The sequence below is a fragment of the Theropithecus gelada genome, unplaced genomic scaffold, assembly GCF_003255815.1.
Source record: "Theropithecus gelada isolate Dixy unplaced genomic scaffold, Tgel_1.0 HiC_scaffold_15884, whole genome shotgun sequence".
Classification (NCBI taxonomy): Eukaryota; Metazoa; Chordata; class Mammalia; order Primates; family Cercopithecidae; genus Theropithecus; species Theropithecus gelada.
This window is the reverse complement of record NW_020257641.1, coordinates 3,041,886-3,185,569: the sequence shown is the minus strand read 5'-3', so window position 1 is coordinate 3,185,569 and position 143,684 is coordinate 3,041,886. Positions and strand designations below refer to the sequence as shown.

General features: G+C 48.5%; 2 protein-coding genes across 6 annotated transcripts; one reads left to right on the top strand and one right to left on the bottom strand.

Annotated features, from left to right (window-relative positions):
- Positions 1–45,941: 45,941 nt before the first annotated feature.
- Positions 45,942–99,080, bottom strand: LOC112617149 (ras-related protein Ral-B). Of its 4 annotated transcripts, XM_025373885.1 has the most exons (6): positions 87,308–87,435; positions 62,416–62,570; positions 60,318–60,390; positions 55,260–55,468; positions 51,247–51,424; positions 45,942–47,517 (listed from the first exon to the last, which is right to left on the bottom strand). In XM_025373885.1, exons 2-6 carry the CDS (start codon positions 62,517–62,519, stop codon positions 47,398–47,400), a joined length of 684 nt encoding a protein of 227 aa, XP_025229670.1. In that variant the 5' UTR covers positions 62,520–62,570; positions 87,308–87,435; the 3' UTR covers positions 45,942–47,397. The 4 variants fall into 4 exon arrangements, with proteins under 4 accessions (XP_025229670.1, XP_025229673.1, XP_025229671.1 ...); XM_025373888.1 differs by lacking the exons at positions 60,318–60,390; positions 87,308–87,435 and adding an exon at positions 99,025–99,080 and having other exon boundaries at positions 62,406–62,570; XM_025373886.1 differs by lacking the exon at positions 60,318–60,390 and having other exon boundaries at positions 62,406–62,570; positions 87,308–87,534.
- A 17,285-nt stretch (positions 99,081–116,365) lies between these two features.
- Positions 116,366–119,446, top strand: LOC112617177 (transmembrane protein 185B). 2 transcript variants are annotated; one of them, XM_025373936.1, is made up of 2 exons: positions 116,366–116,838; positions 117,016–119,446. In XM_025373936.1, the coding sequence occupies exons 1-2, from the start codon at positions 116,804–116,806 to the stop codon at positions 117,854–117,856; spliced, it is 876 nt and encodes a 291-aa protein (XP_025229721.1). In that variant the 5' UTR covers positions 116,366–116,803; the 3' UTR covers positions 117,857–119,446. The 2 variants fall into 2 exon arrangements, with proteins under 2 accessions (XP_025229721.1, XP_025229720.1); XM_025373935.1 differs by having other exon boundaries at positions 116,366–118,733; positions 118,769–119,446.
- The last annotated feature ends 24,238 nt before the right edge of the window (positions 119,447–143,684 follow it).

Here is a 143,684-nt window from a genome sequence, read left to right as displayed (position 1 = left end):
GGGCCTCATTCTCAGGAAGACTGGGGAGCCTTGATGCAGCTAGCTAGCGAGGACCCACTTCTGGTTCATCCAGCAAGGGCCTTCAGACCAATTCATGGGGGTACTGGAGACTCTGTGATAGTAGAATTCAACATGTTTTGAACGTCCAGGAAATTTGTGAACATTCAGGAAATATTTCAACAGCAGGCCCCATGAGGATGGCTGTCCAAGTTGGTGTATTTTCTAGAAAAAAAATAGAGGTGCTAAATACAGCAGTTGGTAGTGGCCCACTTCAAATTGCTAACCACAAACTATTCCTAGCACAGAATTCCTTCCCCTTCATTCAGCAAATGCACTGAACTAGCTGCTAGAGATCCAGCAATGCATAAGTCAGGGCCTGACACCCCCCACCCAAGTCTACTGGAAAGACCAATACATGAGCAGGAAGACCCTCCCTCTCCCAGAGAGACCGCAGGGATAAAGCTGAGGGGGAGAGACACCTCAGTCTACCAGAGGTGTCTCAGGGGAGGCAGGATTCGAACTGAGCCATGAAGCACGAAGAGGCATTTTCCAGGTGGCCTCCAGGTGGACATGAGAGAGATGAGGTGGGCAAAAACGGAGTTCCGTGGGATGAACTGTGTGAGTGTAGGTCTAGGGGAGGAACCAGGTCAAGTCCAGTGTAGCTCGGCCTGGGTTTGTCAGCCCAGAAAGAGGTGGTAAGGCCAGGAGGACATGTGACCCCTTGCAGGGGTGTTTTAGGACAGTGGCAGCGCTCTCGTGCCTGAGAGACCCGGCCCATCGGGGAGGCAGTGAGGGCTAGTGTGAGAACCAAAAGGAAGGAAGGGGAGGGATTGAAGTCTTTCTGTCGGGACACAGGCCCAGGCAGCTCATGGGAGGAGGGGCTGAGCGAGAAGAGCTGAGGAGCCCCCTCCTCCCATTCCTGCCATAGGAGCTCCTATAGATGGCTTCCAGGTGCCCGTGTGTGGCCGAGAACCCAGCAAGCTGGCTATTTTGCTACTTACAAAGGAAAAGTAGAGCAGTTCTAAGGTTTCTTTGTGTAGGGTCTCCAAGCCCAACTCTGGGAGCACTTGGGAACCACTCTGGGAACACTTGGGTTCAAGTACCAAACTCCCCTTAAATGGCATGCCTCAGTCCTCAACTGTTCTTGAACTTCGAACTGACCTTTTTTCCATCTACTCCTCAGAGGACAAGAAGTGACCTGCCCAGAGGTCGGGCGCGATGGCTCACGCCTGTAATCCCAGCACTTTGGGAGGCCGAGGTGGGTGGATCACAAGGTCAGGAGATCGAGACCATCCTGGCTAACACAGTGAAACCCCGTCTCTACTAAAAATACAAAAAATTAGCCAGGCGTGGTGGTGGGCGCCTGTAGTCCCAGCTACTCAGGAGGCTGAGGCAGGAGAATGGCGTGAACCCGGGAGGCGGAGTTTGCAGTGAGCCGAGATCGCGCCACTACACTCCAGCCTGAGCGACAGAGTGAGACTCCGTCTCAAAGAAAAAAAAAAAAAAAAAAAAGAAGTGACCTGCCTATCCAATGGGCCACCAGCAAAGAAAAATGCACAGCTGACCCAAGACAGCATTTCTGAGGTTCTGATGGGTAACAGGGACAACACAGAAACCAAAGAAATTATGCTTGTCCACAGATGAGACATCTTTTTTGCTTTTTTGTTGTTGTTGGTAAGACGGAGTCTTGCTGTGTCACCAGGCTGGAGTGCAGTGGCATGATCTCAGCACACTGCAACCTCTGCCTCCCGGGTTCAAGCAATTCTCCTACGTCAGCCTCCCAAGTAGCTGGGACTATAGGCACGTGCCACCATGCCTGGCTAATTTTTGTATTTTTAGTATTGACAGGGTTTCACCATGTTGGACAGGATGGTCCTGATCCTCTGACTTTGTGATCCGCCCGCCTCGGCCTCCCCTTTTTTGCTTTTTAAACAGAACCAAGAAACTCATCAATTATGTCATGTATATGAAAACTGAGGACCTCTGTCTCCAACAGCCCACACCCCTTCAGCTGCAACCCTATGTTCCATATTCATGGAGCTCACTTCCTAGAAAGCTACTACGGTAAAGCAGCTCAAAAAGAGAGCCACCAAAATGTTGGGCTTCACATAAGTTTTCCCCGCCCTGACATAAGACTCTAATTGAATTTTCGCAGTCAGTAAAATGGTCTCTGTCTCACATTGAAGGGAACTCCGCTGGGGGAACCACTGTGGTTGTAGAAGGAGAAAAAAACAGCCATTAGCAGGTTCATCTTCCTGCAGCCGGCACGTATTGACTGGCTGGTAAAGCTCCGTTAATTTCAAGTCCTCTCAATGTTCAGACCTTTCCCTTTTGGTCTGGGCGCTGGGCAGGCTCCTGGTTCATACCATGCTCCCTGTCTTTCCTCCTACTTCCCCACCCAGGCCCCCAAACCGCGACTCAGGTGCTGGTCTGAGAAAGGAAGCGTTTCTCACTTACCTCCCTAGCCCAGGTCATTCAACCTCTACAGTGTCTTCTCTTTCCCATATATTAGATTGTGGGTTGAAATGCCAGAGGAAAACAAAATGAATGAAAAGGGAAGGGTTTGATCTTTGCTTGATGGATTTATTTATATCTATTTAGGAGGCCCCACTGCGAAGGGGACAAAGTTTTAATTCTGGCCTATTGAAGGGCAAACAGCTATCGTGAACTTGCTGTCTGCATTGCTCCAAGATTCCCAGAGTCGAGCCACATGCATTCATGATGCCAATAGAACCGTGAACAGAGCCCAAGCCACCAGGCACTGTCCTCAACCCTCCACCTGTCAGCAGGGCCTGTCACGCAAATTGATCTCAAGCCAGGGACTGGAGGATGTGCCCTTCGACACCTTTCCAAAGAAAAGAAGAAGAAAAAAAAGATGTAAAGATAGACCAGATAAATAGATAGCATCTTTAGGATGAAGAAATACAAAACATTAAAATTTCATTTGACCTTCATCTCCCTTAGGGTGTCTAATGTTTCTCATACCCCTACAACTTCCTACTGATTTAGAAATAACAGCACAGAGCAAGAAACTTAATTAGAAATAAAAAGAAGAACCTGCCAGGCATAGAAATACTGAAGCACTCATCAACTGACATTAAGTAACACTGGTCAAAAGAGGTGTCACACGCATTATTACACAATCCCTTTAGGACATCATTTGTATCTGTACATAATGTAGTCAAACTGTTATTTACCTGAGCTCAGCTAACCATGAATCTTCTTGTAATTAAATCTATGAACACTGTCAGACACACTCACTGATCTTGTACACATTGGTGATAACTAGCCCTCCTCTCCAGCCACAGAATATATATATATATACACACACACACACACATATATACATATATATATATAGAGAGAGAGAGAGAGACAAGAGTCTTGCTCTGTTGCCCAGACTAGACTGCAGTGGCATGATCTCGGCTCAATGCAACCTCCACCTCCCAGGTTAAGTGATTCTCATGCCTCAGCCTTCCAAATAGCTGAGAGTACAGGCACCCGCCACCACGCCTGGCTAATTATTGTATTTTTAGAAGAGATAGGGTTTCACCATATTGGTCAAGCTGGTCTCAAACTCCTGACCTCAGGTGATCCACCTGCCTTGGCCTCCCAAAGTACTGGGATTACAGGCATGACCCACTGCACCCAGCCTCCAACCACAGAACATATTCTGAGTTCGGGGCCCCTCAGGATGGTCTTTAGCCCTTCCTGATGCCTCCAACTATTGTTCAAAAAGGTTCTTGTATTCATTCCACATGTCCGAAGAGGACCTAGTAGGAACAGAACACTGTGCCAGGCAATGACTGGGCTATGGCACTGTCCTGACTTCAGATCACTTAGCAGGGAGGGCAGACACCTTGGCAGCAAGCACCAAGCCCCGCAAAAGGCAGTACGGAGAGAGGAAATGAACAGGACAGGCCCTGGCACAGTGGAGTTTGCAGGAGATGGAGGGCCAATGGGAGCTTGCGGGAGAGCTGCCTGGGCCTGCGCTGGGGCTGAAGCCACCCCGGAGGAAGCAGGGCCCAGCCGGTCAGGGTCAGGGAACAGGATCTGGCCAGGGCCTTCCAGACAGCAGATTCCTAAAGGCCAGACTGGGGTCACGGTGACTTTGCTGTGCCGCCACACCAGCCCTGAGCTGCTCCCTCTGCTCTGCTTTCATGGGACAGAAAAGAACTTTGGGTACTTAAGCCGCCACTCTTTGGGGTTTTCCAGTATGTGAAGCCAGACCTAACGTAACTGAGTCAAGAGGCATAGGGTTGAGAGGGGAGCTGGGGAGCAGGAGAAAAACGAAGATGAGAAACAGAAAGGGGCAGTCAGGGAGGTGGAAGGAAACCAGGACAGGGGGTGTCCTGCAGCCAGGGGGTGGCCAGGGAGGCCAGGCACAGCAGGGTGGGCTCTGAAGGAGGCAGGAGAGGGCGCTGCAGGTGACAGTATGCAAGAGAGGGCAGGAGGTGGGTGGACTCTGAATGTAAAAAGTGACTGGAACAGGGAAGACGCTGGGAATGCGTAAGGGCGTGGTCTGCCCTCCTGATTCAGGTCCACAGGGAGCCCGGAGCTGCGAGGCTCTTCAGCTGGGAAGCCCCCAAAAGTGGGTGCTGAGGGATGGCCGATGCAACTGGCTTCTGACTGACGATGCCGGAGCCGGGCAAACACTGGGGCTACTTCCTCAAGCAGGTGCTGCCTGCGCCCAGTCTGCCCTGGGTACGGGCTGTGCTGCTTTAGGAGAAAAGTGGGGGCAGCCAAGCCTGGTCCATAAAACACGCAGACTGATGAGTTGCAGCTCCATGTACGTTACAGTAGAAAGAACTTCATTTCTTTACTGCCTCACTCCTATCTTTCAGTATTTTTCAGTGGTTCTCCCCTATCCAGGAAAAACATCCGATTCCTTCTGCTGCCTAGGAGGCTTTTAATCCAGCCCCTGCCACCTCCAGCTTCCCATGAAGTAGCCCCTTCCTCCTCCCCCACAACTCACTCACTGACTCTCTCTTCTCCAGCCACTGAAAGCTACTCTAGTGGCCCTAACAGACCCTGAATCTCTAAAATGACCAATCTTCCCAGCTTGCCTGGGATGAAGGGTTTTCCCTGGGCCACAGGACTTTCTGTGGTAAAACCAGGACAGTCCCAGACAAACCAGGTTGTGCTACATACCTCGCCCCTTCACATCTTTACATCTACTATTTGCTCAGCCTGCAGCTCCTTCCCCTGGACCCTGTCTGTGCGGAGAACACTCGACTCCATCCAAGCTTGCCTCCAGCATCACTGCCTCCCCGAAGCTTCTCCTCATCAGCCCCTGACTCTGTTAAAACCACAGAACCTACCACATGGTCCTCTGTGCCTTTTAGGTAGCCTGCATAGAACTCCAGCACAGTACTTCAATACTTTATTGTCTAGGCCGGGCGCGGTGGCTCACCCCTGTAATCCCAACACTTTGGGAGGCTGAGGCGGGCGAATCACTTGAGGTCAGGAGTTCGAGACCAGCCTGACCAACATGGGGAAACACCGCCGCTACTAAAAATACAAAAATTAGCCAGGTGTGGTGGCACACGCCTATAATCCCAGCTACTCAGGAGGCTGAGGCAGGAGAATAGCTTGAACCTGGGAGGTGGAGGTTGCAGTGAGCCAAGATCGTACCACTGCACCCCAGCCTGGGCGACAGAGCAATACTCCGTCTCAAAAAAAAAAAAAAAAAGCTTTACTGTCTAGATGCGCTGCATTCTCTGTCATGCCCTCTAATGTCACACATGCCTGGTGAAATGTGGCCCTGATGCCAGACACCTGCCACTCTCCATTCTCCCTTCTCCCTCTCTCCCTCATCCAAACAATCACAAGCCCCTAGGATTCTGCCTTCTAAGTCTGTCCCAAAGCCTCCTGAGGCTGGCCGCGGTGTTCCTGTATTTTGGTACCTCAGTCTTCTATCTACACACGCTCTTGTCCACTCTGAGCTTCCAGAGGACAAGGAGCTACGCTGTCTTTACATCCCAATGCTGCAGCAGGCCCAGCAAGTTGTGAGTGAGCCACAAGTGTTTGCTGGGCTATTTTCAAATACAGCAGAAGGGATTCTGTGATGTATGGCGACACCCAAGATGAGTTTTTTTCAGGAACTTCTGAAAAGTCATCTCATGCCACACATTCATTTAACACATAACTTACTAAACACCTATCATATGCAAAGCCTAAGAGCTAAAGCAGTGAACAAAACAGTCAAAACCTCTGTCCTCATGAAACTTACAATCTAAGGGGGGAAACAGGCAATAAGCATGTTTTACAAAGTAATCTCAAAGAGCGAAAAGTGCTATGACAATGTTTAAAGGAGCTTAAGGAGAAGCAGACTGGTTAGGGGCTACATAAGTCAGGAAAGGCCTCTCTGAAGAAGTCAAAAGATACAAAAGAAGAAGTCACAGAGATCTGGGGGAAGGGCTTCAAGATGGGACTAAGCTTAGAATGTTCAAGGAGCATTGAGGGAAAACCAGCATGCACAATACATGGCAAAGTTAGAATAGAGAGGTTGAAGGAAATTAGAGAGGTCGAGGCCAGATTACATCAAGCTTTGCAAGTTTTACTTCTTATGATTAGATTCAATCAGCCTCAATCAGTGGCTAACACAAGATATTTCTTACATCAGAGAAGCTCAGAATTAATTACAAGCCTGGTATGATGACTCTGTGGTCATCTGGCAGCCCTGCTCCTTCTATCTCTCTTATGACGTTTTTATTGTCAGGGTTGCTTTATACCACAAGATGGCTGCTGGAGCACCATCCATCACATCTCTATTCTAAGCAGTAGAAAGGAGGAAAGCATGGAATAGGAAAAATTCTGCATTCTCCCAGCCGAGCCAGCTCCCTTGAAAGGACAATACCAGAAGCCCCACTCAACAGCTCTGCTTTCATCTCACTCGCCACCCCTAGGTTATAAAGGAGGCTGGGAAATACAGGCATTTAACTGGGTACTGTGCTGCTCCAAATAAAAGAAGGGTTCAATCAGAAAGTAAGATACACAGAATAAATACTGGGTGTAAACCCAATCTCTACTAAAAATACAAAAATTAGCCGGGCGTGGTGATGTGCACCTGTAGTCCTAGCTACTCGGGAGGCTGAGGCAGGAGAACTGCTTGAACCCGGGAGGCGGAGGTTGCAGTGAGCTGAGGTCGTGCCATTGCACTCCAGGCTGGGTGACAGAGTGAGAGTCCGTCTTAAATAAATAAATAAATATAAATTAAAAGGAATAAGTCCTGGGTGTGCCCAAGGATGTGGAAAGGAGCTTGGGCTGCATGCTAACTACAATGAGAAGGATTTAAAAAGTGCTGCTGTGATTTGATTTACCAGGTGAGAAGATTGCTCTGGTTACGGGTGGAGGGGGAACTCTAGCCGGGAGGAGTGGAAGCAGGGAGATGAGTTAGGTGCTGTTGCAATAATCAGGTGAGAGATGAGGGTGGCTGGGCTAGCGCTTCGGCGTGGAGGTGGTGAGAAGTGGCTGGATTTGCCTCTGCTTGGGGGCTAGTGCTGACAGACCTGGCTGAAAGATTGGGTGTGGGTATGAAGGAAAGACAGACACAAGAAGATGGATCCAAGGTTACGGGGCTGAGCCAGGAGGAAGATGCCATTCACGGGGCAGGAAGGGATGGGGAGAGACCCAGGACAGTGCAAGTTCTGCTTGGGAATATTGCTTTTGAGAGGCCCATTAGGTACCGAGTGCAACTGCTGAAGAGGTAGTTGGATGGGGAAGTTTGGGATTCGGGGCAGAGGTCATACCATTTTGGGAGCCACCAGTAAATGGCTGGTGTTGAAACCCAGGGGCCAGATGAGTTCGCTCAGTGAGAGGGTGTTAGTGAAGAAAAGAGGGCCAAGGAGGAACCCTGGGGCACTTTGGCCTTTGAAGGCCAGAGAGCCAGCAGAGGAGGAGGAACACAGGCCAGCATGGTGGAGAGGGAACGAGGGCCAAGTGCAAATGCTGCGAGCGTGGAGTACGATGAGAACAGGAATGCACCCGGGACTTGGCCACATGGAGATTGGTAGGGACCCTGATAAGAGCCAAGAACTGTCGAAGTCGAGTTGGGGAGGAAGGCCTCAGAAAGAATGGCTGATGAGCAAATGGACCTGCCAGGAAATTCCTCTCAATGGTGGTGTCGCTGTGTCGGGCGGGAGAGAAATGCATGGAGCTAGAGGGAACGTGCAGTCGGGAGGGCTCCCCCACCAACAAGCCCTGGGGCTCCCATGCCTCCACCACTCGGCCACAGTAGTCATTTCACAGTTCCTGTCACTTGCACTCCAGCACAGAGGACATCCGGGTACCAGAGTTTTTTCCACCCACTCCAAGGACTGGGCTCAGAGGAAACAATTAGAAGCCTCCAGTTACTCTCTGGGGCTCTAAGAGCTCCTATCTGGAGACCTGGCCCTCTGGGCTCAGCCGTTAACAAGAGCCCTCCCCTGTGTCCCCACGGTGACCGATCAAAGCGCTACCTGTAGTGAGTTATTTAAGGAGAAGAGCTGGGCTTATGGAGGAACCGTGGAAAGATCATAGGCTGTCTTCAGAGAAGCTGCTGGTGGAATTCCCAAGTCTTTACTGGGTCTGGGGCTCGATTACCCACTCAGTGCCCAGCTGGTCATCATCATGTTAGCCAACCACCAGAGGGAAAAAAAAATCGCCTCCAAAATGTATCAGCACCCTGGTCACCACCTTTGCTGTGAGATGAAACTACATCTGAAGAATATTTATTCTGGGGAGGGGAGAAGGGGAACGGCAGAATGGTTCATTTCAAACTTTAGTGGCTTTGTCTGCGTTTTGCTCAATCCCCAGCTAAAGGCTAAACTATCTGAACTCCAAACCAAAATAAATATACCTCTGAAGTTAAACAATGTTATTACATCAAGGCTGATGTAATGGTTCCAAACCATGAGAAAATAATATTCCAGCATAATGGGTCCCTCTGTTTTAGCCAGAGGAAAGGCTGGGCTTCTGGCTCCTTGTCAATTTGAATTTGGCGTTTTCTATCATTGTTGAGCTGGGTGTGTGTATCTGTGTGTGGGACCTAATTAACGATGCTTTAGGACTTGTGGTGTGAAAGTGTACAGATAGATATTAAAATATAATTGAGGGGTACAGAGTAGGTTTCTAGACCAACCCAAAGAAGGGCCCCTGCCAGCCCTACCCCTTGGGTCCCTCCCAGAATCAGCTTTCTCCAGTGTAACATTTAGGATTTTGATGGCTCCTCCAGGTTCAGGGGTGGAAAAAGGTTCTGTGGCTTAAAGGCTGTTTCATTGTGAGAGACAACTTCCAAATAAAAGAGAAAGTGGTACCCAGCCCCAGGAACATATCTGCACTTGCTGCTCTGCACCCTCGGGTGTATCCAGGCAGAAGGAAGCTTGCTCCCACAGCCAAACTGAGTTGAGCAGGGCACAGGCTTAACAAGGAACATCCACTTGGTTGACACTGCACCAATGGTGCCTACAGGCGTGCAGCCCCCACATTCCTGCTAGCTCTGCCCCTGGGCTTGAGGGCTTGGTCCCTTGGGCTCTGTTCTCACGTACACTTCACCAGGGTCAAGCCAGGCAGATGGTGCCTGGAAGACGCGCCCTCTCACCCTCCCCCAACTCGCTGGAGGCTGCCATAGGAAGACTTTGACATAGGGAGTCCCAGGGTGCCCAGTGAAGTTCACAAGTCAGAGACATCTGCCAACTAATGAAACTGAGCGCTTCCGATTTCAGGTTCTCTATAGAGTGCAAAAGGCTTTTTGGTTTGGGGTGTTTTTTTTTTAACATATCATTCATCAACACCAACTGTCAACCACATGCAGAACTCACAGCTAGCCTCCGCCCCAGGCCCATGGGCTTCTTAATCAAATCGGGCCGAGGCATGCGTGGGGACAAACATTCATTGTGTCCTTTCTCATTGAATCCTTACCACAAAATTATCATTAATCCCTCTTTGCCGATGAGGAAACAGAGGCTCAGGGAGGTTTAGGAACTGGCCCGGGATTCCGTGTGTGGCGTCTGGCAGCGCTACAGACCTCATCTGTAAGACAGGAATGGCACCCCGCTCCGTGGACACTGTGTCAGTTTGCTAGGGCTGCCCTAACAAAGTAGCACGGACGGGATGGCTCAAACAACAAAATGTATTTTCTCACAGTTCTGGAGGCTGGAGGTCCAAGATCAAGGTGTTGGCACGGTTGATTTCTCCTGCAGCCTCTCTCTTGGGCTTGCAGGTGGCCGTCCTCTCTCTGTGTCTTCACACGGTCTTCCCTTTGTCTGTGTCTGTGTCTTAATCTTCTCTTCTTATAAGGACACCAGTCATACTGGATTAGGGTCCAACCGTATGACCTCTTTTCACCTTGATTATCTCTTTAGAAGCCCTATCTCCAAATACAGTCACCTTCTGAAGCGCTGGGAGTTAAGGCTTGGACATAGGAGTTTTGAGGGGACATGGCTCACAGCAGAGGTGCCAGCAGGGTCAAGGGAGATGATGTAGGCTGAGTGCCTGGAGCTGGGTGTGCCCCGGCAGCCTCACTTGGGATGGTGCACAGCAGGTTCTAAGAACCATCACCTGTCTTTACTGGGTGCCTGCTCCACATCAGGCCGTGGCGGCTGTGGGATGGCCTGGATAGGAAAGTGCAGCGAAGACCAGCTCTTCCCAACACAGCGGAGCCATTCCAGAGAGCCAGAGCAGGCAGGTGGGGCTCTGCAAATATGTTCAATCCCCCACACCCCCGCCGACAGCACAAGACTGTGCAGGCCCTCCCGGTGCCCTACAACCTTGGGCTGGGACCTCTCTCCGATGGCCAAAGCAACCTGGACGCCCTCCAGTTCTCATTTCTCCCCTATCCCCATGCAGCACGTAGCGGGGGTCAGTAAGAATTTGTTGATTGAGTGAAGAGATGTAAGTTCTGACGGATTCACTCCTCTTGCTCTGCCCTCATTTCTTTCCTGCTGAAACTTCATTTCTTCCAGAACAAGAGGCTGGGCTCAGTAGGATTCTGGACTGGACTCACTGTCCACCAGCAGGGATGGGGCACTTCCCAGCTGGGGCTGCCCCTGGAGTGTCAGGCCCCTTGCAGACAGGCAGCGAGACCTCCCGAAAGCCCCACGCACGCACACACACTCTCCATTCTTGGCTCACTCCACCCTTGCAGCGAGGATGGCAGTCTTGTATTTCCCCCAACACACCAGCAGATGTTCAAGAGGGGCATCCAAAACCCCTCCGGGGACGAGCAGCAGCCAGATCTGAAGCGAGAAAGTGTCAGCGCCTCCCGATGGAGGGGCTTGGAACAAGTTACCCGGGGGAGGCTTCTCTGCAGGTTTTACCACCAGGCCCGACCCTCAGCTGTCTGGATCAGTTTAGGTGTGGTCTCACTTCAAGGCAGGAGGGAGAACTAGATGGCCTTTTGGGTCCCTTCCTGCCCTGGGATTTCAGGCAGACATTAACATCTGCGGAGTGACAGTAGCTGAGAGATCCCAGTGGCCCAAAGCCAGCAGTAACAGGGCGGCCCGGTCTGGGCAATCCACCTGGACCTAACCAACAGGTAGAGTTGCAAATAGCAAAGAGTCCGCCAGGATTACCCATTTGACAAAGCAAGAAGCGGTGGATGGAACTGCTCACCCTCCGAGGAGACAGGAGCAGGATCCCTGACTGCCTGGCGTGGTGTGTGTCCCTGCTGGCATCATGAGAGGCGGGCACACAGACGGTATCTGTGCGAAAGGGGTGGGAGGCCTCTTTGGGAAACCTCTCCTCTCAGATGCTAACAAGCCCGATAAAAATCACAGCTTCCAAGCAAGACCTGTACATGGTTATAGCACCTCATTTTCCCTCACCATATGCTCTAAGGGGCAGAGAGCATGGGGGCCCCCTCAGTTTCATGGATGGGAGACAAGAAAGAGTAAGAGATGGTTAAGGCCATATCACAGTTGCCCAAAACCCAGCGCATTTGCACCTACGGCTGTGGTCGCCAGGTCTTTCTAGTCACCTTTTGGTTCTAGCCACCTCTGGAATTAGATTGACTTTTTTTTTAAAGCCTGGTACAGAATAGCACTGTGTCAATCACCCATTAACCTTATCAGTCAATCAGCCAACCTACGTACATTTTTGAAGGTCTACACTTGAGCTAGAACCCAGAAGATGTGGTGAAAACAATGATACCTTCTTTCATAGAGTTTTATGTTGGGAACTCAAGACAGATACAAGAGAAATAATGGTAGCCAAGGCGAGACTCACATGATGAAGGACCCAGGCAACTTGGGCGTCCAGAGGAGTCAGAGGCCTGTGGGGCAGGCAGGGAGGCCCAGCGAACAGCCAGGGCACATGCAATGCCTGGAGGGCAGTTTGGAAGGAGAAGTTGCTGGAGGTGAACGACATTCTAGGCCACCAGCAAGGGTATGGTGGAGACACAAGCACGGAGCAGGCATGGGCCAGAGGAGGTGGGTGGGGCAGGCCTCCTAGGTTAAAGAGGGGAGCTGCCACCAGATGCCATGACAGCTTGGGAGCTAGGGAAGGTTTCTGCACAAAGCGGGACTTCCTGAAAGCATTTCTAAAGCGACTGCTGCACACAGATGTGCATCATTTTCCGGCATGGAGGAGCCTTCAGTGGATGTGCACACCATTGAACCGCCTAGCACAGCACCAACTGTGAAAGAGATGGAGACTGTTTCACTGTCCAGGGCACTGAGGGCTCCAAACAGAGCCTCCGGGAGCCCCAGCACCTCTCTGGCTATTTAGCACCTATGGCTTTCTCAACAGGTTAACACACGCTTGCGCACACACAAGTTGAGTGTGACCCAAGAATATACTAATTGACGCCACTTCCATTAAAAACATGTATTTGACATCTAAGCCTCCAAGTTAGAAAGGTCTCTGCATCTGCTATTAATTGCTGAATTCAGGGATTCTGTGTACCATCTTCCCACAGAGCATGGAGGGGTTGAGTAACAGAAGCTGGGGCTGAGCTGGTTTTTTCCGGTGTCCGATTCTGGGCCCCCTCTGAGCACCCCTGTATGCTTTCCCTCAGGCCCCTCTTATGCTTGGAACCTTCCCTGGCTCGCTGCTGGCTGCAGTGACTTGTCCAACCCCCTCCACCAACGTTTGCCTCCGGAGTCCCTCATTCCTCCCATGCCTGTGTCTACTGAGTTCTCGGTACGGGCCTGCGTGATGCTTACATTCTGTTGAGGCAAACTGCAAATAAACATGAAAATAATCAAATAGGCAAAACAATTGCATGTTGTGATTAGTTAATAAGGAAACCGACAAAGCAAGAGTCGGTGGCTCTCCCGATGGAAGTACTGCTGGAGCCGAGACCCAAGGTGACAGGGCTTACGGAAGTGAGGTGTGAGGGCTGCAGTGGTCCAGGCAGCGGGGACCACATGTGCAGCGTCCCTGCAGCACAGTGCCAGGTACAGTGAAGGCATCAGGAGATGGTCAAGGGGGCTGGAGCATGGTGGGCAAGGTCCCAAAATGAGGTCACATGGGGTTTTGAGGGCCGTGGTTGGACTTCTGCCCTGTCCTAAACCCTTTCCTTCCCCTGTAATTCCCCGTGATCAATGGAATCACCCGAAGCCCTTCCCCTCCCTCCCCTCCCACATTCAGCTGGCCACCAAATCCCACTGATTCTATTTCAGACTCTCTCCCGACTCTCCACCCTGTTCTTTTCCCCTGCCTTGGTCTGGGTCCTCACCCTCACCCACCTCAACAAGGCTACAGACCCAACCCTCTCTCCCAGCCTCTAACCCAGCCTCTGGCACGGGGGCTGCAGGCGCCGCCAGGCAGCTTCCTAAAGCACACGTCTGGCCCCAGCACTCACGCCTGAAGACTCCTGTCTACACTGGCGGCTGTTGGAGCCGGGCAGTGGGCACATGACCTTCTACATGTTTGAGTTTTCTATAATCACCACCACAAACAAGACAAAATAGCACAAACCCTCCTCCTACCCAGAAGGCCTGCCTATTTGTCTTCTCCCTAAATGAACAAGATCTGCCGGCACCCGAGTACCCAGCTACAGACCCGAAGCCCAGGGGCTCCCAGTGACACAGGGACAGAGGGTGTGGCAGCCTCGGGAGACCGTCACAAGGAAGCCTCGAGTACCCCAACGCCCCCACACGTAAGCCTGTGGTTGTGCCGCAGGGAACCCAAAGCGGGAGGGTGGCTGACAGGCGTTCCCGGGATGACACCAACCCGGCCAAGCTCCTTTCCAGGCAGTTTCACAAGAGTCCCTGATTGTGTAATGTCCTCACAGAAAAATGAGGAGCAGGACCCACAGCCACGGCCAAGGTCTGTGTTCAGACTCATCCCTGATGTGACACTAACCACACCCACTCCCACAATGCACCTGTTTGTAAAATATTTCTCGGTCAGGTGCGGTGGCTCACACCTGTAATCCCAGCACTTTGGGAGGCTGAGGTGGGTAGATCACCTGAGGTCAGGAGTTCGAAACCAGCCTGGCCAACATGGTGAAATCCCGTCTCTATTAAAAATACAAAAAATTAGCCGGGCATGGTGGTGTGCACCTGTAATCCCAGCTCCTAGGGAGGCTGAGGCAGGAGAATTGCTTGAACCTGGGAGGCAGAGGTTGCCGTGAGCCGAGATCGCTCCATTGCACTCCAGCCTGGGCAACAAGAGTGAAACTCTGTCTCAAAAAAAAAAAAAAAAAAAAAAAATTTCTCAAAAGAGCTCACGTAAATAAAGCGTTAAGGGGTAATGTCTCTTCTGTGCTGCTGCTGAACGTTTCAGAAGCAATGAAGGACCATGAACAACTGCTTCCCACGATGCTGGCGAGTTCCCGCATCAGCTTCCTCAGCCTGAACAGAAACAGTGGCTGGGCATGGAGTGGCCTGAACCCGGCTACTGGTGGCACCACACTTAAAGATTTGTTGAAGCCTGTGACTGCTCCAGGTGTAGACAACCTTGGGATCCACCCCGAGTGAATTCATCTTCACTGCTGCCTGTACTTGTCCCACCCACACACTCCCATTTTCAGCAAGCCCTCCTCGCTCCACTTTTCCTCGGCCATCAACGTTCTTGGGCGTCTGTCACTGGGACAGGCTCTGAGCCTGGCATGAATCTGAGAGAGAGCAGATCTTCGTAAGCCAGAGTCTTAAAGAAGTTGGGTTTAGATGTGGAGGAAATTTGTGCTGCGTGAAGAAGGGATAACAACCCAATGAGGAGTCAGCATTGCCTGATCCATGGCCACTCAACTTTCCATCCATGGGTTTTTCAGTTTTTATCTTTCTAAGCTCTTCATAGAAATCCAAAGTAGGGGCCAGGTGCGGTGGTTCACACCTATAATCCCAGCACTTTGGGAGGCCGAGGCAGGTGGATCACCTGAGGTCAGGAGTTCAAGGCCAGCCTGGGCAACATGGTGAAGCCCCGTCTCTACTAAAAATACAAAAATTAGCCGAGCGCAGTGGCACGTACCTATAATCCCAGCTGCTCGAGAGACTGAGGCAGGAGAATTGCTTGAGCCTGGGAGGCAGAGGTTGCAGTGAGCAGAGATTGTGCCATAGCACTCCAGCCTGGGCAACAGAGCAAGATTCAGTCTCAAAAAAAAAAAAAGAAAGAAAGAAAAAGAGAGAGAGAGAGAGACAGAGAGAGAGAAGAAAGAAAGAAAGAGAGAGAGAAAGAAAGAAAGAAAGAAAGAAAGAAAGAAAGAAAGAAAGAAAGAAAGAAAGAAAGAAAGAAAGAAAGAAAGAAAGAAAGAGAAAGAAAAAGGAAGGAAGGAAGGAGAGAGAGGAAGGAACGGGGGGAGGGAGGGAGGGAGGGAGGAAGGGAAGGAAGGAAAGGAAGGAAAAAAAGGGAGACCCAAAGTAAGGAGGAAAAAGGGGTGTCTCAGGGCTCTCCTCCAAGCCTCGTAACTCGGAGAATGACATCAATCATATCTTCATGTCTCACTCACCCTTGAAAAGATGGCTGGGACTAGGAGCCAAGGCATTCAGTAGGAGGGGCCTGGCCCCATCAGAGCAGCCGACACTGGGCCCTTCCCAGGCCTCAGCTTGCTCATCTGCGCAAGGCAGGCTGCACCTGCCCTTCTCCCTGCACAATAGCTGTTGTGAGGCTGAGACAGCAGGGCACACCAAGCGTTCCCCAGCACCAGCCACAATGGTCCATGCTTAAAGTGGAGATTCTATGGGATCCAGTGGTCAAGTTGCCCTGGGTCACCCCAGCAAGTGAGTGGCAATGCTCAAAATAATACTCTGGTATCTGTGACCCCAGGGCCAGACCGTCCTTGACAGCCAGTTGGAGGAAGTTAGTCAGCTGGAGACAGGGCAGGTGATGGCCCTTGGGCAGATGCAGGACTTTCTGCAAACCTATGAGTGCTCTTCTTCTGAGAGTGCCTCAACAATTTCTTATTTTTGTTATTTTTTTAAATCTTCTCAATGGTCTGGGTCCAGGAGTTTCAGGCTTTTATTAAGCAGTGGAAGTGCATTGGAGACACAGGGACCTGACCTCCTCACCCTGCCCACACCGGTAGCAGAGTGACAACTGGGCCTCCAGAGACACCTGAGGGCCACCTTCCAGCCCTCAGGCAGAAGCCCTAAAAACGATGTGGAATATTCTCCCATCACAACCTCCATCTGGACACAGCTCCAGGGTCACCCTTCCTAAGGCAACGTCACTGTGACCTGGCCCAGTGGGCGACTTAGGGGTACCTCCTGGGGAGGGGGTCTCGCTTACTGAGGCTTTTGCAGCCTGTGCCTCTGCAGTGGATGAAGAGTTTCCAACAGCCTAATTTTATCCCAGGGAGTAAAACTTAACGTCTGGAAGAAGAGCTCACTGTCTATAAACGTCCTAGGAATAAAAGAGCTTAAAAATGAGGGATAAAAACATGGTTCAATATCTTGGGGTTCTTCATCAGATTAGCGAGGCCCTAGAGCAGAAAACCATGGCTGACCTGAAGAATTGATGAAGCTGCAGTGGCTTCCTGCACTCCTCGTGGCCACAGGCCCTGGATTTATCACACCAGGCTTCCCTCCAGCGGGTCGCAAGAGCTCTGCGGGAGAAAGGAGGGAGAGAGCTCCGGGCACTGGACACCTGCTGTGTGCCTTCAGGGCTGACGGACTTCGCGTGTTTGACTTTCACCACCCCATTAAAGTTGGCGCTATGACATTTTATAAGTGAACCCTGAGCCTCCAGAAGGTTTAGTAATTGCCAAAGTCAACAGCTCCTGGGTGGCAGGGCCAGGACAGGAATCCAGGTCTGCCCAAGCCCACAGCCCACGCCCTTCCCTTTCTGGGCACTACATCCAGGAATACGGTGCCCCTGCAAGCACTCAGCACCCAGGTCAGTCAGGAGAGAGAGGTGGGGTGGAGGAAGGTGAGGAGCAGGGAGGCAGCCGGTCAGCCGCTCAGAAGCCTTAATTGAGCAGAGACAAGGAGGGCTCGCCCCACAGCAGAGACTCCGTACACATGGGGAGGTGGGCTTGGGAGACCTCGAGGAGACATAACTAACAGGGACAGGGCAGCTGGCTGACTTCTACCTGTCCTCCCTGGCACCCCAAAATATAGTGGGCTGTGGGGACAGAGCCACAAGGAACAGACCCAGCAGACAAGGCGATGTTGCTGTTGCCTGGCATGAAGGTGGCAGCTACTACACATTCCAGAAGGAGAGGCTGTGGAGGAGGAGGGGAGGCCCAGGCAGGAGCCCGGGAATACCTTTCCCCTCTATCCTGCCATGGAGGCCGGCCCATGCTGGAACGGGCAGAGCTCCTGAGAGACCCGGGAAAGGGCAGCATGACACAGTCTAGCTCAGCTCAAGCCTGGCCAAAAGGCCGAGGCGTGGGAACTGCAGATGCTGGGGCTGCCGTGACCGAAGTAGCTCTGGGCTGGTCACCAAGCCGAGCCCAAGGCAGTGAAGCCAAGGCCAATTGCAACAGAGGGAGGAGGAGGAGGAGGAGGGAGGAAGCAGCAAGGGAGAGGCTTTTCAAAAAGTCTGACATTGAGGAGAAGTGGATACATGAGTAACGAGGGTGAGGGTTTTTGTTTTGTTTTGTTTTTTTTAAGATAGGGACTGTTGGGACATATTTTCAGACAAGAAGGAATGGAGCCAGGGAGATAAAGATTTAAACTGTCCAAGACAGAAAGGGTGCATAGGGCAGAGCTGGCGAGGAGCTGGGGGTGGGCTGGGCAGGGACGGGGGAGGCGGCCAGAACCAAGGGCACAAGCAGATACGGGTTTTTGTTTGCTTTTTATTTTTTTAGAGACAGGGTCTCTCTCTCTCTGTCACCCAGGCTGGAATGCAGTGGAATGATCATAGCTCACTGCAGCCTCGACCTCCTGGTCTCAAGAGATCCTCCCATCTCAGCCTCCTGAGTAGCTGGGACCTCAAGTGCGTACCACCATGCCTGGCTAATTTTTTATTTTTTGCAGAGGTGGGGTCTCACTGTGTTGCCCAGGCTGGTCTCGAATTCTGGCTTCAAGCAACCCTCCCACCTTGACCTCTCTAAGCACTGGGATGACAGGCATGAACCCCCACACCCAGCCACAAGCAGATAAGTTTAGATTTGAAGGGAAGAGACGCTCTATCCTCTTAGGAGAGAAGAGAAGGACAAGAGAAAGGGAGCTGGAAATCAGAAGTGCTCAGGCAGAGCGGCTCAGTGTCATAGATGACCCAGAAAAGCAGGAGGCACAACAGCAGAACACACCAGAGGGCTGCCGGGTCTGCATTAGTCAGGGCGTGCAATGCTAGCTGCTGCAACAAACAAACGCCCAAGCCTCAGGGACTTGACCCAATGACAGTTTGTTTCTCATTCAAAGTCCAATGCCAAGGTCGCAGGGCAGTGGCAGCCTTCCACGTCGTCATTCAGGGACACTTCCCCCGGTGTCCATGCCATCCCCTGGAGAGAAGCGAGCACGTGGAGAATTGTGTGAGAAGCTTTCTGGGCAGACACGGAAACAGCACACACTTTTCTGCCCACATTTCCCTGAGCAGGCCTGGGTGCCACAGCCACACTGGGCAAGAGGCTAGGAAAAGTAGTTCCACTGGGTGCCCAGGAGGAAAAGGAAACAGATTTTGATGGAAACACAGCCATTTCTGCCACCCAGAAAGGGCTCGGATGACGAAGAGAAGATTCCAGTAGTGTGAGTTCACAAGAAGTTGCTGCAGCCACCCCCAGAGGTGATAGGAAATGAACCACCCCCTCACGCCTGGGTCCTTGAGGCAAACCTTTCGCAAAAGCTCTGCAGACACTGAATATATCATTCTCCCTGGGCCACCCTGTGCATCCAGTGTGTGACGCAGAGAGCTTGCCGTGCATCCCTGCCGCAGGAAAGACCCAGCTCAGATTTGTCGTTGCTCGGCACCTTAGATGTACAGTATTTGCAGCAAAATGCCTTCCATGATTCAAAGGCATGAAGCCCCAACACTGGCATTCCAGACGTTCCACTTAGAGTTCACGGTCATTGCTGGGCATCAGCCTACCTTCAGCCCCCCTAGGTAGATGGAGGGTGTCCTGCCAGTCCACCACAGCCAAAACGGCTCAGAAAGAACAGTATATAAAGAAGGCCTTCTGTGGCCGAGTACGGTGGCTCATGCCTATAATCCCAACACCTTGGGAGCCCAAGGTAGGAGGATCGCTTGAAGCCAGGAATTCGAGACCAGGCTGGGCAACACAGTGAGATCCCCACCATCTCTACAAAAAATAAAAATTAGCTGGGCATGGTGGCACAAGCCTATATAGTCCCGGTTACTTGGAAGGCTGAGGAGGGAGGATTCCTTGGGCCCAGGAATTCAAGGCTGCAGTGAGCTACAATCACAACAGTGCACTCCAGCCCGAGTGACAGAGCGAGACCCTGTCTCTATTTTTAAACTCTTTTAAACATGAAGAAGAAGAAGAAGGAGGAGGAGGAGGAGGAGGAGGAGGAAAGGAGAAAGAAGAAGAAGAAAGAAGGAAGATGGAAGAAGGAAGAAGAAAGAGGAGGAGGAGGAAGAGGAAGAGGGAAGAGGGAAGAGGGAGAAGAGGAAGAAGAAGAGGGAAAAGGCCTTATAAAGATCTATATATCTCAAGGATATTTTTCCCTTGACTCTGGTTCTAGGAATCGGCTTTCCCAATAGGTACCTTAAGTTTCCCAACCTTCCATTTATCACAAACAAGGATATTAACCTCTGTCGGAAAAAAACCCGAAACTTTCCCAGGCCTGTTTGTGAAAGCTGTGCTGGCCATCCTGCCCACACAAAGAAAGCATAGGTGCTTGTCGTCGCACAGGGGAAGCCGTGTGCGTGCTGTTGATAGCCTGTAGCTCTAATCCAGCAGCTTTCTTATACACAGCTGTTGAAAACCATCAGCGCTGGAGAGAGCAAAAGCAACACTGGGCTGATAGATCGGAATGACTTAGGAGAGGCAAATCCACACACACGTGTTGTGCGGATCTTGCAAAATCTGTAACTATGGGGAGAGAGGGGTGGGGAGAGGGGGAGAAAACAATTGAACCCCAGAGGCATCTGGAAATGAATGCTAGACTCTGTCTGGGTGTTGCTCAATGGTGACCTGCCTTCCCAGGGGCCTTGCCAAGGTGTGGTAAAGGCGCAGGCTCTGCTGATGGCTTGTTTCATCCCTGCTGGAAGCAACTGGAGAGCTGCTTCAAAGTTGCAGTGTCCTTCGAGCAGCAAAGATCCAGAGATGCCAGGGCATGAGAAGGGCATATCTCCCATGCGAGCGTGGTGAGCAGACAGGCGTCTACCTGCACAAGGTGTGTTTACGGGCGCAAAGCTCCAGCTCATGTGGTCAGGTTAGAGAACAGAAGCTCATTCATTCCCTATTTGCCCCAAAGCCTAACCCTTCTCCTTTAGTTACTTGGAGTGAACTACTACCCCACAAGGGCCCAGGCTTGGTGGGTTCCAGCACAGAGCCCTGGCGGTGTAGGCACCATTGTCCCGTAACAGAAAAGATGAGATTCTGGAGACATCTCCCCGACACGCCCCTCCCTTTCTGACACATTTTGGCCGTGTCTGATGTTGGCCCACAAAGTTCCACCAAAAACATCCACCGCCCACTATTCCTGCAGCCCAAGCAAAAGCTCGCAAAGGGAACATCGAGGCGTTCGGTGGGAGCTGCACCATCACACAGAGGTGTTTCGGCAGGCCAGGGGCGGTAATGAGGCTGGAAATAACAGGGCAGGGAAGTGCAGGCAATGGCTAAACATCCTGTCGGCTTTGAACTCCACAGACCTGCTCAGAAGCGGCCACACTGGTCTGAAACACGAACGCCTCTTTCTTATGGGATCAATAAAGGCTGAAGGAATCGCTTCTGGTCCTGCTGGTGTTACCAAATTTGATGATCATTTGCTGAGCACTGAGGAGATCACAGGCCAGAGGAGGCGGGGGTCCTCCTGGGCTGTGTGGTCGCCCACCCAATGCCCGACACTCAGACAGACACCAGCCAGCCTCACCTTGTGCTGCCTCTGTGACTCTGGGCGACTCTGTTTCTTTATCTATAAATTGAAAATAATAAATAGGGCCCACCTGGAGGAGTTGTGTGGGCCCCAGTGGAGTGATAATGTAGGTAAAGGGCTGACAGGCCAGGGCCAGACACCATGGTGACTCCCCTGAAAACCAGGAGGTCATCGCCGTGGTTCAGAACCTGTTCCATCCTCCTCTGCTGCCCTAGGCACTCCAACACAGCACCCTCTCCCCACCACGCCCAGTCTCCAGGGCCGGAATACAGATGTGAGCAGGGCCATTGCTGGCCTCCCGGCTCTGAGGAGGCGAAGCGCAGGCCCACAGCCATGCAGCAGGAGCACCCTCACAGCAGAGCCAGTGTAGACGCTTGAACGGCTCCTGCAGACACTCCCCTCTCCCCCCTCTTTAAAAAAAAAAAACAAATGCCCTGGCCTCCAAAGCCCCCACATACCTGCTTGTGCCCTCCTCTCCACTGGTATCACAAACAGAAACATCAATCTGCCTTTGTTTTGCCGTGTCTGTTTCCACACACTCCTCCCATTATATTTGAAAACAAAGCTTCTCATCTTTGCTCGGACTTCTCAGCCTACTTTTAAACACAGCACTAACAAGCGCCTCCAGGGTGGGGTGGAGGGTTTGCGCCAAGAGCAGGGCTTGGCCCAGAGCCCATCCCTTCCAGGCCTGGTCACCGGGCGAGAGGGTGGAGATACAGCAGACACAGGGGCCGAGAAGGGGCCTGCGCCTCCCCACCTTGCCTCTCCCACTGGTAATGAACCTCCTCCCCATCCCCAAGGGCCTCGAGTCACCCTGGGCTGCTCCAGGGGTCCCCTTCAGAAGAACCTGCAGGCCTGTCAAGCCTGTCTTTTGCACAGAACGCTTTACCTGCCCCCACCCCTGCATCTTGTTCTCTGCTCCAGAGGGGCAGAGCTGTGGAGCCCCAGAAGGCAGGCCTCTGAGAGGACCCGAGTCACCCGGACCTGGACTCAAATCCCATCCCTTTGCCTCTCCTTGGACGAATCATTGAACACTGAGCTTCCATTTTGCATCTTCCAACTGCACAGAGGATAAGTGTGTGCTGCTCCTTCCGTGGCTGGTGCTGAGTGGGGATTTTCGGAATGGTCCCTCCACCCTGCATTTCCCACAGGATCAGCGGTAAATAAGCTTTACCTCCACCACACAGGAGGGAAAACTTCAACTCCCACGTTAGGGTAAACTGGGGAGAGACTTGGGGTAAATGGGGAAGATGATTTTGGGGATGGGTTGGGAGGGGCCCTTTACCCCCAGAGGAAGTGGTCACCTCCGAGGGTCTAGCCTGGTGGCAGGTGGCACAGTTGTAGCCTGGAGAAAAACGAACAGGGGCTACGCACATTTGATGTAAAACCGAGGAAAGGTGAAGAAATGCAAGCAGCTCGTGGGGTCACCAGGTTTGGGGCTCAAAGGCCCAGGAAAGGAGGGACCCCAGGCCTTGACCTCCACTGCACACCTGGGAACAGGGGCTGGAGACAGTTCCCTTGGAGCCACCAGTGCCCACACACAGGGACACTCCCCACCTGACAACTAAACTGTGGAGTTCCATCAAGTCTGTCCAGCCCGCTGTGGTAACGGAAGACTAATTTTCCAGTGCAGGAAGAGGATGAGGGACCTCCTGTCTCATGCTTTGTTGAACTAATACGAAGGGAAGGGAAGCCAGGCCCAGTGGCTCATGCCTGTAATCCCAGCACTTTGGGAGGCTGAGGTGGGCGGATCACCTGAGGTCAGGAGTTCAAGACCAGCCTGGCCAACATGGTGAAACCCCGTCTCTACAAAACATACAAAAATTAGCCGGGCGTGGTGGTGGGAACCTGTAATCCCAGCTACTAGGGAAGCTGAGGCAGGAGAATTGCTTGAACCCAGGAGGCGGAGGTTGCAGTGAGCCAAAATCGTGCCATTGCACTCCAGCCTGGGCAACAAGAATGAAACTCTTTCTCATAAAATATATATATATGTGTGTGTGTGTGTGTGTGTGTGTATAAATAAATAAATACATATATATATATGGAAGAGGGCAGGAATCATGGAGCCAGAGAAACTGATATTCAGTTCACAGGTAAGTGGGGGGCCCGATGTGGAACTAATGGGGTTCTGTGTCATGGGCAACTAAACCTGGAGGGGGCACCATGCCCGGTTCTCCCAGAGAAGAGAAGAAGGACTGGGCAGACGGCTCGCCATCTCTCTGTGGAGGCCTCCCCTCCCACTTCCTTCCCCAACATCCCACCTCCACCTGCTGCTTCCAACCCCCAGCCCTGTGGGTTCTGGAAAGTTTGGTTGTTATCCAACAGGAGGAGGAGGAATGGTTTGGAGTAGAGCCATTAAACTACAACCTGTGGGCCAAAGCCGGCCCACCCCTCGTTTTTCTAAATAAAGTTTTATTGAAACAGTCACACTTGTTCCTTTACATATCATCTGGGGCTGCTTTCTCACTTGGAGCAGTTGCAGCAGAGACAGTGCGGCCTGTGACACCGAAATGATTTGCCATCTGGTCCTTCACAGAAAAGGTTTGCCAACCCAGGTTTACAGAAGGAGAAAGGAGGGTGCTTCCCACCTGCTTCCCTTGGTGAGTAGGGAGGAGCTGGTGGCAAAGAGCAGGTTCTTGGCAGTAAGAACCAGGGCAGCCCTGCATCAGGCTGGGAGCGCTGAGGAAAGCCTCTGTTGGGATGCAGAAAGGGGGGCTTAGGAGTAGGGAGGGAGCTGAGGCCTGTGCCTGGAAAGGATGGGCCAAGAACAGGGAGAAGACAGCTGGCACAGAGGGGACGCTGGGCTGTCCCTCACAGACTCAGCAGAGGCAGGAAAGGCTTCGCTAAAGAGGAAGGTCAATGCATTTAGGCTTTTTCAGAGAAAAGGACAGAGTTCCCATGGGTGAGGGTGAATGGGGAGAGCAGGCAGGCACAGACCTGGAGCTTGGGCTCCTTGGGACCTGTGTGACCCACAAACCCCACCCCTGCCCAGCAAACCCCACCCCCCTGTGGCTTCCCTACTGCCCTTACTGTACTGCTATACCGGGGACCAGCAGCTCCAGCTGCTGTCGGATCCCTCCCAGGAAACCAGTGGTCCCCTTGCAGCTGGCTCCTCCCTTCCCCACGCCACCCCAGCAGGACTTACCTCTCCTGTTTCCCAGTGTCTGTTAGGGGGACTCCACCACCTGATCCCCCAAGTCAGAAGCACCAGACGTCCCGAGGCCTCTCCTTCCCCACCTTATATTAAGTCACCTCCACGTCCCTCCAAACGTCCAGGTGTGCTTCTGAAACCCGTCTGGATACCCTCCCTGGCTCTGGCCACCCTGCCCTGTCTCCCAGCCAGAGCAGCCCTCCTCTGCGCTCACTCGCAGCCCTGTGCATCTGCTCAGCCAGCGGCAGCTCTCAGAGGCTTCCTCGCCAGCCGGTTTCCTGGGCCCTGGCATTCAGGCCACCCCTCTGGCCTTTGCCAGGCCCCCACCCCAGCACAGTCAGGCCCTGTCTCCACTTCCTGCAGAATGTTCCAAGCAGAGGTTTTTGGGGCCACACAGCAGCTGTGGGAACTCGGACAAGTTAGCCCACCTCACAGGGCCTCAGTTTCCTTACCTCTAAAATGACGACAGAACCAGCTGAGTCCAAGGCCGCTGTGAAGATGCAAAAGGCTGTTATTCACATTGCTGCGATTTCCCTCCCTGCTCGTGCCTCTGTACTCGCTTCTGCGCCATTCCATTACCATTCACTGAGCAAAAAGGCATGGGCTGCCCAGGAACTCAGGGAGGGGAGTGAGCTGGAGCTGACCATCATGTTACAAGGGCCACAGTGCTGCTGCGGGCATTTCAGCGCTGCACCAGGGCGGGAACCAGCGTCTGGCTTTGCCTGGAGACGCAGAAGGGCACGATTGGGTGAAGTGTGCTGTGCGCTGTGGCAGGCAGGGTGGGGAAGGGTGCAGCCAGGGCCGAAGGCACAGTGTTGGGCACGCAGAAAAGGGCGACAGGCACATGATGGGACCACAGCATGTGCAGATGACAGCCGGGAGCACAGACAAAATGACGCTCTGAGGATGGCAGCCAGGGACACAGAGGAGGTGTCCTCTGCAGAAGGGGCTGGCAGCACCCCAGCCTCACACCCGCTCGTCAATGGCCGTGTGGTCACGGTGGTGTCCCACACCCTCCAGGGATCGTCAGCTGAGGAGTGACATGGCCAGGCCTGTGCAGCAGCAAGCTCACACTGGCATTCGAGTGAAAGATTGTCCTAGAGACCGGAGACCAGAGCATCAGCGTGAGAGGTCAGGGAAAAGTCGGTCGCGGTGGCCGAGACGTCATGCTGTACAAGCCAGACCGTGGCGCCGAGGGGCAGTGGGGGCCACCCAGACAGAGCACACTTAGACCATGAGAAAGGACAGCACGATTCGGTGACCGTCACCAGGGACCAAGCAACGGGAAGAGTGAGGACACCTGTGGTGTCACCTTGAGGGCAGCCCAGCTCCTGTGGTGCTTTCGGGTGGGAGGCCGCCCTCTGCCAGTGGGTGAGAGAGAATCCATCCCAGAAGCCACTGGAGGGCAGGAAGGAAAGGATTATGGCTCAAAGGAAGTGACACAGTGATGGAGAAACGAGCTGCTGTTCTGTGTGTGGACGAGTGTGCCGGGGGCAGGAGGTGGATCTGACGATGTCACCAGGGAGAAAAAATTACCTTGAAGCCCATGAAGAGTGTTCAAGACAGAGATGGGAAAGCCTGGGGGTGAGGAAGGCACAGATTGTGGTCAGTTGTTTAAGGATGGAAGAAGTTAAGAAAACACTGCCCTGGGCGATTTGCCTCCTACACAACAAAGGTTTCCTCCAAGGCTAGTGCAAGCTGGCAGGAAGCCCGCATCTTCCGTGAGCCCAGCCGCATCAGCGGCACAGGCTTCCACCTTTGTGCCGCTTCAGAAGAGCTTGCTGAGTCTGGCTGTGGCTTTAAAAGTGTGCTTGGCTTTCTAATTAAAAATAAAACCCCAGTCCAGGGATGAAAGAAAGTGCTTTGGAGCTCGTCCAGGGACCCATCGCATACAGGTGGGGAAGGAGGAGGCTGGGGAGGGAAGGAGGGCCGGGGGAGGCTGACACAGCACCCCCATCCGTGAAGAGCATAAGTCCAAAGATGTATTTCCATGCACAGCCCAAGGATCTGTGATTTCGGGAGCGCAGAAGGAAAGGCGCAGGACAGGAGGGGAGAGGTGTGAACATCTATGGCAAGGCGAGTCCAGCTACTGTGAGCTGGGTGACAAGGAGCTGCTATGACAAGCCTGCGTGGAGATTTAAGCAGCATATGGTCACCGTTTCATTATGTGCAAGTGGCTTTCCGCTGCCAGCGCCGCCCGGAGCTCCCGGAGGCAAGGCTGAACTGCAGGGTCTGGCAGGTGAGCCCATTTTCCAGACCCCCCAGCCCCCGCAGTCAGGGACAGTCTCCCCACACCACAGCTCTAGGTCAGATACACATGGCTGGAACAATGTAGAAGGACAAAATGACGTAAGACAAGATGGTCTTCCACGACCAGCCACGCACCCAAGCAGAATATGCCAAAAGTGCCCCGCGGTCCAGCTCACAGGTCACGGTCAGAACCCACCCAGAGGACTGCCTGCGGGTGGGAGTGACGGTCCCCCGCCCGGCTGCCCCAGACCTCTGAGGTCAGCTTGTTTGGGTTCGAGAGAGCAGTCCTTGAAGTAAAGGCCATTGCGTCGGATCACAGCGGGTAGGGCCCGTGGCGGCCACTGCATAGGGCTGCTGTTGACACGGCGGGAATGGTTTTGAAATCAAGGTCTGCTGCTCTCTGGGGGAAGGCAATGGAGACCGGGGCTCCTCTGGGCGGGCATGACTGCCTGGCTGTGGGGTCGTCCTGCTTCTGTTTCACCTGGAGGAAGAGTTTGCTGGGATTCCGGCTAAGGGCTGGGGCCTCCCTTTACTCTCCAAACCTTTTCTCAGTAAACAAAACTCAATGTGGGAACAGAATTCCTATCAATTACAATACAAACTGATTCATGTCATAAAAACGCGACTGAAACCACCGGCCCTCACAAACAGTGCGGCTTATGTTGTCTGCCCCGCACTCGGAAGGAAACCTTCCCTTCAAGAGTTTGTGTATTGTTCACCCTTCTTCTTGGCACGCACACACAAAATCCAAAGCCTGTAATAGCGCAGGTCATTAAACGAAACAACTGCACTTGGGCCTTTTTCAAGGCAGTGATTCAGGCAGGCGCTCTCCTCGCGGAATCAGTTTACAAAGCGTTATCGGAGCTACCTCGGCTGAGTGGGGAGCAGGCCAGCCAGGCAGCGTTTTCTGGGAAAACGGACTTTCTCGTGGCCACTAGGTGGAGCCAGGTGCTTACCAAAAAGGGCAGCTTGGGCTTTGGTGCCGCTGGGGACTTATATTAAAATGTCACTTTTATATGCAACTACCCTTTACACATACAAATGAAATGGGAGGGAGCTATACGAAGCACCTGCAAGTTTCATACTGGGGGAAGCCCCCCATATGTGGTCAGGAAGGAATCCGTGTCTCACTTTAAGTGAGGAGAAGGGGAGGAAAGGAGGAGGTAGAGGAACCCTTCAGAACCTGAGGCGCCACGTGGTCCTGGTTCGCCTTAATCCATCTCCCAACCTGATCAGTCCTGGGAATGCGGAGGCCCGCACCATTCACTGCACAACTTACTTCACCGCCTGCTGTGCTAGGTCACTGCGCCCGTGGACCCACGTACCAAGAAGCAATGCTGATACCCGCCCTGCCCAGCAGCTAGGGTTGCCAGGGGATGTGAAAGGATTCTGAAAAGATAATGCAATCTTCAGACGTTGTTAGGATTGTTTTGTTATTTATTATCAGAAAACAGACATAAACTGAAGAGGGAGACATAAAGCATTGGCTGTGTGATAGGTCTTTTTCAAACTCATGTTTTCTGACACTTTTTAACACACATCCTCGTTGACAGAATTTCTTTTTCGGCCAAGCGTGGTGGCTCATGCCTGTAATGCCAGCACTTTGGGAGGCCGAGGTGGGTGGATCACCTGAGGTCAGGAGTTTGAGACCAGCCTGACTAACATAGTGAAATCCTGTCTCTATTAAAATGCAAAAAACTTAGCCAGGTGTGGTGACACATCCCTGTAATCCCAGCTACTCGAGAGGCTGAGGAGGGAGAATTGCTTGAACTCGTGAGGCAGAGGTTGCAATGAGCCGACGTCGCACCACTGCACTCCAGCCTGGGCAACAAGAATGAAACTCCTTCTAAAAAAAAAAAGAATTGCTTTCTCAGATAACTTTAGAAAGAAATCATGGCAGGGGGCATAAGTTTGCACATGGTAATCAAGTATACTAGATAACCAGAGCTCAGAGCAGCCCCGTCCCAGCATCAGGGATAGTGAATTAGGGCCAGGGTCTGCCAGGCCACAGCGGAGTCACCTGTGAGGCCTCTTCCTGTAGGTGGGCAGAGGAAGAGCTAAAGGCCCCCAAACAGCTTCCAATTATAGGAATCTCTGGCTCCGTTTACGGATAATCGATGATGAACTAAAAGAGGAAAGCCAGTTGCTAACTTCCAAACAAACCACGAAAAAACATAAGGAATGAGAAGTTTATTAAAGCAGCATGCTTTTTAAAAAGAAGTTTAATTTTTCTAGTTATTCTTTTTTAATAGAGAGGGGGTCTCATCATGTTGCCCACGCTGGTCTCAAACTCCTGAGCTCAAGTGATCCTCCCACCTCTGCCTCCCAAAGTGCTGAGATGACAGGCATGAGCCACCGCGCCCAGCCAAAAAGTGTAATTTTAAAGGAATCAGGTCACAGGGTTCAGGCAGCAGCATGGAGCTCTGGGGTCTTGCAGAGCTAATGTGAACTTTCAAAACAAACCATTTCTGTGCATACGTGTAGCATTTGCCAAAGATTGTTTTGACCTATAGGATATAAATAAGTGTTTTGTTCTCAACTTTTTTAATTTAAAAAAAAAGTGTTTCCTATTCAAATAAGCGCAGAAAATACTGGATTAAAAATAAAGTGTCCTAATGAGGGCTCTGAACCTCCAGAAAGGAGGACTCTAACATGAACATGCAATGTTCCAAGGGCACATTCGGTCATAAAACCTTATTTCCTGAAAAACCAATTTGCATTTCTGAGAACGAGTATTTTGTGCCATATTTTTTGAGGAACATTATCCCAATTCAATGGGACGTGCAGGCCAGTGCTGATGGGTAGTCAGATTGTGGCACCAATGACCTCCTGGCATTTGGGTAAAAACAGGAGAGGCTGGGTGCAGTGGCTCACACCTGTAATCCCAGCACTTTGGGAGGCTGAGACAAGTGGATTACTTGAGGTCAGGAGTTCGAAACCAGCCTGGCCAACATGGTGAAACTCTGTCTATACTAAAAATACAAAAATTAGCTGGGCATGGTGGTGCGCACCCGTAATCCCAGCTAGTCGGGAGGCTGAGGCAGGAGAATCGCTTGAACCTGGGAGGTGGAGGTTGCAGTGAGCCAGGATTATGCCACTGCACTCCTGCCTAGGTGACAGAGCGAGACTTCGTCTAAAACGACAAACAAACCAACCAACCAGCCAGCAGAGTTTGGTTGAAACAGTAGCAACAAGTCAACAAGTCAAAGACATGATGGAGAGGAGATTCCATCAAAAATCTACAATCAGGAATGCAAAGACCCCAAATTTGTCATTAAACCTTTTCGGTGACCTAGCTAGGCCTCTGTGCTAGGGCTTAGCAATCAGTGTGGGAATCTCAGTCTATAGAACAGGTTTCGGAAAAGTCATATACAAATGAAGCATTATAAGCAAATAAGTCTGAGACACAAGAGAAGCAACTCTATTTAAAATAGCTGCAGCATCACAATGGAACTCTTTGTGGTGTGATTACACCCCTGGTGTGTGTTTGAGCAGCCAACATCTGTGCTTTGTTCTCCTTTGATCCTAACCACAAGCCTGGGAGAGGGAAGCCCCAGAAGTTCTGCACCTCAGAAACAGAGAATGGCTTACTGCCCCNGGTGAAGCACAGAGAAGTCAAGTGAGGCCCAGCACGGTGGCTGGCGCCTGTAATCCCAATGCTTTCTGGGTTGTTTTGGGTTTTTTTTCTTTTTTCTTTTCTTTTTTTTTTTTTTTTTTGAAACGGAGTCTCACTCTGTCGCCCAGGATGGAGTGCAGTGGCGCGATCTCGGCTAACTACAGCCTCTGCCTTCTGGGTTCAAGCGATTCTCCTGCCTCAGCCTCCAGAGTAGCTGGGATTACAGGCGCCCCCACCCCCCACCACCACACCTGGCTAATTTTTGTATTTTTAGTAGAGATGGGGTTTCACCATGTTGGCCAGGCTAGTCTCGAACTCCTGACCTCAGGTGATCCGCCCACCCTGGCCTCCCAAAGTGATGGAATCATAGGCATGAACCACTATGCCCAGCCCATAATCCCAATGCTTTGGGAAGCTGAGGCAGAAGGATCACTTGAGCCCAGAAGTTTGAGACCAGCCTAAGCAACATAGCAAGACCCCATCTCTACAAAAAAAATCAAGCAATTAGCCGGCCACACCTGTAGTCCCAGCTACTCGGGAGACAGAGCCAGGAGGATTGCTTGAGCCAAGGAGATTGAGGCTGCACTGAGCTATGATGGCACCACAACATTCCAGCCTGGATGACAAGTGACATCCTGTCTCAAAGAAGACAGAGACAAGAGACAGCCTGTCTCAAAAAAAAAAAAAAAGAAAAGAAAAGAAAAAAAAAAAAGAGCCAAGGGACTTTTTTCTTTAAATTAGAAAGACAAAGTTCTCATATGCAGTGTTAAAGATTTTTGTTAAACTACTGTTAATTATTTATGTGAAAACTATTTGTAGCTTCAGAAAATGGGGAATGCTGAGTATTTTAAACAGAGATGAGAAAACAGCTACTGAAAAGTTGATTTATTATAAATGTTGAAAATCAGTATAGAAAAATTGGCCAGGCGCGGTGGCTCACACCTGTAATCCCAGCACTTTAGGAGGCCGAGGCGGGTGGATCACCTGAGGTCAGGAGTTTGAGACCATCCTGACCAGCATGGAGAAACCCCATCTCTACTAAAAATACAAAATTACCTGCGCGTGGTAGCGCATGTCTGTAATGCCATATACCTGGGAGACTGAGGCAGGAGAATTGCTTGAACCCAGGAGGTAGAGGTTGCGGTGGGCAGAGATTGTGCCATAGCATTCCAGCCTGGTCAATAAGAGTGAAACTCCATCTCAAAAACAAACAAACAAACAAAAATCAATGCATGTGTTACTACCCATTCTGAAGAGACGGAACATGAGAAAAGCTGAGACAGCATCGAAAGAATGCCAATGTCAATCCTTAAACAGACTACCCAAACCACCCACTTACCTAGAAAAAGCAAATCTCATGAGTAGCTCACAGGTTTTTACCAGTACAATGTTTACTGCTGTGTGAACTCAAGCAAATTCCTGTCGCCTCTGGGTCCCAGAGAACAGGACATGAGGCCCTGGGCCTGCAATGCCAGGGACCCCTTGGCACAGGTGCCCAGAGGCAGGTAGCATGAAGAGGCTGCCATGCTCCAGGCTGGGCAAACTAACCCACTTCTAGCCACAGCAGCCTAGCCCCAGAACTGAGTCCCGACCCAAAAGGAGTCACCCTGGCCTTCAGGGTCTGTTTTGCATGGGAGGGTGACTAGCCCACTGTGGCAACAGAGCCTGGGGCAGCCCCCTGAGCCCCACCTCCTGGTACTTACCCCTGCCTTTGTGCAATTCTCTCCCCGCTAGTGTGGTCGGGACCTGTGACTCACTTCTAACCAATGGAATACGGCCAGTGTGATGGATGGCACTCTATCTTGACTATATTATGTTACAATTTGCTGGCCATGAAGAAGCCAATTGCCATGTCATGAATGACCTGTGGGGAGGGCCACAGCACAGGGAACATGGGAGGCCCTAGGAACTGAGGGCAGCCTCCTCTAACAGCCAACAAAAAACTGAAACTCACTTTTTGTTTGTTCGTTTTTAAGACAGTCTTGCTCTGTCGCTCAGGCTGGAGTACAGTGGCGTGGTCTCAGCTCACTGCAACCTCCGTCTCCCCGGTTGAAGCGATTCTCCTGCGTCAGCCTCCTGAGTAGCTAGCGTCTGCCACTACGCCTGGCTAATTTTTTTTGTATCTTTAGTAGAGACGGGGTTTCACCATGTTGGCCAGTCTGGTCTCAAACTCCTGACCTCATGATCCTCCCTTCTCGGCTGCCCAAAGTGCTGGGATTACAGGCATGAGCCACCGCACCCAACCTAAAACTCACTTTTATAGTAACTGCAAGGAATTGAATTCTGGGAGCTTGGAAGTGTGTCCTTCCCCTGCCGAGCCTCCAGAGGAGAAGAGCCCAGCTGATACCTTGGCTGCAGCCTCGTGAGACCTTAAGCAGAGGACCCAGCCAAGCAGTACCCACATTCCTGACCCACAGAAACTGTAAGCTATAATAATAAATGTGTGTTTTCTGAGCCACTAAATTTGTTCAGCAAGAGGTAACTAATACATCGACCAAACAAGGGTGTCCAATGTCAGAGATTACACTTGACATGTACAGGGAATCAGTCAGCGGCCACAGCAGCAAAGCAGACGTGGCAAATGCAGGAGGAGGTGCTGAGTCGCAGAGGAGCTGCTGGCAGGGCGGGGAGCCCCAGGTGCCTGGCTCTGGGGGGGAGGCAGGGGACAGCCTGTTCACCAGAGACCTGAAGCATCTCCTCGACATTCCAGTTCTACACAGGGCTGGCTCTCACATGCACCCTCCCATGATTCACTCCTTCCTTCTCCAGAAACCTGCTCATCTCCCTGCAGCCTCTGGGTCAGACGGCATACCATGAGCCTTCCAATCACCTGCCAGGGAAACATGGAAGTCACTGGGAGGCCGGGCGCGGCGGCTCACGCTTGTAATCCCAGCACTTTGGGAGGCTGAGGTGGGTGGATCACCTGAGGTCAGGAGTTTGAGACCAGCCTGGCCAACATGGTGAAACCCCATCTCTACTAAAAATAGAAAAACTAGCCAGGCATGGTGGCGGGAGCCTGTAATCCCAGCTACTTGGAAGGCTGAGGCAGGAGAATCACTTGAACATGGGAGGCGGATGTTGTGGTGAGCCGAGATGGGGCCATTGCACTCCAGCCTGGGCAACAAGAGCGAAACTCCATCTCAAAAAAAAGAGAGGTTGAGGCTGTAGCAAGCCAATATCGCACCACTGTGCTCCAGCCTGGTGACAGAGTGAGACCCTGCCTCAATATACGTGTGTGTGTATGTGTGTAGCTAGTGGAGATGAGTATCATCATGTACTGTTTTACTCAGCATCTACCATAGTTAAATCTTCTATATAAATGTATATACACACTCATTACATCTTTCCAAAGACAAAAAAGTAAAATGCCATCATCCCCACTTAAGAAAAACTATGAGAAAATGATGCTCAGAGAGACTGAGGAACTCATAAATGGGAATAGAGCTTCATTGCTAAGACTCAGGCCGCTCTATTTAAAGCCTAAGTTCTTTCCACAGGCTGCCCCCGACCCTGATACAAACAATCCTTACAACCCGGCCTGCCAGCTCTGAGTCTTCCCTTAAAGATGAAGTCTGCAGGTGGCAGCAGGTGGAGGATGGGTGTGACCAGAGGTTGCTTGGATGTGTTTGTGCTCCAGTGTGGTCCACTACAAGCCACTCCCCAAAGGCACTTCAAAACAGAGTTGGGTCCCCCTCCACATGCGACTTCCCAGAGCCTGCCGCCATCTGGCCTCCCTATCTTCCCATCAGGACGGTGGGACCGCTGGCAGCTCCCCAGACACAGCTGGCTGCTTCGTCGCTTCTATTTTGCTCACAGTCTCCTTCTGTCTTGAACAAACTTCTTTTCTTTGCCTTCCTCTCTACTTTCCCACCCTTCAAGACTCATCTCGTCAGTTCCTCTAAGCAGCCCTCCTTCCTTCCCTTTCTAGCCTGGGTTACTTATTCCTAACACAAATGCATACTGCTAGCATAGAGTATCATTGCGCACGATGAAGGTTGTGCTAGCTAGTGCATTACTTCGTGGTATTACTTTTATCAGCATACATGTTCATCTTCTCCAACAATGTGGAGACTCCTGAAGTCAGGGTTGTGTGTATTTCATTTCGTATCCCAGTGCTTAGCCCAAAGCATGAGACAGAGTAGGATGTTGGTAGAAGGGATGCTCCTGCCCATGAAAAGACCAGCAGCACTAGAAGTTTGGAAAGTAATAAAGGCAAGGTTCATGTTTACTTATTCTTGAAGCCCTACTATCACCCACATTTAGCAGTCACCCGGCACAGGAGTTTCCACAAATAACCACTGGACAAATATTTTTTGCATAACTGACTCTACAGATCTACCCAGGAGCTTGCTGGGCTCACCCTCCTTCCGGAAAAGGAGAATCCACAAGCGTCTCTGACAGCCTCGTTCACCCTCTACGCATGCCTTCCTGTTGGCTGGACTGCCTGGTGGACACTGAGCAGCCTCTGGATACACACTCCAGTGCCCTGGGGAGCTTCTGCACACCTGATGAGGCAGAAGAATGACCCCTAGTGGCCCTCGCTGGCTTTGTTCGTCCATGAAGCACTGGAACTGGAAGGGGGGTTTTCAGAAAAGGTACAGTGATTCAAAGACAACTGTCTAGAAAGAGTGCTTATCAATACACAAGAATTCTGGCCATCGCAACAGAATAAATAGCTGTAGAACCACAGAGTAAATATTAAATATACCTCTTTATTACTGGTTATAAACCCATGTAATATAGCAGTAAATAAAATATATTTTATAAATCTTTTAAAGCCTATGCAATTTTCAACCTTAAAATGCTTTAAGAAGCTCTCATGAACGTTGCAAATAATACAGACAACAGGTACATCACACTGTACAGTTCTTCAAAGGCATATTTTTAAATAACTCATCTTAAAAAAAAAAAAAAACTCTGCCCCCCACCACCTGCCCCAGCGAGAATTACTATGATTTTGCAGTAAGAGATTTTGGAAAAACAAGTCTATTAAAACCAGGGCTTCAGTTCTTCCAAAACCACACAAAGGTTCTGTATCTACCAGCACACATTCTCTTTAAATGGAAAAGTTTACCTTATCCCATCAAACCAGTCCCCACAAAGGCAGTTTGTTACCATGTAAATTTAAAGTTGATCAAATCAGTTGTCATAGACTCATTTTCTGATTTGATTATTCTTGTTTTCTTTGGAGGAAGGAGGATAGCACTTTGTTTTTCTAATGAACAGGTAGAGTACAAAAAGTTTAATTTCTTTTGTTAAACAGAAGTTTAGGATTACTTTCTCCCTGATTTAGCTCTGAACTAAAGTTCATAACTACCTTCGTGGTAACAATCAAAGTTCACCTCCTGTAGGTGCTTATAAACTGCTTGCTTATAAACCCAGGGCCTCTGAAATATACGGACATATTCTCTTCACCGACCTAGGGCACTCCCTTCCGTGAACCACCCACTCAGCGCCACCTGGGCCAAGCTCCTCCGCCGCAAGCTCAGCCTGAGTTTAAATCCTAGACCTAGCATCCGTAAAACCTTAGGAAAGCACTCTAAGCCTTTGATCACAGGCTGGCAGAGCAAGCCCACCCTCTGAATTAGACACCCACAAAGCCGATATAATCAATATCGAAGGCAATGAAGTAATTATTTCATCCAGAAATAATTACTGTTTCAGGTTCACACAGGAGGTTTCACACACTTAACACATCTTCCTTGCACACTTTGTGTGTGCAGACACTCAGCTGGTTTCTCATAGCTAGGCATGTACATTTCACACATATTCCAAGAAGGGACTTGGAAAGAAATTTCAACTTTTAAAGTTGCTTTCTAGTCACAGGTGAGTGGTCTCTTGCCTCTTTGAAATATAAAGTTTCTTCACAGCCCATAACATGGAAAGATTGCTAGAAGACTTTTATGCAAGACAGTCAGAATATGGAAATACAAGACTCCCTCTGTCACAGGTTTAGTCAACTTCTTTTTTTTTTTTTTTGAGACGGAGTCTTGCTCTGTCGCCCAGGCTGGAGTGCTGTGGCCGGATCTCAGCTCACTGCAAGCTCCGCCTCCCGGGTTCCCGCCATTCTCCTGCCTCAGCCTCCCGAGTAGCTGGGACTACAGGCGCCCGCCACCTCGCCCGGCTAGTTTTTTGTATTTTTTAGTAGAGACGGGGTTTCACCGTGTTAGCCAGGATGGTCTCGATCTCCTGACCTCGTGATCCGCCCGTCTCGGCCTCCCAAAGTGCTGGGATTACAGGCTTGAGCCACCGCGCCCGGCCGGTTTAGTCAACTTCTTGCGAAAGTACCTGTAGTTGACGCTGACAGCTCCCTCTGTTGAAGGAGTCAGGTGCAACAGGGATGGACATGTGGGGCAGACCCTAACCCTGCCAAAGAGAATGGTCAGATGGCAATCAGAGCACAGAGAGTAGAAGGAGATGACCAGGAGGGGCCGAAGAAGGCACGCCAGGGGTTCTAGGAAAAGAGCAGGGACATCTGCAAAGAGTTCAATAGGGTGACCAGGAAGGATGACCAGGAGGGGTTCAGGCTGCCGTGCACAGTGTGGAGCTCGAGATGTGGGACATCTGTGTGGAAGGAGGAGCACCTTTGCGGGGTGGTGGCCCTGAAAGGATGGGCAGAACTGTGTCAGAAATTGGAGGAGAGTAAGAGTCCCAGCAGAATGAATTGCATGAGAAAAGGCACAGAGTGATGAGGGGAAACGAAGGGGCTTTGCATAGCATCCATCTTTACAATCACCTGTGAGGCCACTCTAACCACCTTCGTTCTACAGACGTGCCGGCTCACACAGCCCACATGGGGCAGAGCTGAAATTCACAGAGCTGTGTGTGATTCCTCAGCCAGAGCAACCTCTCTATGCCAAGCACAGGCACTGCTCAGGGAGGAGTGCTGAACAGCAAGGGCGCAGGTGGAGGGATGGCAGGCATCCAGATGGGGTGAGGTCCCCGGTGCTTTGATGGAGCGCTCTAGAATCCCTATGGAGGAGGGGTTTGGAGAAACAACTGGAGCAGGAGATGGAGGAGGCTTATCCAAAGCTGCATTTCCACAGCATTAGTGTGCCATGGCTCACTTAGGTGTGTGTTCATTTGAGGCAGTTCCATTGTCTGCTCTAACGCTGGCTAAATCAGTTGTACTTACTTCTGCAGGCGACGAGCAGGAGTGCAATCTGGGTAGTACTTAAGCCAGCTGCCAAGGCAGGGGTTCCTACAGTGGACAGAAACAGGGAGAGACCTGAGTGGGAAGACCACCACGACCACCAGACCACATCTCCAAGGCGTGTGAGGTCAGGAAAACAAGGAGGGAAGCAGAGGAGGCTGAAAAGTAGAAATGGAAAACTACATTCTGGGGGCTACCAGGGAGAAGGCATGCTGGCCAGCAAATATTAGGAAGGAAAACAGAGCAGAAAAGAACGTGAGGGCGAGCTCACCGCCACCGGAGCCAAGGGTGGGGAGCGGCAAGGCAGACGGCAAGTGTCTACTTTCAACTTAGCAGAAAACTTTCTCACTGGGAAAACAATCAGTCCTCCAATCCGGGTTTAGAGAAATAGAACCTGGCCAGACTTCCAAGATCACTGTGCTGTCTCTTATTTCACTTTGCCTCTTGGTACCAGTCCTCAAAAGAGAGCCCCTGCTTTAGAGAGAAACTTGAAGCACTTCCTCAAGGCAACATGATTTTACATTTAAGCTAACTCATTCTGTTTAGTTTAGCTGACACCGAAGATCCTGCAATGAGTCCACGTCAATAGAGGGCCCGGGGATACAGAGTGAACAGTGCATGGTCTCTGTGCTCACGGGGCTTATGTGACAACAGGGACTGAGAGGAGCACGAAGCAGCAGAAGGAGCCGGGAGGGGCTCATGAGGAGCGTCAGGGAAAGCCCTTGGCGTGTCCAGAAAGGCTGCAGAGCAGCTACACGGTACTTAAGACTGAGGAGAGGGTCAGAACGGGGCTTCACAAAGACATTTTATTATTTGTATGTTATACGTCAATAAGCTTTTTTTTTTTTTTTCCCCAAGTCTCGCTCTGTCACCCAGGCTGGAGTGCAGTGGTGCGATCTCGGCTCACTGCAACCTCTGCCTCTCGAGTTCAAGCGATTCTCCTGCCTCAGCCTCCCACGTAGCTGGGACTATAGGCGTGTGCCACCACAGTGGGCAGTAAAGGAGTGAGACCCCGAGTAGGGAGAGAGGTGAAAGGAGAAGCAGGAGAAAGTTCAGGCATGGGAGAACTGGCAATGCTGTAAATATTGGAAACAGCCTCTGACTGTGCAGGGGGAGGTCCCTGGAGTCTGCAGGCTGCCCCAGCCAGCCTGGCAGTAGTGGAAGCGGACCGCAATGGGGACTGATGTATGTTTCTGAAACATGTAGCCCCTGCCCTGTGCCTGAGGTAAGGAATATGGCTTAGCAATGAAAAGACAAAAAGAAGAAGGATATTTGCCTACACCCATACAATCCAAGAATCTCTGCAGGAAAAAAAAAAAAAAAAAAAATCCATACACATACCAAAAGCAATTTTTCCCTAATAAAGAATATAATTTGCACAGATGAGTTGATAAGTTGGCCAATCGCACATGGAAAAGTGCTGACTTAAAGTTACGCAGGTATCTTAGTTATCTTGACCCAGGAAGTCAGGGCCTTTAAGGAAGCCACACTCCACTGCTGTCTCCACAGCCAGAATTGAGTCCCCAGCACTTCCCCCACTTCACCGAGTGCCAGCCCCTGCAGAATGCCGCAGCCTCCCCCTGGCTGAGAAACCCTGGCCCGGGGCTCCGTGTTCAGCTGCGCCGGGATGAATACACTTCACGGGTCAGGACATCTTCTTGTCTTAGATTCTCACTCAAACCAATGTGTGGCTAATTAAGGCAGTCTAGACTCACAGAGTTTTACCACAGGATTCAAATAATATCATACATGTGTTTTCACTGCATAAATCAGATTTTAGGGAAGCTTTCCCAGCTGTAACTACTGAAAATACACAAGAAGTAACTGATGACTTAGCCCATAAGAAGTTAACCAGCTCATCCCTTTGACTCCTGTGCAACACTCACCTTGAGATGTTTTTAACTACTAGAAATAAGTAAGCTTGGTTTTTTTTTTGTTTTTTGTTTTTTGTTTTTTTTTGAGACGGAGTCTTGCCCTGTGGCCCAGGCAGGAGTGCAGTGGCGCGATCTCGGCTCACTGCAACTTCCGCCTCCCTGGTTCACGCCATTCTCCTGCCTCAGCCTCCCGTGTAGCTGGGACTACAGGCGCCCGCCACCAGACCCAGCTAATTTTTTGTATTTTCAGTAGAGACGGGGTTTCACCATGTTAGCCAGGATGGTCTCAATCTCCTGACCCCGTGATCTGCCTGCCTCAGCCTCCCAAAGTGCTGGGATTACAGGCGTGAGCCACTGCACCCAGCCATAAACTTGTTTTAATATGTGAAGTTGATGGATGCTAACTTTCCTAAGGATTCCGGAACTTGAAGACCATTCAGGTATCTGGTCCTTCATCACTGCCTCTTGAGAAGGCTTGTGGAGGCTGCACTGCGAAGAAGCAGCTTCACCCTCCTGGCAGCAGGGGGCTCTGTTCCTGCTCCCAGGCCACAGCGCCTTCACCAACCTGGGCGGGAGGCCGAATCCTCAGCTCAGCCAGGTTTCTGTGCTTCTCAGACACAACCAGAGGCCCCATCCGACTTGAGCTACGTGTGTGGCAGTGAATCATCCTGACAGTACTGTCAGTGTGACTGAACACGTCTAGCTTGGTGGCACACAACTAAGTAAGTAGAAATTAACAGCAAGCTGCAGTGTGTCAGGACAAGCTCTAGCGCGTGAATTAGACACAGGCTGGGGCAGAGGGATGTTGCAGGAAGTCTCTTTCTTCATTCCCATCTACTCAAATAAAGAAGGCCAGCCTTAAACCCAAGGGCCCAAATTAGTTTTAAAACTTTTACTATATCCTTTCTAAAAAGTTCTCAAACTGGGCCTTGTGTAGCAACTTACAAAAGGAAATCAGGAAGTCTGCACTGGCAATATGCATTTTAAAAACAGCATCACCGAGGAGCAGGTAACTCACCAACTGCAGCTGGCAAGCAGGATCGTCCCGAGTCTGAGAACAAAAAATCTACAAAAACGCTAACAGCACAGGTAAATTAGCTCAGATTTGTTGACCATATAAAAACAAGAGAACATCCCAAGTCAGCTCCATTTCAAAAAAGATAAGACAAAGGATGTACTACTCCACACAGGCAGTTCAGGTTGTACCTATACAGGTAATAAACTGATCATCCAAGAGGTAAAGGCGAAACACATAAGTGAAATCAACACAGGCTTAGGGAAAACTTGCAATTCCCTCACTTGAAAGTTGATATCAGAAGACAACCGACCAGGCCAGTCATGGTGGCTCATACCTGTAATCCCAGCACTTTGGGAGGCCAAGGCAGGTGAAACGTTTGAGCCCAGGAGTTCAAGACCAATCTGGGCAACACAGCAAGACCCCATCTCTGCAAAAAACATTTAAAAATTAGCCAGTCATGGGGGCGTACATCTGCATTCCCAGCTTCTCTGGAGACTGAGGCGGGAGGACTGCTTGAGCCCAGGAGTTCAAGACTGCAGTGAGCCATGATTGCACTACTGCATTCCACTGTGGGTGGCCAAGCAGGACCCTGTCTGAAAAATTACACCGAATGCTGAGGTCCACACTCCTGGAGAACAGAGATTGCCATAGGCCCCCAACCTGGGTTGGGAGGCCGACCCCTGCATGAAGTTTAAAATGACCCCTGCATGAAGTCAGATCAATGTGTTCACTCTAACTTTGATCTGCAGAAAAAGGAAATCCTAAGTATTGGTGACAATGAAACCAGGGCAAAATGGAAAGCTGAGCCCAAAGGTTAGTCTCTCCTGAGGTCTCTCTTCAAATAATAGTATTTTAAAAAGCCCAGAGGGCACAGAGAATGGAAGGGTCACTAACTGATGTGTGAATCTGACAAATTTACAAAAGCCAAAACCCAGAAGTGAGCCGTTCAATGAGGAAGGAGCTGTTGAGAGGAGGGCTGCCTGCCCACCAGGACCGGCTCAGTCTGAACTGACAGATGGAGCAGCAGAACCACGGTGTGTAACTAGAGACAGCCTAAGTAGAGGTCTGTGTGGGACACGGTCCACCCCACCCCTGCAGGCAGCTCTGTCCATAACCAGAGCTCTTTTCTTGGAAGAAACTGTCTGGAGTGAACCAAGGCATCCAGCCTGGCCATTGGCCCCTAGAGCACACCTTCCCTCAATTAGGCATTAGAGATTCCCAGCACTATGACTCGTTTTCTACCCATTCACCCTGAAGTCAAGCCTGGGCATCCAGGATATGGCTGGACAACCAGGAATCATCAGATACATGAGGAAAGCTGCAGCTTAAAAAATAAAGAACAAAGAAAAAGTGAATACAAACACAACTTTCAAAAGATCTAATATCCTTCAAAAGTCAAGATATTGAATCCATAAGGCTGCCAAGAACAGTTGCTGTGAAAAAGGAACAAATAAAGACAAAGAAAGCTTTTGTTCACGCAGGCACACGGTGAACAAGTGAGAAGATAAAGTTGATTCCACTAGTGTAAGCTTCCAAAGGGCAAGGAATTTGTCTGTTTTGCTCACTGCTCTATCTCAAGAACTTACAACAGCGCTTCACAAAGTGCTTGGAAAAACACAGGGAGGGAGGATAAATTTGAGAAAATAAAGATGGAAAATATAGGAAGAGGATGGAGCAGATACGAATCTAGGTTCCAAAGGTGGTAACAGGAGCTCTGGAAGGAGAAAACAGAAGTGATCAAATAATTTCAAAAATACTTTTTCTAGAGCTGAAGAGGCAGGAGTCTTCATTGGAAGCCTCTGCCGACTGCCGAGCAGGATGAGTCACAAAACAGCCACACTTAGATCCACAGCTGTGTCCATTTCAGACCCTGCAGATAAGGAGAAGGCCCCGATAACGGGAGAGAGGGAAAAGCCAGGGCCCCCACTGCAAAGGGACGACCAGGGAGGGCTACACCAGTTTGATCACCGATGATGCACCCTCCAAGACTCTGAGCCAAGCCTTCCACATTCCCAGGGAAAACGATTTTGAACCCAGAATTTTACTCCAAGCTAAACTAGCAATCAAATAAAGGGCGAAAGTACCAACACTCTCACACATGCCGAGGGACTCTGAAAGCTCTCCTCCAGCACATCCTTCCTGAAAATGCACTCCAGCAAAACGAGGATGAAAACCAAGAAAGGAAGACGTGAAATTCAGAATAGTGTGGAACTGACCCAAATGTCCGACACAAATCTCACCACCTACAAAGTAACCAGTCCAAATTAGATCGGACAACCCACGAGCTCTAAGCAGAATATCTTCAGAAGAATGGAAGCAGATTTCAAGCAACAGAGAAAGAAACTGGCATGAGGGGGAAGAGAGCACATAAGTGTTCTCTCAAGAAAAAAGCAGCCCAACATCAGGAAAAATGGCGAGGGGGTGAAGGGGCACTGCATAGGAAACCACCAAAGCTGAAGCCCACACGTGGCGTGATCCAGGCAGCCAACAACAGCCCACTGGACCAGACACTAGGAATACTCCTTCAAGTGGTGGCCTGCACAGCACGGCGAAGGACGTGCAACTGCTGCACAGTGCTCAGCTCGGCAATGAGCCAGGTTCACAAGTGAGAATAACCACATCATCCATGACTGATGTTCAACTTTCAGAATTAATCTACAGGAAGCACCAACGCCAGAATTATGGTCACAGAATGGAATGCCCATGTCATCCATCCTGATAATGTAAACAAAGAAGAAAGAACTGACAAGAGCTGGGAAAGAGACGGGGTCAAGAGATGGCGGCAGGACTGCTCACACCCTCACCTTTCCAAGTGGGGAACCACGCAGCACTTTCGAGAGTTGACCAAATAAGAAAACGGAAGTTTAAATGTATGGTTTTAAAGGTATGGCAGTCACCAAGAAAGGAATTAAAACTGAAATTACTGCTGACAGTGGTAACTGGGGGTGAGGGGAATGGGTGAGCTAAATCCTTGTCTGTCATGTCAAGTCCTTACTGGAAAGGTCTGAGGTTGAAAATCAAGAAATAATGGCATAAGATGATTATTTAGAAATACAGGAGTACCCAATGAATGAGCTGAGAGTAGAATGGGTTAGAAGTGAGCTTTGAAGCTGGAGCAGGGAAGAGTGAAACTGAAGTTCTTTCCATCACAAGAACTTCTAGGCCACTGGACTTTAAAGCCCATGCAGTTAGAATTTTGATAAAATAATTTTAGGCCAGGCGTGGTAGCTCATGCCTGTAATCCCAGCACTTTGGGAGGCCAAGGTGGGTGGATCACCTGAGGTCAGGAGTTTGAGACCAGCCTGACCAACATGGTGAAACCCTGCCTCTACTAAAAATACAAAATTAGCCAGGTGTAGTGGCACATGCCTGTAATCCCAGCTACTTGGGAGGCTGTGGCAGGAGAGTCACTTGAACCCAGGAGGCGGAGGCTGCAGTGAGCCAAGATCATGCCATTGCACTCCAGCCTGGGCAACAAGAGCGAAACTCCACCTCAAACAAACATAAAATAATAATAATAATTTTGGCCGGATGCCATGGCTCACGCCTATAATCCCAGGACTTTTGGAGGCCAAGGCAGGCAGATCATGAGGTCAGGAGATCAAGATCATCCTGGCTAACAAGGTGAAACCCTGTCTCTACTAAAAAAGAAATACAAAAACAAAATTAGCCAGGCATGGTGGCGGGCACCTGTAGTCCCAGCTACTTGGGAGGCTGAGGCGGGAGAATGGCATGAACCCAGGAGGCAGAGCTTGCAGGGAGCCGAGATCATGCTACTACACTCCAGCCTGGGCGACAGAGCGAGACTCCGTCTCAAATAATAATAATAATAATAATAATAATAATAATAAACTTTTAAAATGAAAAATCAAGGTCAAGTTTACTGCTATAACATTAACATATTAGTACTTTTCAAACACTGTTAAGCTTCTATGGTGCTTTATTAGAAAGTAGCTCACAGACCAACAGAGGTGAGTTTTGTATTTCAGTTGTCATTTAAATTATATGCCACAATTGACCTAATCTAAAAGACCCATTTTCTCCTACATTTTTATGTCATTGGAATCAGGATGAAATCATTTAATTGGTAGGGTTCCTAGTGGTACATAAATTGTTTATGTTGTCTTATAATCAGGGTACCTTAGATTTAATAGGGCACTTGTAGAAAATTATGTCAACATACTTTTCCCCACATTACCTGATGAAATCATAGATTGTTACATCTATTTCTAATACTCTGCTCCTGCTCCCTTGTACTCCAGCTGTATACTGGTCGTTGGGTTTCTTCCTGAACACTTTAGGATCCTGGGACTAGCTGTATTATTCTAGCCTGGAAAGCTTCTGCACCCAGCCCATGCGCTCCTCACAGCACTGGCTCCTTCTGGTCACCAAGTCTCAGTTTACGCATCACTCCCTTGGAGAAGCCTGTTTGCTACCCAATTTAAATCAGCTCTATGCCTTAGAGACATTTTCTGTCATACTGCTCAATTTTCATTAAAGCAGTTATCCTGGTGTTTTCATTTCTCTTTCCTTACTAAAGCTTAAGCTCCAGGGGAGTGCAGATCTTGCCTATCTTGTTCAACACCACATCCCCGGCACCTAGAATAGAGCTCGACACCAAGTAGGTGCTCAAATAGTTCTAAAATAAATACTTTTTAAAATAGCGCTAAGCTATGGACATATCTAAACATTTAGTGAGTGTGTTTCAAATTTATAAGCAGCATGGCTTCATTATTTTTCAATAGCTAAGAATCTCATATGTACAAGTTATTTTGTTAGAAGATCCATTTCTAACGGCTATCCAATTAAATATAATTGTAGAAATATATTAATAGAATATATCAAGTATAATTTCTATAGCATGAAATAAGTCATAACATCTTTAATTCACTTGTACATATTCCAAATTTTTTTTTTTGAGATGGAGTCTTGCTCTGTTGCCCAGGCTGCAGTGCAGTGGCATGATCTCAGCTCACTGCAACCCCCATCTCCAGGGTTCAAGTGATTCTCCTGCTTCAGCCTCCCAAGTAGGTGGGATTACAGGCACCTGCCACCACGCCTGGCTAATTTGTGCATATTTTTAGTAGAGATGGGGTTTCCCCCAGGCTGGTCATGAACTCCTGACCTCACGTGATCTGCCCACCTCAGCCTCTCAAAGTGCTGGGGATTACAGGCGTGAGCCACTGTGACCGGCCCAAATTTACCCACTCTTGACTAGAACTGATATCAAATGGATGGCAAACAAGGATGAAAACAAAAAGCTTGTTTCAAAAATTCAAGAGTGTCATTACCCTCAACTTTTTAAATTTTAAGAAGAGATGGAGGAAACATGAAGTTAAAATGACTGCTGATACTTATCATTTTATTTCCCCCAACTCAAGTATTAATTGAAATAGTTTGTCAGATATTGAAGAATGCCTGACAAGAACAATAATGAATAACTGGCCATTCCTGGAGTACTTGCATTTCACATGGATGACAAAAGGATAAAATAAAAAGGCTGCAATCCCAAGAAAGTCTATTTGTCTGCTTTTTTATTCAAAAAAAAAAAGCCCATGATTATTTGGGAGGGGATACAGGATCGTTTTCCAGTCAGATCATAATTTCCACAATCTCTGTGATAATCGTAAATTCAAAAGGTTCCCGCTCTCCGCACCCCAATTCACTTTTGGCACCTATATATGAAATGTCACTTCTGAAAACTGGGAAAAAATGTGAATACTGGGCTTTTTACCACAGTGCTCCTTTCCTGATGAAAATCTTACAGTTTGCTCAATTTAAAATACTGATGCAAGCAAGTTTAAAAATATCTCATCAATGAAAATCTTTTTCTAACTATCTGGCTATCTTAGAAAATAATTAGATTAGAAACAGCAGCCAATTCTCAGAGGCAACGGGGCAATGGCTTATCTCTCTCCACTTCTAATTTTAAATTTGGAATTACAGAGCAATTCTATGAGAGGTAGCAGAAGGTCTGGCACAGGCTCTGGCTTCATGATTTCAGGATACAACTTTAATTCATCGCGTCTTTGGGAAGAGTGTGTGTGAGACACTTAGCAAGAGGCTCAATAGACCTCTGTGCGCAGTGACGCTGATCAGAAAGACACATGCATTCGCCACTAGTGGAGAGGGAGGGGCCTAACCAGAGGACGAGCAGTTAGGAGAGGACTTAGCCAAAGAACTTAAAAATATCTACATGAGTGGAAACGTGTGTCATTTATAATGTACACCATTCTTGAGTCTTCACTTGGTCTGCCAAAAAAAAATTCCTACATAAAAATCAGGATGCTTACAGGAGAAAAATAACCAACACAGACTATAATTGGCCAGTATTTAAATAAGAGGAAAACAACTCACAACTTTCACTTTTCATATGTGAGGAGGATTCGGAAGCTTGGTATTGACCTATTTGGCGCAATTCGAATTCATTTTTTTAGCTGTTTCAGATCCATAGGGTATTGCCAAGAAACTTACCCAAAAACTCGGTGGATTTTTCAGTGTGCTTAGAGCTGAAGGGATTTTTCTCAGCACTACTACTAACCTGATAAAAGTGGGAGGGCATCTTACTCCACTCCCTCCTCCAAAACCCACTACAATATTTGTAGTTCAAAACAAAGGATGGTAATGTTATAAAACTAGGAACAAAATAAGATGCTGTGACAATTCTCTCTCTCTGTAATTTACAGCTGTCTCCCATCTGCGGCACTTTATACATAGTTAAGCTTTTGGGAGGGAAGAAGGGGAGAAGACAGAAACTCCACAACCTCCTGACAAAGCAGCCCTTCCACTTGTATGGGCTTGTTTCTTCTGCCAGCCACTGAGTCACAAAAATATTTTTCCCCATTTAAAGAAGTCTGAGTGAATGAAGTTGGGGAGAGCAGGAAGCACAAGCAAGAAGTCAACCACAGCCTTCTCTTTACCAACCCAGCCCTGTGTCCTTATGGGCAGCTGGCTTCATCCGTCACCTTGACATTCATAGTAAGCAACATCTTTCTTTAAAACTTTTCTTGTTCTTGCCGCTTTTCTTGCCATTCTTGTCTTTGTTTTCGGACATCTTCTTTGTTCTGATTTCTCTCATTAGGTCAAAGAACACCTAGGGGGTGAGGAGGAAGGAGTAAAAAGAATGAAGTGAAGATAGAGCCATTTAATGACTTTTTTCTTTTATTAATCTGACACTGTGAACACAGCATTGAAGGATTCAATGAAATAATCTGACTAAGCAGGATATGTAGTTATATTTTAAAGCATAAAGTCAAACTGATTTTTATAAACCATATGTCAACAGAAACAATAGATATGGGCAAATAAGAAAAATTAACCTTAAAAAATTCTAATTATACAAAGCAAACATCTCTCATGCAACTGCTCATATCGCACAACTGCTCAAGCCAAGGACAGAATCATGGTACTGTCACTGCCATGCAACAGCGGCTTTTTTTTTTTTTTTTAATTCAGACAGGGTCTCCCCATGTTGCCCAAGGCAGTCTTGAACTCCTGAGCTCAAGCAATCGGCCACCTCGGCCTTCCAAGTGCTGGGATTACAGGCATCAGCCACTGCACCCAGCCTAATGGCTGCTTTCAAAATGATAAAATCTTACAATAAGTTTGATGAAAGGTAAGATGTATTTTTGCATAGAACAGATCTACACATTTATAAAATTTACAAATATTGAGAGTAATAACAGCAAGCAGAATTTCTAGCATTTCCAACCACCAGGAAAGGGAAGAATGCCGTGATGAGTCCCTGCTCCCAGGTGCTCTTGACACCCCTGCATCTGATTTAATCCTTACAAGGACCCCACAGAGATTGGAACATCATTATGCATGACAGTTTTCCCAGCTAACTCCACAAGAGCAGCCCTGGGGAGGCAGTAGGGTGGCAGGAGGAGGGCGTAAAGTATCAATAACTAAAGCTCCTGCACTAGGGGACTGAGAAGACAGAGGAGGAGAGATGTCCTTCTGGCCACCCTATCCCTCCCCACGCACACTCCCCCACCCTCAATCTCAGGAACAACCACTCCTCCGACCTTTGTGATGTCAGCTGAGAGGAACTTTATCAAGAACTGATGAGACTTGTCCTTTGAAGGTCAGGGTGTTATTTAGATACGGATTATCCTTTTGTCATAGTAGTCTGGGTTTTGCCCTCTGCTACCAGCAATCATGCCAGAGGACTGATTATACCCAAGCAGACAAAATATGAATCCTACGAAGAGACATTTGAGATTTCTCACAGAGAATGACAGAGACTGCAAGTGTGGGACTGAGCACAGTCCTTATCTTTGGACATTCACACAAAACCACAAGCTCCTTCATGGCCACACCACCTTCTTGGTGAAAAGCAAGATCAAGCCTCTGGAGTGTGGGGCTCCACATGCATTTACCACCAGCTCCAGGCACAGAAAAGCACCCCCAACCCCAGCCCCCAGCTAGATCAGGCCAACCCAAACACCCCTTCTCGCCAGCCTCTCAGGAAAGCACTACTCGAGACAGCAACAGTGAACAGCTTCCAATGCTACAGGTTTGTCTTTTTGTCCTAACAGCAAAAGACAAGAGGAGGGGAATGGAGGGCATCCAACTTAAAATGATGACAAAGTTGTTCATGGGCTGATCTTATCACACCTTTCATATAAATTCTTTACAAGTGAATACAACGCTGCCAGTCATAAATCTCTGCTGGTTCCTGTTTGGCAGGTCAAGCTGGTCCAGCAGATGAGGGGAGATGACAACGCAGACCCCCCACACGACAACCCATCCAGGAAATACACATCCACAGTTCCAAGCTGAGAGAGTCTCCCTGATTTTTTTTAAATGAGGCATATTTCTGGATTTCCTGTGTGGTTTCCACAGCTGGAAAATAATTTAATAAAAATATTTTAAGTAGCACAAGAATATGAGAGTGTAAGAGTTGAGAGATGACAATATAAAGAAAAGCTGACAAAGGAACATGCGCTTCCCATTGCAGATTACAACTAAATGGACTTAGGTTGTAGGATATATATATCCTATATGTATATCTATCCTACATGTATATGTCTCCTAAGATACATATTTTTATGTACGATACATACAAATAGATGCATCTTGCCAAAGTGCGACTAAAGCAAATCCCTTCTAATACAACATTCTAAATACCAATGTTCTTCTAGCACCATTTCAAGTGAAAATAAAGCTTGGATAAAAATCTCTCCCTCGGGCACGGTGGCTCAAGCCTGTAATCCCAGCACTTTGGGAGGCCGAGACACGCGGATCACGAGGTCAGGAAATCGAGACCATCCTGGTTAACATGGTGAAACCCCATCTCTAAAAAAAAAAAAATACAAAAAAACTAGCCGGGCGAGGTGGCGGGTGCCTGTAGTCCCAGCTACTCGGGAGGCTGAGGCAGGAGAATGGCGTAAACCCGGGAGGCGGAACTTGCAGTGAGCCGAGATCCGGCCACTGCACCACTCCAGCCTGGGCCTCAGAGTGAGACTCCGTCTCAAAAAAAAAAAAAAAAAAAAATCTCTCCCTTGTCAGGTAATGAAGCAAATGGGAATGTTTCTGCACAAGAAAGAGAAACAGAAGATGGGAATATGGGGAATTCAGATGCTGATGCCGCAGAACAAAAAGCAGACGTGTCCACTGTGAGGCCGCCAAAGTGCTATGTGCTTAGATTGTACAAGCACACGGATATGCAGTGAGAGCTAGTGAATGAGCTCAAGGCAGAAGGAAAGCCTCATCTTTAAGGTACAGCGTTAAGATTTTAGCTGTGTGGCAACCACAATGAACCTTAATTTTAAAAAGAAAAAAGGCCTGACAATAGCAACCCCTGACAGGTGGATTTTCAAATTGTCAGCATTCATCATTGTCACTCAAGGTCACCCTTTTATTAGCTTCAGAGATTTGATTGAGAAAGTATGCTGGGATGGGATAAGAGAAAAAAAAAAGAGATCCCAGAGAGTTGATTTCTGAGAGCAAATACTATTTACAGACTACACTACAAAGACAGAACACTGTGGCTCTGTCAGTGAACAGTAAGGTGAAAAGAACAAATCTAACCAATAACTCAATGAAAGCAAAATCAAGAAGCTCCACATATCTTTCAAGGGCACCTACGGGGGAACCTCCTAGAAGCAGCCAGGCCCGCCCACCTTGCTCCTGAAGAGCAAGGCTGTGGGAGGTAACAGCACACACAGAAGCTAATGACGTCCATCCCTCCAGCCCAGCCTTCACAAACCAGTGGCCTTGTCCCACCATCCTTCCCAGGACCACACCAACAGTAAGCATAGATGGCCGGGTGTGGGGCTCACACCTGTAATCCCAGCACTTTGGGAGGCTGAAGCAGGCAGATCACTTGAGCCCAGGACTTTGAGACCACCCTGGGCAACATGGTGAAACCCCATCTCCACAAAAAACAGCCAGTGTGGTGGTGCTACAGGTGGTGCACATCTGTGTTCCCAGCTACTTGGGAGGGTGAGGTAGGAGGATTGCTTGAGCCCAGAAGGCAGAGGTTTCAGTGCACTGAGATCACACCACTCCAGCCTGGTGTCACAGTGAGACTTTGTCTCAAAAAAAAAAAAAAACAAAAAAAAACCCCAAAAAACACATTAAGCATACTCTAATGAAACCTCTTGACAAAGTGAAAGGTTCTGTGAGCTGTTTGAAATACAGGGTGATATCCTCTCAATGCTTCTCATTATAATCACGATAATGGCTTAGACATTCATATAAATCAGAACCTTCACCTAGTTTTCATAAATGGTTTCATAAAACCCACCAGGTGAGATGCCTCCATTCTGCTGTTTCTCAGGTCTGTTTCTGAGAACCACACAGAGTGCACACCTACCTTGTCCACGTTGGCCCGCGTCTTCGCCGATGTCTCCACGTACTGCACACCCCACTCTTCGGCTTTACTCCTGGCCTCCTCCACAGGCACCTGCCTCCGCTCCTCTAAGTCAGACTTGTTTCCCACGACAAGCAATGGAATTTTATCTTCTTCAGCCTTCACACGGAGAATCTGTTCCCTAAGGTGTTACACCAAAAATACAGCAGCTAAAAAAACCAAAGTAACAACCCCAGTTTTGTGAACCCAGCTAAAATAAAAGCCTTTCCTAAGGCAGAAGGGGAAAAAAAATAATCAGATTTAGGGCATGTTCTGAGAAAGCACTCCCTAGAGGCAGTCATGAGCGAGACAAGTGTCTTCCAAGTCGGGTTCTCAGTTTGCCTGCATGAGAATCCCCTAGGACACTCATTACAAATGCAGATTTCTGGGCCCAGTCTTACAGAAGTAGGTGTCTGGATAGGAGCCCAGGATTTTGCATCACAACAGGGTCCCCAACTTACGTACAAAAAAAAAAAAGAAAAAGAAGAAAAATGGTCAATCTCTGCAATAAAAACAAGCTAAAGGAACTATCTCCATAAAATGCTAATTCCCCTGAAAATATTTCTTTGTAACATAAAAGCTATGAAATCCAGTGTTTTCTATACAGAAGGTGGCAGTCTGTTAGTGGATCACGAAACCAATCTAGTGGGTCACAACCAGCAGTTTCCCCCCTTTCCCTCAATGAAATAGATTATAGAACAGAACTGAACAGATCATAAATGTCCAAGGGAATCTCAAGTAGGAAAGGTGAATATTGTTTTGTTTTGAAACTTCAGCTTTGATTAGATCTGCATGTGTACATGACAAGTATGTCATCCCACCCCCAGTTTCTATGCAGACACAGTAATGTTAGAGGCCACAGAATTGGGACAGATATGTTAGGCAGTAATCACATTCTAATACATACCATTTTTCTACTACAAAGTGAAAAAAACGAAAGGAAATACTACAAGCCCTATGGAAAAGTTCTTCAAAAGTGTCTTCTATAAAAATACCATTACCCATAGCACATTAAATTTTACATCTACTAAAAATTATCAGCTATCTGAAAGTACTAATCAAAACCAAATATTTTTTTAAAAATTAAATATCCCATTCCCATTATTTTGGTCCAGTGAGAATATTTCTATTTTTATATTCCAATATATTCTAAAAAGAGTCCCCCTCAAAATGTATTTTTTAGAGATCTGCACTGACTTTTATATGGTATAGGGTAACATTTCACAATAATAAAATTATTTTCTAGGCCAGGCGTGGTGGCTCACATCTGTAATCCCAGCACTTTGGGAGCCTGAGGAGGGAGGATCACTTGAGCCCAGGAATTCAAGACCAGTCTGGGCAACATAGGGAGACCTTGTATCTACAAAAAATAATAATAATAATAAAATTTCCATGTAGTCAATTTAAGTGCCAGATAGCAAATATTTTAAGACAAACTAAAAAGATGAAAAGATGCTTGAAACTGGCTTTGTGTAGCCTTGTTATATCCTACATTTGAACTCGGGTCAAAGAACAAGATACATTTAAAAGTCATGTGATCAATATAAACTATGAACAATAAAAACTGACAGCTTTCTGGCTCATTAGCCTTGCAGGGGAACACAAAATTACCTCACTGATAAACATATCAATCCAAAAATGGGAGTACCAAGTTCTGGTCTCTTAACAACAAGCCTATTTATCTTACTTCATAAAATATTTTCCAGGAAAAGTTTCAAGGAAGACAGCATATTCACATGTCATTTTATATTGGGGCCTTTCTATTTGGAAGATAATAGAGAAATGCTGTTTTAAAACTGCTAACAGGCATGAAGTAAACTGACTAAGTTTAGCCACAGGGCTCAGATAATCGACCTGCATTCTTCCATTCCCAACAATGTGAGAAACCTAAGCAAAATTCAAGTCAGAAGAACTAATTCCCCTTCTTTCTGGTTTTAGGTATTCATCTGTCCTTTTTCTTCTACGGATCTCTCTTTTCACCTAACAGCCAAAACCCTTTTCCATGATGAGGGGAGCCCTGCTCCTACTCTGTGAGAACGCCCTAGTACTATCTGTGCGTCTGGTGACTGAGGAGAGGACAAGGGACACTTTAAATACCTGTATTTCTTCATATCCTCTGCAAAGGACTCTCCTGCCCACTTCCCTTCTAGGTAAGTCACAGAACAACAGGAAATCAAAAGGCTCGGGGCAGGGAAGAAGAAGAGCGTGTGTGCATCTGTCCTGTTTTACCTTCTAGGAGGCATTAAGAACAACTATGTAGATGCAAACAATTATAAATGCATGGGCTACATTCAAACACAGCAGCCCTTAGGAAGGTCTGAAATGTCTAAAAAGTAACAGGACTTCTCATAATGAGTCACACACAGTCATTTAACTGGTCACTGCAACACACGCACTCTGCTTCCAGAAAAGTAGGTCTTCAACTCTGAAGCCTGCAGCTATGAAGCATCACTGAGGCACCTCCCTATTATCCTTCACTCGCCCTGCTGGGTGACCTGCGCTCACCTGGCTCAGTGATGCTTCCGTCCAAGTCCTGGAAGGATAGTTAGCTTTCTCCTTTTCACCTCTGGCTGCCCACCTTACTGTCAGACCAGAACTTACTAAAGAATTTTAAAAACTGATTGATTTGGGGCTTTTTCTCTTCAGTTCCCTACTAAACTCTAGATCTGCTTCTTAAAAAGTCATCCAGATAGATATATTTATAAGAAGAGATTTTTAAAAATCTAATTATGTAGGAGAAACAGGAAGGGCATGGCGTAAAGAGACATTTACAGAGCGTAATAATTATGCCCAAAAGGCTATTTCTTTATAACAAAATGAACTTAAGGTATTTTTCACTGCCATATTTTTTTTTCTTTCTTCTCTAACACCTTCATGGAGAATAACTGCCACATTTTAAAATAAATAACAATGGATATTCTACTCACTATGGAAGTGCCACGTGTGTGTACTGTGACAGGGCCTGGGGACAATGGAGGGTAGCCAGGTTCCTGCCCCCATGAAATTCACCGTCTAATGCATCCTTTCATTTCATTTCTCAACTCACAAGTGCATTTCCAGAGAAAGAAACAAAATCCTGACACTAAGTAAACTTGCCCATGGTCAGTGAGTGGCAAGGCAGGGATTCAAACCAGGTCTCCTGACTCTAAAGCCACGTTCTCACCCCTCCACTATGCTAGAAGTCCTTAAGTAGCAGCAAATGGTCGTTTTGACTCACATCTTTCACTCTCCGGTCACTGTTTCATAACCTTCAAAACAAACTGAATCTGCTACTTTTTTTAGTAAAATTATTAAAAAGATAGATGGTTAATTTATCAATGAAAATCTCTCAGGATTTATAGGAACAAAATCATAAGTTCTTGAGTATATGGAATAGCTTCATTCTTTTTCAGGGACAACAAGACTCTTAAAATTATTTCATTCAGAAATCACAGATCAGGAAAGCCCGAAGAGATTATAATCATCATGGTCTATAATGTGCCAAGATTAGATTCAGAGAGCCCCAGAAGATTCTCTTTTTTTTTTTTTTTTTTTTTTTTTGAGGCAGAGTCTGGCTCTGTCGCCCAGGCTGGAGTGCAGTGACGCAATCTCAGCTCACGGGCTCACGGCAACCTCCACCTCCCAGGTTCACGCCATTCTCCCGCCTCAGCCTCCTGAGTAGCTGGGACTACAGGTACCTGCCACCACACCCAGCTAATTTTTTCTGTATTTTTAGTAGAGACGGGGTTTCACCGTGTTAGCCAGGATGGTCCCGATCTCCTAACCTCGTGATCGCCCACCTTGGCCTCCCAAAGTGCTGGGATTACAGGCGTGAGCCACCATGCCCAGCCCTAGAAGATCCTTTAGACAGAATTATTCCTGAGAACAAGCTCAGCCCTCTCCTAGTATGCTCAGCCCCAAATTCCTTATAAGCCTAAGACATATGAAAAAAGGCAAAAAGCCTCCTGGGGGCTTCTGCTATTTCATTTCAGACATACCTGAATTCGGCAGTTGCTGTAAAGGATTCATGTTCTGTGATTGAGAACACAAGAAGAAACCCTTCCCCACTCCGAAAGTAGTTATCTCGAATGGCTGCGTAGTCCTCTTGCCCAGCGGTGTCCAGAATATCTATCTGAACTTCTTCCCCATCAAGAACCACTTTCTTTCTATAACTGTCAGCTTTGGTAGGTTCATAGTCTTCTACAAACTGAGGAAATAAACATTATCGGTAATTAACAAAGTCTTAAGGGGAATAAAATTTGCCAAAAAACAAAATTCCACATATGGGCACTTCACACTATGAACAGGACACTATAGAAGTAACATTTTACATAACACTTCTGTTCTTTATAGTTCCGTTTTGCCATTTTTTGTTTTTAAACAATAAGGACAGATATCCCAGTTTACAGATGAGGAAACCAGGCACAGAGCAGAACACTTGGTAATATTATTGTCAATATAAAATTATAATGCAAATACCTGCAAGGGTGAGAAACTGGAGTTCTTATTCATAACAGAAGTATAAAACTCATCTGAAAAGTAATTTGGCAAGATGTATGATATGGTCTGGTTCTGCATCCCCACCCAACTCTCATCATGTAGGTTGTAATCCGAATTATAATCCCAGTGTGTTGGGGGAGTTACCTTACGGGAGACAATGAGATCACGGGGGCGGTACCCCTATTCTGTTCTTGTGACAGTGAGTGAGTTCTCACAGGACCTGATGGTTCCATCAGGGACTTTTCCCCACTTCACTAGGCACTTCTTCCTGGCGCCTTGTGAAGAAGGACATGTTTGCTCCCCCTTTTGCCATGACTGTAAGTTTCCCGAGGCCTCCCCAGCCCAGTGGAAGAAAAGAGGCTATAACCCTCTCCTCTTTATAAACTACCCAGTCTTGGGTATTTCTTCACAGCAGCAAGAGAACAAACTAACACAGTGTACCAAGAGGCTTTTAGTGGTGTGGGTTTTTGAGAAAGGAATGAAGTACCAATGCACACTGCAACATGGAAGAACTTTCAAAACACGATGCTGAGTGAAAGAAGTTAGACCTAAAGGCCACATATTGTATGATTCCATCTATATGAAATGTCCAGAACAGGCAAATCCATAAAAACAGAAAGCGGTTGCCAGAGGTCAGGGGTGGGACGGGGAAGCAGTAACGGGGAATGACTACTAATATGTAGGTTGTTTTTTTCTGGAGTGATGAAAATGATCTAAAATTAGACAATGGTGATGGCTGCACATCTGTATGAATATACAAAAAAAAAAAACTATTAAATTGTACACTTGAGGCCGGGGCGGGCGGATCACCTGAGGTCAGGAGTTCGAGACCAGCCTAGCTAATGTGGTGAAACCCCATCTCTATTAAAATTACACAAAATTAGCTGGGCATGGTGGTGGGCGCCTATAACCCCAGCTACTCAGGAGGCTGAGGCAGGAGAATCACTTGAACCTGGGAAGTGGAGGTTGCAGGGAGCTAAGATCGTGCCATTGCACTGCAGCCTAGGCAACAAGAGAAAAACTCCATCTCAAAAAAAAAAAAAAAAAGTACACTTTAAAAGAGCGAATTTCATCATATGTGCATTACACCTTAATGAGGCTGTGATTTAAAAATTTTTTTTACTTAAAAATGGAATTGGAAATGTCAAAGTGAATTAAGGGTTATTTGAAGAAGACTTAAAAAGAGTATCATCAGTTAACAGCTATTCAAAAATAAAAATATTAAGACATGCTTAGAACTAGGTTCTCTTCAATGTGTACTAATAAATTATCTGCCAATAGAGATGTGAAAACTTGCCTATGCTTTCAAGTGTCCTTCTTTTAACTCCTTTCCAAAAAGAAAAATATATGACAAAAAATCCAAAACACCACTGCCCTCTGAAGATCTCTGAATTCTACCATAAATTATCTCAACTGTGTATTTCTGAACTTCCGAGAATAAAGTCAGCCAGAGTTCCACTGGCTCCTTTGACACAGAAGTCAGAATGTCCTGCCGTACATACCTACATACCTCTGTACTCAGTGAAAAGTATGTTGATTACCCCAACATTCCATTACAACCCTGATGTTTACACTGCTCAGCTGGAAACAGAAAATCACAAAGTCTTTGTATCCTATTAGCATGATCCATACTTATCCCCTACTGGCCTTGCAGAGCTCTGCGTGGCTCAGTTTCAGATGCCCAAGACACACGAGTCTAAGACAAACTTCATGCAGACCCCTTCTTTCTAAGCTGACTTTCCTCTAAGCTGACTTCGCCGGAGACTGAAAGTCTGAAACAGCTGCTGCCAAAGCCTCTCTATCCCCAACCTTACTCTCCCAAAAAAGGCAAAAACAAGTATGTTAGGCCGAGCATAAGGAGGTTAAAATCTGACTGCTGCCACCCTGGCATCTCCCTCCAATTTTTCTCAAAGTTAGAACTTAGACAAGAATAAAGACTCTGGGACTATGGCTCCTTCCATAATCTCATCTTCATGAAAATTCCATCATAGAAACTAAAAAACTTTAAATGAGGGTTAAGCATGCACTATGAACAGAGTCTGAATGGTGCAGGAGACTTCAGACCAGGGGTGTCCAATCTTTAGGCTTCCCTGGGCCACACTGGAAGAAGAATTGTCTTGGGCCATACATAAAATACACTGATAGCTGATGAGCTAAAATATATATATATATAGTGAGAAGAATCTCAGAATGTTTTAAGAGAGTTTACAAATTTTTGTCGGGCTACATTCAAAGTAATCCTGGGCCACAGGCTGGACAAGCTTGATTTAGACAGCTGATCTCCCTGAACCTAGAGCTCAGTTTCCTTTGGTGAAATCAGGCTTGACTAGATGATCTCTCAGGCAGGAGCTGCCACACCTGGCCACGTGTCAGAATCACCAGGAGAGCACCACTGAAACACAGTCCCAGTTCTCCAGCTCCGCCAACATTATTCAGGAGGCCTTTTTTTTAAGTCTCCCAGGAAATTCTATAATCAGCTAGGTTTGAGAATTACTGCTAAGGTCTCTTCGAGCTAAAATATTATGATTCTAGAACCATTCTGTCCAATATACTAGCCACCAACCACATTTCAAATGCACAACAGCCACATGTATCAGACAGTACAGATACAGAACATTTTCATCATCATGGAAGGTTCTATTAGCACCGTTTTAGAAAATCAGTTAGAACTCCTCCCCCAAACATACACTACTTCATTTCTATTCCTTCCTTGCCCCGATTTTATTTTACAATTTCTTCAATAACTGCCACTTTCCCGTTCTCAAATATGTTAGCCCACGAGAAAAACAGACTAAGGCCAGGCACAGATTTCTCTGGTCTCTGGGAAGAGAATAGAAAGAAGAGAAAAAACTCTTGAATCTTCTGCATGCATCTTCCCCCTCATCTTACCCCACCCGCTACCCCCCCCCCCCCCCCCCCCCCCAACCCTCCACACCTCCAGACCAGACTCTCCTAGTCTCCCCTCAGCAGTGCTAGCTCTGTACCCTTTTTTTTTTTTTTTTTTGATGGGGGTTTTCTCTTTTTTCCCCGGGTGGAATGCAATGATGCGATCTCGGCTCACCGCAACCTCCGTCTCCCAGGTTCAAGCGATTCTCCTGCCTCAGCCTCCCGAGTAGCTGAGTTTACAGGCATGTGCCACCACACCTGGCTAATTTTGTATTTTTAGTAGAGATGGGGTTTCTCCATGTTGGTCAAGCTGGTCTCGAACTCCTGACCTCAGGTGATCCGCCCACCTTGGCCTCCCAAAGTGCTGGCATTACTGGCATGAGCCACGGCGCCCGGCCCCAGCTCTGTATCTGAACTTGCCCTTGGAACTGGCAACCGGGGCATCTCAATCACTAACACTATAGGGGAATCTCTCCTCGGATCTGCCACAGCTCTGCCTCTAACGCAGGTTTCTCAACAGTGGCACTGTGGCTATTTTGTGCTGGTTAATTCTTTGTTGGGGGCTGTCCTGTGTGATGTAGGATGTTGAGCGCATCCTTGGCCTCCATACACTAGATGTTGGTAGCATCTTCCCCCAAGCTGTGACGACCAAAAATGTCTCCAAGCACTTACGAATACTCCCTGGGGAAGCAAAATCCCCTTCTCTCGCCTCTATTAACAACTACTTCTCTAATCCTATCTCCCTAATGCTAATTCCCCTACTCACCCCCTCTCCTCCCCAACTTCTGTTACAGAGGGAAAAAAAGCTTTAGTAAGCAAATTATAAGTTTTTGAGCAAAAACAAACGACAGACCTCCAAAGCAGGTGCAGATCTCCCAACCTGCTTCTCTTGCACAAAAATGTTTTGGGGAAATTCAGCAGATTACATTAGATTTATCCAGTTTGACTCTCAGAATAAGATAAAGAAAAGCAGGTATCAAACACAAAAGTGTCTCATTATAAGACATGGGGAGCACGACCCGGGAGGATATCCAGGTTTGGGTTTGAAGCTTATTCATTACGGGGGCCCTTCCTTAAGATACAAAATTACACATGTAATACTGGACATTAAAGTAAATGTTGACAAAGAATGAGAAATCATAATCCATTATAAAGTTTTAAAGATGAGTACTCCAGCACTCTCACTCCCTGGTGACTCTCAGTGAGGTGAAGGGAATACCCCTATGATATAAGACCGTCTTGGCTGGCTGGAGACTGGAGACTGTCCTGCTGGCCTTGGAGAAGCAAGCCACCGTGGTATGAGCTGCCTATGGAGAGGGCGCGTGGCAGAGGCCTGCAGGTGACTTGCAGAATCTGAGCACCTGTGTCCTACACCCACAAGGAACTAAATTCTACCAACAATTAGGGAGCCTGGAAGAGGACCCCCAAGGCTCAGAAGAGGTCAGAGCCCCAGCTGACACCTTGATTGGAGCCTTGTGGGACCCTGAGCAGAGGACCCAGCTAAGGCTCCAATTCTGGACCTATGGAAACTATGGAATGATAAATGTATGTTGTTTTAACCTGCTAACTTTGTGATTATACAGTAATAAAAAAAACTAATACAAACAGCACTGACATCACTAAATCCAGCAAAATAACAGTATTTTTATTAATTAAACTGCCTGACATACCTCTAGAATACCTTCTACTTTTTTGTTTGCTGTGTATTTTTTCTTGTCATATGCCAATGATTTTGAAATATTCCTATAGAGAAAAATAATTTAGTCTTTCCTTTAGCATGGTTAATGAAAATTTCTTTTGTACTGACAGTTTAAAAGAGGTTCTTTCAGCTTCACAACTACATCACTTTTTTTTTTTTTTAAGTTCTGGGATACATGTGCAGAACGTGCAGGTTACATAGGTATGCATGTGCCGTGGTGGTTTGCTGCACCCATCAACCCGTCATCTCGGTTTTAAGCCCTGCATACATTAGGTATTTGTCCTAATGCTCTCCCTCCCCTTGCCCCCCGCCCCCTGAAAGGCCCCAGTGTGTGATGTTCCCCTCCCTGGGTCCATGTGTTCTCACTGTTCAACTCCCACTTATGAGAACATGTGGTGTTTGGTTTTCTGTTCCTGTGTTTGCTGAGAGTGATGGCTTCCAGCTTAATTGACGTCCCTGCAAAGCACATGAACTCATTCTTTTTTATGGCTGCATAGTATTCCATGGTGTATATGTGCCACCTTTTCTTTATCCAGTCTCTCTTTGATGGGCATTTGGGTTGGTTCTACGTCTTTGCTATTGCAAATAGTGCTGCAATAAACATACATGTGCATGTGACTACATGGCATTTCTAGTAATGAAAGTTTTGGGATTACTGCCAAATTTAGGAAATCTCTATTGAGTTTCACCGTAAGAAGCTGTAAGATCTGAAAGACTTTTCTGGCCCAGTTTCTAGCTTCTAGCTTTAACATTCTTGTGTCAGACGGTGCCACAGGACAGGTTCACATCGGGATCCACCCCGGCCCTGCACCTCACATCACGATGCTCTCACGTCAGCACAGTGGGCAGTGGGAGTACTCCTGAAGACAGCGATAATCGCCACACACCACATGACTCCAAACCACACCAACACATACCACTATTCCCACCCAACCCAGCCCAATTCAACTTCCCTCAGCTAGAGGCCGAAAATGCCCATGGCCACACCAACTGCACCCAGTATAAGAGGAAGCAGGACAATGGGAAAGTCTAGTGAAAAGAGATAGTGATCTTAACTGATGTGGTTGCAACAGCTTTCTTTTGCAAATCTCACAAAGCCAATGCGGCTGCAATGCAAGTGAGAGTCCCTGAGGTTTAAGCTCTGCTGGGAACACTCTGCCTGCCTGTACTAGTCATCCCTTGGTATCCTTAGAGAAATGGTTCCAGGACCCCCATCAGATACCAAAATCTGCAGATGCTCAAGTCCCTCAAAATGGCACAGCATTTACATATAACATCCTCCCGTACACTTTAAATCATCTCTAGATTACTTATAATACATAATACAATGAAATGGCTACACAAATAGTTGTTACACCGCATGTTTCAATTTATATTGTTTTTATTGTCGTATTGTTATTTTCCATTGGGTTTTTTTCCCCAAATATTTTCATTCTGCAACGTTTCATTCTACATTGCTTGAATCTGCAGACGTACAGCCCACAGTAGGCCTAGTATCCTAGGAAACAGCTCAAGCAGGGACTTTTGTGGCTCTGGGGATCAATGCTGTGTTGTCACACTGAACTCAACACCAGTCATGTTATCCACATTAAGTACGTGACGTAAATTTTGGGCAAGGATAGTGCAAGCTTTACCTTGCCGCACGGGAGAACTGGATCTGATGTCTATCACTTGGGAAAGGATTAAGTTATATGATAACTCAGCTCCCCTTTCACTCTCTCCCATGACTGACAAGTGCAAGGCTAAATGCTCGTGTTGTTTGGAAAACCTATACAAAGGCTCCTCTCTCCTCCCTTGCTTTGGTCAGAAAGAAAGCTTGCAGTGTAACAACAGAAACGATGCCTGCAGAGATCTCTCACACCCCTACCGGAGTTGAAATTATTTACCTAGAATCAGCAATCCAGATCTTATGCTGATTAGACCTTCCTAGGAAGCCACCTCACCACAGACTTGCTCCGTGAACCCCTGTGCACAGGAGGACTGGCACAGAAACAGTGGGAGCAGGGACACTGCTACAGCCAATGCCATCGGAAGGTGGTCTGTGCCTAGCAGGGCTTACCTCGTCATACATGAACTGAAGCGTCAGGGCCGACTTGCCAACGCCTCCACTGCCAACCATGATCACCTTGTGGAGGGCCAAGGAGCTCTGGCCCTTACTCTTGTTGGCAGCCATCTCGCTGGTCTTCTGAGGCTGTGACACACAGACAGATGACCCAGTGAAGAGCTGCTGATGACAAAGACAAAGACTTAGAGGCGATTTGCTTTCAACCTAGCTGAAACCAAACGTCATTCACATCCTCCATTAAAGCCTAACTAACCCAGACATTCCAACAGGAAAGTACTCCTTCCAGGCTCAGGGCAGAGATGCAAGCCCTCCAACAACTCGGGAAGTCACTTACCCCAGCAGAGCTGGGGCAAAGCCAAGGCTAGAGGGGAGAAACGGGGGCGCACACCCCGCACCCGCCTCACTGGGCAGGATAGAGAGGACACCCAGTCACCAAAAATCATCAGACCCTCAGCAGGGCCTCACTGAGGCAGAGACCAAACCGCTCTTGGCCCCAGTTTCCTACCTCTCTGCCCGGTCCTCGGCTGCTGCGGAGAACAGCTCGGGACCTCAATCCCCAGCTCTTTAGCTTCACTCCTCGCTTTGCCCTCGTGCCCTCTACCCCATAACGTGCACACACTCACAACACGCTCACACTTTCATGTTCACACACACACGGTCACTAACACGCTCACACGTGCCCACATTCACACACACCCGCTCACACCCACACACACCACGCTCACATTCACATACTCTCACATTTACATTCACACATGTTCACTCACACATGCTCGCGCACATATTCACTCACACATGCTCTCATTCACACACATTCTCTCACACACGCTCACATTCACACATTCACACACATGCTCACATTAACATTCACATTCACATTCACACACACACATATTCACACACACGCTCACATTAACTCACACATTCACTCACATTCACACACATCCCCGCACATTCACTCACGCATGCTCTCATTCACACACATTCGCTCACATTCACACACGTTCACATATACATTCACACACATGCTCACATTAACTCACACATTCACATACACACACATTCTCACACACTATCACTCATTCTCAGGCTCACATTCTCACATTCACACATGCTCTCACATGTTCTCACGTTCACACACATTCACACACTTGCTCTCACACACTATCACATGCTCACACACATGCTGTCATACATGCTCACATTCACATACAAGCTCACACTCATCACACACGCACTATCACACACTCATATACACACACTTTCACTCATAACACGTTCACAATGCTCTCGCAACACACTCTCAACCTTGTGCTCTCATATGTACACTCAAGGTCACACACTCTCAACACTCTCCATACACTATTACGCACACACTTGTCCTCTCACAGGTACACTCATGCTCTCACACAACACATGCACTACACTCACACATGCTCTAACACACATACATGTTTACATGCTCATACCACACACACGTTCATGCTCACACCACTCTGACATGCTCTAACACATACATGTTCGCACCACACATGCTCACACACTCTCACACGTGTTCACATGCTCAGACATGCTCTCACGTACATGTTCATGCTCACACCACTCACACGCTCTAACACATGCATGGTCACATGCTCATACCACACATGCTCATGCTCTTAACACACACGTGTTCGCATGTTCATACATGCTCCCACATGTTCTAACATACATGTTCGTGCTCACACCACACGCATGCTCTCGCACATACATGTTCACATGCTCACACACGATCTCATAGGCTTTAACACATACATGTTCACATGCTCATGCCATGCATGCTGTCATGCTCTAACAAATACATGTTCACATGTTCACACAACACACTCACACATGCTCCCATGCACTCTCATGCTCTCATACACACATATTCTCACAAACACATATGCTCTCACACTCTTACACAGCCTCACACATCCCTCTGGTTGATTAAAGTGAGTTCAAGAATAAATACCCCTTCATGACACATGAGAATTAAAAGAAGAAATCTCAAAACCAGTTTGCCCTCATCAGAAGGAAGATAAAATGAATACAGCAACTCCAGTACTGTTGGATGGCAAAGCATCCCAAGTAAGTATATTTAACAGGGACTTGGAATCTACTGTAACCCAAGTGCCAATCTTTATTTTAACCAATTTGGATGGAAAAACCTATTTCACATACACCAAAACACAAGGAGAAAGGGTAGGGCTTGAGCATCTGGCAGGCCTGAGTTTGGTTCTGCCATTTGTGAGCTGTGTGACCCTAGAACTAGTTCAGTTTCTCCAAGACAGTTTTCTTACGTGCATAAAACCAACCACCCACCTACCTTGCAGGAATGTTCTGAGGACTAAATGGGATACGCATGGGAAAGACCAAGGCACAGCACCAACCACACAGTAGGAATGAATCAATGTTGGTTTCCATCCCATCTAATTGTAAGAGTGATACTGGAGGTAGAAAGAAACCATTTAGGCAAATAGTGAGGGCAAAGAGTCCTCGGCAGAACTTTTTTTTTTCTTCTTTTTTGAGACAGAGTCTCACTCTGTTGCCCAGGCTGGAGTGCAATGGCACGATCTCGGCTCACTGCAACCTCTGCCTCCCAATTCAAGCAATTCTCTTGCCTCAGCCTCCTGAGTAGCTGGGATTACAGGCACGCACCACCCTGCCTGGCTGATTTTTGTATATTTAGTAGAGATGGGGTTTCACCATGTTGGCCAGGCTGGTCTCAAACTCCTGACCTCAAGTGATCCACTCCCTGGCTCAGCCTCCCAAAATGCTGGAACTACAGGTGTGAGCCACTGCACCTGGCCAGAACTTCCCTTCTAACAAAAAGCAGCCCAAGAAATCACTTATTTTCTGAAAAAGAGCAGCCTGGAAGATCAGGCTGCACACATAGATAAGGAAGCCAGAAGCTTGCACAGCTGCACGCCAGCAGCTGCACCAATAGAAAGGCTACCTGAGGCCAAGTATGTTCACCATGGGGGTTCCACCTCCCCTGTTTTTAGCACATGCACAACAGGAAAGAAATAAGCAACATGGAGTAGCTCAGGCTGAGGACCCCCCTGCATAATGAAAGACTGTGATGGGGGCTGCCAGAGATTCATGCCTTATGCAGATGGCACACTTGGTCCTAACCAGTTTTACACACCCTATGTAGATCAGATACTGCCTCCCCACTAGCTCATCTATAAAAAACTCTGCATTTCACTGCAGGATGGCAACCCTTTTTCCAGGACCCCTCTCTGTAGCAGAAAACCATTCTCTTTCTTTCACCTATTCAATTTCTGCTCTAAACCTCACCCTTGGTGTGTCTGCATCCTTGATTTCCCTGGCCATGAGACCAAGAACTCTGGGTGTCACCCCAGACAACGAGGCCACTTTAAGATGGTGTTCATTCTAACTACAACATGGTGGACTCCTATTTCCATTACTGCTGATGAGATAGCCTGAAAACATCCCCACTAGAAAAATAAACACACACAACACACACACATCATTGGGTGAAATAAAACAACATCATTTTAAATCAGTGGTTCCCATTCTTAGCTACACAACAGAATCATGCAGGGAGCTTCAGAAACATCCTTACGCCTGGGTCCTACCCTAGATTCTGAAAGAATTGATCTGAGATGCGACCTGGGCACAGGAAATTCTAAAAGATTCCCAGGTGATCCTCATGAGCAGCCAAGGCTTAGAATTGCCCTTAAATGCACAGCTGAGCTCAAAAGAAAGCAAGGATCCCCAAACAGGAAAGAATCAGAGCAGTAAGAGCAGCAGTTCCTGCAGTTCTGGATGGTTGCTGTTCTTGGTAATCTAGGATTTAACGTACATGTGTATGTGTGCGCATGGACACACACACACATTCACATGGCTGGGAGACCAGACACACACACAAGGTAGGAGTTAGAATTGAGACACCTTTTCAACTGAGAACTGAGAAATCAAGACCCTTGAAGGAGCATACCATCTGTGAGCCAACAGAGGAAAATGACAAGGAAGCTTGTCTGCCTGGGCTCTGGCTGTAGGAAATTCTCCCCTGAAAACCTATACCCACAACACTCCTCCAAAGCCAATAAAGTAACATGAAAAGTGGTCCCAGGATGCCCATAGTGCTGGAACCCCAGAGAATGCTAAATGAAACCTCTCTGGGGGAACAAGGAGCAATGAAGACAGTTCGTGAGTCTCACAGGTAAAGCCTACAATTCCAACTCACAAAACACAAGCAAATCGCAATTCATGAGAGTCAATAGCAGTAACAAGCAGGACTCTTCAGGCAAGTGTTATAAAAAGTATTAGTTGATCAATTTTAACAAAGACAAAAACAAAATGTGAAAAAAAATGACATCATTGAAAGACCAGATGGAGTTGAAAAAGAACCATTTTGAATGCTTAAAATACTTTTTAAGTATTTTAAATGAAAAGTAATGATGCTCATAGCAAATTTACAGAATACACATAAAAAGCACCTATTATTCTATCACCCAAAGATACTCACTATTAACTGTGTATACCAGAATTTTATCTACACCTTCCTATATTTAAAACCTGTTTGAGGCCATATTTACATAGTATTGCAAGTTACTTTTCATGTATTAGATTTCTCTGTCTTCTGAAACAGCAAAGACTGAACATAATCAAGCTTTCTCCTGATGACCTCAGGGCACTCATCAGTTAGTGAAGGGCCTTGGCTGCCAGGAGTCCAGATCACATTTGCTGTTCTCCCCGCTACACTTGACCATTTACCTGCCTACACCAAGCGTTCTTTCTACTTTCCCTTTGCGAATTACGAGCTTTTTTTTTTTTTAAATAAGTGAACTAAGCAATTAACTAGATAATTATGCACACTGAAATGTGGCTAAAATAGAATAAATGGGATAAGAAGCAGACCTCCCCAAAAGGCTTGCGTTTAGAAGGTGAAACTACTTCTGGCCTCATTTCTGGTCCACACCGTTTCCTACAGAGCTGAGGTTTGTGAATGAGGTTGGAACCTCCAGACCATCAACCTGTCACACAATTTCTCGGAAGCAGTCCTGGTCCTATGAATTATTATGGCCGTCTGAAACGGATATTTTTCCAGGCTTGGAGGTGGGGGGATACTTTCAAACAGGTGTAGTTATCTAATTCTGAACTGCTATTTTCAAAAACAAAGTCAATCTACATAGAAGAAATAATAAATGAATTGAAAACTATTCAGCACACCCAGATACTTCCCAAAATATCTGTCCTTAAAGTTCAAAAACTGAAATAACCATAGTGGATATTTCCAGCCTATATCACTGCTTCAGTCAACTTGGCACGATTAAGGGAAAGAACAGGGAAGGTAGAGGTGCTGACCACATGCCCCTCACTGAACCAATCCTGGAAACAGCAACCTCCAGACTTTGGGTGAAACTGCTTTGCAAAGATTCTGACAGTGAGAGAAGCCCAACATGCTGACTCCATCGTGCCTCTGGTCTCACAGGCTGGCATCTTCTCTTATTCCTGGGCATAGGCCACACCCACCACGAGAGGAATTTCTAGTTTAACAAGGATAATAGTCCCTCCCTAAAATTGATCCTTTCCTTGTTCAGGGACTGAAACTGCCTTTATAAAACTAGTAAAAGGCCATGAGATTAGGATTATGGGAGGGGCCCGAGTTCCGCTAAAATATAGGCCTCCTTTCTATAATCCCTTACTGCTCAGGAGTCATGGTCAGAGGTCACAAGATTGGGACTACCCTAGTTGCTCCTCTAGATAACATCAGTGTTGTAAAGCCTAACATTGGTCTTTTGAGATGTTTTTCAGACTGACCCCACCTGGACTCATGACTCAACCAGTCCTGTGGTTCCTCACCACCATCCAGAGGTGGACTCAGTGCACAAGCACCATTTTCCACAACCCTATAATTGCATCCCCAACCAACCAGCAGCACCCTTTCCCTAACCCCCTGCCTACCAAAATATCCTTGAAAAACTCTAACCTCTGAGCCTGTAGGGAGACTGACTTGACTGATAATTCCAGTTCTCCCAGGTGGCCAGCCTCAAGTCCACTGAACTCTCTTTACTGCAATACCGTGGTCTCAGTGAATTGGTTTTGTCTCTGCAGTGGGCAGGAAGACCCATCGGGTGATGACACAGGGTATTCGAGATAAGAAACTTATAACTGTTTAAGCCACAGAGAGTCTATTGTTGTGTTTGCTTTTTCTTGTACCAAAAACATTCCAGAACATAGTCTTTGCCCTCAAAAAACTCAAAGACTAGTGGTTCTGACAGATTAGTAAGTAAATGATTACAGTACAAGATGATAAATTCTATGGCAGAAGTATGCAAGTGGTGCCCTGGGAACATGGAAAGACACATCTATATCAGGCTGGAAGGTCAGAGGAAGTTTCCTGGAGGGACATCATATGAACTGAGATCTGAGGGAACTGACTAAAGACAGGAGGAAAAGGAGCAGGAAGGAAAAAATAATCAGTCAAGTTTAAGAAGCTCACAGTAATGATTTAATGGCTATAATAGAAATGCCTACCCAATAAATGTTTTCTGAAAAAAATACAGGTATCTTCCCCAACATTTTATCCCAAAAAGTTTCAAACACTAAGAAAAACTGAAAGAACTGTCCTGTGAATCCATACACTCACCGCCTGGACTTTACAATCAACATTTTGCTCCATTTGCTTTATCATAAATCCATTCATCTGTCATCTCTCTACCCATCAATGCATCTCATTTTCTGATGTATTTCAGTACAAGTTGCATATACTTCATCCCTAACATGAAGCACAGACATTCATTTTCCCCAAAGCAATTAGACTTCCCCCACTGAATTCACTAACAATTTCAGAACTACATCTTGGGGTGGGGACCGCTTGCAAACCATAAGGTAATACGGATAGGGCCCTGATCCTATTCGATGGGTGCACTTATAAGGAGAGGAAGGGATACCTGGGCTCTTTCCACCATGTGAGGACACAGTGAGAAGGCAGCTCAGGTATCTCTTCCTCTTCTTCTAAGGCAGGAAGAGAGCACTCACCAGAACCCACCATGTTGGTGCCCCATCTCAGACTTCCAGCCTCAGAACTGTGGGAAAATCAATTCCTGTTGTTTAAGCCACCCAGTCTATGGTATTTTGTTATGGCAGCCTGAGTTAAGACGGCACCCTTCAACATGTTTCTATCTACTCGCACAAAAGCTCTGTTGTTTGACTCAAGTTTGTTCAAAAAACATTTGGGCTCTACTCTGTGCCAAGTTTTGGGTTTCTCCCCTTAGAAAATTCAGTCTTCCCAATGAGACTTCTATAAATAAAGCATTTTAATGTAATTTCTCACATGCAATGATAAAGATGGTACAAGACATAATGGAAAGCATAATGAACTCCAGGAAAAGGGAATCAGGAAGGCTCCAAAGGTGAATAACAGTCCATTCAGCAGATGGGAGTGAGAGCATGTTTCAGCTTAATACATAGCACATGCAAAGCAACAAAGGCATGAAACATCACAGTGGGTTCAGGCATCACATAATATTGAAGCATAAAGTATGGGATGGGGAAGTGCCTGGGTAATGAGTCTCCAAAGATAGCTCTGTCTGTCTACAAATGGGCCTAAAGTGCCATCTTAAGAAACTCTGATTCTAGAGAAAACAGGGAGCCTCCAGCCCATCTTAGCTTGTAAGGCACCGAATCAACAAGGATATAGAATAACAAGACACTCCAAACTAAGAATGTCCACTTAGATGACTTGTTGGGGAGGGGAGGCAAGGGCACTGGGAAATGGTTTTTCTATGTTATGTTATATGAAACACTAATATTAGATAGGACTCTCTATCACTTAGCATAAAACCAAATACCAGAACCTATATTCACTTGAGAAGCAAAATGTATTTTGAAAGCAAATCACAGTATATAAAACCATACATGGTAGGATGAAGAGGTGGTTTCTACTAGCCTTAGCCCATAGGCTAATATAGTCAGTCTTTCGTTAAGCTTGAGCAAAGAGGAAATGCATTGGTAAGTCGAGTCCAAATACCACCCTGCAGTATCATAGGGTTGTCATGAAAATCACAAATGAGAATCTGAAAACCTACGGGAAACTAAACTCTCAGTCCCCCTCCTAAAATTCTGTGTCCTGAGTAATATGGCAACAGAAGCACTCAGCAAAACAGTCAAACATTATACACCTGCAAATAACTGCATTCAGCACTCCTCCAGACAGTATGAACTGAAGGTAACCTAATATATTGGCCATAATAATATTTGAGTCTGGCAATCCTAAAGCTGGGACGATGTAGGGACAAAAACAAGAACGGTATTGAAAACAGACCCCTGAAAAATTAGGGATCCAGAAATCCATACCTATAACAAATATTAAATAAACAAGAGAGAAGAGAGGGCTCTGTTTCAGTAGAACACCAAGGGGAGACTGGTCAAGGTGGAGGGCACACCTCAGTCAGAAAATTCACATTTTCCTATAATCATAGAAATGACCTTTCCTTTGTTTTAATCCTTACAACAAAAACTAACCCGATTTTAACCAGTTATTTTCCATTGTTCTGTCTCCCTGTTCTGAATCCCTGTTTCAAAGAAAGTAACTTTGAAATGGCCTATTTTGGGTTCTTAGTTTCTGCATTCTTCAGCCCTTCTCTGTCCACAAAGTCAGCCTCCTCTCCTTAGCTCACTCAAACACAATCTTATGGAATCACGTGCTACCCAATACCAGAACTGCAAATAAAGCCAGTTAAGATCTTTAAACTACATTTGTGATAATTTTGTCTTTTGACTTTACAAAAGTTCAAACTCAACAGTAGAGTTAAAATTCAACTTCCTGTTGTTTTTTTCAAAGAAGCGTTCCAACAGGAAGCAGTAATGGAAAAATGCAGGGAATCAAAATATGGTAAGGAATCTTTAATTCAACAGTTAAAAAAGGGGAAAAGAATTTGAAAAGCAAGAGAGAATTATAAGAAGAACTGAAAGACAAACAGATTAGGAGAAAATATTTGCAACACAAAACAAAGTAATATCCCTAATATATAAAAAGCCCCTGTAAAGTAGTAAGTCAAACAACCTAACTTTTTTAATGGGCAAAAAATGAAGAACTAAAAGTGGTCACAGATAACAAACATATGAAGGTAAACCCAGTTTCTCTAGTAGTCAAGGAAATGTAAATAAAACATTAGATTGGGTTCATCAAGAGTTCGGGGAAATGAATACTACTGATAATAATATTAACTGTCAAAACCTTTTGGGAAAAAATAAGCAACAACTAAAAGAATTGTTTGTAAAACTCTTCTAGGAATTTATTCTATAAAAGTATAAGGATATAATTACAAGAATGATTTTTTGTCACCACAAAGAATGCTACAATAATCTTTAAAATTTCCATCAATGGGGAATTCTTGCATAAATTATGATAGAGGTGAAGCCAGCTGGACTTCCTGGGTCGAGTGGATACTTGGAGAACTTTTCTGTCTTACGAGGGGATTGTAAAACGCGCCAATCAGCACTCTGTGGCTAGCTAGAGGTTTGTAAAATGCACCAATCAGCACACTGTAAAATGGACCAATCAGCACTCTGTAAAATGGACCAATCAGCAGGACATGGGTGGGGTCAAACGAGGGAATAAAAGCTGGCCACCCCAACCAGCAGGTGCAACCTGCCTGGGTCCCCTTCCATGCTGTGGAAGCTTTGTTCTTTCACTCTTCCTAAGAAATCCTGCTGCTATTCACTCTCTGGGTCCGTGCCACCTCTGAGAGCTGCAACACTCACTGTGAAGGTCCGCGGCTTCATTCTTGAAGTCAGTGAGACCACGAACCCACCAGAAGGAACAAACTCCGAACACATCTTGGGAACAAACTCCAGACACATCACCTTTAAGAGCTGTAACACTCACCACAAAGGTCCGCAGCTTCATTCTTGAAGTCAGCAAGACCATGAACCCACAGAAGGAACGAACCAAATTAGAACTAAATTTTAGATTATATAGCTATTGAAAAGAATGGGGAAGTGCTATATGTACTGACAGGGAACAATGTCCAGATGTATCCATTTAGGAGGTACAAAATGGCAATAATCCAAATTCTATCAGAAACGTGCAGAAAACATATAATACAATGTTATTTGTTTAAAAAATTTGTTTGTTTATATATAAACAAAGAATTGTTGTAGGACACACGTTAATACTGGCAACAATGAAGTTGGACTTTCCTTCTATTCTTTCCTTTCCTTCCTGTTCTAAAGCTTTCTGATAGACTTTCACTCCTGATCTGAAGCTTGCCTTGGTCTCTTCTTCTGCTTTAAAAATAAAAAAATTTAAAAAACACATACTCCTTATTTTGCCTAATTTGAACAAAGTAAACTGAGGAAATCTGAACACTGATTGGATTTCATTTATTTTAGGACCGGTTCTTGCTCTGTAACCCAGGCTGCAGTGCAGTGGTGCGATCATGACTCACTACAGTCTTGACCTCTTGGGCTCAAGCAACACCCCCCACACACACTCCCGTCCTGGGCCCTCTGCCCCCGACTCCAGAGTAGCTGGGATTACAGGCGTAAGCCATGGCATCTGGTCGGATTAGTCATTCATTGACTGATGGTGACAAGGTAGTGCATTATGTACTATTCTCTGTCCTTTCGTGTATGTTTGAAAAGTTCCACAAAAAGAAACATAAGGTAAATTAACTTATACCACAAAGGGGGATTTACTAGCAGACTACTAGTGTATGTCACTGACTCAAAACGAAAAACTATGCTACAGGAAGGAGGCCGAGGATAGGGCTGGGACTCGGGAGGAACTGGACACAGGGCCCTGAGAGCTGCCAGACCTTCCCTGTGATTCTCGCCACGTGCTGGCTCTGTCTCTCTTCCTTGCTGTGGATCAGCTTTCACCACTTGGCAAAAGCAGAGATGCCAATTTGTAAAATTTGGTGGCCTGCAGACATACTTTGTTTGTTCATATAGTGCTTTTAAGAATTCATTTAAGCCAGCACGGTGGCTCACGCCTGTAATCCCAGCACTTTGGGAGGCTAAGGAGGGTGGATCATGAGGTCAGGAGATCAAGACCATCCTGGCCCACATGGTGAAATCCCATCTCTACTAAAAATACAAAAATTAGCTGGGCATGGTGGCTCGTGCCTGTAATCCCAGCTACTCCAGAGGCTGAGGCAAGACAATCGCCTGAACCCAGGAGGCGGAAGTTGCAGTGACCCCAGATCGTGCCACTGTACTCCAACCTGGCAACCAAGCAAGACTCCGTCTGGGAAAAAAAAAAAAAAAATTCATTTAGTTACTTACATTTTTTAAAGAACGATTTCACATAAAGTCCAAATTTTTGGCATCTCTTAAAAAATCAAGAAGTCTGACATTCCTAAGTACGACTCGGCTGGTGCTACGGAGCAGCTGCCGCTTTTGGAAGGGTCATACGCCATCTGAAAGCCAGCGTAAGCCTGCTACACTCTTACTTCCACCTGCCTCACTCGTTTGCCTGGCTCCCTGACCCAGCTTCAGACAGGATGGACCCAGTCCTCCCGATCTCATACCCAGACCCTGGCCTGAGTCAAGTGACCTCCTTGGTCAAGTTCCCCTTCCCTTGTGTAGCTGCTATTCTAATTAGCACCAGGAAATGGAATATGTTTATATGCTCATACACGTTACGGACTCACTTTCCATGTCTATAAAAATCAGAAAGTTGAATTAAGTGATCTAAATTATCTTTCAATTTTTGACTGTTTTTTTCTGACATTAGATATGCAAAACAACTCTAATTAGCCCTCTTGTTTGCCTGAAGAAATTTGTTTTAGGTATTTCTGTTCCCTAACAGACACCTTTTTACCTGTCCCTCCCCACCCACCCCCCCAAAAAAAGAAAAACTAAATTAACAAAAACAAATGAAATTAAAACAAAAACTAGAAGGCTTTGGAGTCCCTTCTTGTAAGCAGGAGGCTGCTTCCGGTCTGTACCTCTGTGCACATGCTATTCCTTCTGCCAGGACTGCCCTTCCTCCTGATGGAGGAGGATCGCCTATAATTTCAGACTCAGCCGGAATATTTCCTCCTCACCTTCCGAGATATCCCCCAGCCAGCTCATCCTCCCAGTCTCAGAGGGCCCCCATGCCTGTCAATACTGTCTACCATTTCACTTCGGGAAAGTGGTGATTTCCCCCAAGATGCGGTCTGTTTCTCCCACCACACTTCAAGCCCATTCATCTCTGTGTGCCCAGCATGCCTGGTACTTAGGGGACGATCAACATTCGGTAGATAAAACACCAGAGCTGGTGTTCTCCACCTGGGTTGTGAGGCCTCAAAAAGATAAGTGGTAGCTGGTAAGCTTTTTACTTACTTTTTTGAGACAAGGTCTCACTCTGTCGCCCAGGCTGGAGTATAGTGGCATGATCATGACTCACTATAGCCTCAACTTTTGGGACTCTAGCAGTCCTTCCACCTCAGCTTCCTGAGTAACTGGGACTATAGGCACATGCCACCACGCCCAGCTAATTTTAAAAAATTTTTGGCCAGGTGCAGCGGCTCAAGCCTGTAATCCTAGCACTTTGGGAGGCCAAGGTGGGTGGATCACGAGGTCAAGAGACTGAGACCATCCTGGCCAACCAACATGGTGAAACCCCATCTCTACTAAAACTACAAAAATTAGCTGGGCGTAGTGGCACACACCTGTAGTCCCAGGTACTTGGGAGGCTGAGGCAGGATAATCTCTTGAACCCAGGAGGCGGAGCTTGCAGTGAGCCGAGATTGCACTACTACACTCTAGCTCGGGTGACACAGCAAGACTCTGTCTCAAAAAAAAAAAAAAAAACAAACGTGGTAGAGACTAGGTTGCCCAGGCTGGTCTCAAACTCCTAGCCTCAAGTGACTCTCCTGCCTCAGCCTCCCAAAGTGTTGGGATTACAGGCATGAGCCACTGTGCAGCCTAGTATGCTCTGAAACATTAATGCATTTATCTCATGACTTTCCTAAAGTACAAAGCAATGATAGATGGTGGGAGCAATTTGCAAGCTGATTTTAATATAATTATTTCTGAAATAAAGTTCCCCTCTACCCACCCATGGAATCTGGGATTTTGCTAGCCTTACAGATGGTTACCAATTTATACAGATTCGCTCTGAAGTTCCTGCTACCTGAAGAGGCAGCTGTGGACACATTAGAGCTACGGGACTCCTAACAGCTGAAGGCAAATTTGGAATTAGCATACGTGTCTCTATTCTGAATTACTTATTCAAATAAAATCCTATTTAGAGACTTAAACAGATTCTACTACTACTTCTACTGCTATAGCATCTCTAGTGTATTGCATACTCTCAGAATTTGTATGATTTGTCCAGGGTCACTTAACTAGTGGATGGCAGGGCTGGGACTGGAGCCCTAGCAGTCTACACTCTGAGCCACTACATGGTCTGTGCTCTATGAGTGGATTAGAGTGGGGTGGGGAAGAGCTTCAAGTATGAGGTGAAATGTTGAAACTTATTTCAGGGACACAGATCTATGGCTCAGAAAGTTCACTAAAGAGGGAGAAAAATGCATAGGCAGGCAACACAGAGCACAAGCTCTAAGACAAAGACCTGAGAGAAAATATACAACAAAAAATAGTAGTTCTACAGTTCCACGCATCAAATAAAGACGTTTGTCAATGACAGACCACGTATACAACAGTGGTCCCATAAGATTACAGTCCTGTACTGTCACTGGGCCTTTCCTACATTTAGATATGTTTACACAAATACTTCCCCATTGTGTTACAACTGCCCACAGTATTCAGTACAGTAACATGACGTGCAGGTAGCATGTTGAGCAAAAGGCTGTACCATACAGGCTCGGTGTATAGTAGGCTACGCCACCTAGGTTTGTGTAAATATACCATGACGTTTGCAAAACAATGACATTGCTTAAAAGCATTTCTCAGAACCTATGCGTCATTAAGTGATGCGTGGCTGTATATACAGAAGAACTGAAAGCAAGGACTTCAACAGATATTTATACACTCATGTTCACATCAGCATACAATAACCAAGAGGTTGAAACAACCCAAATGTCCATCAGTAGATAAACAAATAAATCAGATGTAGTATAAATGTACAATAGAATATTCAGACTTAAAAAGGAAGGAAACTGACACATGCTACAACATGGATCGCCCTTGAAGACATTATACTAAGTGAAATAAGCAAGACACAAAAGGACAAATACTATGATTCCACTGATATGAGGTACCCAAAACAATCACACTGGGAGTCAGAAACCAGGACAGAATGGCGGCTGCCAGGGGCTGGGGGAAGAGGGGAGTGGGGAGTTGGTGTTTAATGGGTGCAGAGGTTCAGTTTGGGATGAAGAAGTTCTGGAGATGGATAGTGGTGATCCCTGCACAACAAAGTAAATGTGCTTAATGTCACTGAACTGTACCCCCGAAAATAAGTAAAATGTTGAATTTTATGTTATGTACATTTTACCAGAATTTTTAAAAAATAGTTATATACCAACTACAGTGTGGGACAGGAAAACAAACCCTTGACTTGAAGTCTGCCATTAGGAAGCCAACGGTTTTGGTTAACATTTTTCGTCCTCAGTCTGATCTATAAAATACAGGACAAGGCCAGGCGCGGTGGCTCACACCTGTAATCCCAACACTTTGGGGGGCCGAGGTGGGCCGATCACTTGAGGTCAGGAGTTCATGACCAGCCTGGCCAACATGGTGAAACCCCGTTTCTACTAAAAACACAAAAGTTAGCCGGGTATGATGGTGGGCGCCTGTAATCCAAGCTATTCGGGAAGCTGAGGCAGGAAGAATGGCTTGAACCCAGGGGGTGGAGGTTGCAGTAAGCCAAGATCTCGCCACTGCACTCCAGCCTGAGCAACAGAGTAAGACTCCATCTCGAATAGATAGATAGATAGATAGATAGAGCCGGGCGCGGTGGCTCAAGCCTGTAATCCCAGCACTTTGGGAGGCCGAGGCGGGTGGATCACGAGGTCAGGAGATCGAGACCATCCTGGCTAACAAGGTGAAACCCCGTCTCTACTAAAAATACAAAAAACTAGCCGGGCGTGGTGGCGGGCGCCTGTAGTCCCAGCTACTCGGAGGCTGAGGCGGGAGAATGGCGTGAACCCGGGAGGTGGAGCTTGCAGTGAGCCGAGATCGCGCCACTGCACTCCAGCCTGGGCGACACAGCGAGACTCCGTCTCAAAAAAAAAAAAAAAAAAAAAAAGATAGATAGATAGATAGATAGATAGATAGACAGACAGACAGACAGACAGACAGACAGGCAGATAGGCTGGCCGCAGTGGCTCATGCTTGTAATCCCAGCACTTTGGAAGGCTGAGACAGGCAGACCTGAGGTCAGGAGTTTGAGCCCAATCTAGCCAACATGGTGAAACCCCATCTCCACTAAAATACAAAAGTAGCTGGGCATGGTGGCGGGCACCTGTAATCCCAGCTCCTAGGGAGGCTGAGGCAGGAGAATCATTTGAATCCCGGAGGCAGAGGTTGCAGTGAACCGAGATCGCGCCACTGCACTCCACTCTGTGCGACAGAGCAAGACTCAAATAAACAAACAAACAAACAAATAAATAAATAAATAAAACACAGTACAGGATAGGCGCAGTGGCTCGTGCCTATAATCCCAGCACTTTAGGAGGCTGAGGCAGGCGGATTGCTTGAGCTCAGTAGTTCAAGGCCATCCTGAGCAACATGGTGAAACCCTATCTCTACCAAAAATACAAAACACTAGCTGGGCTCGGAGACTGAGGTGGGAGGATCGCTTGAGCCTGGGAGGCAGAGGCTGCAGTGAGCCAAGATTGCGCCACTGCACTCCAGCCTGGGTGACAGAGCAAGACTCTGTCTCAAAAATAAAATGAAATACAGGAGGGCTATATCCTCAGGACTGTTATGAAGATTAAACGAAGGAATACCTATTAAAAGAAGTTCTCAGTAAGCACTTAGCTGCTTTTTAAACATCACTCTCACCTGGGCACAGTGGCTCATGCCTGTAATCCCAACATTTCAGGAGGCCAAAGCAGCAGATTGCTTGAGCCCAGGAGTTTAAGACCAGCCTGGGCAACGTGGCGAAACCCATCTCTACAAAAAACACAAAAATTAGCTGGGTGTGGTGGCATGTACCTGTAGTCCCGGCTACTCAGGAGGCTGAGGCGGGAGGATCACTGACCCTAGGGAGGTCCAGACTCCAGTGAGCTGTGATCTCACCACTGCACTCCAGCCTGGGCAACAGTGAGAACTTATCTCAAAATAAATAAATAAATATCACTCTAATATTCTAGAAGGTCTTGAAAAAGCAATTGGCCTCAGAGCCAAATACACGCTAAGGCAGGAAAAGCTGCCAGTCCCTAAGAAACAGGTAAGGCAAAAGACTTGTTACTCAGATGCAGTTCCCCTTGTCCCGAGGAATGAAGGGGCCTGGCTTCAAGTCCTCCTTCAGCCACTGACTCACTAGAGGATTAGGCAAGTCATTCCCGCTCACTGACAATATCTGCCCTGCCTACGTCTCAGGGCAGTGGGGAGGGACACCTGGAAAACGTGTACCAAAGGCATACTCAACCGGGTAACAAGCACAGGCACATTCTCATCAACGGAAGCCCTTCATACCCTTCTTTCTTCACCACTCAGAACACAATGTAATTTCCCTTAGAGGCATAACCAATGGGCATTTCAGGATGTCCCTGCCCTAAATCTCCCCAGCAACTCCTGAAATGGCTCTAACCAAAACAGTCTTGCCTTCTCCTCCCTGCTGTGTCAGTGTGTGAAGCCTGAGAGGATCACACAAGGAAGGTGCCACCTCCCCAGCCACGTTTGGGAACTACGGTGCTAGAACAGGACCACCCTCCTCTCAGGGGGACCACACTGCTGAACATCTGTCCTGAACAGTCACCACCAGAAGTACAGGCGTCCCCACCCTTCCCTATGACTAGGGCTCTCAACCCAACAGAACTCCATCCACCTCCTGAAATGGCTAACCCACCTGGTCCCTGCAACCTCAGGCACCCCAGCAAACCCTTCGAGAGCCTCTACCTCTTCTAAGAATGTTCCTCTACCTTCTAGCTCTGTCTGAGACCTGGGTGTGCCCTGGGGACACCACATCAAGCAGATGCTATTTCTCCTCCATGCCATGTGCTTCAGGGCCAGACAGACCAGATATGTGTCCTTCCTCCCTCCCCAATGTCGCCTGCACTTCAGTACCTCCGTTAGCCCCCTCCCTCTTACAAAAGCCCCCACACGTTTGAGGCCTGGGCTTTCCAGCCATAATAGCCTGTCCCTCACCTCGTTACTATCCACTACGGACCTTCTGGTCACTTCTCCCATTTATTGAGGACATCTGCTTCTGGTCTGCAGACTTCCGTTCTACCCCAAGTCCCGTCGTCCTCCCCAGTGACACCTGAGCATATGGATGTCCCAGCCAAGCTTGGCCCCTCTCAAGTCCTTGATCCTCTCTTCTCGGAAAACCCTTTCCTTCATTCTATCTAACATTGTCATGGTCAAAACCTGAACTTCACCGTCACCAGAAACAGTTACCTCCTCTAACCCTCTAGCCTCAGCCTCCATCCTTCTTGCTCACTTGTTCAAATACCACCCCACACACAATTCTCTGCCCTCTTGAAACCTGCAAGCATTGGCCTCCAGCACTCTCTGTCTGTGTAACAAGCCCCTCTGGGCTGCACTGCCTCCCTCACCAGCTTAGATCCCAAAGCCTGACATGAGAAAAGCCCTCTTGCAGATACCTCATCTCCCTGCTCCCTTCCCCTCCATCTCACTCGCTGTTTTCAGCACCTGCACCCAGCACGCAAATGCTGCTGTCGAGGAAAAGAAACTCAAGAAAGCAGCCTGCCAGCACTCCACTTTCAATGCACTTATGATCACAAACCACGAATGGGCACTCCCCCACACTTCCTAGTAATCTCGCTGTGACTCACCCCGTGCCCTCCCTCTGCTCACTCTTGACAGATAACCAAACCTCATTTGTCCCAGAGAACACCAAGCCATCAAGCCCAAACTCCCTTAGAGCTCCTTCACCAAATCTACAAACCTTCCACGCCCTTCTTCTCCTTGTCTCCAGCCTCATGGAGTGCACAATCCTGCTCTTAGCAAAGGCCGAGCCCTCCACCAACACCATACCCAAGAACTTAATTCCTACCACTACCCTTTTTCGGCAGCACCCATCAGTCTTTACTTTGCTACAGGATCACCCCCAACAGTGTGTAGACTTGAATCTTCACCCTAAAGACTCGCACATGCGTGCATGCCTTTGACCCCCATATATCCTTCTAGCTAATGACACAATTCCTCTATAGGAATTATCTATGCTAACACTTCTCAAACTTTAACGCATAGTTTACCTGGGAATCTTGTGAAAATGCATATTTTGATTCAGTAGGTCTGGAGTGGAACCCAAGATTCGGCACCACTAACCTAGTCTCTAATCATGCTCCTGACCCACAGGCCCCACTCTGGGTAGCAAAAGTCTGTGTTTCCTTCCCTCACTATTTATGGAAACCATTCCAACCCAACTTCCTCCCAACATAAGCTCACAGAAACTTGTAAGATCAAGATCACCCACAAACTCCACGTAGCTAGCTCCAATAAAAACTCTTCTTTCTTCCTTCCCATGCCCTCCTCCTCTTTAAAATGAGCAGGTAGCAAGAGCGATAAAATGCTGCCTGGAAACGGAAGGCCCGCAGCAGGCCAGTATAGGGCCCCTCCCAGCGTCCCCCTCCTGAAGCCATCCCTCCTGGCTTCCACAGCCCACATTCTCCCACAGGCTGAGCGCTTCCCAGGTGGCTCTCTGGGCCCTTTCTCGGCGCCACTTGCCAGGCATTCCTCCTCCCCCTCTAGATGGCAACATTTCTCAGAGTTCAGTCTTGCTCCCTCCTCATCTGCACTCTCTTCCCAGGTACCGCATACAGCTCAGTGGCTATACAGACAACTTATGAACCTGAGGATGCAGCCCTGCCCACTCTCCTGGCCCCCAGGCTCACAGCCTTGCTGCTGCCCCTGCCCACTGGGCTGCCACAGGATTCTCAACTTATTCCCAAAACAGAACTCTTTATTCTTCCCCCTTAAAATCTGCTCCTTCACTATCCCCCATTTAGTAGCTACCAAAGTCACTACTAGTATCCCTACCATTACCAATGACCTGGAAGTCATTCTTAACTCCCATTGCCTCTCCCCAGCTCAATTCATCACCAATTCTACGGATTCCATCTCCAACATAGATTTCAAATCCATGCACTTCTTCTATCTTCTCTGCCACCATCCACTCAACAGCCCCAGCTTCCTAAGTGACCCCTCACTGCCACTCCAGCCCCTCTTCAATCTGTTCTCCACACAGCCCTTCCAACGAAGCTTCTAACACTGCACATGACACTGTGCTTAACGCTCCTTAAAGGCTCACCATGAGCAGCACCTAAACCCCATGGCCTCCGTGGCCTTTTCCTTGCCTTCCTCCAGCCCTGTGAATGTGCCAAGCGCTTTCCTACCTAGGACTCCTCCCATATCCCCCCACCCTGATGCACACATGCGTACACACACACACACACACACACAGCATTCAGGAAGGCCTGAAGCAAGAGGAAGCAAAGTCTAGTCAAGAAACTGGAGAAAGACCTTCACAGCTATCTGCAGCAGAGAGAAAGGTGGAGCCCAGTACAAGATACCACTGAGGAGGAAAGGAAGGGAGGGATCATTCAAGACCCCGGTATAGGCCAAGTTTAGGGATCTGGGACCTTTGAACGCACTGGAGAGCCACTTAAGTATTTCAAGTAAATGGGTAACATAATTAGACTTGAATGTTGAAAAGGTAATCGTGGCTACAGAGTAGAAAAACAGGGGGGTCAAGAGCAGATGTGGGTATGTACCAGGCCAGGCCGGCAACATGGTGGGGACTAAGGAGATGATAATGCCCATGAGGAAAGTGACTAAATTTTAGACCTACTTAAGATGTTAAAAAATGGCAGTGTTTACTAAGTGAACAGATATAATTTGAGATGTTTAAAAGGCTTGCCATGCAAGTATTACTAGAGGTATCACATTGGCTAAAATTCATTCCTCACAATAGGATCAGCTATCAGCAGTAAAGCACTGGCCACCAATCCTTCCTGTGGGAGGAAGGAGGGAGATTACAAGGAAAGTAGAGTGAAAGAAAAGAAAGATACTAGCTCATAAATTAGGGCAGACGATGGGAAAGGAGCCAAAAATAGGAAGCAGAGGAAGTGCAAATAGTGCTGACTTTTCAACTCTGCCTAACAGTGACTCTAACAACCTTCAACTGGATTGGGAAGAACAAAAGCTATTCTCAGAAAAGCTTGTCTTCTGAGGTTGAAATTTAACATGATTAATGAAATCTTTCATTATAAATATGCACAACTCAAAGGATATTCATTATAAAAAATATCAGGATCATAAAATTTTTAGAGATGAAAGGGACTTAGAGGTCATTTAGCCAGGCTCAGGCTCAGGATTCAGAAACTCTTCTCTCTACCTGTAGTCACTTCAGGAAGATTTCATCCAGAGCTAAAAGAATAACGCCCTTCTATCCAGGTGGATAATGAAAATGTATGAGGGTCTCAAAAGAGAGCTGAAGAACTGCTAGGCAAACAAGCAGTATCCAAAGTTTTAAAATAATGGGGAAGAGTAAGAGGGTTTAGGTTCTCCGAAATTTTTCAGCTACTTTGCCAATGACTTTTACTTTTAAGAACGCACAGATAATGAATGACTAATTTTAAGCCATTCATCAAAGGAGATCACTCTGTCAATATTTTTTTACCAACTTGTTTTGGGGTAAAAGAAAAAACTTCAGACGTTCCTTTCGGTTTAGGGACCAGCAAGATCTGAATTTCTAATTTCCAAAGCTACTGCATACTTGGCTAATTCCAGCATCTGACAAAGAACCAGAAGAAAGAACACAAAAGTTTCACGTACAATATTAAAGCTTCTAGAATAGTAAAGACCCCAGCTGTGTTTCCATCTCCTAAAGTATACTTCAGTGAACATCTGCAAGAAAGATTTTCTCAATGATGTTTGGACTAAACCTTAAAAAAGTTGTGGTGGCCAGCCTCCAAGAATACTGATGAGCCCTGACCTCCCCTCTTGTAGTCCTTTCCCACATTGTACCAGGTCTGGTCTGAATGCTAGTAGAAGGGATGGTATGCCATCTCCAAGATTAGACACTGGATTAGTCTGCTCTCACGCTGCTATGAAGAAATATCCGAGACTGGGTAATTTACAAAGGAAAGGGGTTCCATTGACCCACAGTTCCACAGGGCTGGGGAGGCCTCAGAAAACTTACAACCATGGCAGAAGGCACCACTTCACAGGGCAGCAGGGGAGAGAATGAGTGCCAGCAGGGGAAATGCCAGATGCTTGTAAAACCATCAGATGATGTGACAGCTCACTATCAGGAGAAGAGTATGGGGGAAGGCCCCCATGATTCAATTACCTCCCACCGAGTCCCTCCCACAACATGAGGGGATTATGGGGATTACAATCAAGGTGAGATTTGGGTGGGGACACAGCGAAACCACAACAGACACCAATATACTGCTGCTTCCATCTTGATCATTATCATACTCATTCTCTCCCTCTCTCCCCACCCCCCTCAGATCACTTTCTCTGGGGAGAAAAGCCATGTTGTGAAAAGCCCTGTGGAGAGGCCCACAGGGTGTAGAACTGAGGCCTCCAGCCAACAGCCATGTGAGTCTGCCATTTTGGAAACAGATCCTCTGGTCCCCGTGGAGCTCCAGATGACTGCAACCTCAGGAGGGAGCCAGAAGCACCCAGTCAAGCTGTCCCCAGATTCCAGAACTTCAGAAACTGTGTGAGATCATAAATGTCTGTTGTTTTAAGCTGCTAAGTTTGGGGAAATTTGTTATGCAGCCCAGAAAACTCATTCAAAATGTGGGCAACCTACAGGCAGCCAGGCGCGCAGGACCAAACTACTAAATTTCCTTCAACTCATGCCGTATACTCAGTAAAATTACATAATTTGGAACAGTGCTATCTATAAAATGCCCACAAAGCACTGACAAAAGCAACAATGAAAACAATATATTGGCAATTATCAATTAATGATAACTTTTTCTGCATTTAGATTTCGACTAAAAAAACAACTAGCCACCACCACCACCAACAACAAAAACAAAAACAGCCAAGAGAACACTAAGGAAAATTACAAGCAGCTACTTTTTTTTAAAGTGACAAACTTGAAATTGAGACCTGGTTAGAATTTTGCAATTGCTATAGTAAGCAATACCGTCCCTCTTTGACACTCACTTCCACATCCTCTTCATCTTTCTTTCCACTGTCACCCATCCAAGGCTCATTAACCCTCTTGCCTACTGGCCCCTCTGCTTTTTGGAATATCTAAGAATATGTGTACACATAGACCAATATTTATATTCCTGGCTACCAAAAGAACTGAGGAGCTAAAGAAGACAGCCCATGGTCAAATCTCCAAAGCCATATATTTAACTGGTATGGCTTGGATCAGTGGATCTGTGCCAAATAGACAGCTGACACTCAGTAAATGTAAGTTTCTCTCCTCCTTACGTACTCCGCGGTGTGATGAGGGAAGAGTTCCTTTTCCTCTGTGCTCGGCTCTCTTTGCGCTAACATTCAGAACAACATGCATTCATTTAAAAAAACAAAACAAACAAACAAAAAAGCGTCTTGCATGTCTAGAGCAGGGGCTGGTTAGCAGTAACTAGAGCCAATGAAAAGTGGGACTCCTGTATACCACCTGCAGACAAGTTACACTGGAAAACTACAGAGTTCACCTAGATCTCTTCCCACTCTAGTTGTTATGTTGTCTCCAAATTTAGCTTTCAAGAAAGGTCTCTAATGATGTTTCTAACTTCCATAAATTACATGAGAGGGGTAAGAATTTAGTAACTAAATGCAAAGAGATATAGTAGGATTATGTGATTTGGAACAAAGGATTATCCCTGCCAGACGGGGTGGCTTACGCCTGTGATCCCCAGCATTTTGGGAGGCCAAGGTGGGAGGATGGCTTGAGCCCAGGAGTCCGAGACCAGCCTGGGCAACACGGTGAAACCCCATCTCTAAAAAATATATAAAAATTAGCGTGGCATGGTGGCGCAAGCCTGTAGTCCCAGCTACTCGGGAGGCTGAGGTGGGAGAATCACCTGAGCCTGGGAGGTCCGGGCTGCAGTGAGCGGTGATCGCACCACTCCACGCCAGCCTGGGAAATAGCGCAAGATCCCGCCTCCCAAAAAAAAAAAAAGAAAGATTATCTCAATTCTCAGGCTTAAAATTTTTCATGGAATCTCAAGCCATCTTCAGCCAAGGCAAGAATTTAGAACTTTCCTACTCTCATTTTTCACCAAAATCTTTTCATATGCCATGAAAGACTTTAAATCATGTTTCTCTATCCTTATGGTCTAGGTCCCAAGTTCCCAAAAGATATCTAATAACTTACACTATTGTCCACAGACAATCCTGGGAAAATGTTCTACTCCTCGGGTAGAGGGAAATCTGGCTGAGATCTCCGAAAAGAGTGCTGTTTCCAACGGAAAGCAATGTGAATGGGCAAGGAAGGAAAGCCCCAGATATGGTCAGAATAAAGCAGGCCGGCTGACAACTAAAACCACACACCAAAAACATGTCTCCCTGGCCGCCTTCTCCCCCGTTCCCATTTCGTTTAATCCTAACAATTAGGGTAACTATCATCGCCCCTCTACAGTTGTTGACTCTGGAGCTCAGAGGCGGAAAGATCGTGCTCCACATCACAACACTGGTAAACTCTCAGAACCTGCATCAAACCTAGGTCTTCAAACTCACCCCTCCTGTTTTTCCCAATATGCAGTGCTACCTTTCATGGTCGCCCCATTTCTGAGCCTTGACCTCTTCTGAGCTTTGACATCCAACCATCTTATGGCTCTGCTTTGAACATCAGTCACTGACACCTCTGAAAGATTCACTATCCCCTCTGATACTCCGTGCCCACCATCCATCCCCAAAACTTCAGAAGAAATGAGGTTAGAAAACCAGGACAGAGCAGAAAGTGCACTGTTCTACAAGAGCTGAAGACGAGTCACAGTTAACCCAGATGAGCAATCAGCCAAGTCTCTTCCACGGCCAATTCACTCAGTCCGCCAGGCACAAGCACTTCTCTCCCGAAGACTCACCTGACAAGAACACCCACCGAAGTTCCAACGTTTCTCGTTGGAAATGAGCACGGAGAGGACACTGCTCACGCAAGCAGTGTGGACGCAACAAGCTCCGCGCCCCGCAGCCCTCCACCGAGCACGGATAACCTCACACCCCCACAGGTGGCGAAAACCGGGGCGGCGATGCCCAGTCCAGGCGCTTCCCCTTAGAAGCCCCTTCGCCGCTGGCCCCTATCAGAAAGGAACGGGGAGGAGGCTGGGGGAGAAATAACTTTATGCTCATTTGCTAGACAGGACCAAAACAAAACCAGCAAACCGAAGCCCTTCAGGAACACCGCCCAGTTCACGGCGCGTGCAAGTTCCGAGGGCAGTAAGTTTTTGCAACACTTCCCAGCCCTGACCCTGCCCAAGCTGCAGCCGGAGGACTGAGGAAGTGGACGGTCCCGGGCGGGAGGCCCGCGGCAGGAAGTGGAAGCAGAGCCATCTGCGGGATAGTGAAGGAACCGCGGCGACAAGGGAGAGGCGGAGGCCGCCCCCGCTTCCTCAGCCCCAGGCAGCCCGGGAGGCCGAGACTCCCCCAGGGAGCCCCCTGGAGCGGAGCGGGGCCGCTGCCCGGGCGTCGCCCTCCGCCGGCCTCGGGACGCGACGTGTCCTGCCGCCTCCCGGCCACAGCCCGGCACGGAGAGATCAAGACGCTGCGGGCGCGCGGCGTACCCCACTCCGCAGCCCGCGCCCCACCCCGCCCGGAGCCCGCGGGCGCCGCGCCCTTACCAGAGACCAGTCCAGCCGCCTCCGCCGTCCGCACCCGGCCAGCCGCTCTTAAACGCGCCCCGCCCCCTCCCGGGGCCGGACCCCAGCGGTCCTACGCCGATTTGTCATTGAGTAGCCCGGCTCGCTTTCCCACCCCCCGAGCGCGCCCCCGGCGTCGCCTAGGCAACCCCTCCTTTCGAGAGCGCGCCTTCGCTTCCGTTCTTGCCCTCTCGTCGGAAACCACGCCCGTCGAGGGGCTGTCAGCCAATCCGAGGCGGGTTTTCCAAGCAGCGGGCGGCCGGGGATGAGGTTTCGCCAATGAGAAGCTGCCTTAGGCAGGGGGGGCGGACCCGGCGCGCCTGCCCCGCCCCCCTCTGTTTCCTTCTTTGCCCCCGCCGACACGGAGCTCGTAACCCTGCGGCAGTGGTGTAGCTGCCCGCCGGTGCTGAGGGCGGGTGCGGGCGGGAAAGGTAGGGGCGCCAGTTGTGGGATTCAGGCCAGGGCCAGGACGAAGTAATGGAAAGCAAAAGCGAAGGACAGACCTGATCATACAGAAACAGAAGAAAATTACGAGGCGGCGAAGAGTGCTCGAGCGCGGCGATGGGGACGCCGCCAGAGGGTCCTGGGGCGGGACTCCACCTGCCGCCACCACTCGCTTCGCTGATGACATCCCATCAGCAGTAATGGAGTTACTGAGTGCATCGCGGTGACTGGACCCAGGCCGCCTACAAGGGCCAGAATCCCACCCCAGCCACAGCCTCGAGTCTGGAAATGCAGTGGTCAAGCTCCCGGCCAACAGGTTTTCTCCTGCCAAAACCCGAGAACGTGTGATTTTGTATCCAATACAGCTTCATCTCGGTGGATTTTTCCTCCCTAACCACCTCCGCCTCCACAGGTTTTGTGACCATGCGACCTCATGCGAGTCACAAGGCATCGCAACTAACAGTTTAAATGTCCGCCTCTCTTATCTCTAAGGAAGAGAGAACTATCTCTTATGCAATGTGATATCCATGGCTGCTAGCACAGTGGAATTAATTATTTCATTGTTAATCATTATAAGTTAGGATGCATGTGTACTATACTGGAGACTTTGGGCCATGATCAGATTGCTATGTATCTACCAGATCCAGTCCCTCCATCAGCATCTATATCAAAAAGCACAGAAGCTTTACCTTAGTCTTAAATGACCAGCTTAACAAAAAAAGTGCAATCAGAAGAATATCTTAGTGTTAGCCTACTATTTGAAGTATTCTGTTTTTACCATTCTCATTCACATTTAAAACTTTTATTGAGTGCTAATTGTATGACAGACACTTTGCTAGGCACCGTAAGGAGATGGGGTAGGAGGCTTCTCAAAGAGGAAGCTCCCTAGTATTTATAGCCTAGAAGAGGAATCAGACCCAAACCTTTTCTTATGGAGTAACAATTAAGTGCACAGGTTTGGAGTCTGGAACCATTGGATTAAAGGAGGGCTCTACCTTATGACTAGCAGTTACTTAATTAGGAAACTACTTCTGTGGGCTTTAGTTTCACCAACTGCCCAATAGCAGCACCTCCACGCTATCGGTATGAAGATGTACATGAAAGTCCACATAGAGCTCTCAGTAACAGTGGTAGGAACTTGGTGAGTGCCTCACGAATGTGAGCTTACACAGTGATTGCCACCAGAGGCCACGATGTACAGTCAAGTGCATGATCACCAACCTGGCACAGCCTTATCTCCCAAAACCCATCTGTATCAAGTGTGACCGCATGCAGCCTGGTGGAAAGGGCCTGCTGTGGTGGTACCCTTTGTCAAACGCAAGTATAGAGAGGAGAGCAGCTGCAGCGGCCTACCCAAGTGAAAAGGGTACTGTAGTTGAGGGAACAGGGTCAGAAATCAGGTCACAGGCCAGGATTCTCCTGTTCCCACCTGCCCCCAGCCCCCAGGACTCACAGCAGCTGCAGGAGGTTTCCCCACCTTTCCTGGGGTGCTGAAGTGCCATTCCTTTGCATTGGTAACAGGATGCACGGGGCTTTCTGAGAAATGCTGCATTCATTCTCTGCCTGCCTAGAACTCGGAGGGGTCCTACTGGGACTCCTCCAGCAGGATCATCTGTTCAGATCCCGGATATGCCAGACCCTGAGCTGTGTGGTAGAGTCAGACAGGAGTGGCAGGACCCTTTCGGTGGGACAGTATCATACAGGACACCAATAGGGGAAACGTGTCCCAACAGGAAAAGGGCACCAAGAGGCCACCAGCCTCAGCTGCCTCTAAGATGGCTCATTCCAGGTCTCAGGGGACCTCTTGTCGGCTGAGTTTTCCTGCCAGAACTCTGACTCCCAGCAGAGCCAGGGGCTTGAGCAGCAGGAATACATCCTTCTACTTATTGATTACTGTGGGAGTCTTTAGTGCTGTGTGACAAACATTTCTACTCCTCTCTTCTGAGCACTGGGAACTTCCTAACCCTGTAGTTGGGTGGAGCCATGTGACTAGCTCTAACTGATCACTTGTGAGCAGAAATGACACATAAATCATTTATAGGCTGGAGAAGTTAATTGCCAGTATAAGACCCTCCAGAGCTCTCTTGTTCTTGGTATGGCTACTGAGAATGTTAGAAAATGTGACTGCTCCATCAGTCAGGGTTTCTACAATGAGCACACAGGCCCCCTGCCAACCTGCGATGGACATTTAGAATGACTGAGAAATAAGCCCTTAACGGTTTGAAGACACTATGATGTGGGAATTGTTTGTTACTGCACATAGCTTAGCCTGCTCTGACTGATGCAAGGTGAACAACTCAGACAAAAGGACTGAGAAGAGGCCAGTAAACAGACAAGCACCCCGATAATTACAAATTACGTCATTACAAATTATTTTAGATGGGTGGTCAAAAAAGATCTCTCTTGGGAGGTGACATTTAAGCTAGGACCTCAAGGATGAGAAAAATCAATCTTGGCAAAAGTTGGGGGTGGGAGGAAGGTCAGGAGAGTATTTCAGGCAGAGGCATAAGCCTGTGCAAAGTTCTGAGGCAGAAGAAAGCTTGGTACTGCTGAGAATGGCCAGGAGGCCTGGAACCATGAACAGGGGAAAGTAAGTCACACACGGCAAGAGCCAGATGATGCAGGGGCTTCTCGCTTACATGGAGGAGTTTGAAATTGACTCCTAGTGCGGTGGAAACTGTTGAAGAGGTTTGATATGGTTTGGACATGTGTCCCCTCCAAATCTCACGTTGAAATGTAATCCCCACTGTTGGAGGCGGGGCCTGGTGGGGGTGGGTTTTGATCACGGGGGCAGATCCCTCATGAATGGCTTAGTGCTAGCCCCTTGGCAGTGAGTGAATTCTTGCTCTGAGCTCACATGAGGTCCGGTTGTTTAAGAGTGCGTGGCACCTCCCCGCCTATTCTTATCCCCGCTCTCAGTATGTGATGCACCTGCTCCCACGATGCCTTCCACCATGACTGGCAGCTTCCTGAAGCCTCCCCAGGAGCAGATGCCAGCGCTATGCCTCCTGTACAGCCTGCAGAAACATGAGCTAATTAATAATTAAGCCTCTTTTATCAATTCCCCAGTCTCAGGTATTTCTTTATAGCAACACAAAATGGACTAACACGGATGGGCGAGGTGGCTCAGGCCTGTAATCACAGCACTTTGGGAGGCCGAGGTAGGTGGATCATGAGGTCAGGAGTCCGAGACCAGCCTGGCCAACATGGTGAAACCCCATCTCTACTAAAAATATAAAAAAATTAGGCAAGCATGGTGGCGGATGCCTGTAATCCCAGCTACTCGCGAGGCTGAGACAGAGAATTGCTTGAACCCAGGAGGCAGAGGTTGCAGTGAGCCAAGATCACGCCACTGCACTCTAGCCTGGGCGACAGAGCGAGACTCCATCTCAAAAAAAAAAAAAAGAACTAACACGAGGTTCAAGCCAGGAGGCTGACATGCTTTGATTTTGGTTTTAAAAAGATCACTCTGGGTCAGGCATGGATTATGCCTATAATCCCAGCACTTTGAGAGGCCAAGGAGGGCGAATCTCGGGGTCAGGAGTTCAAGACCAGCCTGGGCAACATGGTGAGACCCCATTTCTATAAAAAATTTAAGGCCGGGTGCGGTGGCTCAAGCCTGTAATCCCAGCACTTTGGGAGGCCGAGACGGGCGGATCACGAGGTCAGGAGATCGAGACCATCCTGGACACGGTGAAACCCCGTCTCTACTAAAAAAAATACAAAAAACTAGCCGGGCGAGGTGGTGGGCGCCTGTAGTCCCAGCTACTCAGGAGGCTGAGGCAGGAGAATGGCGTAAACCCGGGAGGCGGAGCTTGCAGTGAGCTGAGATCCGGCCACTGCACTCCAGCCTGGGCAACAGAGCGAAACTCTGTCTCAAAAAAAAAAAAAAATATATATATATATATAAATTAGGCAGACAGTGGTGCACACCTGTGGTCCCAGCTACCAGGGAGGCTGAGGTAGGAGGTTGAGTGAGTCCAGGAGGTGGAGGTTGAGCCCAGGAGGCAGAGGTTGCAATAAGCTGAGATCGTGCCACTGCACTCTAGCCTGGACAACAGAGCAAGAAGCTGTCAGAAAAAAAGAAAACAAAATTACTCCGGCTGTGGTGAGGAGATTGGGCTGTGAGGGGTGGATGTGGAACCAAGGTTAGGACCCTGTTCCGGGGGTCCATGCACAGTGGGGTCCAGAGGGCTAGAGAGGGTAATCAGCTCTCAGATCACAGATTTGGAGAGATTGCAGGAGGAAGGGAGCAAGAGAGCTGAAGACTAAACAGAACAGTCTTCCTCCAAACCCCAGAGGAACCAGAGGCAAGGTTTGAAGTTTAGATTCCCAGAGGTGCTTTGACACCAGGGACATGGGTACTCAAAAGCCAGGAAGGAAATGGGGGAGGGTTTGAATTTCCCAGAACATTAGCCAGCAGTAGAGACTTCCTTCCATGAGCTGGCAGGCGTGTATACATAGATGGTATTATTAGAAAGAGGCCCGGCAAGCTTCTGTGGGCATCCCTGTGGGCATTTGATCTTTGTTGACCGCATCAATTAGAAAAGAAAAAAGGCTGCCAATCTACAGACAGGGGAACAGCCATTCTCACCTGCTGATGGTTCTGGACAGACGCTATTCCGAGCAGCCACAGCAAGAGGAGCTCGCCCTCAGTCCTTTCTCAGCTTTCCCATCTGTGTTTCGCCACCCCTCAGTGCCCAGATGTTCTCGCCTCACTTCCTGCTGTCTGGTCCTGTTCTCAGGCACAGGTTGCACAGGCTGATTCACATGCAGGAATAAATGGCTAGTTACAGCTCCATTCCTACTCCTTCCTAGGCACTTGATGAAAACCTGAAGTTCTAGGCCGTGGGAGGTCTTCAGGGGAGGACCTCAGACCTTTAATTCACATCACTAGGATGGAGGGATCTACCCCTCGTCCAAAAAAAGCTCAGACTCCTGAGTTCTCACGCAAAGCACCAGGTAAGGACAATACGTCGCGTGGGACAATGCGTCGCATGAACCCTCATGGAGAGCCTGAGCAGTAGCCCCGAGTCTTCCTTTCCTTGCAGCCTTTTGCAGGCAGCTACCAAAAAAAGCTCTTGCCCTTTACTGATTCCCAAACATATTCAAAAGCTTGACTCTGTTTCTCAGTTTAGTTATTGCCACTATAACAGACTTACGAGGGACTTTAAAAACCACTTTTCCCTAAGCGTGGTATTGAGGGCTTCTCTTTCCCCATCACCATCTCTCAAGGCGGTCCCTACATCCCAGCCAACCAGCAGGCACTCACCAGATGTTCCTGGGAATTGCTCTCTTAGAAAGTCAGAGGCCCGGGCCGGGCGCGGTGGCTCAAGCCTGTAATCCCAGCACTTTGGGAGGCCGAGGCGGGTGGATCACGAGGTCAGAGAGATCGAGGCCATCCTGGCTAACATGGTGAAACCCCGTCTCTACTAAAAATACAAAAAAAAAACTAGCCGGGCGTGGTGGCGGGCGCCTGTAGTCCCAGCTACTCGGAGGCTGAGGCAGGAGAATGGCGTGAACCTGGGAGGCGGAGCTTGCAGTGAGCTGAGATCCAGCCACTGCACTCCAGCCTGGATGACACAGCACGAGACTCCGCCTCACAAAAAACAACCTGCACAAGAAAGTCAGAGGCCCAAGTCATTCACTAAAGAAGCAGCTTTCATCTTCCAACAGGAGCAAGTCTACTCGGGAAACACATTAGGAAAAAAACTCATGCATTTCCATTTCAATTTTAAATTATTTAATTAGCTGGGCTTATCTTTCTGCCGTCATAGTTTACACAGAGTTATCTCCCAGAAATGAAGTCAAATCTGTCTTGTAACTGAGACATACGCCTTCCTCACTATTGCTCATCCCAACTGCATGCCCGCTCATGTCCTCCCCCTTCCCTCTTCCCGCAGACGCATGCTCTGTGCTTCCCACAACCTGCACAGGAACAACTGCTGCAGATCTGGTACCGACCTCCAGGTAACCAGATAAAAGCCGCCACAGGGTGACAGCTGCAAAGTACTCCATTGTGAGAGAAAATGAGATTCAAGTGTCTAGATTCTGCACTGAGCTCTTTCCAAAGTGAAATATGATTTGCAGCCTACCAGGAAGCCAACCTCATCCAAGAGCATGACAGGACCCTGCTTGGCCCCCTCCCTCCCTCCCCAGCTAAGCTGTCCTCTTGATAGCATCACAAGGCTTCCCTGGATGCCGCCTCAACAACAGACGCAGCGGGGACTGCACTCAGCCACAGGCTCTTCTTCAGACTCCCCGTGACCTCTGCTGTCCTTGAAACGTCAGAGCACCCTGGAGAACCACAGCCACACCTGCAGCTCACCCATCCTACATGCTGACCGCACCCAGGCGGATCCAGGTCCTCGGCCCCTGATCTGCAGATGCACACGATGTTAGCAGCCAGTCAGCTCTGGATGGCTGGACAGACAGACAAAGAGGACATGAAGACCTGAGTTAGGAAGGGGGAGGAGGAAGGAAAGGATGTTGGTGGCAGGCTTGGCACTGTTAGACGTTCAGCTGTGCTCTCCTGGCCCCTCACAGCAATCCTCACTTCACAGAGGAGACCCCGGGTCTCAGAGAGTCAAGAGGTTACAGAAGCCTCAGGGCCCTTTAGTCACCGCTTACTGCTGGAGGCTGATTCTAGGATGGGGGGTGGGGTGCACTTCAAAGGGAAAGTGGATGCCCCTCTGTCTCCCAAGCCCATCCCCCTTCCTCCTCCAGCCCTCAGGAGGGGCAGTGCCATGGGCCACCCCAGGACTGGGACTGGCCCCTCAGCAAAGCCCCAGGCAGCCTCTGTCACCCTGTCCCACCCACAAATGCCAAACCCTACCCTTGTGAATTTTTATGAGCAGCATTTTTTAAATTGTGGCTTTGGTTATAGACAGCCCCATTCCTTTCCTGCATCCGCTCCAGAGAACAGGGCAAGGCCAAAGGGTCAGAGGTTCGAGGAATGCGGGGTGGTGTGGGGGGTAAAAGGACATAGCTGAGAAGTCCCCAGACCCTAGCTCCACCAGGAGGTAAGACTACCAAGCCATTAAAATGCACATCTCTGGGTTGGGGATCAAAGGGTGATTCCCCATTTTCCATTGGGGATGTCCAGTGATATGATTTGGCTCTGCGTCCCCACCCAAATCTCACGTGGAATTGCAATCTCCAATTTGGGGTTGGAATCTGGTAGGAGGTGATTGAATCATGGGCGCGGATTTCCCCCTTGCTGTTCTCATGATAGTGAGTTCTCACAAGATCTGGTTGTTTGCAAGTGTGTGGCTCTTCCCCCTTTTCTCTCTCTCTCCTCTTGCCATGTGAAGATGTGCCTGCTTCCCCTTCACCTCCTGCCATGATTGTAAGTTTTCCGAGGCCTCCCCAGCCATAGTTCCTGTACAGCCTGTGGAACTGCGAGTCAATTAAACCTCTTTTCTTCATAAATTACCCAGTCTTGGGTAGTTCTTTATAGCAGTGTGAGAACAGACTAATACAAACAATGTCTGTGGCAGGCCCTGTTCCTGTCTAGGGTCAGCAGGTCCTGGAACACCCAGAGCATCATCTGCTACCCCTTCTCTAGTGGACACAACCCTAAGACTAGAGTTGCCACATGAAAGACCAACGCAATACAGGGGCCATACTTATATGAAGAATGAAATCTGAAATTATATCTAAAATTCAAATTTAACTGGGCATGTTGTATTTTTATTTGCAAAATCTGACAACCCTACCCAGGCCCAGGAATCTCCAGGTGGGCAAATCTCAGGGGCCCACACCCACCAACAGCGTCAAATTCCCCGGCTGCTGAGAGGGGAGGCCAGAGTGGCAGGCCCAAGAAACAGCTCTCAGACAGAGGGACTCCCTTCCCAGGTACGAGAAGTCCCCCAGTGAGGACAGCTGGGGACTCCAATGAGGCAGTGTGTGGCAGCTCTCCTGCACCAGGAGGATGGAAGGAGGTGCTCCCCAGGCCCTGCTCCTCCCCATGGCTCCAGAGGCATGTGCCCTTCTCCTGAGGAATCCCACACAGCCTGTTCCCACCCAGCAGAGTCCTGGTAAGGGCTGGGGCAAGAGTGGTGGCCCAGACATAGCCTCTGGACTTCTCCCACTTCCTCCTCTTAGAAGCCTTCTTGATGACTCAGGCCTCCCTCATCTGTCCACACATTTTCACAACCAATTACATGGCCCTTTCCTCTTCTGTTGTTTTGAGTGCATGAGGGCTCCCAGCTGAAATCAGAAGCCCTGGCAGACGGAGTGCCAATGTTATAACCCAGCACAATGCACCGAATCAGTGCTCACCTAAGACATAAAGACCAGTGAAAGCCTTGGGCGAAAAAAGTCATGCCTCTGAGCCACTGTTTCTGCATCAGAACGAAGGGAGCTCTCTCACAGAGGTTGATGGGAAGATTACATAATACAATGCCAAGGGCTCCATGCCAATTTGGCCCCTGAGAGCCAGTTAGTCCATGTCCATTTTCTTTATTGTTTTATTTACTTTTTAAAAAAACAGATGGGGTCTTGCTGTGTTGCCCAGGCTAGTCTCAAACTCATGGCCTCAAGTGATCCTCCCACCTCAGCCTCCCAAAGTGCTGGGATTACAGGCATGAGCCACTACACCAGGCCACTTTATTTTTTGTTTTGTTTTAATTTTAAAATTATTATTATTATTATTTGAGACAGAGTCTTGCTCTGTTGCCCAGGCTGGAGTGCAGTGGTGTGATCTTGGCTCACTGCAAGCTCTGTCTCCTGCATGCACGCCATTCTCCCACCTCAGCCTCCTAAGTAGCAGGGACAACCGGTGCCCACCACCACGCCCGGCTAATTTTGTTTTTGTATTTTTAGTAGAGACAGGGTTTTACCATGTTAGCCAGGATGGTCTCGATCTCCTGACCTTGTGATCCGCCCACCTCAGCATCCCAAAGTGCTGGGATTACAGGTGTGAGCCACCGTGCCCGGCCTAAAATTATTTTTAATTGTGGTAAAATATATATGACATAAAAGTCACCATCTTAGCTGTTAAGTGTATAGTTCAGTGGTATGAAGAAAATTCCCAGTGTCATGCAGCCATCATCACCATCCACCCCAGAACTCTAAACTCTACACCCATTAAACACTCAATCCCCTTCCCTCCTGTGCCCCCAGCCCCTGGCAACCACCAATTGACTTTCTGTCTCTGTGAATTTAACTACTCCAGGTACCGGGTAACAGTGGAATCATACAGTATTTGTCCTTTCATGACTGGCTTATTCCACTTAGCATAATGTCCTCAAGGTTCACCTATGTCATGGCCTGTCCTTCCTTCCTTGTTGAAGCTTGAGGAATCATTCCATCGCGTGTGTCATACTCTGTTTATCCACTCACCTGCCCATGGACACGGGTCGCTTCCATCTCTGGCCTATCGTGAGAATGTTGCTGTGAATGTGGGTTTGCAAATATCTCTGAGACCTTGCTTTCAATTCTGTCGGGTATACACTCAGAAGTGGAACTGCCAGATCTTATGTTAATTCTGCTTCATTTTTTGAGGAACCATCATACTGTTTTCCATAGCAACTGCACCATTACACATTCCCACCCGCAGTGCACAAAGGTTCCAATTTCTCCATGTCCTCCAACAGTTGCTCTTCTCTGCTTTTTTTTTTTTTTTTCAGATGGAGTTTCGCTCTTGTTGCCCAGGCCAGAGTACAATGGCACGATCTCAGCTCACTGCAACCTCCGCCTCCTGGGTTCAAGTGATTCTTCTGCCTCAGACTCCCAAGTAGCTGGCATTACAGGTGCATACCACCAAGCCCAGCTAATTTTTATATTTTTAGTAGCAGCGGGGTTTTGCTATGTTGGCCAGGCTGGTCTCAAACTCTTGACCTCAGGTGATCCACCCACCTTGGCCTCCCAAAGTGCTGAGATTACAAGCATGAGCCACCGTGCCTGGCCCTCTCTGCTCTTTTAATAGCAGCCATCCTAAGGGTGTGAGGGGGCTGTTTCCTTCCTCTTTGGATCCACACACCTTCGAGCCCCGCTCATAGCAGGCACTCCATGGATGTTCACCCTGTGAACTAGATTCTCTCCTGAGCTTTCTCCCCTGGTCTTCTGGCTCTTAGGAGGCAAACAGGCTGTTTCTCTTCCTGCAGGGGACCTTGGGCCTTGTGGCACTTGGGGATTATTTACAGCCAGGGCCACTCCTGTTCTCCCCTTGCACAGGCTCAAGGATGAGCCCTTCTGGGGGAGTGGGAGGCAGGAGGCCAGACACATGTTGCATGATTCTCACCACCGGGCAGTCTCAGCCTTGTGGCTTTCTGCTGGTGCATCCAAGTTAACCTGCCCATCAGCTCCCACAGGACTAAGGACAAACGCACACCCCGTGACAGTGGATCTGGGGTCCTTGTGACTGCTGCCTCCTTTCCAGCTGTAGGCACCGACTTTGCTCCTGTTCCCAGTTCCTAGCAATAGGCTTCCTGCCCCCCCAAACCTAGCTCTCTCTGTCCACCCAAAGGCTGAGTGGGTGGCAGCCTGAAATCCCACCAGATGCTGTCTCCCGAAGTCCCCACACACTCACCCAGGTGCCCAGAAGCCAACCTCACACTGACTCAGCAGCACATGCAGGAGAAGGCATGACAGGGAAGACACCCAGGAGGTCATGGAAACAGTAAGCTCTGATGGAGGGAAGGCCTGGAATGATCTAGAACAAGACTGGGGATAGTAGGTCTGTGTAGGCCTGCCATTCTTCCCATCCAGGGGGACGCTTCAACATGACTTTGGTGCCACAGAGACCTGGATTCAAATAGCAGCTCCTGCCAGGTACAGTGGCTCACACCTGTGATCCCAGCAATTTGGGAGGCCAAGGCAGGGGGATCCTTGAGCCCAGGAGTTGGAGACCAGCCAGCCTGAGCAACATGGTGAAACCCTGTCTCTACAAAATACAAAAAAAAAAAAAAAGCCAGATGTGGTGGCATGCACCTGTAGTCCCAGCTACTCAGGAGACTGAGGTGGGAGGACCACTTGAATCTGGGAGGTGGAGGTTGCAGTGCACCAAGATCATGCCATTGCACTCCAGCCTGGATGACAGAAGGAGACCCTGTCTCCTTAAAAAAAAAAAAACACACACACACAAAACAAAATAGGGGAAAAATAGCAGCTCCATGAGTACATGCTGTGTGACCCCAGGCAAGTCTGTTTACCTCTCTGAACTTCATTTGGCAAATGAGGATAACAACAGGAAAGTCACAAGGTCACTGTGGGGCTTCGAAGGGAAATCCACACGGAGGGAGGGCACCCACCTGACTGCTGCTGTTTCGTGCAGAGACCTCCTCCTGCCACCCGCTCTCCCGCTGCTGAAATCCCACACACAGACCCGGGGTTGGAGGGGAAAAACGAGATGAAAGGATAACGGCCTTCCTTTTTCCGACATGAGGCGGCTTGTTCTTAAGGGAAAAACAGCCCCCTCTGCAGCACCACCTCCACTGCATCCTCTCTTTGTGTTTGGGCTTCTGGGGGAACAACAGGTCCCACGGTGGTGGTTTCCTTCCAGGATCCCCCTCCCTCCAGAAATTCCCCAATGGCTGCCAAGCTCAGTGGTAAGAAAAATGAGCAATTTCCAGATCAAGGCCAGCACATTTCAGAGGCATGGAGTGGAGGCCACGCCCCTCCTGACTGCCCCATGCCCCGCAAACAGTCGTAGGTCACCTGGGCCCACACTCCCAGTCTCACTTATCTCTCAGAATGCACGGAGGAGGACACAGTGAGACTGCGGCAGAAGGCCTTGCGGAGGGGAAGGTGGAGAGGGTCATCTCCCCGACCCTTGTCGCTCTGCCCCTGCCCCACATCCTGGGCAATTAGACTACTGCGGTGGGGGAGGGGCATCCAAGGCGGAGGCAGGTACTGGCCACCCGCGATACACCTGGGACTTGGAGACAGCGACCCTGGCGTTCAATAAGCATCCATTTAACGGTTGCCCAGGCATGGTGCTGGGAATCAGGGCACAACAGGGGCCAAAACAGACCCTCACGGGGTGCCTGGAGGAGTGGGGGCATCCAGAGAAACACGTGGAGCCCGTGGCTGCCTTTGCCGCCCTCCTCCTCCCTGCCCTCCTCCCTGGCCCCGCGTGGCTGGTGTTCAAAGCCCCTGTGCGCTCTGCTCACTTGAAACCGACTCAGCTGAGGGGCTGTGCAAATAGCAGAGGCTGAACAGAGGAGCGAAGTCCCTGAGGGAGAAACCGCCCCAGGAAAGGCAAGCCAGGTGTCAGGGTGGGGAGCTTGGTTACCACCGTGGGTGCAAGGAGATGGAGACTGAGCAGGGCCCGGACATGGGCGGCCTTCAGGAAGGGCCGTCACCCTCCCTGCCCGGACAAGTTCAAGGGCAGCACCAAACAGCAAACTCGCATTTTCCACCTTTTATCCCAGGAAGGGTGCTGTGATGCTGCGGTGGGGAGGGGCAGGGGACCTGGGACCGGGATCTCTGACTAAGCCTGAGTCAGGCCTGCCTTCCACTGGTCCCCACCCACCCTTGCAGGCCACTGAGCCACCTCTCCTGGCTCAGCCTCTCCCACTTGTTGCCCCCACCCTCAACTCCTTCAGTGACTTCCTCACCTCTTCATAAAGTCCAGGCTCCCGTCTTCTCTCCCACTGCCGCCAACAGTGCCCAGCACCCAGCCTCTCCCACCACCCGGCTCCCATCCTCCCAGCCTGTCCTCCTCCTGTCCCACTGCCTCACCATACTCCTGCTCCTCAGGTGCTCCCGACGTCCTCTAACTGTCCTTCAAACCCAGCCCAGTAGCAGGTCCTCTCAAAGGCTTCCTGCCATCCCTTCCCTTCCCTGGGTAGGTATGGAACCCCTTGCCCAGGCCTCCTCCACCCCAGCCCTGCTCCCTCCCGAGAGGCCAGGGGCTGCATCTCACATCTGTATTTTTGTACCTGGCGTAGAGCAGGAAAGGAATGAGGATTTCACTGAGCACCTACTGTGTGCTGGCCACTGTTATGAAGGTCATCACAGGGAATGTTCACAACAAACCATGACATGGTATTGTCTCATTTTTACAGGTAAGGAAACTGAAGCCTCAGGGGAAGAGAACTTCAGAACTTCAGAGCTAAGAGTCTTCTTTGACTAAAGTAGGCCCCCGATGTTTCTTGGGAGAGGTGGAGCTTGAGTGGGCTTAAAAAACAATGAGGATTCTGAAAAACACAAAAGAGGGAGAGACAGAGAGAACTAGAGCATTCCAGGCAGCAGGGACTGAGATAAAGGAAGGCCGGGAGGCAGGAAAGCCCGGGAAGTGACTGGCAAGACTAGGCGGTTTAGTAGAGAGTCCGAGCTATACTTACACAAATTACTGGGCGCGGTGACTCACACCTGTAATCCCAGCACTTTGGGAGGCCAAGGTGGGAGGATTGCTTGAGCCCAGAAGTTTGAGACCAGTTTGGAAAATATAAAGAGATCCTATCTCTATTTTAAAAAAGAAAAGAAAGAAAAAAAAGAGAAGGGGAGGGGAGGGGAGGGGAGAGGAGGGGACAGGAGGGGCAGCAGAGAGCCTAGAATGGCAGGAGGAACACCAAGCCTGCCACGGACATGGGACATTCTGAGCAGGCTAGGCAGTGTTCCAGGGACGGAAAGCGCTTGCGGACAACTTCCCTGTCAAAACCCTTCCCAGGAACTTGAGGGGCCAGCGTGAGAGACCCTGTGACCTCAGGCTCCAGAGATAGCTCAGCAAGGTGATCCCCACCATGGCCACTGGTCAATGACTCACTTCTCCTCCCAGGCGCCCTCCCAGGGCTGGGCGCTCCTTCACACGGCCTCCCTTAGCCCTTGCTCTGGTCTCTCTGCAGCTGGGGTCAGTGTTCCCAATGAAGTCAGTGTGTGGAGCACACATGCTTCGTACCCATGTTCATGTCCGTGTGTGTGTGCACATGTATGTGGGGCCTGTGTTTCTCTTTCTCTGAGACCCACTCGAGATCTGCATGCAGCCTGGGCCCCCTCCCGGACTGCTGCAGCCAGATGCACCCGGAGCCCCAGCCGTCAGCCCGGGGAGACGTGCCCCTGCCGAATTCAGAGAACGATGCAGAAGGATTCGGGAAATGAAGACCATTCATGAGCCCAGTGACTGATGAAGAGCACCTCCCTCACATCCGCTGCCAAACTAACCCGGAGAAGAGACAGACGAAGACCCTAGATGATTACGATTTGGGAACACTTCCAACTCCAGCTCACTGCACTTGTTCCAAAATGATCAGAGGGGAGATTTGACACATGCTCTGGTCTCACTGGCTCCCATCACCATTGCCTCTGCCCCTCACGGCTCTGCCAGGTGCCTGGCTCTGACTCTTGCTGACACTTCAGGCCCCTCTCCCTTAGAACTGACTGCCATAGGGCTAGTTGCTTATTCTTCAAGTAAAGGGGGCCTGGAGGACTATGGAGGAGGCAGAGCTGCCTGGAGAGCCCCTTGACCCAAGACACTCCCCCCTGCCCCCACCCCACTGCACTTGGGAAGAAAGTCAGGGCTGCAGGATGGAGGCACTGCAGGGGCCCTTCCTACTTGGCGGCAGCTGCAGCCACGCATGCCCCAGCCACAGCACACAGCACACATCTTCTGTCTCACAGTGATTGAAGATTTTACGAAACCACCGGTCAGACAGATGTCCCCTGAAGCCCTACATTAATTGATTTTTGGATTCTGCAACCCAAGCTCAAGCTCTGAGCTCACTGCTGAGCTCAAAACTCCTGGGTGTCCCACAAGGTCTTAGATGTGGAGTCCATAATGCTGGAGCCAAAGTTGTCAGACACCTGGGCTGCACCTGCCTGTGCAACGAGCCTGGGAAAGCAGCTCTGGGATTGCACCCTCAGTGCCAGGGCTGGGGAGCCTCTGAGCTCAGGAAGGCCTTCGGGGACAGGCGCTCGGCCAGCTGCCTGGGTAGGCCACTAATGAGCGGATGTGTTCCAGGCTATCTGCCCAAGGGGCAGCTGCACCTGGGCTGGAGAGCCGAGACTCCCTGGGGTTCCGCAGCCTCCGTCCTCCTCAGCCTGGCCCGACAGCCCCTCGTCCTGTTAGAGGAGGGCACAGCTGCCTGCCGCCCCTCCTTCCCTCATCTCTGCCTCTCTCATCTTCCTTGAGGAAGATTCCATCAGAGGTTTAAGTTACATATTCCTACACCATGCCTGGAATATAGTAGGTACTCAATAAATCCAACGTTTCCTGAGTTAGTGGTGAGGAAAAGCTGGACTCAGGATCAGGCTGCCTGTGAAGCCTGGCCTGTAGCCTACCAGCTGTCCCAGCCTCAGGGTCCCCACACCCAGACGTGCACGCAGTAACAGAGCACTTCTTGCCTGCAACAGTGCTTGGTTCATAGCGCATGCCAGTTAAGTGATCCATATTATTATTTCATCTTAAGAGAGGAATCCAGCTGTGTCCAAATGAGGGGTTGGGACAAAATAAAAGCTAGAATCCAGTCTTGCAGGTGGGGACATGGCATCTGGGTCTCCACCCTGACCCCTGCTGCCCACCCTCTCACATGTTATCTAGAGACGGCACTCGTTGCGGAATGCTGCAGGAGGTGCTCCACTGGCACAAAGTGGGTGGGCTCTTAGCACAGACCCAAACAGTAAGTGACTTTTCACACTCCCATCTCCAAAGCTACATGCAAAACATTGATCGTGACAGGGGTTAGAACACAACTTCCAGAAGACCTTTTTTTTTTTTTTTTTAATTATTATACTTCAAGTTCTGGGATGCATGTGCAGAACGCGCAGGTTTGTTACCCAGCTATACACGTGTCATGGTGGTTTGCTGCACCCATCAACCCGTCATCTACATTAGGTATTTCTCCTAATGCTATCCCTCCCCTAACCCCCCAACCCCTGACAGGCCCCAGTGTGTGATGTTTCCCTCCCTGTGTCCATGGTTCTTACCGTTCATCTCCCACTTATGAGTGAGAACATGCGGTGTGTGCTTTTCTGTTCCTGTGTTAGTTTGCTGAGAATGATGGTTTCCAGTTTCATCCATGTCCCTGCAAAAGACATGAGCTCATCCTTTTTTATGGCTGCATAGTATTCCATGGGGTATATGTGCCACATTTTATTTATCCAGTCTATCACTGACGGGCATTTGGGTTGGTTCCCAGTCTTTGCTATTGTGAACAGTGCTGCAATAAACACACGTGTGCATGTGTCTTTATAGTAGAATAATTTATAATCTTTTTGGTACATAGGATGGGAATGCTAGGTCAAATGGTATTTCTGGTTCTAGATCCTTGAGGAATTGCCACACCGTCTTCCACAATGGTTAAACTAATTTACACTCCCACCAACAGTGTAAAAGCATTTCTATTTTTCCACATCCTCTCCAGCATCTGCTGTTTCCTGACTTTTTAGTGCTCACCATTCTAACTAGCATGAGATGGTATCTCATTGTGGTTTTGATTTGCATTTCTCTAATGACCAGTGAAGATGAGCTTTTTTTCATATTTGTTGACTGCACAAATGTCTTCTTTTGAGAAGTGTCCATTCATATACTTTGCCCATTTTTTGAGTGGGGTTGCTTTTTTCACGTCAACTTGTTGAAGTTGCTTATAGATTCTGGATATTAGCCCTTTGTCAGATGGATAGATTGCAAAAATTTTCTCCCATTCTATAGGTTGCCTGTTCACTCTGATGATAGTTTATTCTGCTGTGCAGAAGCTCTTTAGTTTAATTAGATCCCATTTGTCAATTTTGGCTTTTGTGGCCACTGCTTTTGGTGATTTAGTCATGAAGTCTTTACCCATGCCTATGTCCTGAATGGTATTGCCTAGGGCATCTTTCTAATCCAAGAAAGAAAGGGGGCAGATCAGATGCCGAAGCATTGCCAGGGTTCACGGGGAGTCTGCAGAACCAGTGGGTAAAGATCAAAGACAGCCAAACTGCTGTAATAGCACCTCTCTCTCAACAGGAGGGCACCCCACCCTGGGCATCAGCAATCCTGCACACGGAGAGTCCCAGAGCAGCCTGCCTCCACCGGAGCGCAGGGATGGGGCAGAATGAATGTCCACCCAGGCCGGTGCTCTATCAAATGTCTGCTTAGAAGTTCTTTTTAAATAATTATTTTCTAAATATCCTGGTTTGTTCAAGCTGCCATAACAAAGTATCACACTCTGGTAGCTTAAACAGCAAACATTTATTCATCAACAGTTCTGGCGGCTGGAAGTCCTCTTAAGATAAAATAATAATATGGATCATTTAACTGGCATGCACTGTGAACCAAGCACTGTTGCAGGCAAGAAGTGCTCTGTTACTGCGTGCACGTCTGGGTGTGAGGACCCTGAGGCTGGGACAGCTGGCAAACTACAGGCCAGGCTTCACAGACAGCCTGATCCTGAGTCCAGCTTTTCCTCACCACTAACTCAGGAAACGTTGGATTTATTGAGTACCTACTATATTCCAGGCGTGGTGTAGGAATATGTAACTAAAACCCTGATGGAATCTTCCTCAAGGAAGATGAGAGAGGCAGAGATGGGGAAGGAGGGGCGGCAGGCAGCTGTGCCCTCCTCTAACAGGACGAGGCGCCTGGGCCAGGCACTTGACCTTTCTGAGCCTCAGTCTCCCCTGTAAATAGAGCAAATCTCTCCCCCAGCCCCCAAGGGGACATCATGCTAAACAGATGGTTGTGCTTCTCACCATCTTCATTGCCATTGCTATTCTGTTTAACACTGAAAACAATTTTTTGAAGCCCCTTTCAGACCAAAAAGAGAAAATTGGGCCCTCTATTTACTTCTAAATGTGTTCCCGTTTTTTTGTTAATTAAAAGAAAAAACAACCTCCAACACCTCCATCCCGACCATATTGTTCCTGAAGTTCCCTTTTTCTGATTTATCTGTTGTCATGGCACCAATAGTTGTAAACCACTTCCATTCTTACTGAGGTTTTGTTTCGTTTTGTTTTTTTGTTTGTTTGTTTTACGGAGTTTCGCTCTTGTTGCTCATGCTGGAGTGCAATGGCGCAATCTTGGCTCACTGCAACCTTTGCCTCCCAGGTTCAAGTGATTCTCCGGCCTCAGCCTCCCAAGTAGCAGGCATTACAGGCGTGTGCCACCACGCCCAACTAATTTTTGTATTTTTAGTAGAGACGGGGTTTCACTATATTAGCCAGGCTGGTCTCGAACCCCTGACCTCAGGTGATCCACCCACCTTGGTCTCCCAAAGTGCTGGGATTACAGACATGAGCCACTGTGCCAGGCTCTTACTGAGGTTTTTAAACCACCCACTTAGAAACAATCAGGGAGGCCAGGCGCAGTGGCTCACGCCTGTAATCCCAGCACTTTGGGAGGCCAAGACGGGTGGATCACGAGGTCGGGAGATTGAGACCATCCTGGCCAACACAGTGAAACCCCATCTCTACTAAAAATAAAAAAATTTAAAAAAAAAAAAAAATTAGCTGGGCGTAGTGGCAGGTGCCTGCAGTCCCAGTCCTCAGGGTAGAGCCTGAGGCGGGAGAATGGCGTGAACTCGGGAGGCGGAGCTTGCAGTGAGCCGAGATTGCGCCACTGCACTCCAGCCTGGGCGACAGAGCGAGACTCTGTCTCAAAAAAAAAAAAAAAAAAAAGAGGCCGGGCGCCGTGGCTCAAGCCTGTAATCCCAGCACTTTGGGAGGCCGAGACAGGTGGATCATGAAGTCAGGAGATCGAGACCATCCTGGCGAACACAGTGAAACCCCGTCTCTACTAAAACTACAAAAAACTAGCCGGGCGAGGTGACGGGCGCCTCTAGCCCCAGCTACTCGGGAGGCTGAGGCAGGAGAATGGCGTAAACCCGGGAGGCGGAGCTTGCAGTGAGCTGAGATCCGGCCACTGCACTCCAGCCTGGGCGACAGAGCGAGACTCCGTCTCAAAAAAAAAAAAAAAAGGAAAGAAACAATCAGGGAGAACCTCTTTCCCTCACTCCCCTGCTCTGTTAAGAGCACTCAGAGCTCAAGAGATGAGCTGTCTTCACGGGGAAAATCTAGTAACGCTGGATCTGCAATAGGAATGCACTATGTGAACAGCAATTCACCACCCCAAATACCCGCCAGATAAAACTGGGAAAGTTATGGCTGTTTGGGGCAATCTGGAAAGAACCTCAATGACAGTAAATAATTTTTATGTTCTTACGACAGCAGGAACTCTGAGGAGTTTCATTTTCTTTCTTAGGTGGAAAGCAGCCACGTGAGCAGGGATTGCTTGTCAAGGTTTCAACCCTGTCACGGATCTCCAGCCTCGGAGGCGCATTTTCAGTTTCGATTCAGCTGATGGGTGGGGAGAAAGTACCCCAAGTCTTGGAAGTTAGCTGTTTCCCCTCCTCACAGACAACCTCCAGAGCAGGGCAGCAAGCAGCTGCTAGAGATTGATTTCTCCACTCAGTTGTCTCCGCTTGCGGCTTCCTCCCACCAGTGAGGAGTAAGAGAACCCCCCTATCTCTGATGAAAAGTGGGGGATGAACACTGAACCAGACCCACGCTGCTCAGCACATTTGATGGGACCAGAAACACGAACTGCAAAGGCTCAGAAAGCTTTTCAGGGACCATCTGGCTGTGTGGGTGCAAAGACCAGGCTGTACTTGGAATCACCTGGGAAGACTTACAAAAATGGGTTGTGAGCCTCACCCCCAAAGATTCTGACTTGGTGAGTCTGGGGTGAGGCCCAAGAATCTGCCTGTGTATAGCCAGCAGTGCTGCACTTGGACCTGCATCTGGGGACCTCTGGGCCACCCTGAGTCCCTTAATTTATGAAGCAGAACCAGTCCCAGGGTGGAGAATGAATGTCTGTCACCTGGTTACATAATTTCAGGTGTCCTTAGTTTTGCTCAGCTGACTCAAGCACAGATCTCCCTCAGCATTCTCCTCTATAGCAGCACAGGGTGGGGCATGGGAGGCGAGTACGTGCCCATGCGGGCATCTACTGAGTGTGCCAGGCCTCTAACTCTATTACTTCACCTCTGTACTGTGAAGTAGATATTATCCCCATTTTACAGATGAGAAAAACTAGACTCAGAGAGGCTGAGCCATTGGTCAAGGACACACAGCTGCTGAAATGACGAGGCCAAGTTTGAACCCAGGTGGTCCCTTCTTTGGCCCATGCTTGACTACACCAGGGCACCCTCTCAGCAGTGGTCTCCTCCGGGTTCTGTTGCAGCCAAGAGCACAGGCTTCTCCCCAATCGCTGCCTTATAGCTTATTTCCAATGTTTTGTTTTTTTTTGTTTTTTTTTGTTTTTTTTTTGAGGCGGAGTCTCGCTCTGTCACCCAGGCTGGAGTGCAGTGGCCAGATCTCGGCTCACTGCAAGCTCCGCCTCCCGGGTTCACGCCATTCTCCTGCCTCAGCCTCCCGAGTAGCTGGGACTACAGGCGCCCGCCACCTCGCCCGGCTAGTTTTTTGTAATTTTTAGTAGAGACGGGGTTTCACCGTGTTAGCCAGGATGGTCTCGATCTCCTGACCTCGTGATCCGCCCGTCTCGGCCTCCCAAAGTGCTGGGATTACAGGCTTGAGCCACCGCGCCCGGCCTTCCAATGTTTTTTTAATTATTATTTATTTTATTTAATTTTTTTTCTGGTTTTTAGTTGACTTTTCATCATATTCAGCCCAGTGACCTCTGGTCCTCTCCTTGTCTCTTTCAGGGTTATTCAGTGTCTCATGTTTGCGTACCTTAACTGCACAGAAGAGTGCTCAGTCCTTGGGAACAACGGCCACAGGGCATTGCTTCCTTCCCCAGGGCTTGGTACCCACCAGGCGCTAGCAGACAGGCAGTCTGGTCATAGCAGCTGAGTGATGAGTGAACCGCTTGGAGGCTGTGCATGTTGCCCAGACTCTTTTAGGTCTATCTCCCCTAAACACATCTGTGAAAACACACAAAGCAACACCCTGAGGCAGCAACAGCTCCAGTCCGGGAGTCTGAGGAGCAGAGAGAAACCGAGGGGGCCACAGGAGTCCAGTGGGCAGTGAGGTAAGGCCAGGGAGATGGACCACGGCCGGTCAGCCAGGGTCTTGAAGGGCACGGTAAAGCGTATGGATTCTGTCCTGAGAAATGAGAAGTCAGCTTTGACAGGGGAGGGCCATGCTCCTGTGGTCCCCGGGTCACCAGGCTGTGCTGTCTCCTGTACTGCTAGATGCTCCTTCAAGTCAGGAGCCTCACACTGTTCATGGGGTAAGTCCCGGGCCTGACTCTCGGTGGCGTGCAGAGGGATCGATTGATTGATTGATTGATTGATTGATTGATTGATTTTTGCTGCTTTGCACCCAGGCAATGGAAGAAGGAAAGGCAACCCAGAGTGAAATTGGGATTACAATTTTACAAATGTCTGTTTCTGACGCAAGCAGCACATCATTTGTCCACATCACAATCTCTTGGAATGTATGACAAAGCCAGGTGACGGCCAGGCTGGGAATGACCTTTGTCCAAGAAGATAATGTTTTGCTGAGTAAATTAAGAGCGCAAATGAGACTGGAGAAAACACTTAAATTGTACCTGAAAACTTCTGAAAATATTTTAGTACTGTCCACTTAAGTACAACTGACACCTGGATTGCCTAATTCCATAATTCAGGAAGCTTCCCACTCATGCCACAAAAATTAGTTTGAATTAATTACATTTAATTATATTTGAATGCCTCCAGTTAAATGATCCCAATGCTTATTGTGTTGTTCATAACATTTGCAGGCTGTGATCTGGCCTGGAAAACCCCTACCTCTGCATGTGCACACTCACAAACATGTCAACACTGGCCCTGTTTTTAGTTGACTTTTAATATTATACAGCCCTATACTTCAGTCTACCTTTGATTTCAGCCTCTTTAATTCTTCAACCCTGTGGAGTTTGCTAACTAAGCTCTGCCAGCTGCTATCAATAGAGGCAGATTCACACACCAACTCGGTGGGGGCACTGACTCCATTTCCTCAAAGATAACACAGAAAACAGAGTAAAAGACCAGGCACAGTGGCTCATGCCTGTAATCCCAGCACTTTGGGAGGCTGAGGCCAGCAGATCACCTGAGGTCAGGAGTTCGAGAGCAACCTGGAAAAGATGGTAAAACCCCATCTCTACTAAAAATACAAAAATTAGCTGGGCATAGTGGTGCACCAGTACCACCCAGCTACTCAGAAGGCTGAGGCAGGAGAATTGCTTGAACTCGGAAGTGGAGGTTGCAGTAAGCCGAGATCGGGCCACTGCACTCCAGCCTGGGTGACAGAGCGACTCCATCTCAAAAAACAGGAAAAAAAAAAATCAACCTCTAAAGACACACTAGGCTTTATGTGTCAAGGGTCTTTAGAATGAAGTTGTCCCGCCTTATCGGTAGGGGATATGTCCCAAGACCCCAAAGCCGCAGATAGTACCAAACCCCTATATACACTATGTATTTCCCTGTGCATACACGCCTACGATAGAGTTTAATTTGTAAATTAGGCACAGTACTCTTGTGCTTTGGAGCCATTATTAAGTCAAACAAGGGTGACCTGAACAGAAGCACCGTGATCTGACGACAGCTGATGTGACCGCCCAGGGAGCACGCCCGGTGTGGACAGAGGGGTCGCGTCCCAGGCTAGATGGAGCAACATTTTGTCATGCTACTCAGAACAGAGTGCCATTTAAAGTTTAGGAGTTATTTCTGGAACTTTGCATTTGATATTTTCAAACCTCGGTGTACTGCAGGTAAATGAAAACTTGGAGAGATAAACCTCAGATAAGGGGGGAACTACTGTATTCATTCCTTCACCATGGTGCGTCTATGTCTGGGAATCTACCCTTAAAAACAATCTGGATGCAAAGAAGCCGTGAGATAGAGCACAGTCCCTTCATTTCATAAAAGAACGGAACTAACTCAAATACACAACGGAATGGGTGAGTAAAGTATTGTGCTACCCTTAATGTAATATTGTGGGGCCATTGAAAAGATGCTCACATGTTGATGGAAATCTGAGAAGTGTTTCTACCTATGGCATTTTATCACATTTAAGACACTGTTGATTAGAAAACACACCACCATTTCACATACCTTTAAAGAATTAAAAAATACCCAGAATGGTTATCTAATAAGGGAGGTCTAAGTAAAGCTGGGATCCTAACAGGCTATTTCTTTGGTGTGAGGAGAATGATAAGCAGCCTTGTCAGGCAGAAAGAGCCAGTGTCCCAACCATGGAGCTGGATGCAGCGAGGGAACAAAACCGTCCCTGAGGACGTGCACAAGCCAGTACTCACGCTGGTTTGAGTCTGAATTTGCACTAACATATGGTCTGGAAACACCTCAAGCAAATGCTGTAACTGAATTTAAGTTGAAGGTTATGTCAAGTTGGCAGTGCCCCAGGTGACTGGCAGAAACCAATACAACCTCCAGAAAGAGCTGAATGTTAACACCACTGGCAGTGCCTGTAAAACAGCCACTGTACAGTGCAGGATCCAGAGATGTTACAATGTGAAGTGAGTCTTAGAATTAACCGTAAGTCAAAAGCACAATCAAATGGGTATGTGGAGGATGACATCTCTTTGACGAGTAGAACGACTGGAAGGAAAAAGACAGTAAAACGTTCACAGTGATTTTCTGTAGCTGGTAAGACTACAGCATTTTCTTTCTTTAAACGAGTCCACATTTTCCAGCTTTTTCTAAAGTGACCATATAAGAAAAGGAGAAATAAAACAAGGAGACGCAAGTGGGAGAATGACTTTGGGTGGGGTGGTCAGGGAGGTGACCCTAAAGGAAGTGACACCTCAACTGAGAAGGGACCAGCACAGCAGAAGCCACCTGAAAAGTCCACTGCTACATGTGTATCCAGGACAAGGGTCTGGGGCACAGGGAAGATGCCTGATATGTATTTGTTAAATTAATACTTGGGTTAAGGAAGGAAAAAGCTGCTAAAACAGGAGCCTAACTCTCAAGGGGTCCCAGCCAGAGGCTGGCTCTTCAGGGAGCCATTCTCACCAGACTGAGCTGATAAACGGGGCAGGGACGCCTGCCTGGCCAACAGCAGGGCCCTGTGGAAAGTCTGCAGCTGCAGAGTTAGCAGAGAACCACGGCTGTGGTCTTGGGCCTGTTTCCCCATCTGTCAAATGAGGTTAGTGCTTTGCTACCTCAGCCTCTGAAGTGAGCTCCAGATGATACAGTGCTTTGAATAAACAAGCCACATGCGAGCGTGAGGGGCTGTCATGCTCCAGGAGGTCCTAATGCCAGCCCAGCAGCACCTCCCTGTAACACTGGGACCTGTGAGCTTCAGACAAGCTGCTTTGTCTCGGGAAGGTTCCCGTGCTCTGCTGCTCAGCCCACAGGAGGTGTCACCTCAGCGCCTGCCTTCCTGCCCGCACGCACTTTCCAGGTTCACTTACCATGTACGGGCCTGTGCTAACAGAGATAAGAGATGGGTCCCTGTCCTTGAGAAAGTCACAGGGAGTCCAGAGAGTCAGATGAGCAAACAGGATGATACCCTGTGGGACCTGAGGGAGGGGACACCCGAGCTGCTGCTAAGCCGTCAACAGCCACCACTGGGGGGAACAGTGGAGGCATTGTAGGTTTCCTACCTTGTTTCCTTTTGCCGTCACAGTTTTGGGAGGTTATCTCCATTTCATAGATTGGGGTCAGAAGCTGTCATCTGTCAAGGTCACAGAGCCTGGACTCGCACCTGGGCCAGGGTGACTCAAGTCCTTGCCCACGGGCACATTACCATACCGGTGTGTGTGTGCTGGCAGTGGGGGAGGCAGGGAGATGGGAAGAGCCTATTGTAGAGGTGACAGCGTGCTCTTCATTTAGAGACTAGGGCCAAGGGGTAATGGTAGGCAGTGAGGCTGGCACAAGGCCCAGGTGGACTGTGGCTTTCTTATGAAGAAGCTGATGTGAGCAAATCCACAAATCCGGCCGCAAGGCAAAATTTATCTGGGCCTTCTGCACAGGTCATCCCCCTGCCCCAAGCCGGCCAGCCCCTCAGAGGACATTCAGCAAGGGCATCCCGTGTCCTGCAGCCACAGGGCCACATGGGAAACCTAACTCCTGCCAGCTTCCAGCTGCTCTGACTGGGACCATGCCCAGGTGTCACTGTCACCCTGGTCTGCTGTGGACGGTGCCAGGCAAGGGTTCACTCTCCCTGGAGACCCAGCTCAGCTCTTGCTGAGCAGTGGCCGTTGTGGGGCAGGAAGAGCCGAGCTGGGCCTGGCCGCTGGTACTGAGCGAATTCTAAGGAATTTGCAGATGGAATTATGGCTACTAACAGGCTGACCTTAAAACAGAGAGGTGATCCTGGGTTAGCTGAGTAACCCAAAGTAATCACAGGAGCCCTTAAAGCAAGGAAGGCAGAAGAGAGACTCCAGACATAAGATGGGTTTGAAGGAGGCCACAGGTCAGGAAATATGGGGGGCTGAGAATGAACCCCGAGGCCCATGGCGGGCAAGGAGACAGGAACTTCAGTCCCACAACTCGATGGAACTGCATCCTGCCAACACAGAGCGCGAATGCAGGTTCACCGCCCAGTGCCCCCACCCAGATCTTCCCTTGTGACTCAAGCGGGGCACCAGCAGGGCATGTGATGCTGACTTCTGACTCTCAGTTCACGGGGGACAGTAACTGGGTGCTGCTTTGAACCGCTACATCTGTGGCAATTGGTTACCGAGGTAGTAACTCATCAGTGAGCTATCGGAAGAAAGATCACCTGGGCTGCAGAGTGGAGGGAACAGGACCTAGGATGCTGGCGGTGAAAGGACACCAGTCCCGCTGTCGGCGGTACGCTGGCCACAGGAGCATCTCCTCTGGGACAGGAGAATCGCAGTCATGAGTAGTGTTGAATGCATTCCTTCACTCAATCATTCAGCCAATGTCTCTCAAACATATCTTAATATAAGTGCTAACTGGGTGTCTGGAGCTCAAATCTCATCAAAGGACAGAAGGCCAGATGACACCCAGTGAAATGAGTCCCAGGATAGGAACAAGGTCCCCACCCCTACCCCACCTCTGACACCCAGATGCTGTGGGAGGTGAAAGAAGGGTCACTGGTCCACCAGGGGTTGAGAAGGTTACTCAGGGCTTGAAGCCCTGTCCTGGGTCTTGGTGCCCAGGAAGGAGAGAGAGGCCATGTCAGGGGAGGCCACACTCAGGGGGTAGCAGCACACTGGTTGGGCTGGTGCATGGACCATAAGGGCCCTGACCACCAGGTGTGCCGGGATCAGCTCAGACAGGAAAGTTGGGACCGAGGATGCCAAGCAGGGGAGAAAGGCTTGGGTGGAGACACATCCCAGGACTTCCCCATCCTTTAGGAATAGTGACCTTCAAACCATGTGAGCCCCTGCCCTCTGGGGCCACATGCCCCCACACACCCTGACTGGGGAATAGCGGCCCACGCCGGTGGCCTAGAGCACCACACCCACACACACCATCTGTAAGTGAATGAATTCACACTTTGGTTTGTGTACCAGCCTCGGGGACTGCTGTGCCACCAGCACCTGGCACATCGCAAACAATCCATGTTAGCTTTACAGGTAAATAAAAGGCACAAAGGCAGGTCCCTGAGAGACTGGCCGCATCAGGGAAAACAGGGAAGGAAGGGTGTCTGCCCACAACAGGATGGGGGAGGGGTCAAGGCCTGCAGGCCAAAGGAAGCCAGCTGGGGACAGATGGCAGATAGCATCCCTGACCCTGTGGCAAAAGCCTGGAAGCTGGCTCTGCCCTCCCTCAGGAGCTGGGCAGCAGAGCCACCGCTGCACCATGACAGGACACCTCGATACCCCCTTGGATGGAGAGGGTGCACTTGTTCTGAATGAGGAGCTCAAGGTGGGAAAATATGCTCCGAGCTTTGTTTTCGCCACAAAGCTGGCAGCAGAGGCCCTGCATTCATCTGACTACTTAGGAAATTGGGAAGGACTTCTGACTGTTCTCGCAGGGTCCAGAGGACCTGACTGCCACCAGCTCCCGGGGGGTGGGGGTGGGGGCGCTGCCGGCAGCACCTCCCCTCCACGGGCTCTGCTTTCCTAGTGTGGTCATACTACTTGCACGTCTCTAAATGAAAAGTGCAAAGTCCCATGTATTGATTCGTCCAACCCTCAAAACAATCCCGTGTGCTTTCCCAAGCCCATTTCACAGATGAAGAGGTTGGACTGGTGAGGGGGTTTTCCACTGTTACAAATTTTTAGTTGACAAATCCTTCTTGGAAGAAAAGAGTACAAAAAAGACCAATGTGTAAAACAGACAGATTGGAGCAACTCTGTTCAGGGGAGGGGCGGAGGGAGATAAGGCTCTCCACAAACCCAAGTCCCTGCAGACACATCTATGAAGTCAGCCTTCAGGGCTGAGCCTGAGGGTTGGTGAAGCTCACTCAGCTGGACTCCCTTCCCCGGGGCCACAGATTGCCTGTGGGTAAAGTGAAGTTGTGAAGAGCGCCTCGGGTCTGGGACTGCCCGCCCCACACCCTGGATGCCCTGCTCATGCCCGCCTGGGGCAGGGCTGTGAGGGTGCAGGAGGGCCACTCCACAGAGGCCCGGACAGGTGATGCATTCCTCTGATGGCCTGTCCCACTTCAGGGCCCAGGACCTACATCCTACTTCAGGGCCCATGACAACATCCCACACCCACTTCAGGAAACAGGTCTAGGAGAGACTGGTGAGAGCTGGAAGGAGGGCAGCCAGGGCTCTGCTGAGCAGTGGGACAGCGGGGAAGACAGGTAGAAATCCTCCAGAGTCTGCCCAGCTGCCCAGAGGGCGAAAAGGTGCTCCAAATCACAGACCCGCTGCAGCCTTGCTCTTAGACACCACCCAGGTCTGTCCCCCAACTTCATAGACCAGGAAACTGAGGACCAGAGAGAAAGAGGTGAATTTGCCTGGGTTTCTCAGCTGATGTGCGGCAGGGCCTGGACAAGAACCCAAATTTCTTGACCTCCGGTCTACTACCCTTTTCCAAAGGAAAAGGGAAACATTGTTCTGCGAGAACAACACGGAGACAGGGCCAAATAAGTCAAAAATGAGGACTAGACACGTGAAGGTAGAAGCCCTGTATCTGCGACGCGATTCTCTGCTAACCTGCCGGGTGACCTTGGGCAGGAAGCAGCCCCCAACCCCGGCCTGGATCCAGTTTCCTCCCCTGCTCCCCAGGACGCTGTCCAGGGGCCAAGTGGCGTCTAACACCCTCACCAGTACCTTCCACTCTGGAGTGAGAGGGACAGGTACAAGAGCGAACACCCTTCCCAGCACCCTCCACTCTGGAGTGGGAGGGACAGGTACAAAAGCGCCGCTGCCGCCTGGGATCTCCGCACAGTCACTTCGCAGGCTGCCTGAGAAACGTCCGTTGCTCCGCCAGGCGGAGTTCTGCCCCGCGAGTCTTCATCCCAAGCAAGGGCCCCCCAACCTAGTGCACTGGGTCTACGCGCGGGCCTTTTCCTTTGAGCCGCCGCCGCCCCTGCGCCGGCCCCCACAGGTCTGTGCTCATATATATCGCCTTGCATACCTGCACCCGCTCCCTGGCTAGCAAACTCGCGCACGCGCCGTTCCTCCACGCCGCGCGCAGGGTGCTGGCGCCTCACCGCGGGCGCACTAGCCCCGGGCGGACTCCCAGGGAGCAGCGGCGAGCGCGGGGAGGGGAGGATCCCGGCAGAGGGGAGAAGGATGCCAACGCCCAGGCCCCGCCCTCTCCGCCCGGCCCCGCCCCCGCAGGGCCCGCCCAGGCCGGCAGGGAGGATGTGAGCTCACTCCCGCCTCCATGTTCCTGGAGTCGCCTGAACGCGTCCGCCCGAGGTCGCGGGACGCTTGGGGAGTCAGCAGCGCGCCAGGCCCCTCCGGGCGCCACACGCATTAGGTGCCTTCTTGATGGGTACGGAATGAAGGCGGGCGGTGGCTGGACCGAGGCAGCTCCCAGTTAGTAGCCACCGCGCCGCCCGTGCCCGCGCACGCCACACCCCAGCGCGCTTCCGGCCGGGCCACGTGATCGCGCGCGCACGTGTTCCGGCCTCTCTGCGTCGCCGTTCGGAGCCTCCTCCTGGTCGCCCCGGCATTGGTCCACCGGGAGCCGGCTTGGGCCGGGCCCGGGAGGCGGCGGCTAGGGGAGCCGCGGAGACGCGGGCGCTGAGCGTCGCGGGGCAGTAGGCCCGGGCCGGCAAGCGGCGGCCTCCGCCATGAACCCCAGGGGCCTGTTCCAGGACTTCAACCCCAGTAAGTTCCTCATCTATACCTGCCTGCTGCTCTTCTCGGTGCTGCTGCCCCTCCGCCTGGACGGCATCATCCAGTGGAGCTACTGGGCCGTCTTTGCCCCCATATGGTTGTGGAAGCTTCTAGTCGTCGCAGGCGCCTCGGTGGGCGCGGGCGTTTGGGCCCGCAACCCTCGCTACCGTACCGAGGGAGAGGCCTGCGTGGAGTTCAAAGCCATGCTGATCGCTGTGGGCATCCACCTGCTGCTGCTCATGTTCGAAGTCCTGGTCTGTGACAGGGTGGAGAGGGGCACCCACTTCTGGCTGCTGGTCTTCATGCCTCTCTTCTTCGTGTCCCCCGTGTCTGTGGCTGCCTGCGTCTGGGGCTTTCGACACGATAGATCGCTGGAGCTGGAGATCCTGTGCTCGGTCAACATCCTGCAGTTCATCTTCATCGCCCTAAAGCTGGACAGGATTATTCACTGGCCGTGGCTGGTGGTGTTTGTGCCCCTGTGGATCCTCATGTCGTTCCTTTGCTTGGTCGTCCTCTATTACATCGTCTGGTCCCTCCTGTTCCTGCGGTCCCTGGATGTGGTTGCCGAGCAACGAAGAACGCATGTGACCATGGCCATCAGCTGGATAACGATTGTCGTGCCCCTGCTCACTTTTGAGGTCCTGCTGGTGCACAGATTGGATGGGCACAATACATTCTCCTACATCTCCATATTTGTACCCCTTTGGCTTTCCTTACTAACTTTAATGGCCACAACATTTAGGCGAAAGGGGGGCAATCATTGGTGGTTTGGCATTCGCAGAGACTTCTGTCAGTTTCTGCTTGAAATTTTCCCATTTTTAAGAGAATATGGGAACATTTCATATGATCTCCATCACGAAGATAGTGAAGATGCTGAAGAAACATCAGTTCCAGAAGCTCCGAAAATTGCTCCAATATTTGGAAAGAAGGCCAGAGTAGTTATAACCCAGAGCCCTGGGAAGTACGTTCCCCCGCCTCCCAAGTTAAATATTGATATGCCAGATTAAACTCCTAGAGAGGACCCAGGCACACATGGACTCCACCTTGCCTTTACCTCTTGTTCATTCATCCCAAACCTGGAAATGGAAACAGGCTTCAAACACTGTCGTCTCACGCCCTGTTTGAGATCACTGCCTCATCAGTATGCATCATAGATGGAGGTGGTTTTAGTATGTGGGTGTGTGTGGTGTGTACCTGGGTAAGAGACCTGCTTTCCAGGTTCGCACTTTCAGGTGTAGCCAGGGGTAGTAAGTTGGATTGTTTTAGTAGGCCCTCAAAAGGAGTAACTACACAGCTGTTTAAAGTGCTACTGTACCTATCAAAAGTATTGTTTAAAAAGTATTTTTATACACTGCTAATCTAAAATTGTATTTCAGATTGTGCCTGTTATGACATAGTAGCAAATGTAAAGAGTTCTCTTTCCCACCACTTGTTTATAAACCTCATAGTTGATATTTTTAGTGTTCCTACTGTTAAAATACCTTCTCCTTGGGCTTCGCTGATACTGGTCTTTAATATTCTGATAGGTGAATTTTTCTAATGGAATGAACCCATGCATATATAGTATTTATATGAATATTTTAGCAGTGTAATATGTTGAATTCTAGTTCTCTGCAGTACAATGTATTATGTTAAAGTATTTTTTAAAGCTTACATGTGAAGATACGTGTCTGTCGCAGATGTCCTTAAAGACTGCATAAAACAGTATGTGCCTGGTGTGGATCTTACCAAAGTACTAGGCATGAATTATAGGGATTGCAAATCCCATGGATCTTAATATTGAGGTGTTAGTAACCGAGGTCTCTGGTAGTACCTGTTAGTAGAGGAGGAGGCTGCTGCCCTTGGGAGCTTGTGACACGCTCCAGTGTGGTACCAGGCCATAAAGTGACATAGTTACTTTGTTTAGTGCCTTTGTTTAGTGCCAAGTTGTTTAGTACCTTGCATTTTTCCACACAGGTAGTAACTGGAAATAAGCAGCAAGTGGTTTGTCCATTTCTAAGAATCTTAAACTATTAGTTGGCTGTAGTGTGAAGCATTACTTGTCATTGGAAAGATGGAGAGAGTGGCCTTAACCAGAAGTGGCCAACAGAAGCAGGTATCATTTTAAGGTCCAAACTTTCATCTGTCAGCAATAGGGAAACAACAGTTCAAATTCGCTTTGTAGATGAGTACAGTGTTTCTTTTTGTTTTTCTTTTTTTTGAGACAGAGTTTCACTCTTGTTGCCCAGGCTGGAGTGCAATGGCACAATCTCTGCTCACCACAGCCGCTGCCTCCTGGGTTCAAGCGATTCTCCTGCTTCAGCCTCCTGAGTAGCTGGGATTACTGGCATGCGCCACCACGCCTGGCTAATTTTGTATTTTTAATAGAGAGAGGGTTTCTCCATGTTGGTCAGGCTGGTCCCGAACTCCTGACTTGAGGTGATCTGCCCACCTCGGCCTCCCAGAGTGCTGGGATTACAGGCAGGAGCCACTGCACCTGGCAAGTACAATGTTTCTTTAGGTGCTGGTGGTACACCAGGGAATCAGGGCAGAAGCCGGATCCTGCAAGAGTAATGTTCGTCTGAGAACAAATAAATACTTTCAAAAGGAGGTTAAAATAAAAAGGAATGTTGGTGTTATTACTGTGGAGAAGACTGGATGGAGTCCACTTTTCTTATTAGTAACTTACTAAAAATGATCTAAACTGGACTCTACACTCTTTGCCCTGACCATGAGGCAAACTTGTTGGGTTTGGAGAAAAAAACGTAACCCTAAATTTACTATTTTTGCCCTATATAAAGCATTAAAATAACATGTTCTGTACACATGCTCTCAACAAAACCCAGAATGCCTGAGGGAGCTACAGCTCGGCTTAGTTGGCTGGGACTGAGTTCGCTCGCGTTCTCACACACTGGCAGTTTATACCAGCCGGCAGCCCTGAGCAGCAGTGGATGTAACTTTTTATAAGTAAGGATTCATTCATTCATTTTCTCAGTATTTCTTGAAGACCTACCCCAAGCTAAGCATGGTGCTAGGCAGTGGGTGTGCAGTGGAGGGCAAGCGGCCCTGCCCTTGCAAAGTGTCCTGTACAGTGAGAAGTGTGAGCCGCACCCACAGAGAGAAAGAGCCCAGTGCAGCTTTTGCAAAATGCAGGGAAGGATGCTGCTAGCCTCAGGGTGACTTAGAACTTTAAGCCCATCTTTGTGTTCAGGAGCCCAGTGCCTCCCCTCCACCCCTAAAGAATATCTCAAAGACATGGATTTTCATTTCAGTAAGATTTAGAGGTGCATGGGCAGGCAGTGCTGGAGGAATTGGGAGGCAGGTTTGGGGGTTGCAGTGGGACCACTGGCCCCTCCTGGCTAGTTGCAGGCCAGGAGCTTGTTGGTACCTGGTGCAAACTCCCCAACCTGAGGAGTCCCCCACAACCCCCCAGCCCATCTTAACCTCTTCCCCCAGGCTATCTGGTATTGAAGAGCCAACGTCTGGTATGGAAAAAAGCTTTCTCACCAGGTAGGCCATCCGCTGTCATGACCATTAGGATAAAAACAAGTGACAGGTTGTAGGAAGTTGTTTGGTCTGTGAGGTTGAGAGCACTTCAGCAGTGCCTGGGGATTTACCTAACTGCCATGAAACACTGATTATCCAGCGTTCAGCATGTGTCAAGTTCTGTAACTATTTCTCCTGTGATGTACCACTCAGCTTTTGCTGCAAATCAACATCAGAAATCTCGGTGGTCTACAACTGCAGATTCCCATTCTCGGGTAGTCTGCCAGTTGGCTTCTAGGTTATGCTCCAGGCCGGGGGTCTGATCAGGTCTGCTCCACAACACATCCCGTATTCTGGGTTCCTGGTCAAAGTAGCAGCTTACCTTGGGCCGTGTTCTTTCTTATGGCAGAAGCATGAGAGGCCGAGCCCTATCCTGCAAGCACAAATAATAGCCCCTGCTCACTTTCTGTTGGCTGCAACACATGGCCATGTGTGACCTCTGTGGGGTGAGGCAGTGCATGGCCAAGGAACAAGCACAGTCCACATAGGGGGCTGTCACTCCATGACCTCAGTGGTACAAAATGGTTCTCAAGAAATCGCAAGGAATTGCTTGCAGATCATCCATGATTTGTTTCCCTTGTGCTTTACAAATACCCTGAAATTTGTTTTTTTTTTTTTTTTTTTTTAATTTTTTTTTGAGACGGAGTCTCGCTGTGTCGCCCAGGCTGGAGTGCAGTGGCCGGATCTCAGCTCACTGCAAGCTCCGCCTCCCGGGTTTACGCCATTCTCCTGCCTCAGCCTCCCGAGTAGCTGGGACTACAGGCACCCGCCACCTTGCCCGGCTAGTTTTTTGTATTTTTTAGTAGAGATGGAGTTTCACCGGGTTAGCCAGGATGGTCTCGATCTCCTGACCTCGTGATCCGCCCGTCTCGGCCTCCCAAAGTGCTGGGATTACAGGCTTGAGCCACTGCGCCCGGCACCCTGAAATTTTTAAAAGCTGTTTCCGTTAGAAGGGATCTGTTGAGGATTTGAGGTGTGATGAGAAAGACCCTGCATTCCAGCCCCTCGGTTAACAGTGGTGAGGCCCGAGTGCTCCACACAGGACAGTTTTAGGAAAGTGCTGGAATCCAAAGCTTCTCCGGAGGGCTATGCAGGGTGCTTTGGAAAGGCTAAGCCTGGGTGCAGGGAGCCCAGCCTTTTAGGTGGAAGCAGCAGACGGTGAGGGAGGCCATCCTGCCCGGCCCTGCCAGGGCGCTGACAGTGAAGGAAGCTATTGGGATACAGGTCACTCAGCCGGGCAGGAAAGATGGGATGAAGCCCAGCAAGTTCACAGGGATCCGGGAAGTTGCATGGCTGGAAACCCCGGAAGGGCTACACCACAGGGACCATTTGCTGAGGATGCTGCAGCTGCCACGGCCACCACCACTGAGAGCATGACATCCACAAAAAGGGAGCCTCCAGCCTCACCCCTGCTGCTGTGAGTACTTCCTCAGCTGTCTGCCATGGGCTCAAGATTAAGTAGCAGAAGGGAGGATATGATCAGGCAAACCTCAGGTATGTGTTCATTCTGTAGCTTCCAGAACGTGCGAGGAGACAGCATCTGGCTCCTTAGTCTCAAAGAGGAGGAGGAGGCAGGACTCTGCCCAAACTCCCTCGATAAAAGATTTTCCCAAAAGGAAGGGTGTTCAGATGCCAAAGATGACAAAAGTCCACTACACCACTTCACTTGGCTATCTGACACAGTCTCTTCTTCCCATGCGCACGCCTCAGAAATCAGGCTCCCACCTGACATAACACAACCATGCCTCGTAACAAGACAGTGGTTTATCCCTTCCCTAGGAGAAAAGAGGCAATGCCAAGCTGCTTTATCAACTGTTAATACTTCTTCCAGCCCTCAAACCAGGATATCTGCAGGTGTCTCTCCCTCTGGTTTGGTCATGGCTCTCTCTATTCTAGGATGTGTGGGTTAAAGTCAGCTGCCACACCATGCCCTCGGAAGTGTGGTCCAAGGACCCCTGGGGTCCTCAAGGTCCTTCCTTTCCCAACCCCACGTGGTTTTCTTCAGCCAGGATACCACACTGCAACGGATGAAGCAGGAATAATACTGTTGGTCATGAGGAATCCAGCAAAGATACTGCTGATTGTTAGGTGCTTAATTGAGTTAATTAGGAAGGGATCATTTTCATTAATAATAGAGTTATGAAGCGAGGTTGTCCTATTGGAGTGAAGAAAATAATAAGGGTACTATAAACAGCTGTTAAGGAGGTGGCAGTAAGAGTAATAAGGCTCAGGAAGGCGGAAGCAGCTATGAGGATTCAGCAGCCTTCTGCTAAGCCAGGCTTTAAGGGTCTGCAAAAATGCAAAACGATGCCACTGCTACTGATGATATATATTTTTTGTTTTGGAAAATCTAGGTTTAAATTTTTTTAAGTTAACATGTAATAGATGTATAGTCTTAAAATGGATGAATAAATATTTTTCAGAGTTATTGGCTTTAATTTCTAAGATGCTAAATGTTGACGTAATTCATAAACAAAAGCTCGTTGAGGTCCTCAATCATTTTCAAGAGTGTGAAGGAGTCTTGTGACCAAATCATGTAGAACTGCTATCCTATATTATCATGGGGGAAAGAGAGAATAAATAAAAGTTTAATAAAATCTGTGCTTCAACCTTTAGCCCAACCCCTGAATAGGCTTGAGTGGTGGGGGGGGGGGGGTTGAATGATGAATTCTGGCTGAATAAAAACCTAGCATATTGGAGAAGTTAAATATCTGTAATGGGCACTTTAGTTTAAGATTATTGGTTATCAGCTTGAGCTCTATTGCTAGTAAGAGGCCTAAGGTGGTAAAACCTAGGGCTGTGAGCTTTAGGTGAAGTGGTGTAGTTGTTTGGAGGGATGAAGCAGGAATAATACTGTTGGTCATGAGGAATCCAGCAAAGATACTGCCGATTGTTAGGTGCTTAACTGAATTAATTAGGAAGGGATTATTTTCATTAATAATAGAGTTATGAAGCCAGGTTGTCCTATTAGAGAAGAAAATAATACAGTACTATAAACAGCTGTTAAGGTTTAACAGCTTAAGTGTTAACACCTTAACAGCTGTTAAGGAGGTGGCAATAAGAGTAATGAGGCTCAGGCGTTGCTCTATGATGTATTTGCGGTTTCAATGATAAGGTCTTTAGAGTAAAAGCCTGTGAGGAAAGGCGTATCTGTAGGTGCAAGGCTGCCAATAATAAGGGAAGAGGACGTGAAGGGTAAAGTCTTGAATAGTCCTATTTTTCGGATATCTTGTTCATCATTGAGGTTATGGATAATGGAGCCTGAACATATAAATAATATAGCTTTTAAAAAGGCGTGGGTGCAGATGTGAAGGAATGCTAGATGCGGCTAATTAAAACCAGCTGTGACTATCATAAGGCCCTGCTGGCTTGAGGTGGAGAATGCACCTGCGCAGGTGCTGGGCGGGGCCGGCAGCGGGCGTGGTCTTTCCGGGCCCGGGATTGGTGGAGGCTCCGGGGCTGAAGAGGCGTGGCCGGAGCCCTCCCCAGTCTCCTGCTCTCCCGAGCCTGGCGGCTCACCAGGATGCTGAGCCCGGAGGTCACGGGACAGAAGGTGGCTGTCAGGCATTCCCCGGGCGCTAAAGGGCACATTGCTGTAAGTAGGGTGGTAATAGCCCCTAGACATAATGTAGAGGTTTAGGATTCATAGGTTATTTTCCATTAAAGGGTAGACACGGATGAGTAGGAAAACTGCTACAGCTCCAGTGCTGGAGTGGAATAGGGCTGAGGCTGGGGTTGGGCCTTCTATGGCGGATGGGAGTCAGGGATGGAGCCCGAATTTAGCTGACTTTCCTGCTGCTGCTAAGTAATTAATGGAAAGGGGTCGGGGGTACGGTTTAGAATAAATGCGTATTGAAAGTCTCATGTGTTGAAGGATAAGAGAAATCATGCTATAGCTAAAATAAAGCCAATATCGCTGATGTGGTTGTACAGAACTGCTTGGAGGTCTGCTTGGTTAGCATCTGCTGGGCCGTATCATCGGCCAATTAGAAAGACATGATTCCTACGAAAGGGCCGGGCGCAGTGGCTCACGCCTGTAATCCCAACACTTTGGGAGGCCGAGGCAGGCGGATCACAAGGTCAGGAGATCGAGACCATCCTGGCTAACACGGTGAAACCCCGTCTCTACTAAAAATACAAAAAATTAGCCGGGCGTGGTGGCGGCGCCTGTAGTCCCAGCTACTCGGGAGGCTGAGGCAGGAGAATGGCGTGAACCCGGGAGGCGGAGCTTGCAGTGAGCCGAGATCGCACCACTGCACTCCAGCCTGGGCAACAGAGCGAGACTCTGTCTCAAAAAAAAAAAAAAAAAAAAAAAAGAGTTGAAAGAGGTTGTTGGCGGTGACCAGAATTAATATTGTGATGAAAAAAGTAAATATTTGAAAAATTGATTGTTAGGGTCTGAGTTTCATGTTGAGAATTCTACAGTAGATCAGGTAACAAATAGTGCTACTGGGATAAATATTGTGGAAAAGTAGTTTGAAGCTTAGTGAGAGTTTAAGAGTTTGGATTGTCATTCAACGTCAGTTTGAGATAATGACTTCTTGGTCTATACATATAAACATTGTTGGGATGAGGCTAATGGTGAAGGCGCATGCGATAGATACTTTTACGTTGTTTGGGTATGAATTTTTTTGCGGGGGTTGACTAAGGTGATAATAATTCGTAGGATTAAGGGGATTAGGGCTATTATAGTAGTGGAAAAATACATATTTGTTACTTTTCTTTGGAGTTGCACCAATGTTTTTGGTTCCTAAGACCAACAGATAACTCTAATCCCTTAAAAGTTGAGAAAGTCATGTTGTTAGACATGGGGGCACGAGTTAGCAGTTCTTTCGTACTTTCTCGGCAGATAAGAAGTTGCAGGCTTCTATTATTAGATCCACAATCTAGTGTTTTGGTTAAGCTATAGCTACAGCATGTAAACCCCATCATAATTTTAGGGTTTAAGGGTAATAGAAGGATAGGTGCGACATGCATAAATATTAACGTATTTTCTCGTGCAAAGGGAGGTTTAATATTGTTAATGTAATACGTGAGTGTCCCTCGTTGTGTTGTGATTAATACACATAGGGAGTAGTGGGCTGTAATTAGTATGTTAAGTCCTGTGAGCATAATAGTGATACTTGGTCAGGAGAATGAAGCTATGACCACAAAGAGTTCTCCTACTAGATGAATGGTAGAGGGTAAGGCAAGGTTAGTGAGATTTGCTAGAAGTCATCAAGAGGCTATTAGTGGAAGCAGTATTTGAAGGCCTCGGGTAAGTAATATGGTTCGGGTATGGACTCGCTCGTAGTTCGAATTTGCTAGGCAGAATAATAAGGATGAAGTGAGTCCATGGGCAATTATAAGGGTGACTGCACCTGTAAAGCTTCAAGGGATTTGGATGAGGATAGCTATGATAGCAAGTGCTATATGGCTTATGCAGGAGTAGGCAATAAGTGATTTTAGATCGGTTTGTCGTTGACAAATAGCGCTTGTCATAACTATTCCTCATAGGAATAGTATGAGGAAGGGGTAGGCTATATATTGTTAGGGGACTGAGGATAAGGGTAAGCCGTATTATACCACAGCTGCGTAGCTTCAGGAGTACCGCTGCAAGTACTACTGAGCCGGCAATAGGCGCTTCTACATGGGGTTTAGGGAGTCATAGGTGAAGTTCGTATAGAGGTATTTTTACTACAAAAGCCATAATACATGCTAGTCATATAAGATTATTGGATCAGGAAGCTAATAGTTCTTGGGTGGTAAATATCATTACTAGCATGTTTAGTGAACCTGAGGTATTTTGAATGTAGACAAGTGTAACAAGTAGAGGGAGTGTATAAAATAGGAAATATGAGCTGGCATTGAGGCACTCTGCTTGGTTACCTCAGCAGGTGATAGTAATCAGGGTAGGAGTTAGTGTAGCTTCAAAGAGGATATAAAATATAATTAGTTCTGTGGCTGTGAATGCTATAATTAAAATCTGCAGGGAAACCAATATAGAAATATTCAGCTTTTTTTCATGGGGCTGACTCATTGGACAGTTGATATTGGCTTGCTAGAGTTAGTAGTCAGGCTGTTAAGATTAGAAGGGGCGATGTCGGCCGGGCGCGGTGGCTCAAGCCTGTAATCCCAGCACTTTGGGAGGCCGAGACGGGTGGATCACGAGGTCAGGAGATCGAGACCATCCTGGCTAACACGGTGAAACCCCGTCTCTACTAAAAAATACAAAAAACTAGCCGGGCGAGGTGGCAGGCGCCTGTAGTCCCAGCTACTCTCGCAAGGCTGAGGCAGGAGAATGACGTGAACCTGGGAGGCGGAGCTTGCAGTGAGCTGAGATCTGGCCACTGCACTCCAGCCTGGGCGACAGAGCGAGACTCCGTCTCAAAAAAAAAAAAAAAAAAAAAAAAAGAAGGGGCGATGTCAGTGGGTCAGAAAAGATTAATGAGAAGTTGGGTGAATTATCGTTGAATTGGTTAAAAAATAATAGGGTAATGAGGCTGATGAGTAGACTGTGGGTAGTCATGTTGGTTCAGATTATAGAAATTTTAGAGAATCATGTTATTGGTAACAGTATAATTGTTGGAATAATGATTTTTAGTATTGAAGTAAATTTAGGTTTTGTACGTAATCTAGACCATATGTGTTAGAGATTGAAACTAGTAAGGCAAGACCTGCAGCTTCACAGGCACAAATACTAGGAGGATGACAGGTGTTATGGATGCTAGAGTGAAATGTATATTTAAAGTTGTAAGAGTAATTATGATAAATATTGATAGTATTATGCCTTCTAGGCATAATAAGGATGATACTAGGTGGGATTGATAGACTAATCCTCCCAGTAGTGATATGGTATATGCCAGTATAATATTGATATAAATAGAGGGCATTTGGTAAATATGGTCTATCAAAATCGAATGCATCAAAATCATTTATTTTGACTTACACTACTTACCAGTTCAACTCAATCTAATCCTTTTTGGGTTCATTCATAAGTTAAGCCTGGGATGCAAATGATAACTAGTATAAGGGCTGTGCTGATTGTTAATGTCAGGTTTGTTTGATGGGCTCATGGCAGGGGCAGTAGTAGAGCGATTTTTAAGTCAAAGAGGAGGAATGTGATGGCTACTAGGAAAAATTTTATGGAAAAGGGGAGGCAGGCAGAGGTTATCGGGTCAAATCCGAATTCATAGGGGCTATATTTTTCTATATAATATTAAGTTGTGGGAGCCGAAAGGTAATTATTAGTAGTAATAGGGCGAGTAAGGTGTTGGTCACTGGGGCTAGTGTCAGGTTAATTACTCTTTTTCGGATACTATGGAAACTAATTGTTTGGAAGTCAATGGTACGATTTATACTAAAAGAGTAGGATTCTCATCAGTAGAAAGAGACTTAGAAGAATAGTCATACTACATCTATGAAGTGTCAATATCAGGTGGCGGCTTCCAAGCCAAAATGGTGTTTGGATGTAAAGTGGAATTTTAATTGGTGGAGGAGGCAGATAGTGAGAAATGTTGATCCGATAATAACATGAAGTCCATGAAAACCTGTGACTGTAAAGAATGTTGAGCCGGGCTGGGCGAGGTGGCCCACACCTGTAACTCCAGCACTTTGGGAGGCCGAGGCGGGTGGATCACGAGGTCAGGAGATCGAGACCATCCTGGCTAACACGGTGAAACACTGTCTCTACTAAAAATACAAAAAAGCAGGGCGTGGTGGTGGGCACCTGTAGTCCCAGTTAATCAGGAGGCTGAGGCAGGAGAAAATGGCCTGAACCCAGGAGGCGGAGCTTACAGTGAGCAGAGATCGCACCACTGCACTCCAGCCTGGGGGACAGAGCGAGACTCTGTCTCAAAAAAAAAAAAAAAAAAAAAAAAAAGAATGTTGAGCTGTAGATTCCAGAAGAGATAGTAAAAGGGATCTTGAAATATTCTGAGATTTGGAGGAGGGTGAAGTAAATACCTAAGGTGACTGTGATGGAGAATGCTTGAATTATTTGCTTTTGATTACCTTCTATTAGGCTGTGGTGGACCCAAGTAATTGAAACTCCTGATAAAGTAATACCGATGTATTTAGGCGGGTACTTCTAAGGGGTTGAGGGGAAAAATGCCTGTCGGAGGTCAGTGTCCCCCTAATTCTGGAGTCGGGGCTAGACTAGAGTGGTAGAATGCCCAGAAGAAACCAGCAAAAAAGGCCGGGCGCGGTGGCTCAAGCCTGTAATCCCAGCACTTTGGGAGGCCGAGGCGGGTGGATCACGAGGTCAGGAGATCGAGACCATCCTGGCTAACATGGTGAAACCCCGTCTCTACTAAAAATACAAAAAAAAAACTAGCCGGGCGTGGTGGCGGGCGCCTGTAGTCCCAGCTACTCGGAGGCTGAGGCAGGAGAATGGCGTGAACCTGGGAGGCGGAGCTTGCAGTGAGCCGAGATCGCGCCACTGCACTCCAGCCTGGGTGACACAGCGCGAGACTCCGTCTCAAAAAAAAAAAAAAAAAAAAGAAACCAGCAAAAAAGAATATTTCTGAGATAATAAATAGAATTATTCCATATCAGAGGCCCTTTTGGACAATTGTTGTATGGCTGAGAGAGCTCCTGTTAGTGGTCCGGGGCTGGGTTTGACTATATGGTAGGTATGTGTTTGGTGGGTCATTGTGTGTTGTCATATAAAGGCTTACTGGTAGTGTCAGGACATAAACCTGAATAAGGGCTATGGCGAATTCGAGAATGGTTAGTAGTATTAGAAAAATGAAAGCAACTGAAGCTATGGGAAGACTAATAGTTGATAGTACCAGTGTGACTCCTCTGATAAAATTAGTATTAGTAGGTGGCCAGCCATAGTGTTGGCTGTTAATCGCACAGCTGATGCTATTGGTTGAACGAATAGGCTGATGGTTTCAATGAGTACTAGTATGGGATAAGTGGCATAGGTGTGCCTTGTGCTAAGAGGTGAGCTAAGGAGATATTTGTTTTAAAGTGAAAGCCTGTAATTACTGCGCCTGCTCATAGGGGGTTGCTATACCTAGTTTTATTGATAATTGGGTAGTTGGTATAAACAAATGGGGTAGAAGCCAGAGGAGGTTGGTTGAAGCAATGAAGAAAATTAGGTTCGTCCTTTAATGTTATGGGTAATTATTATTTGTGCTAGTGCAAGTTGAATTAATCATTGTCGAATGGAAATTAATCGATTACTAATTAGATGACTGGAAATTGGAAATAGTATGGCAGGAAATAGAATAATTAATATTACTGTGGGTAGACCTAGAATTGTTGGGGTAGTAAAAGAGGTGAATAGACTTTTGTTCATTTTAATTCTCAGGGGGTCTTATGTTTTTGTGTTTTGACTATTTTTGGTGCAGGGGTAATATGATAAATGAAACTTGATAATTTTAATTGAATAATGGAGAATAAATTTATGACAGGATAATAATGGATCATGTGGAAGTGTCTAGTTGAGGCACTCACTGCAGAGAGGTATAGATCCCTTCAGTCTTTAACTTAAAAGGTTAATTATTCAGGGCCTAGCAGGGGAGGAAAAACATAGGTGACTGTCCTTATTTCTGCGACATAGCACAGGACAGCCTCTCTCCGCCCCTGATCCTTGTGCTCTGCAGCACCTCGGTTAGTCAGGTCACTGAACACAGCAGGTAACTCACACCTTCATTCGGGGGCCTGAGCCCTTTGCTGGTCCTGTTGGCATCTTCCATTTAATCTCAGCACGAGACATGGATGTGCTCAGAGGAGCCTGGAGGATGCCCTGGAATCTGGCCAGGAGCCTCTGTCTTCGTTTTGCGGCGGCAACGCTATTTCCCCGTGATGGTCTGTCAAAGGGGGAGGAGGGGGTTTCCTGTGGGCTGGGGTAGTTGATCCTGACCACCACAGGGAAACAGGGGTGGACAGTCACACCCAAAGCTCACCGGCCACCTTCTCTGTTTTCAGGACGTCCTGTTTGTTAAACAGCGTCACTGCGGGGAAGGGAGAGTGGAAGTGGGTTTTGAAACCTTCGTCCACCGCAGCAGCTCCCTCCCTCCCTCCCAGTCCCTCTGCCTGTGCCCCTGCCCCGCCCCTGGCCCTGGAGCCCAGGTACCCTGTGGTGTGGCCGTGCTGGGCCCTCAAAGCTGGGCCACGTGCTTCCAGCAGAGCATCAGCAACACTGTGGGACAGGATCTTGGACCACACGTTCCATCACGTCTCTTGTCCCCTCCCAGCCCTGTCACAGGCCTGCCCTCTTGGACACATGGCTGCCTTCCTTCTTCTCTCCACACTAAGGCCCCCTATTCTGGTCCCCTGTTGGCCTGAGCAGCAGAGCTGACATATGACTGGCCACTCATGCGTGGCAGAAGTCCCATCCCTCACGGCCATGCTGGCATTTTGACCTGGCCCTTTCAGGCTTTAACCCAGTGCCAGGAGTAGTGTGGGAAGTTCAGACTCATTCACCAGCCGGAGACCCTACCAGGCTGGCCCCCTACACACTCCATAACCAGTAACCAGTGAGAACAGGCCAGGGTCCCAGGCCAGCGTGACACATCCAGCCAGCCAGGGCTGCCCCTCAGCACCCAAACCCCCACCACCCAGCTGCCTGCCACTCCTGCCACCCCACCTCCTGCTCTGCAGCTGTTTAGTGACAGGGCTCCCCGGTTGGGGCCTTTGCTGTCTTGACCATCACATAAGCCTCCCTGCTGTACTCAAGGCCTGCTGTGCCCTCCTCGGGTCCAGCTGGGCTCAGCCTCGCATCCAGTCCTTGTTCCCTGCCAACTTCTTATCCCCTTGGATGGGACACTTGAACCTGGTCTCCCAGCTGAGCCTGAGAACCAGACTGGACGTGCTCTAGCCCAGGGGTGCCTGCTGTGACCCACAGGGGCTCTGAAAGGGTTAGCCACACTCTCAACAGCTGGGGGATCAGCTGGGGCCACCTGGACCCGCGCCTCAGCCTCAGGAGTCCAGACAGAGCCAGGGTCTCTGGTCTAGCATATTCCCTGATGCCCACCATCCTCCCAACAGGTGTCGGGCAGAAGCCACGAGTGGGAAGGAGGGGCTTGCCTGGGAGGTCCCTGGAGAACTGTTTGAGGGCCCTTGGCAGGTAAGAGGGGGACATTTCATGCAGGCCACCCAGGGGTCCATGGCTGGCCTGTCCAGAAAGGAAACGGGTGCAGGTGCTGCCCTCAGGAGGGCAGCCAGGCCTGTGAGCCTCCAGTGATACAGTGACAGGGGAGGGACGCCTGGAATCAAGCAGGACCTGTGGACAGCTACCACAGGGAGGAGGAAGAGGTAGTGCTTGAGTATGAGGTGAGCCTGGTGCAGAAACGCGGTACTGCAACATTGACAGGCCCAGGACAGTGGAGATGGATGATGAGCGCATCAGTCGGGGTGCCTTTAGAGATCACTGACAGTGACTTAATAAGGAACGTTACAAGAAATCCAGAGGCGGAGTGGCCAGTGAGCAGGGTCCCTTGTTCAACAATTCACCAGGGGTCTCAGTGCTGTCTCCCACCTCTCTGTTGTGTCACCCTCATCCTCAGCTGTTGGTGATATCTGCCCCAGTCACCAGACACAGCTGCAGGTGTCCCCTACAGACGAGGGGATGGCCAGCAGAAGGGAACAGTAGTTGACCCAAGCATCTCCTTTAATCAGGGAGGAGAACCCTCCGCAGAACCCCCGGCGACTCTTCCTCTATTCCCCTAGGTTGAGGTCAGGGTTCAGACAAATCCTGACAAAGGGGGTGCAGCCGCCACAAGGGTGCAGGCCTGCCATGGTTCCCACCTGATGGTGTGGAAGATGAGCTCCCAAGCTGAGGGCTTCCATGCATGGCAGGGGAAGAGTGGGGACTGCCAAAAAAAAAAAGAACCTAAATACCCAGGAATTGGGGATTAGTTAAATATATCATACATACATATGCTGGAAGTTTTTGTTTGTTTTGGAGTCAGGGTCTTGCTCTGTCACCCAGGCTGGAGTGCAGTGGCACAGTTATAGCTTACTGCAGCCTGGAACCTCCTGGGCTCATCATGATCCTCCCACCTGAGCCTTCCAAGTAGCTGGGTCTACAGGCACATGCCATCATGCCTGACTAATTTTTGTCTTTTTGGTAGAGACGAGGTCTCTGTGTTGTCCAGGCTGGTCTTGAACTCCTGGGCTCAAGTGATCCTCCCACCTCAGCCTACTGAGTAGCTGGGAGTATACCACTGTACCCAGTTACATTTTTATTTTTCATTTTTTGTAGAGACAGGGTCTTGCTTTGTTGTACAGGCTGGTCTCAAACTTCTGGGCTCAAGCGATCCTTCCGCCTTGGCCTCCCAAAGCATTGGGATTACAGGCGTGAGTCATTGTGCCTGACCTAGGCAGTCTTTTAAAAAGATGTTTTATGCAGAACTTGGTAAATTCTTTGAACATTGAATATTGAGTAAATTCTTTGAATACTGAGTCCAAGAGAACTCAACATTATGCTAAGTGGAGCTGGGGGTGGCAAGAGGGGGGCTAAGGAGGGAAACGCGGGCTAAACCACTTTGTTAAGGTATGTGTAGGAAAAAGAAGTCTGGAAGAAAATAAGGCAAAGTGACACCAGGGCTTTAGTTTTCTACTTTTCTGTATTGAACCGTTTTTCTACAATGAGCATGTCTAACTTTTATATTCAGGAAGGTAATTTCTACGACTGCTCCAGGGCCAGTGAGTACACAGAGGAACAAGGTCTGAGCCATGCGCGTGGCGGATCTGATAAAGTGGAGGGGGTGGGGTAGGAAGAATGAGGAATTTAGCACAAGCTGAGACTGAGATGTGACTCAAGTGCTGAAGGGGTGAGACAATTCAGGAGCACTTCCTGGTGGGGAGGCAAAGGGGTCTCCAGAGGGACCCCCTCGAGGAGGGCAGAGGGCAGCAGCAGCCCCCGCCCCAGGCCCTTGGTCCTTGCCTCAGGCTTCCCCTTCCGCTCACAGCAGGGCCTTCCTCTGCCCCTGCACTGCGCCTCACACAGCCAGCCCCCTGGTGACAGCCCGCATTCATTTTTTTTTTAAATTCTTTTGTATTTTTAGTAGAGATGGGATCTCCGTACGTTGCCCAGGCTAGTCTTAAACTCCCAGGCTCAAGTGATCCTCCCACCTCGGCCTCCCAAAGCGCTGGGATTGCAGGCACGAGCCACTACGCCTCGTCACAGCCCACATTCAATAGCTGAAAGGGGGTCTCCCCATAGGCTCCATTACTTCCTGTGTGGTGTCACCTGGAACCTGAGCCCACACTGAGCAGCCTCAGATTCTTACAGGTCAGAGATTGTTCCCTGCAAACAAAGATGGTTCCCAGATCCAGCCGTGGGGCTTGTTTCCGGCTCTGGAGGAAGTGGCTGCCATGGTTAAAAGCACTTTCACAGCGAGAGAATCCAGGGCATATGGTTCTCTGCTGCAGACTGGCTGCTCCCCTCCATTCACCCTGGCACTTTGAAACCACACAGATGTGGCTATCGGAATGCACCGGCACCGGCCTAGAGCCAGAGCCGGAACACACCTTGACAGCAAAGGTCCTGGGAAAAAGAGCTCGTTCTCAGGGGCTGAGACCTGGGTTTAAATACCCACAGGGGAGCTGTGTGACCCAGGACAGGCCACTGACCTCTCTCAGGGTCATCTTTGGGGGTGACCTTTGTGAAATCACCAGGGTGGTGGTCACCATTGTGAGCAATGACGGCCTGAGACACAGAGGAGCCAGCCTGAACTCCGGTGTTCCTGAGTGGGGCTGGAGTACCCCAAGGGTTTCCCACCAATCACCCCCAGCCAGCCTTACAGGCACCCCCTGCGGCTGTGCCGGCCCTCAGCCTGCAGCCACTCTGGTGGCCCATGATGTCGTGGGTCACAGCATCCCTGCACTTGCTCACGGACACCCCCAAGTGGCTTGCCCTGGGTGGGCCACAAACATCACAGGTTTTCTCGTGCTCTCCTCCACCAGCCTGAGTGTCAGCTGGGCCCTGCCTGTTTATAACCCCACTGTGCCTGGTGCCTGGTAGGTGATCAACAAATGATTCCTAAGCAAGGGAAGCAAGCACTGGGTGTGGGTCCCCAGGTGACTCACTGACAGACACACCCCCAACCCCTAGCTGCTAGGACAAGGGACAGAGGCACAAGTCAAAGGCAGTTCACCCAGGGATACGGTGTGTTGGTCTCCTGTGGCGGCCACAGCAATACCATAAACTGGGTGACTGAACACAGGTTTGTGTTCTCCCACAGTTCTGGAGGGTCAAAGTCCAAAATCAAGGTGTCAGCAAGGCCCTGCTTCCTTGTCAGGCTCTGAACGCGGATCCTTTCCCCCTCTCTCCTCGTTTCTGGTGGCTTCTGGCAATCCCTGTCATTCTTGCCTTGTGGCTGCAACACTCCAATCTGTGCCTCCGTCTGCACATGGACTTCTCCCCTGTAGGTCTGCGTCTGTGTCCAAATCTTCCTCTTATAAAGATACCAGTCGCTAAATTAGGGCCCAAACGAATCCAGTGTGACCTCATTTTACCTCGGTGACATCAGTAAAGACCCCATTTCCAAACAAGGTCACAAATGTAAGTATCAGGGCTTAGGACTTGGATACATCTTTCTGGGGGGGTTGGGGAGGGACACAATTCAACCCCAACAATAAAGGTCACAGGGCAGCTGCCCCTAGAACCTGCCCACCCTCAGCCCCACCTTAGCCCAGGATGAGTGGGCCTAAATCCAAAGCAGGAGGATTCCTGCCGGCCTGGGAAGACTGTCTCAGCTACTGGAGCAGCCACTGCCCTCCGTGGCCATCTGGGAGCCTCCCTGCTTCCTGTCAGGACTTTTCTCCCAGACTTCGGGGCAGGGTGACTGGGGTCCTTCTGCTGCCAAGAATCCCTCGCCGCAGTGTGGGGTCCCAGAGCGCTGAGCAGGAGGCTCGCCTGACAGAAGAATGTCCAGCTGACCCAGAAACCCCCGCACTGGTCCCTTCCCCGAGTCAGTGACTGACGGCAGCGCGTCCACAGACGCTCCGGAAGCACCAGCATGGAAAAGCGCAATCGCACACATCCCCAGCACCGCTCGGTGCCGGGTAGCAGTGGGAGCTTCTGTTGGCAGAGGGAGGAGACGCCCTCTGAGCTGCTCCTCCATGGGCTTCTCAGCAGCCTCTCCCCTTGGTGAATGCTGGCAGCTTCCAGAATCTGGCCACGCCTTCAAGGACCAAGCTAAACTTGCAGTCCTCGCCCTAGTCCATCCCTCTGTTTGGGGTTCTATGAAGGTCTGTAGCTGACGGTAAAATTCCCGCTCTTCCTTCAAGTCATAGTTACAGTGCCACCTCCTTCAGGAAGCTTTCCTTGACACCTCCGATCTCACGGGGATGGATGGGGGTGGTCTCTGGCTTCCCTCTCATAGCCCTCACCCTGCAGCCTCAGCACCGTCTGTTTCCACATCTGACTCCTTCACAGGACCGTGACTTCCTTGAGGGTTGGGCTATGCTGGTTTTCCCTGGGTCCCTGATAGGCCCGGCATACTGTAAACGTCAGAAAAAATGGATGGGCGAATGAGTGTGTCTGCCCGAGCTCCTGAGCCAGCTTCTGGATTGTCCGAAGGGGATAAGAGGTGAGACTCTGGAGCATAGAGAAGGGAAGCTGGTGGCCAGGTGGGGCATGGGTGCAGTGAGAAGCACCCAGAGGCCCCTTGGCAGAGAAGCTGGGCTGGGCAGCCGGAGCAGGGCAGCTGCTGGGAGTGACAGCGGAAGGGCAGAGTTTTCAAGGCCCCAGAGACAGATAAAGGCCAGCCAGAGCCATTGTGCTTGCTGTACCGTAGACACATATGTGCTGCGCACAACCAGGCGACCTCATGCCATGGCGGGGGTCAGAGGGTGCAGAGCTGTAGCCAGCATGGCTCAGGACCCTGGGGCTCACTGCTTCTACCCCCAAGAGGCCAGCCAGGAGCAGAAAGCTCTGCTCCATACACACAGCAGCCAGGCAATCCCAGTGCCCTCTTGGCATGGCCCAGACCTTCCCTCTCCCTGGACAGTGCAGTCTCTGCCAGAGGGACACACACCCTTTTAGGCAGAGGGAGCTGTGGCTGGGGCCACGAGCTGAGCTGACCCTCTGACCAGCAGGAGTCTGCTGGGGGCAGGGGAGCCCGGCCTGGACAGCACAAGCCACTCCTCCAGAACGCCCCATCCGCCTGTTAACCATGGCTGAGAACTCCTGGGCTCTCCAGCCCAGGGTGGCCTGAGGCTCCTTAGCTCCCCCAGGGGCGGGTCCTGGCTGCCCTCAAGCCCTGGGGCTACCTCTTTGCCCTCCATCCTCTCTAGAGCAGACATACACAGTCACCCTCGCAGGCCGAGCGCCTTCGTTTCCCAGTGGCCCTGTCATCTCAGAAGTACCAGAAGGCTGGACTCATGGAACCTTGGCTGAGTGCCGTGGTGTGGGGACTTGGACCGACTGCAGCAGCCCTTCCTCACCCCAGGTCCAAGGGGACCTAGGATATCCTCTTTGGGCTCACAGGCCATCCTGACATGTTTTTCTGTGACAGGTTGGGCTCAGGTCAAAGGCAGACACAAAGCATGGGAAAGTGATGGCTGGGACCTGGAAAGGGAGGGAAAGGCTGGGTGCTCCCCACCTCACAAGCCCAGGCAGGAAGTCCTGCTGCTGCCTGTGACTTGGAGGGGCTGGACTGACTTCCTGGTCACTGAGGCAAGTTCAGGACAGAGGCCCTTGGCTAACCTCAGTCTTTCCCACTTCTGCCGGGGGAGGCGGGTCAGTACCTGCAGTGGGGGGGCTGGGCAGCGGTGCTTCCTGGGCAGCTTCCTGCAGCCTAGAGAAACAAGATGCCCCAGAGCCACTCAGCCTCGTCCAGGTGCCCGGGCCCCTGTAATGATCCATGACACGCACGCTAGGAAGGTACACAATTGCACTTCATCTGCGGGGTGCCCTATAGGTCCTCTTTCTGGAACACTCTTCGGTCTTTACCATAATCACTTGTGCAATTTCTGACTTCCCCCAGAGTCACTCGGGGAATGCAGGGACCGCTCGCTGCTTCGGAAAGACTGAATATTGAGTGAAAATTCATTTCTTTTTCAAGCGTTCAGAAAGGACTTGAAGTTTCTGCCAGAATTGCTTCTGTTCCTCCCCTTCTAACTGTGTTTTCTGATTTCTTGATTTGGAGATTTTTTTTCACATGGTCTTGAAGCAATCCATTATTTTATCTTCTTCAGTTAATTTAGTATTCCTTGGGTTTCTTTTTTTTCCCCTAAGATTTTTCAAATAAGTATGTAACTCAGCCACATCAACACTTTTTTTTTTTTTTTTTTTTTTGAGATGGAGTCTCGCTCTGTCGCCCAGGCTGGAGTGCAGTGGCGCTATCTCGGCTCACTGCAAGCTCTGCCTCCTGGGTTCATGCCATTCTCCTGCCTCAGCCTTCCAAGTAGCTGGGACTACAGGTGCCCGCCACCACGCCCGGCTAATTTTTTATATTTTTAGTAGAGACGAGGTTTCACCGTGTTAGCCGAGATGGTCTCAATCTCCTGACCTCATGATCCGCCCACCTTGGCCTCCCAAAGTGCTGGGATTACAGGCGTGGGCCTGGGATTACGTGCTCGGCCTACACATATTTTTTTAAAACTGCTTTTGGTTCATTTTCTAGGACATCTCTCCTTCGACACATTCAAACCCAAGCTCCTACTACCTAGCCATTCTTTCTGGGGCCTAAGCTTGCTCATTCTTCCTCTCCATTCTTTGGCTTTGCCAGAGGGCAGTGTCAGGCTTCCTGAAGACAGGACTTGGCCTCCAAAGCATCTCTAATGTTTTCTACACTTGCTTTTTTTTTTTTTTTTTTGAGACAGAGTCTTGCTCTGTTGCCCAGGCTGGAGTACAGTGGTGTGACCTTGACTCACGGTAACCTCTGCCTCCTGGGTTCAAGCTATTCTCCTGCCTTAGCCTCCCGAGTAGCTGGGATTACAGGCGCCCATCACCACGCCCAGCTACTTTTTGTATTTTTAGTGGAGACGGGGTTTCACCCTGTTGGCCAGGCTGGTCTTGAACTCCTGGCCTCAGGTGGTGCGCCCATCTCAGCCTCCCAAAGTGCACTTGCTCTTTCTTTTGATGGATTTTGAAGGATGCTTTGGTTGCAGCTACTTAAATAGGAGGTTTTCATTCATCTTCTTGATCTGGTAAGGCCAGACATCAGACCAATTTGTCTAAATATTTGGATTTCTCATCTTTCAGTTTTTTTTCTAAATTCTCTATTTTAAGCATAAGTAAAGAGTTGGACTTTTTGAGTTCTTTATTTTTATTTATTTTTTTGAGTTGGAGTTTCGCTCTGTCACCAAGCTGGAGTGCACTGGCGTGATTTCAGCTCACTGCAACCTCCGCCTCCTGAGTTCAAGCGATTCTCCTGCCTCAGCCTCCCATGTAACTGGGACTACAGGCACATGCCACCACACCTGGGTAGTTTTATTTATATTTTTAGTAGAGACAGGGTTTCACCATGTTAGCCAGGATGGTCTCAATCTCTTGACCTCGTGATCCACCCACCTTGGCCTCCCAAAGTGTTGGGATTACAGGCGTGAGCCACCGTGCCTGGCTGAGCTGTTTTTTGATTGCCTCCAATACTTCCTTTTTTTTTTTTTTTTTTTTTTTGCAGGATCTTGCTCTGTCGCTCAGGCTGGAGTACAGCAATGCGATCATGGTTCACTGCAGCCTCAACCTCCTAGGCTCAAGCAATTCCCCTACCTCAGCATCCCAAGTAGCTGGGACCACAGGTGCATGCCACCATGCCCAGCTAATGCTTTTGATTTTTAGTAGATAAGGTCTCACCATCTTTCCTAAGCTGTCCAGTAGCTCTATGACATCCTCAGGTACCCACATCTATCTGTGGCCCCCTGTTGGCTTAATCCTCAGTCTGTTCACAAGATGGCTGCAGCAGTTCCAGAGGCCAGGTCCAGAGAAACAGAGACCATGTCTCATCCATCAGCTCTCACTAGGAATGAGGAAACTTCCCCAGAAGCCCTTAGCCAGTTTTTCCCATCTCACTGGCCTCAATTGGGTCACATACCATTATGTGTGCATGTGTGTGTGTGTGTGGTTTTTTTTTGTTTTGTTTTTTTTTTTTTTTGAGATGGAGTCTTGCTCTGTTACCCAGGCTGGAGTGCAATGGCGTGATCTTGGCTCACTGCAACCTCTGCCTCCGGGGTTCAAGCAATTCTCCTGCCTCAGCCTCCCGAGTAGCTGGAATTACAGGCGCCCATCACCACACCCAGCGAATTTTTCATTTTTAGTAGAGATGGGGTTTCACCCTGTTGGCCAGGCTGGTCTCGAACTCCTGACCTCAGGTGATCCACCCGCCTCAGCCTCCCAAAGTGCTGGGATTACAGGCATGAGCCACCATGCCTGGCCAAGTAGTTTTATATATACACACTCATGTATATATGTATATGTGTGTGTGTGTATTTATGTAATATTTTGTAAATATGTATTTACAAATATATTTATAAGTATATATATCTAAAATTACAAAATTTGCCATTTTAAGTATTTTAAGTGTACCATTCTGTGGCATTATGTTCACATTGTTGTGCAACCATCAACACTATCTACTTCTAAAACCCTTTCATCATCCCACACAGAAACTGGGTTCCCATCACACAATAACTTCCCATTCCCTTCCTTCCCCAACCCCTGGTAACCTCCATTCTACTTTCCATCTCTATGAATTTCACTATTCTAGATATTTCAGAAATATGGAATAATACAGTATTTGTCATTTTGCGTAAGGTTTATTTCACTTAGCATAATGTCCTCAAGATTCACACACACTGTAGGATGTAAATGTAGTATATCCATTGGATATTTATCCATCCATCCATTAATGGACATTTGGGTTCTTACCTTTTGGTTATTGTGAATAATGCTGCAATGAACATTGACATACAAGTATCTGACTCCTTGTTTTAAATTCTGGTGAACATATTCCTTGGGGGAGGATTGCTGAATCATATGGAACTTCTATGTTTAGCTTTTTAAGGAACTGCCAAACTGTTTCCCACACTGGCTGCACCTGTACCATTTTACATTACTACCAGCAATGTATGAGGTTTCCCATTTCTCCACGTCTTCATCAACGTTTTCCTTTTTTAAAATGTATAGCGGCCGAGCGCAGTGTCTCATGCCTGTAATCCCAGCACTTTGGGAGGGGGAGGCCGAGGTGGGCAGATCATGAGGTCAGGAGATCAAGACCATGTTGGCCAACATGGTAAAACCCTGTCTCTACTAAAATACAAAAAATTAGCCAGGTGTGGTGGTGTGGGCCTGTAGTCCCAGCTACTTGGGAGGCTGAGGCAGGAGAACCGCTTGAACCCAGGAAGCAGAGGTTGCAGTGAGCTGAGATCACACCACTGCACTCCAGCCTGACGACAGACCAAGACTCCATCTCAAAAATAAAATAAAATAAAATAACATGTATAACTATCCTAGTAGATGATGCAGTTGTATTACTGTGGTTTTGATTTGTATTTTCCTAATGATTAAGGATATTGACATCTTTTATTAGCTTATTGGCCATTTGCATATCTTCTTTAGAGAAATGTCTATTCAAGACCTTTGCCTGTGTTTTAATTGGATTGTTTATCTTTTGTTGTTGAGTGCTGTTCTTTATGTATTTTGGAGATTCATCTCTTATATATTTTGCATATTTTATCCCATCTGTACTTTGTCTTTTAACTTTCTTGGTAATGTCTGTTCATGTACAAAAGTTTTTTGATGAAGCCTAATTTTTCTTTGTTGGTGTTGCTCATGCTTTTGGTGTCATATGTAGGAACCCATTACCAACTCTAAGGACCTGATTTATCCCTATGCTTTCTTCCAGGTGTTTTCAGTTTAGTTCATATATTTAGATTGTTGATCCATTGATCAACAATTTTATGAACATTTTATTTACATGATTTTATGAACAATGTAGGGGAAAGGTCAACCTCATTCTTTTGCAAGTGGAAATCCCGTTGTCACAGTACTACTTGTTGAAGAGAGAGTTCTTTCAGCATTTGGCACTCATGTCAAAATTCAGTCATAGACATATGAGCTTATTTCTGGACTCTCAGTTCCATTGGACCATATATCTATCCTTATGCCAAACCTGTTTTGATTATTGTAGCTTTGTAGTAAGTTCTGACATTGGGAAGTGTGAGTCCTATGACTTTGTGCTTCCTTTACGGATTGTTTTGGCTACTTCAAGTTGTGCATGTGTGGTTTTAATACCTTGCAGGGATTTTTTTTTTTTTTTTTTTTAATGAATTTGAGGATCCGTTTTTCTATGTCTGCAAAAATGCTGTTGGTATTTGAGTAGGATTGCATTGACTCTGTAGATAGCATTGGGTAGTACTGACAACAATATCAAATCTTCCTATGACCATGTGATGTCTTTCTTTTAGCCATTTTTAAAAGTTTTCACTGTGTAAGTTTTCATCTTCTTGGTTAAAGTCATCTTTTGGGTAAAATTTGTTTCTAGGTATTTTATTCTTTTAGATGGTATTAAGTAAAATTATTTTCTAAATTTCATTATGTTGTTCCTTGCAGATATATAGAACCACAACTGATATTTGTGTGTTGATCTTGTACCCTTGAACTTTGACAATTCATTTATTAGCTCTAGTGGCTTTCTTATAGATTCTTTGGGATTTTCTATATATGGGATCTGTTGTCTGTAAATAGAGTTTTACTTCTTCCTCTCCAATTTGGATGCCCTTCATTTCTTTTTCTTGTCTAATTGCTCTGGCAAGAACTTCCAGTACATTGTGGAATAGCAGTGGTAAAGTAGACATCTTTGTTTTGACCCTGATCTTAGGGGAAAATCTTTCAATCTTTCACCATTGAGTATGATGTTAGCTCTGGGTATTTCATATATGGCTTTTACCATGTTGAAGAAGTTTCCATATACTTCCAGTTTTCTGAGTGGGTTTTTTTGTTTGCTTGTTTGGTTGGTTGGTTTTTGAGACAGAGTCTCACTCTGTTGCCCAGGCTGGAGTGCAGTGTCATGATCTCAGATTACTGCAACCTCTTCCTCCCGAGTTCAAGGGATTCTCATTCCTCAACCTCCCAAGAAACTGGGATTACAGGCATGTGCCACCATGCCCGGCTAATTTTTGTATTTTTAGTAGAGATGGGGTTTCACCATGTTGGCCAGGCTGGTCTCGAACTCCTGACTTCAAGTGATCCGCCCATGTTGGCCTCCCAAAGTGCTGGCATTACAGGCGTGAGCCACCATGCCTGGCCTGAGTGTTTTTATCATGAAATGGTGTTAGCTTTTGTCAAAGGCCATTTCTGTGTCAATTGAGATGATTCTCTGTGTGTGTGTGTGTGTGTGTGTTTTTCATTCTACTAATGTGATGTATTACTTTGGTTAAGTTACTCATGTTGAACCACCCTTGCATTATTGGAATAAATTCCACTTAGTCATTGTGTGTGATCATTTTAACATGCTGTTGGATTCAGTTTGCTAATTTTTTTTTTGAGACGGAGTCTGGCTCTGTCGCCCAGGCTGGAGTGCAGTGGCCGGATCTCAGCTCACTGCAAGCTCCGCCTCCCGGGTTTAAGCCATTCTCTTGCCTCAGCCTCCTGAGCAGCTGGAACTACAGGCGCCCGCCACCTCGCCCAGCTAGTTTTTTGTATTTTTTAGTAGAGACGGGGTTTCACCATGTTAGCCAGGATGGTCTCGATCTCCTGACCTCGTGATCCACCCGTCTCGGCCTGCCAAAGTGCTGGGATTACAGGCTTGAGCCACCGCGCCTGGCCTTTTTTTTTTTTTTTTTTTTTTAAGACAGATTCTCACTCTGTCATCCAGGCTGGAGTGCAATGGCACAACCTCGGCTCACTGCAACCTCCGCCTCCTGGGTTTAAGTGATTCTCCTGCCTCAGCCTCCCAAGTAGCTGGGACTACAGGCACGCATCACCATGCCCAGCTAATTTTTGTATTTTTGGTAGAGATGGGATTTCACCATGTTAGCCAGGATGGTCTCAGTCTCTTGATCTCGTGATCCGCCTGCCTTGGCCTCCCAAAGTGCTGGGATTACAGGCGTGAGCCACCATGCCCAGCCTCAGTTTGCTAATATTCCTATGAGGATTTCTGCATTTATATTCTTAAGGGATATTGGTCTGTAATTTTCTTATGATTTTCTTTATCTGATTCTGGTATCAGGGCAATGTTGGCCTCATAGAATGAGTTAGGAAGTATTCCCTCCCCTTCTATTTTTTGGAAGACTTCAGAAGGACTGGTGTTAATTCTTTAAATGTTTCACAAAATTCACCAGTGACACGATCTGATCCTAGACTTTTCTTTGTTCTTTTCTTTATTGTTTCAATCTCTTATTAGTTGTAGATCTATTCAGATTATCCAT

Coding starts and splice junctions, on each gene's coding strand:
- LOC112617149 (XM_025373885.1), bottom strand. CDS start 62,519: ATGGCTGCCAACAAGAGTAAGGGCCAGAGCTCCTTGGCCCTCCACAAG. Junction 60,391..62,415: donor GCCCTGACGCTTCAGTTCAT/GTATGACGAGGT, acceptor TTTTCTCTATAG/GAATATTTCAAAATCATTGG. Junction 55,469..60,317: donor AAGTAGAAGGTATTCTAGAG/GTATGTCAGGCA, acceptor TTATTTCCTCAG/TTTGTAGAAGACTATGAACC.
- LOC112617177 (XM_025373935.1), top strand. CDS start 116,804: ATGAACCCCAGGGGCCTGTTCCAGGACTTCAACCCCAGTAAGTTCCTC.